Genomic DNA, 135482 nt, shown 5'->3' on the forward strand with positions numbered 1-135482 from the left:
TCCCAGCAGGGACGGGGAACTCCGGAGAGGGCGCCAGAGGAGGCTGGAGCTGGCCATTGCCCCCTTCAGGCCACCTGACCAAACCAGGGAGCGCATCCTGGGGACTGCTTCACAGCAGCTAAGTTCCCCTCCCACACTCCAAAATACCCGCGGATTTCCTGTTATCTTCATCAGAACTGCTGGAAAAGGGTCCCCTCTGAGGCCGGCCCTCTGGAGTCCTGTTCCGCACATGGAAATCCATGCTGCTGCCCGGTCAGCTGCTCCTCCACGGCCCCCGTGACCCTCTGCCTGCCCCTGGCTTCACGGCGGTGGCTGCCCCAACCTCGAGTCTCAGATGGAGCCAGTTCGTGGTGTGGTTGGCAGCTTTTGTCCCCTGAGTGAGCAGCGTGGGTCCCGGGCCCTAGGCATCTGGGGAGCACCCTGCGGTGGGCTGGGAGGTCCAGAGCTCCGCCACACGACGCCCTCCTCTCCAGCCTGGGCTCCCCAAGCTGGCCCCCTCCTCCGCTTTGCTGGGTCCAGTCCTGGGCCTCCTCTGGTTCCCTGTGCTTTGCTGGTCTGTCTCCCGGCTCTGCCCCTCCAGGAAGACGGAGGGGCGGCCCAGTCTGCTTCTGCGAGTGCTGCCCAGCACCCAGAGCAGCCGCAGAGCAGTCTTGCTCAGAGCGTGCACACAGTCGCCCCGCCTCTGGGGCCCCTGGAGTGACCCCAGTGCAGGCTTCCAGCCGAGGACTGTACGCTGGCCCTGCTGGTCCTGGGCTGCTATGACCAGGTGGCTTCTGCTCCCTGTAGTGTCCCCCGAGGTTCTGGCTTGGACTTGGGGAATTCATGCTTTATGGGTTTGACCTTTCCCCTTGGTGTTTCGTTCCTACTGTCGTTTCACAGGAAGATGGCCTCGATCTTACCTTCCGGGTATTCCACAAAACTCTTAAATTCCAGTAACAATAATTAAAAATTCCAAGGCATCTTTCCTGTAATGGGTTCTTCATGACATTTTTATCTTAAAAATGCAACGTCTCCTAGGTCTTTTCATCCTCTAGTGAGATGCTCTGCCTGTGTGGGCTTTATACTGCCTCCTGCTCTGCCCGTCCTGCCCCCCACTCCCTGCTGAGGGTCCTTCAGGTGGCCTCTCCTGCTCTGCCCGTCCTGCCCCCTACTCCCTGCTGAGGGTCCTTAGGTGGCCTCTCCTGCTCTGCCCATCCTGCCCCCCACTCCCTGCTGAGGGTCCTTAGGTGGCCTCTCCTGCTCTGCCCATCCTGCCCCCCACTCCCTGCTGAGGGTCCTTGAGGTGGCCTCTCCTGCTCTGCCCATCCTGACGCCTACTCCCTGCTGTGGCGGGAGCTGGCGGGTGGTCTGTCGTGTGGCTTGTCAGGAGCTGTGCTGGTGGGACTTCTCGCATGAGTCTGCCCACACAGGGACGTGGCTTTGGGGTACCTGGGCCTTTGTCTGAATGTGGGAGTGAGAGACCTGATCCCTCAGGTGGCGCCCCATGCTGAGCCCTGTGCAGACCAGGTTCCTGTCCTTCCTCCCACATTCAAGGGACCTAGGGCTTCCAGGAGGCTGTGCAGGCGTCTGGGGACAGCTGCTCAGCAGCAGCTGGGGTGAGTGTCCAACGACTCCTCCTCCTGGCCCTGCTGGGTCCAGGCCTGCAGACCTCACCTTCTCCTGGCAGCGGGTGGCTCCTGGACCACATGGCGCCAGTCACGGGTAATGGCAGGTCTTGTGTTACTGGGCATCTCGGAGATGAGCTCAGTCACAGCTCCATAAGAGGAAACTGCCACCCTCTGTGGAGGGCCTGGCTCATCCCCAGCTCCTGGAAGTCTCAAGATCTGGAGGAAGCACGGCACCACCAAAGGAGCAAAGCAAGTTCACACTCGACCAAAGAGACGGACGTCTGCGGACGACTAGAAAAAGAATCCAAAGGAGTCATCGGATAGCTCAGCGAACCATGGCAGAACACAGATAACCATAAAAGAGATCTTGGGAAACAATATGAGAAGAAAGATTTTCAATGGAGATACAAACCATAAAAAGGAACCAAACAGGAATTCTGGAGCAAACTGAACATATTATCTATCATATGATGATAAAGGGATTGATTTATCAAGAGGACGTGACAATTATAAATGTATACAGATGTTGACAGACTGAAGGGAGAACCAGATAGCCATGCAGTAAGGGTGGGAGACCCTAATACCTCACTTCAAAGCTTCACGGGATCATCCAGACAAGATCAATAAGGACACAGTGGCCTTGAGTCGCTCTATGCACCAGACTTGACGGACCTGTTCAGACTCACCCTCAGCAGTCAGGAGCACTTTCTGCTCAAGGGCACAGCATATGTTGGGCCACAAACCAACTCTTAACAAATTTAAGGTGGCAATTACATCCATTATCTTTTCTACCCCCTATGGGATGAAACTTGATATCAGTGACAGGAAGAATCTCAAACAATTCAGATGTATGAAATTAAATAATACACGCCTGAACAACCAGTGGATCAAAGAGGAAATTAAAAGGGAAACGTAAAAATATCTTAAGACAGATGACAATGGCAAAACACGCCAAAACTTGTGTCATGCAGTAAAGTTCTAAGAAGGAAGTTACAGCAATACATACCTACATTAAGGTAAAGAACAGATCTCAAAGAAAAACCTGACAACTGCTCAAGGAACTAGGGAAAGGAAAACTAAGCCCCAGATCAGCATAAATAAACAAAATAGAGGAAGGAAAGGAGGGAGGGAGGGAGGAGGGAGGGAGGGAGGGAGGGAGGGGGGAGGGAGGGAGGGAGGGAGGGAGGGGGGAGGGAGGAGGGAGGGAGGGAGGGAGGGGGGAGGGAGGAGGGAGGAGGGAGGGAGGGAGGGGGGGAGGGAGGAAAGGAGGGAGGGAGGGAGGAAGGAAGGAAAGAAAGGAAGGAAAGGAGGGAGGGAGGGAGGAGGGAGGGAGGGAAGGAGGGAGGGAGGGAGGAAGGAAGGAAAGAAAGGAAGGAAAGGAGGGAGGGAGGGAGGAAGGGAGGAGGGAGGAGGGAGGGGGGAGGGAGGGAGGAGGGAGGGGGGAGGGAGGGAGGAGGGAGGGAGGAGGGAGGGAGGGGGGAGGGAGGGAGGGAGGGAGGGAGGAAAGGAGGGAGGAGGGAGGGAGGGAGGGGGGAGGGAGGGAGGGAGGAAGGAAGGAAGGAAAGAAGGGAAGGCAAGGAGGGAGGGAGGGCGGCAGGGAGGGAGGGAGGAAGGAAAGAAAGGAAGGAAAGGAGGGAGGGAGGGAGGGAGGGAGGAGGGAGGGAGGGAGGGAGGGAGGGAGGAGGGAGGGAGGAGGGAGGGAGGGAAGGGAGGGAGGAAGGAAGGAAAGAAAGGAAGGAAAGGAGGGAGGGAGGGAGGCAGGGAGGGAGGGAGGGAGGAAGGAAGGAAAGAAAGGAAGGAAAGGAGGGAGGGAGGGAGGGAGGAAGGAAGGAAAGAAAGGAAGGAAAGGAGGGAGGGAGGGAGGGAGGAAGGAAGGAAAGAAAGGAAGGAAAGGAGGGAGGGAGGGAGGGAGGAAGGAAGGAAGGAGAGAGGGAGGGAGGAAGAAAAAAGGAAAGAAGAAAAGATAGAAAGGAAGGAAGGAAGGAAGAAAGAACAAAAGAAAGAAAGAGAAAAAAAGAAAGAAAAGTAAACCAGCCACCCAGGGTGGGGCTGAAGGAAGACCAGGCAGGAGTGAGAAGTCTGGGCTTCTTTTGCCGGTTGTGTACTGTGTGCTCCAAAAACTCGAAGAAGGGGTTTTGAATAAGGAAATCTCTCTCTTCGAGGAGATAGAAGCATTTAACTTTATTATTCAGTGTTTAAGTGTTTTGAAGCATCACATGGTGCCCCACTTACATATATATTTAATGTTCGTGTTTTTATGTATTAGTTTAAAAGTAAATTTAATTTAAAAAGACTCAGCATACTTTTTTTTAAGATCAACAAATTGTCAACCATCTAGGTAGACTGACAGGAAAACAGAAGGTGCAAACCAATAAAATCAGAAATGACAGCGGGGCCATTAGAAATAATGCCATGGAAGAAAAACTGAGATGTCCAGGAACAATTACAGGCTGACAGGGAAACCTGCTGTAGGTGGACAAGCCCGTAGGCACATACAACCTCCAGCCTGAACTACAAAGAGATAGCAGATGGGACAGACTAATAATGGAAAGCCCCAACGCAGAGAGGAGCCGCCGCCCTGCGCTCCTGACCGCGCCCCGTGACACACCCCCGCCCTCCATGACATGCCCTCCATGACACACCCCCGCCCTCCATGACATGCCCTCCATGACACGCTCCCGCCCTCCATGACACACCCCCGCCCTCCATGACATGCCCTCCATGACACGCTCCCGCCCTCCATGACACGCCCCCCGCCCTCCATGACACGCCCCCGCCCTCCATGACTCGCCCCCCGCCCTCCATGACACGCCTCCGCCCTCCATGACACGCCCCCGCCCTCCATGACACGCCCCCGCCCTCCATGACACGCCCCCGCCCTCCATGACACGCCCCCCTCGCGCTCCACCAGGAGCAGCACGCGCCACCCAGGTACAGCGCTCCTCCTGGACTCAGGCCTGGAGGCCTGGCCTGCGCAGTTAGGCCAGATCCTATGCATAACCGCAGATCCTACACATGGCCGACCCCGAGGGGTCCCCAATGGTCTACACGGTGATGCTGCAGAAAGAAAAGAAAAGGTCCTTGGGATCTGTGTGGGTTAGCTTTCCATCACTGTGGCCAAACACCTGGCAAGAACAGTGTGGAGAAGGAGAGGTTCATTCTGGTTCGTGATTTCCAAGGTCCACCTGTGGTCAGCCAACTGCACTGCTCTGGGCCCCAGGTGAGGGGAACAGCGTGGTAGAAGGTCATGGTGAGAATCACCCTGCGGTCCATGACAGCCAGAAAGCAGAGGAGAGAAGCCTGGACAAGACGCCGACTCCCAAGGACACCCGGGGCCACCTCCTCCTCCATACGCACCTGTCTAGGTCGCCCTGCACTACGAGTCTGTCAGATCATTACTGCATCATAGGGATGGATCCCCTGGTTAGGCTGAAGCTCTCCTGAGCTCATCACGTCATCTCTGATCACTCCTGCGTCATCTCAGACAGGCGCAGGATGAAACTCACCACAGAGGTGAAGGACCTGAACACTGAGGTCACAGAACATAAGTGAAGGAAACGAACAGACACTGGGAAGTGCAGAGCAGTCTTAGGTCCCCGTGTTGGAGGACGCAACTCTGTTAAAACACCCACACCGACTAAGGATCTACAGATTCCCCAGTACCGTCAAAATAAAATTCACCTGGTGGGCTCTTGAGTCTAAGCACCTTGATCCCAACGCGGGATCACACTTGCTGATGACAAGCTGCAGTGCCGAGCCCTAGGACTCAGAATAGCGTGGTCCTGGCATGAAACAGGCAGCGGGCCCACGGGCAGAGCAGAGAGCAGAGCGAGCAGGTCCACCCCACCTGGGCTGGCGCAGACCGCGGGAGGGAGAGGGCGAGGGCCTGGGAGGTGGACTGGCCGCAGCTCGGAGGTGCCTGTGGCAGGGCCCCGGAGAAACCCTCCTTTCCGTACCATCAACTTGCACTGATCAGTCACAAGAGAAAAAGGGCCCACGTGAACCAAAGCCACAAAACTAGGAGAAGCAGCACGGGAGACCTCCACACTGGCCTGGTACCAGGCTGCGGATGTGATGCCAAGGAGGAAGGCCACCACAACCCTTGGGGATGGCATCTGACCACAGAGCTTCGACAGGGCCAGGGAACCCCACAGGGCAGCAGGCAGTGAGGCCAGGACACGCCTGGGACCACAGGTCTGGGAGGGCCAAGCCCCACGTGGTAAGGGGTCCCAGAGCTCACAGGGAGGACACGGCCCCTTGGGCAGCCCACCAAAGCGCCTGTGCAGACGTGTCTCCAAAGCAGCCACAGCAGAGGCACTCAGCTCCCTGCATCGTCCTGGAAGAGCGAGTCAGAACCAGCGAGAGGGGACCTCTGTGAGGACCATCCCCGTCAAAAGGCAGAGAGGTCAGCAGGGTTGGTGAGGTCCTGCAGAGCCCTGGACCCCATCTCTGGGTGGGCCACTGGTGCTGGAGACCACAGGGAGGCTCCTGGAAGTCCTGAAAACAGCAGCCCTGTGATCCTGCAGTCCTGCCTCGGCATGTGAGGGGTCCAAATAAAAACCTAGGAAAACCCAGCTCTCAGATCGACTGCAGCGTCGTGTCCCTGGGTGGGACTTGGAAACGACCTGGAATTTCACTGGCGGATGAGTGGACAGAGAACACGTGGGAGCGCGTGTAAGGGAGTGTGGTTTATCCTCAGTGAGGGGGGAGTCCTGCCAGACCGGAGGGTGTCCTGCCGAGTGAAGCAAGTAGCCGCGATCCCAGGGACGCTGCACAAGCACCTGCACTCATGGGAGAGACACTGCGGCAGTGGCTGGGCTGCGGGGGCACAGGAGGGAGTCATGAAAGGGTGCCGAGTACCAGTCAGCCAGAAAAGCAGAGCCTGGTTTGACTGGGGTTGATGGGGTCTTCTCCGCCTTCTCTTTGTTACTCTGTGGTCAGCGGGGGCGTGTACCCAGCACTGTGCGGCTCCCTCTCCAGCATCCCCTCTCAACCGGGCACGTGATGGGAAGCTCTAGCTTCTCTCTGAGTACTTGTAATAAAACAGAAGGAGATGTGCTTCTTATTTAAGCCGATTAACTCTTCTGTGTGTCGATGGGGCTCAGAAGCAGCAGCATAGATGGATCATGGAGTCTGAGTGAATAGCAGTCTGTGGGGCGACATGAACCACGACTTAGCACTCCCTGCTGTTTATTGCACGTGATAATCAGGCCTTCATCCTGCCTAGTGATCCCACGGAGACTCCCATCTGCAGACCCATGGGAAAGTCTGCTGCTCTTCCCTCCAGAGCCCTTTGATGCCTGGTAGCTCCGCAGCACGTAGGGTGAATGGCTTCCCCGGGGCTTGGGGAATCAAGGCATGGTGGTCTTAGGACCAGCAGCATAACTGGCAGTATTTAGATCATAAATGGAAATGTCACTGTGCCCTGGAACTGTGTGCTTTGCAAACTTCGGCTTTCAGTTATTTATACCCTGCTTTGTTTTAAAAAGGATTTTAGGGAACATACAAAAATACAGAAAATAAGAGCACATAAATGAGGGGTGTGAAGGAAAAAGGAAACACTGGGGACACACACAGGAAGGAGGAAGAAGAGCAGAACAGACTTGCTGCAGGATGGTGTCTACTTCTAGAAGTGGGCTGGCCCTGGCGCAGAGCTTTCCCACAGCCCGTGTGAGGAGGAAGCTGTAACCAGTGACAGGACTTGAGTGCTTTAAGACACAAACAAGGCCGCTCCTCCGGAGACCAGCACCATAACGCTGGCCCTCAAGTACCAGGCACGTCCTCAGCAGCAGCCGGGAACTCCAGTCAGTGCCTGGACCCTCCCTTGACAGAGGTCAGTGGCAGCACCGAGGACCACCCGTCTGGACCTGCATAGCAGGAGCCGAGGGGCGGCCCAAGCCTGCCCCCTCTGGGCCTGCAGTGTTGAACTGTGCCCTCCCGGCAAAAGTGCATTTAATTTTTAATAATTTCTTTAAGCTTAAACATGATATCTGCGTGTAGAAATTCAAGTAACATGGATACATAATGGAAGAAATCTCACCTTTACTCTTCAGGAGCATTCATTGTTAAAAATGCTCTAGAACACATCTCTGCGTGCACGCACATGCACAGTTGAGTTGGATTCTGGTCCCACTATGTGTCCAGTTCATCATTTTGAGTTCCCACAGGCCAGCCGAATGTCTCTGCATGCCTATGCTGAAATCCTGACCCTGTGGCTTGGAGAGGCTGAGTTACAAGGGAGCCTCCTCCTGAATGAGGTTAGTGTTCTTGTAAGAAAGGTCCAGAAAAACCACTTGCTCTCCCACCACGGGGCGGACGCAGCAGACAGCACTGCGGTGGACCAGGAAGCCCTCTCAGCAGGCAGGAGTCAGCACTGCCTGCTCTTGGACTTCCCGCCTCCGGGGCTGTGAGAAGTCTGCCTCTGAGCTAGTTCACGGGGCTCTGCTCTAGCAGCCTGAATGGAGTGAGCCAGGATCCTTCCCCGCCTCTCACTTCCGCAGTCAACAAACATCACACATCTGTTTCTAGGCCAGACTAGTGTGAAGGAAAACTCAGTAGAGAAGGAGAGGTCTTGCTCTTCTAGAACAGTTATGGAGGCACGGAGACAGCAGATCTAAAGAACCACCTGGGGCCCTGCAGGTCACATGAAGGAGGGTCATGAACCCAGCAAAGGAAACTGACATAGCAGTATTACCAGTAAAGGAATTAAGCATCACCGTTTCCTAAGGGTTGTAAGCAAAGCTATCATGACCATGAAAAAAGATCAGAAATATATAAAGTAAGAACAGATGTGTGTTCGTCTGGTTTCATCATTGTGAGCAAAGCACCTGACAAGATCCACCTGGAGGTGGAAAAGTTTATTTTGGCTCATGGTTTCAGAGTTTCAGTCCCTGGGCAGCTGACTCCACTGCTCTGGGTCTGAGGCGAGGCAGAACTTCAAGGCGGGGCATGATGGAGAAGTGTTGCTCTGTCATGGTGGCCAGGAAGCAGAGGGGGTGGAGAGCCCTTCCAGGGCAGCCCCCAGCGACTCGCCTTCTCCAGCCACACCCCACCCAGTCCATTCAAATGGATTCATCACTGATTAGGCAACAGGTCTAATAATCTAATTACCTCTGAACACACCTACATTAACACGGGAGTTTGGGGGGGTATGTTGTATCCAAATCTTAACAGACAGCAAGTGGAAATTAGAGGATTTTAATGTGGAAATTTGAGGATTTTAATATGAAAATATGGTATGATTACTAATATTAAAATCTCACTCCAAAATAACCTGAAGAAGAAATCAATGAGCTGGAAATGTGAGAAATGACACAGCACACACACAGCCCAAAGGAGTACAGAAAGGAAAGACCAACACTGAGCTGTGAACGGCGCCGTTAAAATCTCAGCATCGTCCCGAGGAGCCCGGTGGTCACTGGACAGGAATGCAGAGAGGACACCACGGTGCGGGCCCCGGTGCAGAGCCCGACCTGAGCAGGACCAGTTCCCAGCACACGCACGCGCCGTGATGCAGCGGAGAAACACTGGAGCTGGGAAGAGAGGAGGCCGAGATGCAGCAGAGCCGGCCTGGGGTGAGCCTCCCACAGCGGCCCAGTAAGCAGCTGTGGCGGCTGGTCCAGTGCCCAGGAGAAAGGGTGCGGCTCCCTTGAGTTCAGACTGTCATCTGCAGATCACCCAGGAAATGTGAGCTAGGATGAAAGCAGCTTTGGTCCTAGAAGCTGCGTTCCCAAGGTCCCCAGAATGGCCACCAGGCCAGTGGGGCTCCAGTGGGGTCTGTGCCCAAACTCAGGGCAGAAGTCTGGCTTACCATCCTTGATGGTTTAAACATTTTACACATTTCTTTGCAGGTGGGCTCCCTCTGATGTCTGTCTGCCTCCTGGGGTGTGGGCACCATTGTTGGGGCTGAGAAAAGGGAGGTGCGGCCGTTGAGATGGACCCAGGCAGAGGCGAAGCACAGCGGTTAGAAAAGAGAAGGGAAAGGAGAATTCCAGACTAAGGTCCAGGGTACAGAGATTTTAAAGAAAACAACTGCAGGGAAATATAGTGACGCAGGCGAAGGTTCACTGAGACAGGAGAGACAGAGAACCGTCACGGCAGCACAGTGAAGATGCCAAGGAAGAACCTCGCTGTGGGAACAAGATGAAACAGAACCCAAGTCGTTTTCTGGATAAGAATCACATTCAAAAGGAAAAGGGGACAAAATGAATAAAAGGGCAGATGGACAGACGATGGACAGGTGTCTCGTTGGCTCAGGAGGAGGCCTGGGCCTCCACTCCAGGGTTCTCCTGGTCCCCATCACCTGCAGGCACGCTGGCAGGTGCCATCCTGGGGCACTGCTCAGACCGAAGGGACGCTGGTTCTCTATTTCAAGGAGGGGAGATTGAGAGTGGGGATCCTGGGTGGTCCTGCAGCTGTGCACTCGCCTCCGAATGCCCCCCTGAGCATGGTGCTGCGCCCAGCCGGGGGAGTCATGTGCCTTAGATTTGGGAGCCGAGCCTGGATGTCGGGCCTCACGACAAGCCGCCAGGGGCCGCACAGCATCCCTGCGCCCCTGTGCCAGCCCACGTGGAGAGGAGGAGCGCACACCTCCACGCACAGCACGGGGAGGGCCAGAGCTGTCTCCTGCAGTCCTTCAGGCTGGCTCTGGGGACACTGAGATATCTTGCTCTCCGAGCAGTACGGAAGCCATGAGTACTCGAGTAGGAGACGGTCACAGGACTACAAATGTCACGACATCATTATTCCGTCTTGATTCATTCGTCTTCAGTATCTTTATTTGGGGAATTAATGAACAAGACAATCTCTGGCAGAGTTGACGGGAGGCGAGGTAGTGAGTGGGGAACGCCATCAGGGTCGGCAGGTGTTCGCTGAAGGCTGTTTGCGTGCCAGGCCTCTGCAGTGTCTGAGCGAGGAAGGCGGACAGGTGTCAGCCACAGAGCAGACGGGAGGACTCAGGCAAAACCAGCCCTTCACCCGTGACAAAGCAGGCATCTGAAGGGCCGCAAGAGGACAGGCAGCCAGTGGGCCTCAGGGGACGCTGGCTGCGGGGGCGCCCAGAGCCCACAGAGCCCCAGAGGGCATTCCAGACCAGTGACTCAGAGCAAACCGCCCCCCCTCACCCCCGCCGGAAGAGGACTGTGTGTTAGAATCAGGCCAAACATAAACACGGTCCGCTGAGAGGAGCGTGGGCCAGTGCTTTCCCTGGGACTCTGGTTGCACATTCATGAAGCCAAAACAACGTCTGTGTTGGAAACTGACGCCCGGGGAAGCTCTCTGTGGAAACCTGCCCAGGCTCCATGGAGCTACAGGAGACTTTGTTTCCCTGTTCTGCTGACATTTCATACTGTTGATGAGTCCTTACCAGAATCTCAGCAGTGACCACAAGGCCAAAGTGCTGCACTTTCCAGGGCCAGTGTCCTTGTGTGCCATGCAGCTCTCCCCATGGAAAATTAAGGATTCTCTTGGGGTCTTCCCACAGGATTCAGCCGAATCCTAGCGGCTGTGAAGGTCAGAGTATCATACCTATTTTTTTAATCTAAGCATTTTTCAGTGACTGCAAAAATTCAGGTTGCAATATAACAGACTGAATCCCTACTTGGGAGCTTTCAGCGGGAGATTAGTGTGCAGTTGATTGACTTTCAGCCTGAATTAGTTTAATCTCTTCTACATTAAACGGACTTGTACAAGACTCACATGCAGCTGTATCACCACAGGATTATTTTACTATGTATAGACATTTTGCGTTTTAAAAGGCCTTACAAAAACATGTGCCTGTTTATATGACCTTTCATGACTGATTCCAGCTGTGGCTTGCCAGCCAATTGTAATGCTTGTTTTCTTAACAAGAGAGTAACCTTCCCTTCCTTGGAACAAGAACACTTGGTGCGTTAGCAACGAGAGCAACTTAAGTCCTAAGCAAACTCAGTTCACCCAGCGTGCTCCTCTGAGTCCAAGCCAGGGCCATAAAACAAGCCAGGACACAGTGCTCCCTGGGACCAGAGTCCGCACGGCCGCCAGGCTCTGCAGAGAGGAAGTGGTATGCACCAGCACCCTCCAGCATGCCACTCCCAGGTGGCCTGAGCCAAGTTCCGCGTGGTGGCCATCAGGACTGCGGGACAGCCTGACGGCGGGGAGCCAGGTCCAACCTCAGCACCTAGCTCCTCCTCGGCGCCTGCTGGGCTTCGCAAGCTTTCTGAGATGCGGAACAGATGCACTCTCAGAGTGGCCAGCCTGCCTTGGGTGTGAACAGGGGCAACTGCTGTGCCCTGAGAGCTCGGGGCAGCGAGGCTGAAGTGACCAGGTGTGCCAACGGGGAGAGGGTGTCCTCCTCCATGTGGGTGTGCCGAGCCCGGGAGGAGCGTTGGGAGTACGGTGCTCGGGTGGAGAGATGACCAAACGAGGAGCTGCCTGCCATGGGCCACGAGCCACGTGAGGGAGCGGGTGCAGAGTCCTGGGCCCGAGGCCCACTGAAGAGGAGGGGCAGAGCCATTCCTGAGACGCACTCCCCTGCCTGGGAACAGGGAGATCCCAACAGTGCCCCGGTTCCCTTAGAGAGGGCCACCTCCCCGATGCCTGTGCAGCTGGGTGCCCACAGCACAAGCACCCCTTCTCTGGGCTGGCCACCCCTGCAGCCCCCATCTGGTCTCTGCTTCCTCTAGAATCCACCCTCGCCCAGAGTGCCTCTGTCTCCCTACTTCCTAAACCCAGGTTCCCGTTCAAATCCTACCTCCAGACAGGACATGGAGTCAGGCACTGGTGAAAGGGCCCAGCTGGTCCTCTGGGACTGAGGGAGCTGGCGGTTTTGCTCTGGGTCCAGGAGAGGAGAAGTTGTGGAGGGTGGTTGGTGAACACCTGCTGCCAATGTAGTTGCTGCAGTTTAACCGCTCAGGTTTTCAGGGTGGACCTGAGTGCGCTGGGGAGAGGTGAGGCTGGAGGAGTGAGATGCTAGACCTGAGCCCACTGGGCAGAGGTGAAGCTGGAGGCCTTCAGGGTGGACCTGGGCCCACTGGGGAGAGGGGAAGCTGGAGGCCTTCAGGGTGGACCTGGGCCCACTGGGGAGAGGGGAAGCTAGAGGCCTTCAGGGTGGACCTGAGCCCACTGGGGAGAGGTGAAGCTGGAGGCCTTCAGGGTGGACCTGAGCCCACTGGGGAGAGGTGAAGCTGGAGGCCTTCAGGGTGGACCTGGGCCCACTGGGGAGAGGGGAAGCTAGAGGCCTTCAGGGTGGACCTGAGCCCAATGGTGAGAGGTGGAGCTGCAGGCCTTCAGGGTGGACCTGGGCCCACTGAGGAGAGGTGGAGCTGGAGGCCTTCAGGGTGGACCTGGGCCCACTGAGGAGAGGTGAAGCTGGAGGCCTTCAGGGTGGACCTGGGCCCACTGAGGAGAGGTGAAGCTGGAGGCCTTCAGGGTGGACCTGGGCCCACTGAGGAGAGGTGGAACTGGAGGCCTTCAGGGTGGACCTGGGCCCACTGGAGAGAGGGAAGCTGGAGGCCTTCAGGGTGGACCTGGGCCCACTGGAGAGAGGGGAAGCTGGAGGCCTTCAGGGTGGACCTGAGCCCACTGGGGAGAGGGGAAGCTGGAGGCCTTCAGGGTGGACCTGAGCCCACTGGGGAGAGGGGAAGCTGAAGGCCTTCAGGGTGGACCTGAGCCCACTGGGGAGAGGAAGCTGGAGGCCTTCAGGGTGGACCTGGGTCCACTGGAGAGAGGGAAGCTGGAGGATTTCAGGGTGGACCTGGGCCCACTGAGGAGAGGTGGAGCTGGAGGTCTTCAGGGTGGACCTGGGCCCACTGAGGAGAGGTGAAGCTGGAGGCCTTCAGGGTGGACCTGAGCCCAATGGTGAGAGGTGGAGCTGGAGGCCTTCAGGGTGGACCTGGGCCCACTGGGGAGGGGAAGCTGGAGGCCAGAAGAACTGTGGACACGGGAGGAAGTGAGGCATGGCCACCTGTCCACTTGCCGCAGACATTCAGTGGGAGGTCCTCCCGGCTCCCCGCCCCAGGCTCCAGGGTCAGCTTAGGCGCACAGGCCACAGGCTGCTCCCACAGTGGCACCAGGACCCAAGCAGGGCCCAGACGCTCAGGCGGAGCAGCATCACAGGAGACACAGGAAGGGAAGGACCCTGAGCATGGCTCTGTATCTCCTGCCTGCGCAGCATGGGCGAGGGCCCTGTGCTGGGTGGATGTCCGTGGGGCCGCATTGCTGTTGGTCACTGCCAGTGTCCCTCCAGCCCTAGGCCATCCATACATTAAAACCCGTCTACAGGCCAACAGTCCAGAAGCTGGTGTCCATGTCTTCCCTGACACTGAAACTCTGTCCAGGTCTTGGGCAGAGGTGTATCAAATCAGCGACTGTGTCAGGTGCTGGGGTGCAGTGGGTGCCATAGGTAGTCGTGGTCAACTGTGGGCAGCCGTGGGTGGTCGTGGGTGACTGTGGACAGCCATGGGCACAGCAGCTCCAGCAACAGACCTGAGCCTCATCCCAGCTCATTCCTTGGGCAGAAGGCTCCAGGGCAACATGGGTGGTCTTGCAGGGGGCCTTCCCTCCCAGGGTGGGGTGTCTGTCTTGGTGGTGGAGAGGAAGAGCATCGGGCAGTCAGCAGGTGCTCCCCGAGGACTGCCATCCTGTGTGTCGATGCCTATCAGCATACGTGGCTTGATGCACAGCTGGCAGCTGAGAAGTCCAGCATGGGACTGGACAGTGTGGGGTCACTGGTATCCAACTTGTTGCAGGCTGCCGGTGGGAAGAGCTGATGGTGATCCTTGGGATCCCAGGTGTGGTGAGTAAATGGCCCTCCAAGCTCCACACCCAAATTCCTGGAATTTGTGAGTGTCTGTGTGGCTAAAGGGATTGTTTGGAGTATAATCAAGATCAGGCACCTTAAAACAGGTAAGCTGTCCTGGGTTACCTAGAGGGCCAGTCTGGTCACATGAGCTTCTGAGAGCAGAGGATTTTCCCTGGCTGGAAGCAACAGAGGTGGGGCAGAGGGTCGGCAAGAGCAGAGGCACAGGAAGCACAGCTCACTCTGCTGGGGACCAGCAGAGGAAGGGGATCAGAAGGCGCGGGTGCATCGCCCTGAGGAGGAGCCGGCTGGCAGCCTGGGAGCACACAGAACCTCGGCCCTCGACCTCAGCCTGAGTGAGTGTGGGAGAGGGTTCCCCCAGAGCACCCGGAGGAGAACCAGCCAACTGGTATCTTGCTTTTGACGCGTGAAACCAGAACGGGGAACCTGGTGAAGCCAATCCAAGACCTGACTATAGATGGGCGGGGTGATACATCTGCATTGTTCCAAGTTGCCGAACTCATGGCAACTTGTTACAGCAGCAAAAGTGAACACACTGGGTGTCCACTGTGTCTCCTGCCTTTAGTTCCTGGAGGTGAGGTTGGCTTTAACGTCCTCCCGGCATCCTTAGTGACATTTCTGCGGTCAAAAATGTCTGGGGTCAGGCAGGACAGCATGTGCCTTGCAGTCTGCTCCAGATCTGAGCTCCTGTTTCTACTCAGTGGTCTTGGCTATTGGATTTGTGGCACTGGCCCTCTGCCTTTGCCCAGTAAGAAACATGCTAGGACGGCACAAGTCACCTGTGGGGGACCCAAGTCACCCTCTCCAAGGCAGCCAAGGTCTCTGTAGACCAGAGAGCAGCCTGTCCACCCCAGGACAGCTTGCAGCTGCCTAGCCAAGACCAGTCCTGCCTGATGCTCCACAGTCCAGACAGCAAGCACCCCGATGTCACCAAGATCTGGGCGTCACTTGTCAGGTGTCACTGTGGTGGTCCCAGTGAGGCGCACCGGCCTGAAGGGAGCTTTGCATCCTGTTGCATCGCGGTTTGATTCTTCCCGTTTCTCTTGCCTCAGCTGCAGGTTTCTGTTCTCATGTTAGTAGGCGCCTCTCTGTTCTCCCCCCACTTATTTTGATCAGCATTAATTTCTTATTATTGAACAATAGCTTCTTTCCATAGTCATGGATCAAGGACCTTGAAATCAGACCAGAGACCCTGCATCTTATAGAAGAAAAAGTAGGTCCCAATCTTCACCTTGTTGGCTTAGGATCAGACTTCCTTAACAGGACTCCCATAGCACAAGAAATAAAAACAAGAATCAATAACTGGGATAGAGTCAAACTAAATAGCTTTCTCTCAGCAAAGGAAACTATCAACAATGCGAAGAGAGAGCCAACAGAGTGGGAGAATATCTTTGCCTCTCATACTTCAGATAGAGCACTAATTTCCAGAATCTATAAAGAACTCAAAAAACTCTACATGAAGAATACAAATAATCCAATCAACAAATGGACTAAGGAAATGAACAGACACTTCACAGAAGAAGATGTACAAGCAATCAACAGATATATGAAAAAATGTTCAACGTCTTTAGTAATAAGAGAAATGCAAAGCAAAACTACCCTAAGATTCCATCTCACCCCAATTAGAATGGCAATTATCAAGAACACAAGCAACAATAGGTGTTGGAGAGGAGGTGGGGATAAAGGTACACTCATACATTGCTGGTAGGGCTGCAAATTAGTGCAGCCACTCTGGAAAGCAGTGTGGAGATTCAAGGTCCTTGATCCACTGTGAGTTGAGTTTTGTTCAGGGTGAGAGATAGGGGTTTAGTTTCATTCTGTTGCATATGGATTTCCAGTTTTCCCAGCACCATTTGTTGAAGAGGCTATCTTTTCTCCATTGCATATTTTTGGCACCCTTGTCTAGTATTAGAAAATTGTATTTATTTGTGTTTGTGTCCGTGTCCTCTATTCTGTACCATTGATCTCCCTGTCTATTTTGGTGCCAATACCATGCCGTTTTTGTTACTATTGCTTTGTAGTATAGTTGAAGTTCTGGTATTGTGATACCCCCTGTTTCATTCTTCCTGCTAAGGATTGCTTTAGCTATTCTGGGTTTCTTATTCTTCCACATGAATTTCATGATTGCTTGCTCTATTTCTGTGAGGTACGTCATTGGGATTTTAATTGGAATTGCATTGAATCTGTATAGCACTTTTGGTAGTATGGCCATTTTGACAATATTAATTCTGCCTATCCAAGAACATGGGAGATCTTTCTATCTTCTAAGTTCTTCCTTAATTTCTTTCTTCAGTGTTTTGTAGTTTTCATTGTAGAGATCTTTTACCTCTTTGGTTAGATTGATACCCAAGTATTTTATTTTTTTTGAGGCTATAGCAAATGGAGTTGTTTTCCTCATTTCCCTTTCAGCTGTTTCATCGCTTGCGTATTAAAATGCTGTAGATTTATGCGTGTTGATTTTATAGCCTGCTATTTTGCTGAATTCATTGATGAGGTCCAGAAGTTTTCTGGAGGAGGTTTTTGGATCCTCTAAATATAGAATCATGCCATCCGCAAATAGTGACAGCTTAAGTTCCTCTTTTCCTAGTCGGATCCCTTTAATTTCTTTAGTCTGCCTAATTGCTCTGGCTAGAGTTTCGAGGACAATGTTGAATAGAAGTGGTGAAAGAGGACATCCCGTCTTGTTCCTGTTTTTAAAGGGAATGGTTTCAGTTTTTCTCCATTAAGAATGATGTTGGCCATGGGCTTAGCATAAATAGCCTTTACAATGTTCAGGTATGTTCCTACTATCCCTATTTTTTCTAGTGTTTTTAGCATGAAGGGGTGTTGTATATTGTCAAATGCTTTTTCTGCATCAATTGAAATAACCATATGATTCTTATCCTTAAGTCTATTGACATGATGGATTATGTTGATTGATTTACGGATGTTAAACCATCCTTGCATTCCAGGGATGAACCCCACTTGATCGTGATGCACAATTTTCTTAATATGTTTTTGGATATGGTTTGCCAATATTTTGTTAAGGATCTTTGCATCTATATTCATCAAGGATATTGGTCTAAAATTTTCTTTCCTTGATGTGTCTTTTCCTGGTTTGGGTATGAGGGTGATATTAGCTTCATAGAATGAGTTCGGTAGGGTACCCTCCTTTTCTATTTCCTGGAATACTTTGAGAAGTATTGGAATGAGTTCTTCTTTGAAGGTCTTGTAGAACTCGGCTGAGAATCCGTCTGGTCCTGGGCTTTTCTTGGATGGTAGATTTTTAATGGCTTCTTCTATTTCATTGCTTGACATTGATCTGTTTAAATCATGTATGTCCTCCTGGTTTAGTTTGGGAGGAGCATATGTCTCTAGAAATTTGTCAATGTCTTCAGTACTTTCTATTTTGTTGGAATACAGATTTTCAAAGTAGCTTCTCATTATGTTCTGTATCTCAGTGGTGTCTGTCATGATATTTCCTTTTGCATCATGTATTTCAGTAATTTGAGTCTTCTCTATCCTTCTCTTTGTTAGTGTGGCTAAGGGTTTATCTATTTTGTTTATTTTCTCAAAGAACCAACTTTTTGTTATGTCAATTTTTTGAATAGTTTCTTTTGTTTCAATTTCATTGATTTCAGCTCTGATTTTAATTATTTCCTGTCTTCCACTACTTTTGCTGTTATTCTGTTCTTCTTTTTCTAGGGCTTTGAGCTGTAATGTTAGGTCATTTAATTGTTGACTTTTCATTCTTTTCTGGAATGCGCTCCATGCAATGAATTTTTCTCTTAGTACTGCTTTCATAGTGTCCCAGAGATTTTGATATGTTGTATCATCATTCTCATTGACCTCTAAGAATTTTTTAATCTCCTCCCTGATGTTTTTTGTTATCCTGTTTCATTCAATAGCATATTATTTAGTCTCCAAGTGTTGGAGTAATTTCCCTTTTTTACTTTGTCATTGATTTCTACTCTGAGTCCATTATGATCTGATAGAACACAAGGCAGTATCTCTATTTTTTTTGCATTTCCTAAGGGCTGCTTTGTGGCATAACATATGGTCTATTTTCGAGAAGGTTCCATGTGCTGCTGAGAAGAAAGTGTATCTGCTCGTTGATGGATGGAATATTCTATACATGTCTATTAAGTCTAGGTTATTGATTGTGTTATTGAGTTCTATGGTTTCTTTGGTTGAATTTTGTTTGGAAGATCTATCTAGTGGTGACAGCGGTGCGTTAAAGTTGCCCAGAATTATTGTGTTGTGGTCTATGTGATTCTTGAAATTGAGAAGGATTTGTTTGATGTACAGGGATGCACCATTGTTTGGGGCATAAATATTTACTATCGTTATGTCTTCCTGATTTATGGTTCCCTTAAGCAGTATGAAATGTCCTTCTTTATCCCTTCTGACTAACTTTGGCTTGAAGTCCACTTTATCTGATATAAGGATGGAAACCCCCGCTTTTTTACTGAGTCCATGTGCGTGGTAGGTTTTTTCCCATCCTTTCACCTTTAGTCTGTGGATATCTTTTTCTATGAGATGAGTCTCTTGCAGGCAGCATATTGTTGGGTCTTTCTTTTTAATCCATTCTGCCAGTCTATGTCTTTTGATTGATGAGTTTAGGCCATTAACGTTCAGGGTTATTATTGAGAAATGATTTGTATTCCCAGTCATTTGGCTTATTCTTGGTTTTTAAGTTGGCTTGGTTTCTCCTTTGAGTGGTTTTTCTCTAAGGTAGTTCCTCCCTTTGCTGACCTCCATTGTTGTTTTTCATTTCCTCCTCATGGAATATTTGTTGAGAACATTCTGTAGTGCAGGCTTTCTATTTGTAAATTTTTTTTAACTTTTATCATGGAAGGATTTTATTTCATCTTCAAATCTGAAGGTTAGTTTTGCTGGGTATAGGATTCTTGGTTGGCAACCATGTTCTTTCAGAGTTTGAAACATGTTGTTCCAGGCCCTTCTAGCTTTTAGAGTCTGTGTTGAGAAGTCGGCTGCTATCCATATTGGTCTCCCCCTGTATGTAATCTGATGCTTTTCTCTTGCAGCCTTCAAAATCCTATCTTTATTTTGAATGTTAGGCATTTTCATTATAATGTGCCTTGGTGTGGATCTGTTGTGATTCTGTGCATTTGGTGTTCTGTAAGCCTCTTGTATTTGATTTTCCATTTCATTCTTCAGGTTTGGGAAGTTTTCTGATATTATTTCATTGAATAGGTTGTTCATTCCTTTGGTTTGTATCTCTGTGCCTTCCTCAATCCCAATAATTCTTAAATTTGGTCTTTTCATGATATCCCATAGTTCTTGGAGATTCTGTTCATGATTTCTTACCATCTTCTCTGTTTGGGCGACTTTATTTTCAAGATTAAATATTTTGTCTTCATTGTGTGAGGTTCTGTCTTCCAAGTGGTCTAGTCTGTTGGTGATGCTTTCCATTGAGTTTTTTATTTGGTTTATTGTCTCCTTCATTTCAAGGATTTCCATTTGCTTTTTTTTTGAGAATCTCTATCTCTTTGTTGAAATGATCTTTTGCTTCCTGCAGGTGCTCTTTCAGCTTATTGGTATTATCATTCATTGCCTGCATTTGCTCTCTTATCTCATCCTTTGCTTCACGAATCATCTTAATCATGTATAATCTGAAGTCCTTTTCTGACATTTCCTCTAACATGCTGGCATTTGATTCTATGTATAGAATCTAGATTTGTTTGGATCATTTTCTTCCCTTGTTTTTTCATGTTGTTCATGTATCTTCCCCTCTAGCGCTGCAGATCTGGGGTAATGCAGATTTCCCCCTATAGGCTTATAGTGGCCCTATAGGTGTTCAAAACCCTTTCTATAAGGGGAGATCAATATTAGCAGCGCCCAAATCAGACACTATGGAATCCTAGACCAAATAGCCCCTATGGGGACAATAACATCATGTAAATAAGGGAGAAAGCGACTCTGAGGGAACAGGTAAACAGAAGGAAAAGAAAGCAAGAAACATAAAGAAATAAAAACTTAATTTTTTTTTTAAAAAGGAGAAAAAAGAAATTCTACTGTATAATAGTCATATACTAATGAAACCTCCCAGTGTTCAGTAGCTTGATGTATGAGCGGTACCTGACAATGAGCTTCAAGCCTCCAGCAGGCCTCTCAGGATGGGATTTGCCCCACCCGAAGATCGGAGCTACGGCTTCCAGGATTATCCAAGATGGCTGCTCTGGCTTCCAAATTTGTTGGCAAATGGGGAGCTGCAGCTCAGGGGTGGACGTGGTCAGCTGGAGGTCCTGGAGACAGGATGCAGTTGGTCCGGCAGTGGTCCTGGAGGTCGGGTGTGTTTGGTGTGGTTGTGGGATCCAGGAGGCCGGGTACAATCAGTTGGTCTGGGTTCCCAGTGATAGGGCACAGTCAGTTGGTCTGGGGGTCCTGGCAGCAGGGAGAAGTCAGTTGATGTGAGGGTCCCAGAGGCAGGGAGTGATCGGTGGGCTGAGGGATCCTGGAGACAGGACTCAGTCAGTCCGGTCAGGGGTCCTACAGGGCCTGGCTGTTGTCTCAAAATGGATAAATGCTGTTCTTAACACGCACGAAGCTCTGGTTGCATTTTCCATCCTTTGATCCTTCTTCAGTGTTTAAAAATAAAAGCTTTGACTTGAACCACTGAAATTCAAAAGCATGCACAACTCAGTTGTGTCTTGAATTCATGATGGCGATGTCTCTCCACATTAATTTCAAGTGCTGTAGGAGGTTTACAGCCAAGGACTCAAGTGGGAATGGTCATAATTTTTCTTTAATCAGAGCTGTCTGAGGATGGCTGATGGTCTGATGGTAGTGCTGCTGGTTCTGCTTCAGATGCAGTTCCACCGGCTTGTCTGCAGGAGTGCCCCCTTCCCCTCCTACTGCCACAGCTGTGGCTCTGCCTGCCAGTCTCAGGTGACAGGGGCAGGCAAGTGGCCTCGGCACTGCCAAGCGGGCGATATTAGGGTCTGAGCTCCAGTGGGTTCAGGGGAAGAAGACGTGCTGCAGCAGGGTTGGGCATGGCTCTGGGGTCCCTTGGGAATCCTGGAGGGCTCCTCTTTCCCCGCAGCTCACCTGTGGAGCTCTGCCCCTGAGGCAGTAAGATGAGGAGGTCCTCCCAATATCTTTTTTATGAATCCCAAGTTAATCATGATTACTATCTTTTTTTGCTTTTGACCAAAAACAGATACAGAAGTTTTCCTGCTGATATTGCTCCTATCTACAACCCTCTGTCCTGACTGTTCCTGGACCTGGTTCTGCAAGTGAGTCCCGATCCTCTGCCCTGTTCCGCCTCTTGCTTCCACCAGTGAACTTAGGCTGGCTGCTCAAGGGCCTTCGGCAGAAAAGGCTTTTACTCTCACTGCTGTGAAACAGGTGCCTGAGCAGGAAGAGGGCCAGTGGAGGGCGTGACCTGGACAGGGTGATGCAGCCAGTGTGGAGGAAAGTGCTCAGGTACCGGTGGTGGTGTGGACAGTGGAGCGAGGCTGTGGGAACACGCGAGTGAGCACCCTGCTGTGGATGCAAAGATCCAAAGTCCTTTGTGCCTCTGAACAACCTGGGGGGTCGCTGCTCACGTGTAGGAATCAAGGCAGGCGTCTTTGATGAGTGGTGACCGAGGGGCTGTTCTATAAGCAAGGGTTTTCTCTGCACACTGTCCATAACACAGACACCAGGGACTCGAGGTCAGCAGCGTGAGATCGGGGCCGTCTGCGCTCCTTCTGCTAGTCTTGCCTTTGTGTTGTTTCCAGTTATCTTTTATGTGCAAAATCAAAACTCCGGCATCCTCTGGAGCCCCTACCCAGCGGGCTGCACTGGCTGACTACTAGAAGCTTCTGTAGTTCATAAAACATGCTTGGGTAGAGCCTCTCCCACAGGGTCCCAGGAGGACTGAGTGGGCTGCAGAAATGAGTGCCAGAGAAACTTTTGACGCAGGAGCTCTGGATGGGCCTCTGAGCGCCAGGACGTTGATGCAAACACACTCCGATGGTTCAGAAACGCTGGCAGCCGCTGAAGTTGCTAGAGTATAATGAACACACATCTCAAGTCGGATTACTGAATCAACTCAGGGGACCACGTATGCAGAAAACCGCAAGTGCAAGTCCCTCCAGAGCTCAGCAACACTCAAAGAGCTGCCCGCATGCAGGTTCACCCAGACGGACTGACAGAGGGAGCACCTCCCCTCAAGCCTGGCTCCTGAGGGTGACTGCACATAACGGGGCTTCCCAGAGAGGGCAGGAGGGGTCACTGAGACCCAGGAGACTCGCGTGTCCTCAGGACTATGAGTGCCTCCAGGGTGGCACCTGTCATGCAGACAACCCTAACCTCACGCTCAGCATTTTTGCTAGAAGGGCTCTGGCGGGGTACAAGACAAAGCCGCCACAGCCTGTCTGGTTGTCCCTGAAGCACAGCCCCCCTGACAGAATGCTGGGACCAGCCTTGGAGCATGGATTGCCAAGGCATGGTCTGTGTCTAGGGTGCACCTCGGCTGAGTGACGCAGACAGACGCTCATGCTACCTGAGCCCAGGCATGTGAAAGTGAGCTTAGGTATGCACTGGCTATTCTGATGTTTCCGTGCCTTATAAATGTCCAAGGTTTCAAACATTCAGGTTCAGGGCTGTACGATTCCAAACTACTATTTGTTAGGTTTTAAGTGCTTTGTGTCTCAATGGGGAGGAAAAGTCACTGTGGAACAGTGGCTGCAGATGCTCTGGCTCTTACTGGGGTATTCTGCTCTTGTAGATGGCTGTAAGCGTGAGACGGTGGAAGACCTGGCCTTGGCATTTCTTCTGGGAAAATATGTAGAATATAACACTTTAAAAAGTAGGGGTGGCCATGTGTTTCATTTTAATAATCCTCTGTAACCCGCCCAAGTTTTAAGGTGCTGAATGTTTGGTGATCCTGACCTAGAAGAGAGCCAGAGATGCTTGGTGGACAGAATGGGAGCTGCACTGTAGGACCTGGCCGGAGCTCCACAGAAGACAAAACGGCCACAGTCCTCTGCCGTGACTTCAGACCCCAGCGTGAGGGTGCAGGGTGCACGCCCAGCAACACGCAGGGCAAAGCAAAGGCCTGGTCTAATAAAAGTGCAATTTCAAGTTCAGAACGATCTTTCCTAAGAAGTGAGGAGACTGAAGCATATGGCAATGACCAAAGCATGACCCTCGGCTCCAGGCGACTGTGACTCTCCACTAGGACTTGAGAAAGTCATTTGCAAAGCTCTCCTAACCTGTTTAGGATGCCACTTCTTCATCTATGAAGCTCTGTCCATCATGTGCTTCTCCAGGGTCTGTACCAGGTTTCACTCCTGCCTTGGGCTGCAGATTGCGGTGACTTGTTAAACATGTGGCCATCAACGGCAGGGTTTCCTCTTTTTAAAAGAACATTCCTGCCCTAAATCTTACTCTTCCATTCTGTGGAACTTGATGTCATTTGTTCTTTGTTCTTTAAAGACCTTAATCTCAGAAGCTATCCCATATTTCTAAAAGGCTTAAAGCATTTAGGTAGTCCCCTGAGCTTCAGCAAGAAATAGAATCGGGATCGCTAATGTAGGGAGGAGAGTGGGTAAAACCAACAGGGAGAGGAAAGGCAGCAGGAGAGAGGGCAGGGAAGAGAGCCCCAGGGCTGGTGTGGTAAGAGGGGGCAGTTCACAGCAGGGAGACGGAGGGGTGACCAGGAGCTAGAGTTGGACAAGGGCTGAGACTGGGTGCCCACAGAAGGAGTTACCTGGACCTGGGGCAGGAGCAGAGCTGACACTGGACACCCAGAGAGGGAGGGGTGACCAGAGTCCAGTACTGTGTGCATCTGGTTGAGCTGGAAGGTGTGGAGACACTGGTCCATTGCTGCTCTGAGGAGGCAACAGGTACACTAGAACAGCATTTACATGGACCATCCAAGAGTTGGGGAGTCAGGTGCGTCTGAAGGCACAGCTCACAGACAAGTCTTTCCTAGGTTATCACAGTCGGGCCCCTGGTGTCTCTTGGGGTGGCACAAGGATCAGGTCCATCCAGTGGTAAGTTTGTCAGTGGCAAAGGAAAACAGCCGAGGGGGTGACGGACATGAGGAGCCTGGGCAGCCTCCCTGCTGTCCCCCAACCCTGCTCGGGAATTTTGATATAAGCTCAGATTTCCTATGAACATAAAACTGCTCTGAGACCCACACCTACCATGCAGAATCTAACAGACGCGATCCCCAGCACTGAAAAAATAAAGAAATTTTAAAAATATTTTTAAATGATTTAGCATTACAATTTTTCTGGTATGGTTTCATTTAATTTTGTGTTTTTTTTTTTCTTTCCACAATAACAAGGTATATTGAATACTAATAAATGTACAAGCTAGGGGCTGGGGCTATAGTTCAGTGGCACAGCATTTTGCCTTGAATGTGTGAGGCAGTGGGTTCAAGCCTCAACACCACATAAAAATAAACAAATAAAATTAAGACATGCTATCCATCTACAACTACAAAAAAATGCACAAGCTACATGACTTTTATCAATTCCATTTCAATGAGTATTAGTGCATTGCTTGGTAATCATAAGCTGGGTAATCACAGGTTCTTTTTTAAATTTAATTTTATTATTATTGCTTCTTTTTAGCTACAACTGATTTCTAATTTAATTTTAGGCAGAGAGCTTCAGCTATGAGATTTCAATAGTCTGAAATTCATTCAGACTTTTTACATGTCCCCTGAACATAGTTTTCATGGAAAATGTCCATGTATATTTGAAGAGAATGTGTATTCTGTTAAGTATTATGGTTTATCAATGTTAACTGAAGAGTTGGTTGATACTGTTGCTTAATTATTTTGCATGCTCATTGTTTTTTGTCTACTACCAGTCACCATTACCAAGGGAAAGTACCGAAAATTCTAAATATAGTTGTTAATGTCAAAAAAAAAAAAAAAAAGAACCTAACGGACGGCGTTAACAGTGAGGTCAGTGAAACAGGAGAAATCAGCGGCGCCAGGCAGCAGAAACCGTCAGAACTGGAGCACACAGAAAGGACAGAAACCTACCTTCTCAGCAAAGCGCGCTCCTCTCCTGAAACACAAGAGGGTCTGGAGTGCTCGTAACTGGTACCTGGGGAGGAAAAGAAGGATGTGTGAACAACAGACGCACGTAGGAAAACATAGCCAAGAGGTCAGCAAAGAGGAGGCACAGCGACTGTCCAGGAACCACACGAGATGCAACTCACGGAAACACCACCTGACGGGCCGGATTCCTCAGGCCCAGCGGAAAACGGGACCCAACCACGCCAGTGCCCATGGGCTCTTGCTCTATTGTCTAAGCACGAAGATGGGGAAAGTTTGGAAACAGAAGGGTTAGAAAACCAAGAAAATCAGTGTAGCTGCACTAGCATCAGAACAAGAGCCCTCAGGTCAGTAAGAATTGCCAAGAATAAAGAAAATGCTTAATAATAACTAGTATCAATCCATCATGAAAACATAGCAATTCTAAATGCAAATTCTCCTAATAACAGGTTCAAAATACTTAAGACAGACTCCAACAGAAGGAAAAGGGAGAAGACGCAGACCATAATCACAGCTGGGGTTTCAACCCCTCTTGAAATTTGTAAATGAAGCAGATGAAGATATCAATGGGCATAGGATTGATCTGAATGATATTATTAACCAGCCTAATCTAATTGGAATTCATAGAACGCCAAACTCAGCGATTGCAGAATACACCATTTTTCAAAGCACTTAAACTACTCACCAAATTAGGCCATGAACTGGGCCAGGAGTAAGCTGCTAAACGTCTTGAAGGACCGGAATCATGCAGAGCACATTCTCTGACTTAAATGGAGATGAACTAGAAATTAAATTCTGAATGGTAACTGGAGAATTTCCAAATATTTGAAAATTAAGAAATAAATAGCCTATGAAGTCGCAGGGAAAATAGAAAAATAAGTCTGGAATATATGAATGAATATATGAATGTTGAAGTAAGACTATAACGTTAAAATCTGTGGGATGCAGCCACGCCGTGATGAAGAGAAATGTTAGGTCTCAACACAATGTCAGAAGAAGAATGATCTTAATTAAAACCCCCGAGTTTCCACTTTGGAAAGCTAAATCAAGAAGAGCAAATTGGATCCAGAGCGTAGGAGGGAAGGAGTAGTGATGACAGAGACAGAAATGAGTGACGAGGCGAAGGCAGCAGAGGAAGGCTGAGGGGAAAGCTGGGCTCCGAGGAGACCCTTGCACTCAGTCCCTAGCAAGACCCGTGAGAGGGGAGAGTGGGGTGGGCGGTACCAGTCACAGGGCCACAAGGCAGGAGGCAGGACTGCAGATCCCGCAGGCGTTACGGAGAACACTCGGGATGGTTTAAACGTCTACTCCATACAGCTGGCAACTTAGGAGAAATGTGCATATTCCTTGAATAATATCATCTGTGGAATCAAGAGCATGTGGAGACTAAGAAGTTCTGTGCCTGGCAAAGGAGTCGGATCTGCAATCAAACACATTCGCGCACAGAAAACTCTGGCTAGGTGGCTTCACCGGTGACTTACTGAGGCGGGACCAGTGCGGGCCGCAGCGCACCCCTGCAGCTTGCAAGAGGAACGTGTGGTGCCCACCGGCTGGGCAGCTGCAGGAGGCCAGGCCCCGCAGGCCCCGACTGTGGCAGTTCTCCTGCAGCCCCGCAGCCTGGAGGAGCAGTGTATGGAGACAGGAGGCCGTGTCCTGCGGGAGAAGCCAGGCTGTCCTTGTTCCTCCGAGGCCAGCAGACCTGGCGGGCCCCAGAGTTCACAGACCCAGAGCTGAGTGCCTGGAGGTCTCGGCCGCAGCGTGCCACAGGACACCACACACGGCCTCACCAGCCTGCCCAGCTTGGCTTGTGAGCGCTCGTCTCACTGGACTCCACCGTGGGTGGAGGCTTGCAGGTGGGATAGGAGTCCGACCTCTGTCTCCGGGAGCAGGTCTGTCCTCCACACCGGTCCCAACAGAGGGGAGCACCACTGGCAGTGGAGGGTGCTCAGGCACGTGGGTGAAGCCCCACGCATCCGTCGAGGAGAAGAGGGTGGTGCGGAAGCCCGACTGTGTGGCTCTAGCTCCACAGACGGACAGACGGAGCCCAGGCAGCCTGGGCCGGGCTTCCCGGGAAAGGCAGAGGAAAGGCTGCGTGTGCTGTGCTCCAGCTCCCGCAGGGCTCTCGCAGTTGCATGCGCCCTCCCCCTGAGGGCTGCGGACCTCCGGATGCAGAGCTGGCACGCAGAGCTACCGTAAGGCGGCCGGGAGAAGCTGGCGCTGGAGAGGCTGGAGCGTCTGTTTCCCGGGGTCTGGATGGACCCTGAGCCTCGCCTGCCACCGAGTGGCCCCCCAGCCCTTCTCCTTTTATTTTGAGACAAGGCCTCACGAAGCTGCCGAGGCTGGCCTAGGACTTGCGATCCTCCGGCCTCTGCTGGCATCAGAGGCGTGAGGTGCGGCGCCTGGTTCCCATGGGCTCTAGAGAGCAGTGAACGGAGAGCCCCTCTGGAGCACAGAGAGGATACGTGAGCTCTGATACAGCCGACCCTCAAAGGAGCGGCCGAGGGGGCGGGAGGGGGTTCCAGGGCCGAGGGAAGGAGCTTCTAAGTGCAGCCTTTGGGTCCAGGAAAAGACACCCCAAGATCTGAAGGTCTCTATCTCACAGTTGTTGTTGGAAAGTCAAGAATATGGGAATATTTAAAGTATTTATGTTTTGGTATAGTCTTAGATTGACAGAAACATTGGGTAAATGCACAGTCCAGGCCAGAGCAGCAGAGGACCAGGGTCCCCACGGCGCCCCGGCACAGGCCCCGTTACTGGCAGCACCTTGCGTCCTGTGCTGCGTCTGCTGGATTTCATGAACCAAGATCTCTGACGCTGAGGCTGGTCTCCCACCACACAGGTCTCTGGGTTTAAAGTGCATGGCGTCCAGCACACTCTGGGCAGTCACTCTGACCCTGGAGCTTCATTCGTGCCCCCTCCCGCCTGCTGCGCCTGGTTCCGCTCTTCCCACCGCCCAGGCTTGGTCTCTCTGGACGGATCACCTCCAGTTCTGACCCTGCGATGCCGTGAGTGTCCGCAGACAGGCCTTTTGTGGGCACAGGGAATATGTTTGCCATTGTAAACCAGCACCCCAGTCCCCAGCGTGCACTGGGTATGGTCCGCGCGAGCAGGTCAGGCTCCATCTGGGCGCTGGCTGACTCCTGAGGACCCTCGGGGGCGCCTGGCTGACTCAGGTCCTCCCTGAGGAGGCGTTGCCCCGCGGGCCCCGCTGCTGGTTGGGGCTGAGCACTCTTGTGCCCATGGCTTCCGTGGGTTTGCTGCCATGGCCACCTCCGCTTCTGGTCTTCAGAACACACAGATGTGTGGTGCTTTTGAGTGAGTGGGATGTGCTTGTTCAATCTGCTCTTTGAACACAGTGGCTTCCCCTGGTGACGGGTGAAGGCCTGTCCCCTGTTCACCGATGAAAATGCTCGCGATGATGGTTTAAGTGTGTCAAGCTTCAACATAGCGAGTGCCCCTCACGTCTCTTGTCATTTATTTTAATCCTTGGTGGTTTCTATGAATGCAGAATATTTTCAGGCAATAAGCAAGATGTCTTTGACAGTAAGATTATTAAATTTAACGATGACAGTAAGTTATGCTGGCATGTATGAGGAAGTATCTAGAGCGCACCTCAACACCTGTGGTTCCCCCTCACTGAGCATGTTCCTAAGCACCTGCCATCTTCTCACCTGACTGATCACGGCCATCACAACTGGCTGTAGCATCTCTGGCATCTCCCTGTGTAGGATGAGAGCCCAGGCCTCAGCTCTGTGGGCCTGAGGCTCTCCTAAGGCACTCTGACCCTAGGTGGTAGATATCCAGAGAACCACCTTGCGGGCTGTCTTTAAAGCTGGCACAGCTTTATGAAAACTTAAAAGAATGTGCTTTGATTTTCTCTTGTGGAATTCTGATTAAAATAATCCATCTGATTATCATCTATGCACTTAGGCAAAATAAGCTCTCACTGGCGCTCAGTCAGTTCTGAGCTCTGGCTTTTTCCAGCCGTTGTGCCAGAGCTATTTTAGAACAGCACCTGAAGACCAGCATTCTTAACGTGTTCCTCGGACCTTACTTGGTAAAAGATAAGCCTATGTTTTCCAGGCTGCCCTGTGTGTCTGTTTTTAGTTCAGTTTAGCAGATGTTTTAGGTTTGCATCATGACCGGCTGGTGCTGACCAGAATACAGGGTCAAACCTGAGGGCTTTCGGCTTTGAAAGGAAACTAAAATAAATAAGATGTGGGACTAGCTTCACGCTATTGAAATCACTTTGCCCCGGTTTTCAGAAAGCACACACGAGATCGATAAGCGCATATTGGATAGGATTCTGAGTCATATGATTCTCACACACCGTGGCAGCTGAGTGTGCTGCCATCCAGCTGCATAGCTATATCTCCTCACTGGACCTCAACTGTGGAGTCGGAACAAAGAGCTCAAAGTGAGGTCTGAAAACAGAATCTCATGCGAGTCTCTCTCTATTGGAAATATTATTGGTTTAACTTATAAGTGGTGGGTTAGATGATTTGTGAAAAACAGGTTTCCTATTTCTCAAAACAGTCTGTTCCATCTATGGAACCAGGTTATCGATGTTTTTCAAGCACAGCAGATGCCAGTGGGTGGACAGTGATGTGAATGAGCTGGCCTGGATGCGGGTGAGGCGGCGTGCCTGGGCCTCAGCCACGGGCGGGGCTGGCTGGCTGTGACAGCAGCCCTGCACACCTAGTGGTGGGAAGCCACCTCTGGGCTGGAGTGTGTTGGGCCGTGTCCTCAGGCTCCAAGGGTGCACGTCCACCATCAGCTCTCTCAGAGGGAAAGACCAGGCTGCAGAGGGCAGGCCGCGCTGTTGCAGGCAGGGCCACCACTGAGAGAATTCTTCAGAGGACCGTGCGCAGCCAGTGTTTGCTCCAAACAAAAGACAAAGCAGGACAGCAACCCGATGGGAGCAGGACTCGGCCGGAGCAGGGACCCTCATCCTCCCCAGACCCTCGCCTGCTCCACACCAGCTTCAGGCTGTGCAGTGGCCCCTGCCCTCTAGCTGCGGTGCTCCGGGTGTCCCCTTGGGAGCCACAGGCAGGGTGGCCGCTCAGGGTGGCTGCTCCAGGCAGCATCCTGCTCCTCCAGGGTCACGAGCACAGCCTTCCTCTCCGCTGCTTTCCTTGTTGCTCCTATGAGCTTACTGAAGTTTGTAAATGTAGGAATCAGTTCCTTAAAGTTTTTTAGAGCCTTCTCAAATAGGTAGCTCTCAACATTCAGAACTAGAAGGCTCTGTCCACCCTCCGGGAGGAGAGGAGCTTGGCGGCCCTCGCACTCGGCTCCCTGCTCCCTGGCCCTGCTGTGCTCTGGGCTGACGGGTCCCCAGTGCTGCACAGGCTCTCCTGCTCCTGCCCCTCTGCTCCCACCCGAGCAGCCTCCCTGCTCAGGTCCTGCTCCGGCCCCTTCCCGCTTCTCCTTGTCCATGCCTGAACTCGCTCCTCCTTGACGCTGGCCTCTTCACACCGGAGGGACTCCAGGGGGCACACGGACGTTGTGGGCCAGGCCCCGCCAAGGCTGGGAAAGAAGTAGGAGCAGAGCAGAGACGGGCACCCGCTCTGTGTGGTGCAGTGAGCTTGGTACCCGCTTCCCATCAAGAGAGAGACTGGACGTGGCCTCCCACTAGCCAGTGAGAGGCGGCCATCCACCGCTACAGCTCGTTTCAGAGTCTGAGGTCCAGAGCCTTCGGGCTAAGGAGCCCCTCGTGAGACACAGTTGTTTGGGGTCAGGTTATCTTTAAAGGAGCAAAACTCTGCGGGAGTCTGGCTCACAGTCTTTTTTGAAAATCATTAATTTTTTGAAATTTTAAGACAGGGTCTTGCTAAGTTGCCCAGACTGGCCTTGAACTTCGATCCTCCTGCCTCAGATTCCCCAGTAGCTGGGATTACAGGCAAGGACCACTGTGCCTGGCCAATGCATGGTCTTTCTGATGACCCCAAGACTCATACTCTTTCTCCCAGAAATATATTTGGGCCCAGAATAAACTCAAAGAAACATTGTTCAGCTACATCAGAAAGTAAGAATTTGATTATGAAGTTGTCAGATTTTACTCTGGATATTATCTCTGAAAAATAAGATGCTAACATTTTTCTAAATGTAAAACACCAAAAATGGTCACATATGGGAATGATGGGTTGTGAGTGCAAAACACAGGCGCACATTTGAACTTGGTGATCAGAAGCATTCCACTTGTCTCCATTGTAATCTCTGTATTACAAAGTGTTTTGACAAAGCAAGATTTCCTCTGAATCCCTAATCCAATTTGGCTTCATGCGTGAAATCTAATTTCTTTTTAAATCAACCTTTAACCCTGAGAAACATTTTAACTCTGGTCTCTTTGGGGCAAGAATTTTCAAATGACTCATTTTTAACTTTCCATTAAATGAATTTGATTAAAAAGATCAAGTACCAAAGAAGTTGTATAATCTGTAATTTTAGGTAATCTTTTAATAATATAGTACTTTTTCTTATATAGTTTCATGATCAAACTTATGACTAATGAATAGCCTTAATTTCGAAATCAAGATCTTATGTGCCATTCACCACCAATTCAGAGCTCTTAACCGGTTTCTTGGCAAAGACAAATGATAGACTGGATCATGAACAGTCACACCGTTTTGAATTCTGGTCGTGAAACCTTGGGGCCCTTCCGCTATGGAGAGTCCTGGGAGATGGCGCCCCTGGACAGCAGCGCTGGGTGGGAGCTGGTCTCTCGAGGCTGGGCCTTCGGCTCTTGGCCCTGGCTGAGGAGCCTGTCAGTCAAAGCTTCCTTTTCTTCTGAATGCAACATTCTTTTTATGTTAGAAAGTGTCACCGATTTCAAGAGGCCAGATTAGCATCTGGTTATATCTTTTCCACTTTTCCTAGTGAAAATACAGCTCAAGGTGCAGACTCAATTCTTATATTGGACTTTGTGGAAAAAATGATGTTTCCATTTAGAAAACAACAGTAACAACCATGATCTGTGGGCTAGGTGGACTGTAAGGCTTTTGTTTGCATATGGAAGGTAACTACAAAAAACAGGTTATTTTTCAAATTTCATAGGAATAGACCAGTTTTCTTTTTCATTTTTTCATTTGGGATTCTCTATCCTCAGAAACGAGTTCCGATGCCAAAACCGCGTCTTGGTGTTGCCGGCGTGCCCTCGTGTGTTCCTCCTGCCCTCTCCTCCCACATGCAAGGTAGCCGCTCTCCTTTCCCAGCTGTTGCCCTGAGGGGCCCAGAGCCACAGGCAGGAGAGTTGGGACCAGAAAAGTGACCTCGGCTGCGCCTGTTATTTCTGAAAGCCACAGAAGTCTGTCCAGATGACATTTGGGCAAGCCACTGCTTTCCAGGGCCTTCGTTGACCTCCTCTGTAAGTTAGGGACGTGGGCTGAATTGCAAGCCCTTCCCGTGCTCAGGTTCACTGTGGACGGTGGTGACTCGCTCTCAGGTGAAGACCTGAAAGTTGAACGAGGACCTTCAACAAAGACCAGTGATTAAGCACTCAAGGTACCCACCCCCCTGGAGGTTTTCCTGAAACTTTCAGAGCTGAGCTTCACCTTGAGCTCGCTTGCGTGGAGAGGAACCCTGGCAGCCCTGCCCAGGCTACTGTTCCGTCTCTTAGCTGGTTTGAGCTGCAAACAGGATTCCCAGGCAAAGAAGCGTGGCCTCCACCACCCAAGTCCAGGTGGCAGGTATGAGGACTGCCCCAAAACCCAGCTGCAGAACCAGAGTGGGAGTCCAGGCTGGGCATGCAGCGTGAGGCTGGGCTCCTGGCCTCCACCGGGCACCTTGCAGGCAGCTCCTTGAGTTTGAGGAAGGCAGGCTCTCTGTATAGAGAGTGTGCTGGCACTCGCCCAACTGGCCGCCCAGGCCCTGGCTAGCTGAAGTTCCCCTGAGAGCGCAAGAGGCGAGCTCACCGTGGCGATGGCATCTTCCACTCCTGCTCCTGGAAGTTCAGAATTCCCACAGGGCGGTGCCCAAGGTCACCGCTGGAGCTCAAGGAGTGAGTGCCCACGGCAGCCAGGAGGCCCGTCCGCCTCCGCCTGAGCCCCGCGCTCAGGTTCCTCTCTCCTGCTGAGCCTGGGCCCTGGATGCTTCATCCGCAGTAGCTGAAGGTCACAGTACCTACACTCCAGGCTCAGAGGCGGAACTGAAAATGAGGTCTACTTCCCACAGCAGGACAGTACCCAGGGTTGCTGTGGGATTTCAGATGATGTCTTCCTTCCACTGGAATAACCAGCAGGTCAGAGGGCACGATGCCTGACATTTGGTAGTCTAAGATTTGAGATTTTGGAGGGTCAGTGGGGTGCACACATCTTTGCATCATCTCTCTCTCTCTCTCTCACACACACACACACACACACACACACACATACACCATTTGGGGAGTTGGTTTACCTACCATTTATCCATCTGTCTTTTGTGTGCCACTGAAAACCTTCTTCAACAGCCCCATAAAGGAAGTGGATGGACAACTGTCCTGGGCCGTGGGACCGAAACTCCCAAGAGGCAGAGAACCTCCAGGGGCTGAGGCCTCAGACCACTTCCACTTCCACACCTTTCAGCTGAGAATGTCCCTCACTCAGGTCTCAGTGTTTTCCCCGCCGGGAGACAGTTGTGAATAGGGCACTGCCCATCAGAAGGAGAGGAGGAGGAGGACCCAGGAACCACTGCAGTCCACAAACGGAGAAGCGGCCTCTTAAAAAAGGGTGGACTTACAGCTCCTTCCAAAGTCTCTTCAATTCCTTGATGTTAACGTCTCTTTGTTTTTATGTTTCTGAGCAGATTAGTCATGAAACTTCAGGGATTCCCCAAAGAAGTGGTTCTGTTAATGACCAACTATACTTAAAACTGGAACCACTAAAATTAATTCTGGACCTCTGAAGATATATTTCTAAGCAGATGGGAGAATATTCAGGCTATTAAATCTGAGCCATAAATCACCATCTAGGGTAATGAGACTTTAATGTTCCTTTCATTTTTCCACTAATTTAAGTGTCCAGGGCTTTCAGGAAGTTACTTGGTACAGTCACATGGAGCAATTATGACTCTGTGCCATGGCAAATTTATCCCTTATTCCCTTCTGTACTGAGACGTGTGATTCCTTCTCCACACTCCAGATGCCACAGTGAGTAAGTATTTCAATTTCATATTTATTATGATTGTTGATATATAAAAGTATGTTTTTGAGATTGTGGTAATAATAAAATGAAAAGAAATCAAAAAGTTTAGCTTTAAGATATCATGATATTGTAGCTACTACAAATCAGAGCCCATAATTAATTTCATAAACTGCCCCAAATATGATAATGGCCTATTTTATAAAACTTGATGGAGGAATCAAATGTGATCTTTAAAAATGTGGGTGTCAAGGATTCCAGAAGCTGTGTATCTTTGAATATTTAGTACCACAGGCTGCTCTAGGGAAATATGTTTAAGGAATTCTCATCACAGATTCAGCATGTGTATTATATATAAGTGCTGCAGTTTAAAAATCTACTTAAACAAGTTTAATAAAATGCTTTACTGACTGAACCTTGAGACAGTTATTTCCTATCGAAACTCTGGTCTACTTTGGAAGCTGTTTTACCAGGCTTGCTCTGGGAAACACCATCACATGTCAATCGTCAGGACATAACTTCCAGTCTACTTCTGGGCAGGTCTGCTAAGTCTCAGGGAGGCAAACCCATTGTCAGAGAGGAACAGGTGGAGTCACAGACGCTCAATGCAATCACACAGTATTACTGACTTCCAAAAACGAAGCCAGAAGAACATGACTTTCTGGAGGGTAATTTAGGTGGATCAGGCAACCTGAAGATCCTCCCAATAAAAGCACCTGATTTTTTAAAAAGGGAAATAAAGCAAGCATACTGTGAGATCCTGGCGGAAAGGGGAAGGGAGCAAACCTCAGGTGAATGGCGTGCGGCCGGGGAGCACCGGAGCAGGCTTTGTGGAGCCCTGGAAGAAGGGGCAGTGCATTTCAAAGCCACATGTCGCAGCCCTGCTGTGGTGGGAAACGGGGTCAAAGCGGGACACCTGCTTGGGATCTGGGAAGGCTGTGCTCAGTGCAAAGGTGCAGGGCAGTCCACTCTCCTGCACCCGGAGCTGGGCAGGGCTGGCTGGGGTGGGCAAGGGCTGTGTGTGCGTGGCAGTGACCTGTTACCAACGTGGGCTGGCCCTCACACAGGTCTGGGTGGACACCTGAAGCCAGGACGTCAACATGCAGAGTGGTCTGCGCTCAGGCCTCCTGTGCCGGCTGCAGCAGTGAAAGTAGAGCCCGGTGCTGGGGAGATGTGGGGCGGCCCTGGGGCACGGCCGCTGTGCGGCAGACAGAGCACAGCGGTGTCCACCGCAGCAGAGGATGGACGCAGCCCCCACGCAGCAGCAGGTGGACAGGCAAGGGAAACGCCCGGATGGCAGCAGGCCACGGCTGAACAGGAGTGCACGGGGATGTGGCACAAGGACAGCCCTGGAGACGCCACGTTAAGGGAAACAAGCTGTATGTTCTGCCTGCTGAGAAACCCAGAGCGGTCAGTTCTCAGCCGGCAGAGCCAAGCCAGCACAGCTCGGAAGGGATGGGAAATGTTTAGATGTTTGCTAACCTATGTTAAAAGACCAGTAAACCTACCATATATTAACACAAATGATCTTTTAAAAATGTCTGCACTTCCCACAACAAAACCCACCGAGGAGAGTGGACTGAGTGCGCCCCTCACAGCCCGCCCAGGGTCTGGCTCTGCACAGCGGCAGGGTGTGCGGCATCGCTCCTGCCCAGCTTCCTGTGGCACCGCACCTCGTCCAGCCCCCGAACACCCGTGCCTCAGGGATGGATGGGCGTCTCAGCATTCTGACGAGTCTTGGTCTCACCCCCCGAGGGCCTTGGAGTCCTCGAGGGCTCCAGACTGCAGCTGAAGGTCACACTTCAAGACTGAGACTGTGTGACCGACTTCTCTAATGCAACTGTGTCCTTTGGGAGGAAAATGCAAAGGCCTAGGGACAAGCCGACAGCATGCGCAGAGGGCAGGAGACCTGTGTGTGGGGATCAGTGTGCAGTGGCGGCTTCCTGGACTGCGTCCTCAGAGACCGTGTGTGACAGTGTCCTGCTTCTCCAGGACGCTGACCATCCTGTGTGCACACCACAGCCTCGCCAGCCACAGCTGGAGCCCGGGTGGGCTGTCGCCACGTGTCTCCAAGTGACCGCTAGCTCTCAGACAAGTGAGCAGTAGAAGAAGCACGCGCTCTCTTGGGCGGGGGTCAACGACACTCTTACCAACGCCAGACGTCCCATTAAGCGATGGATCTCACCTCCGTGAAGCCACAGGTGAGCCTGGGCTATCAGCCTAGTGCCCCCGCCACAACTTCCAGGTAAAGCCTGAACTCCTCTGGGGGCGTCACTTGGTACCCTAGGACTCAGCGGACTCTTCAGCCATCAGGACAGTTTATCGTACCTTGGCAGGAGCGCGTGGCTGACTCTGGAAAGATGCTATCCTTAACTGCACTGCGCACTTGCTCCTAAGGAGCAGCACAGAGCCTTCCTCTGCCTTAAGAGAGTGGAAACCAAGAAACCAGGCTGCCCTTCTGAGCCCGCTTACTAAATCAAGTCATGTGCTTCAGAGGACAGACATGCACCAGGTCACCTTGCATGTTCCCACGTCCCTCCATGTACCAGCAAATGCTGTAATTCCAGTCTTCTTCATGACTAAGTAGAACTCCACTATGTGTCTACACCACATTCTCTTAATCCGTTAGTCTGTTGATGGGCACCTGGTGCTTCCATTGTTTGGCTGTTGTGATTCATGCACCTGTGAACACCGAGGTGGCTGTATTGCTATCATGTGCTGACTTTAGTCCTTTTGGTTGACTTCCAAGGGAGGGGTCAGCTGGGTCACACAGTGGTTCACCCTAGCGTGTGAGGATGCTCCACACTGCTCTTCAGGGTGGTCGCACTAGCCAGCAGTCCCACCACCAATGTGTGAGTCTGCAATTCCCCACATCCTGGACAGAGTGTGTTATCATTTATATTCTTCATGTTTGCTGGTCTGACTGGAGTGAGATAAAACCTCAGTGTAGTGAATTTCATCTCCCTGGTTGCTAAGGATCTTGAGCATTTTTTCATATACCTGAGGGCCATTTGTGTTTCTTCTTTTGAGAAAAGTGTGCTTATAAGCCAGACACAGAAAGCTGAAGGTAAAAAGTTTTCTCTTACAGGCAGAAGCTGCAGTGACATGAAAATGAAGAGGGTCAGGGGAGCAGAGGAGGGAGGTGAGAAGAAAGGGGGGATGGGGAATGGGCGGGAACTGGGAAACTGACCAGGTGATGCTGTGGACACTCATGAAGAGACCACAGAGAGTTCCACCTTTGTGGATCTACAGAGCAAAATCTGGGAATAAAAAGAATATATAAACAGAAGGAAGACAAGTTGAATGAAGGAAGAGGGAGGGGTGAAGGCGGAGAGGAGCAAGTGCAAGGTACAGGGAGTGAAGTGGGACAGATGGTATGGATGACACGGAACAAATGGGCATGTAATTCACTGTGATGATAGAAGTGACTGCAGTGACACACGCCTGTAATGACAGGTGGTACCAGAGGTGATGGATGCAACAAAGATAGATCACGGCAATGATAGAGGTGACTCCAGGGATGGGAAACTGCAATGATGAACTCCAATGATAGATCACTGCAATGATAGAGGTGACTCCAGGGATGGGTAACAGCAAGGATGGAACTCTAATGATAGATCACTGCAATGGTAGAGGTGAATCTAGGGATGGGTAAATGTAAAGATGGACCTGTAATGATAGATCACTGCAATGATAGAGGTGACTCTAGGGATGGGTAACAGCAAGGATGGAACTCTAATGATAGATCACTGCAATGGTAGAGGTGACTCTAGGGATGGGTAAATGTAAAGATGGACCTGTAATGATAGATCACTGCAATGATAGAGGTGACTCTAGGGATGGGTAACAGCAAGGATGGAACTCTAATGATAGATCACTGCAATGGTAGAGGTGAATCTAGGGATGGGTAAATGTAAAGATGGACCTGTAAAGATAGATCACTGCAATGATAGAGGTGACTCTAGGGATGGGAAACTGTAATGATGAACTATAATGATAGATAACTGCAATGGTAGAGGTGACTCTAGGGATGGGTAAATGTAAAGATGGACCTGTAATGATAGATCACTGCAATGATAGAGGTGACTCTAGGGATGGGAAACTGTAATGATGAACTATAATGATAGATCACTGAAATGATAGATGTGACTCTAGGAATGGGTAACTGTAATGAAGAACTCTAATGATAGATCACTGCAATGACAGAGGTGACTCCAGTGATGGGTAACAGCAAGGATGGAACTCTAATGATACATCACTTCATGACAGAGGTGACAATAGTGATGGGGAACTGTAATGATGGAATTATAATGATAGTTCCCTGCAATGATATAGGTGACCCTAGGGATGGGTAACTTTAAAGATGAACGCTAATGATAGATCACTGCAATAACAGAGGTGACTCCAGGGATGGCTATCTGTAATGATGAACTCTAAGGATAGATCACTGCAATGATAGAGGTGACTCAAGGGATGGGTAACTGTAATGATGAACTCTAATGATAGATCACTGCAATGATAGAAATGACCCTAGGGATGGGTAACTGTAATGATGAACTCTAATGATAGATCACTGCAATGATAGAGGTGACTCCAGGGATGGGTAACTGTAATGATGAACTCTAATGATACATCACTACAATGATAGAGGTGACTTTAGGGATGGGTAACTGTAATGATGAATTCTAATGATAGATCACTGCAATGATAGAGGTGACTCTAGGGATGGGAAACTGTAATGATGAACTCTAATGATAGATCACTGCAATGGTAGAGGAGAATCCGGGGATGAGTAACTGTAATGATGAACTCTAATGATAGATCAGTGCAATGATAGAGGTGACTCTAGGGATGGGAAACTGTAATGATGAACTCTAATGATAAATCACTGCAATGGTAGAGGTGACTCCAGGGATGGGTAACTGTAATGATGGAACGGTAATGATAGATCACTGGAAAGATAGAGGTTCCTCTAGGGATGGGAAACTGTAATGATGAACTATAATGATATATCCCTGCAATGATAGAGGATAATCTAGGGATGGGTATCTATAATGATGAACGGTAATGATAGATCACTGGAATGATAAAGGTTCCTCTACGGATGGGTAACTGTAATGATGAACTCTAATGAAAGATCACTGCAATGATACAGGTGAATCTAGAAATGGGTAATTGTAATATGAACTGTAATGAGAGATCACTGGAATGATAGAGATATTCTAGGGATGTGTAACTGTAATTATGAACTCTAATGATAGATCACTGGAATGATAGAGATTCTTCTAGGGATGTGAAACTGTAATGATGAACTCTAATGATAGATCTATGCAATGATAGAGGTGACTCTAGGGATGGGAAACTCTAATAATGAACTCTAATATTAGATCACTGCAATGATAGAGGTGAATCTAGGGATGGGTAACTGTAATGATGCAACGGTAGTGATAGATCACGGCAATGATAGAGATGACTCTAGGGATGGGTAACAGTAATGATGAACTCTAATGATAGATCACTGCAATGATAGAGGTGACTCTAGGTATGGGAATCTGTAATGATGAACTCTAATGATAGATCTCTGCAATGGTAGAGGTGACTCTAGGGATGGGTAAATGTAATGAACTCTAATGATAGATCACTGCAAGGATACAGGTGACTCTAGGGATGGGAAACTGTACTGATGAACTCTAATGACAGATCACTGTAATGATAGAGGGGACTCTAGGGATGGGTAACTGTAATGATGGAACGGTAATGATAGATCACTGCAATGATAGAGGGGACTCCAGGGATGGGAAACTGTAATGATGAACTCTAATGAGAGATCACTGCAATTTTAGTGTGAGTCTAGAAATGGGTAATTGTAATAAGAACTGTAATGAGAGATCACTGGCATGATAGAGATATTCTTGGGATGGGTAACTGTAATTATGAACTCTAATGGTAGATCACTGGAATGATAGAGGTTCCTCTAGGGTTGGGAAACTGTAATGATGAACTCTAATGATAGATCACTAAAATTGTAGAGGTGACTCTAGGGATGGGAAACTGTAATAATGAACTCTAATGTTAGATCACTGCAATGGTAGAGGTGAATCTAGGGATGGGTAACTGTAATGATGGAACTGTAATGATAGATCACGGCAATGATAGAGATGATTCTAGGGATGGGTAACTGTAATGATGAACTCTAATGATAGATCACTGCAATGATAGAGGTGACTCTAGGGATCTGAATTTGTAATGATGAACTCTAATGATAGATCACGGCAATGGTAGAAGTGATTCTAGGGATGGGTAACTGTAATGAACTCTAATGATAGATCACTGCAGGGATACAGGTGACTCTAGGGATGGGAAACTGTACTGATGAACTCTAAAGACAGATCACTGTAATGATAGAGGTGACTCAAGGGATGGGTAAACTCTAATCATGGAACGGTAATGATAGATCACTGCAATGATAGAGGTGATTCTAGGGATGGGAAACTGTAATGATGAACTCTAATGATAGATCACTGCAATGATAGAGGGGACTCTAGGGATGGGAAACTGTAATGATGAACACTAATGTTAGATTACTGCAGAGATAGAGGTGACTCTGGGGATAGGTAAGTGTAATTATGGAACGGTAATGATAGATCACTGCAATGATAGAGGTTGCTCAAAGGATGGGTAACTGTAATGATGAACTCTAATGATAGATCACTGCAATGATAGAGGGGACTTTAGGGATGGTTAACTGTAATGATGAACTCGAATAATAGATCACTGCAATGATAGAGGTGACTCTAGGGATGGGAAACTGTAAAGATGAACTCTCATAACATATCACTGCAATGATAGAGGTGACTCAAGGGATGGGGAAGTGTAATGATGACCTCTAATAACAGATCACTGCAATGATAGAGGTCACTCTACGGATGGATAACTGTAATGATGGAAAGGTAATGATAGATCACTGCAAAGATAGAGGTTCCTGTAGGGATTGGAAACTGTAATGATGAACTCTAATGATAGATCACTGGAATGATCTTGGTTCCTCTAGGGATGGGTAACTGTAATTATGAACTCTAATGATAGATGACTGAAATTACAGAGGTTCTTGTAGGGATGGATAACTGTAATGATGGAACGGTAAAGATAGATCACTGCAATGATAGAGGTGAACCTAGGGATGGGTAAATTTAAAGATGGAATGGTAATGATAGATCACTGCAATTATAGGGATGACACTAGGGATGAGTAACTGTAATGATGAACTCTAATGATAGATCACTGCAAGGATAGTGGTGACTCCAGGGAGGGGTAACTGTAAAAATGAACTCTAATGACAGATCACTGCAATGTAGAGGTGAGTTTAGGGATGGGTAATTGTAATATGAACTGTAATGAGAGATCACTGGAATGATAGAGATATTCTAGGGATGGGTATCTGTAATGATGAACTCTAATGATAGATAACTGCAATGATAGAGGTGACTCTAGGGATGGGTAAATGTAATGATTGAACGGTAATGATACATCACTGCAATGATAGAGTTGACTCTAGGGATGGGTAACTGTACTGATGAACTCTAATGACAGATCACTGTAATGATAGAGGTGACTCAAGGGATGGGTAACTCTAATCATGGAACGGGAATGATAGATCACTGCAATGATAGAGGTGATTCTAGGGATGGGAAACTGTAATGATGAACTCTAATGATAGAGCACTGCAATGGTAGAGGTGACCCTAGGGATGGGAAACTGTAATGATGGAACGGTAATGATAGATCACGGCAATGATAGAGATGACTCTAGGGATGGGTAACTGTACTGATGAACTCTAATGACAGATCACTGTAATGATAGAGGTGACTCAAGGGATGGGTAACTCTAATCATGGAACGGGAATGATAGATCACTGCAATGATAGAGGTGATTCTAGGGATGGGAAACTGTAATGATGAACTCTAATGACAGATCACTGCAATGATAGAGGTGACTCTGGGGATGGGTAACTGTAATGATGGAACCGTATTGATAGATCACTGCAATGATAGAGGTTCCTCTAAGGGTGGGTAACTGTAATGATGAACTCTAATGAGAGATCACTGCAATAATAGAGGGGACTCTAGGGATGGTTATCTGTAATGATGAACTCGAATGATAGATCACTGCAATGATAGAGGTGACTCTAGGGATGGGAAAATGTAAAGATGAACTCTCATGACATATCACTGTAATGACAGAGGTGACTCTAGGGATGGGGAACTATAATGATGAACTCTAATAATAGATCACTGAAATGATAGAGGTGACTCTACGGATGGATAACTGTAATGATGGAATGGTAATGATAGATCACTGCAAAGATAGAGGTTCCTGTAGGGATTGGAAACATTAATAATGAACACTAATGTTAGATCATTGGAATGATAGTGGTTCCTCTAGGGATGGGTAATTGTAATAATGAACTCTAATGATAGATCACTGGAATGATAGAGGTTCCTCTAGGGATGGGTATCTGTAATGATGAACTCTAATAATAGGTCACTGCAATTATAGAGGTAACTCTACGGATGGGTGACTCTAATGATGGAACGGTAAAGATAGATCATTGCAATGATAGAGGTGAATATAGGGATGGGTAAATTTAAAGATGGAACGGTAATGATAGATCACTGCAATTGTAGGGATGACACTAGGGATGAGTAACTGTAATGATGAACACTACTGATAGATCACTGAAAGGATAGTGGTGACTCCAGGGATGGGTAACATTAAAGATGAAGTCTAATGATAGATCACTGCAATGATAGAGGTGAGTCTAGTGGTGGTAAACTTAATGATGAACTCTAATTATAGATCACTGCAATGATAGAGGTGAGTAGGGATGAGTAACTGTAATGATGAACTCTAATGATAGATCACTGCAATGGTAGAGGTGACTCCAGGGATGGGAATCAGTAATGATGAAATCTAATGTTATATCACTGCAATGGTAGAGGTGAACCTAGGGATGGGTAACTGTAATGATGGCACGGTAATGATAGATCACGGCAATGATAGAGGTGACTCTAGGGATGGGTAACTGTAATGATGAAGTCTAATGATAGATCACTGCAATGATAGAGATGACCCTAGGGATGGGTAACTGTAATGATGAACTCTAATGAGAGATCACTGGCATGATAGAGGTAATCTAGGGAAGGGTAACTGTAATGATGAACTCTAATGATAGATCATTGCAATGACAGAGGGGACTTTAGGGATGGGAAACTGTAATGATGAACTCTAATGATAGATCACTGCAATGATAGAGGGGACTCTAGGGATGGGTAACTGTATATATGAACTCTAATGATAGATCAGTGCAATGACAGAGGTGACTCTAGGGATGGGAAACTGTAATGATGACTCCAATGACAGATCACTGCAATGATAGAGGTGAATCTAGGGATGGGAATCTCTAATGATGAACTCTAATGATAGATCACTGCAATGGTAGAGGTGACTCTAGGGATGGGTAACTGTAATTATGAACTCTAATGATAGATCACTGCAAGGAGAGAGGTGACTCTAGGGATGGGAAACTGTAATGATGAACTCTAATGACAGATCACTGTAATGATAGAGGTGACTGTAGGGATGGGTAACTGCAATGATGGAATGGTAATGATAGATCACTGCATGATACAGGTGATTCTAGGGATGGGAAACTGTAATGATCAACTCTAATGATAGATCACTGCAAAGATAGAGGGGACTCTAGGGATGGGAAACTGTAATGATGAACTCTAATGACAGATCAATGCAATGATAGAAGTGACTCTGTGGATGGGTACCTATAATGATGGAACGGTAATGATAGATCACTGCAGTGATAGAGATGACTCTAGGTATGGGTAACTGTAATGATGAACTCTAATGATAGATAATTGCAATGATAGAGGTGACTCTAGGTATGGGAAAGTGTAATGATGAACTCTAATGATAGATCACTGGAATGATAGAGGTTCCTGTAAGAATGGGTAACTGTCATGATGAACTCTAATGATAGATTACTGCAATGATAGTGGTGACTCTAGGGATGGGTAAGTGTAATGATGAACTCTATTGATAGATCACGGCAATGATGGAGGTGAATCTAGGGATGGGTAACTATAATGAAGAACTCTAATGATAGATCACTGAAATGATACAGAGGACTCTAAGGATGGGTAACTGTAATGATGAGCTCTAATGATAGATCACTGCAAGGAGAGAGGTGACTCTAGGGATGGGAGACTGTAAAGATGAACTCTCACGACATATCACTGCAATGATAGAGGTGACTCTAGGAATGGGAGACTAAAGATGAACTCTTATGACATATCACTGCAATGATAGAGGTGACTCTAGGGATGGGTAACTGTAATGATAGACCGGTAATGATAGATAACTGCAAAGATAGAGGTTCCTCTAGGGATTGGAAACTGTAATGATGAACTCTAATGATAGATCCCTGGAATGATAAAGGTTCCTCTAGTGATGGGTAACTGTAATGATGAACTATTATTAGATCACTGCAATGATAGAAGTGACTGTACGGACAGGAAACTGTAATGATGGAATGGTAAAGATAGATCCCTGAAATGATAGAGGTGAATCTAGGGATGGGTAACTGTAATGATGTAACGGTAATGATAGGTCACTGCAATTATAGAGATGACACTGGAGATGGGTAAGTGTAATGATGAACTCTAATGATAGATCACTGCAAGGATAGTGGTGACTCCATGGATGGGTAACTGTAATGATGAACTCTAAAGATAGATCACTGCAATGATACAGGTGACTCTAGTGATGGGAAATTGTAATGATGAACTCTAATGTGAGATCACCGCAATGATAGAGGTGACTCTAGGGATGGATATCAGTAATGATGAACTCTAATGATAGATCACTGAAATGGTAGAGGTGACTCTAGGGATGGGAAACTGTAAAGATGAACTCAAATGATAGATCACTGCAATGGTAGAGGTGACTCTAGGGATGGGTAACTGTAATATCGATCTCTAATGTTAGATCACTGCAATGATTGAGATGACCATAGGGATGGGAGACTGCAATGACGAACTCTAATGATAGATCACTGCAATGGTAGAGGTGACTCTAGGGATGGGTAACTGTAATGATGGACCGGTAATGATACATCACTGCAAAGATAGAGGTTCCTCTAGGAATTGGAAACTGTAATGATGATCTCTAATGATAGATCCCTGGAATGATAAAGGTTCCTCTAGTGAAGGGTATCTGTAATGATGAACTCTAATAATAGATCACTACAATGATAGAAGGGACTCTACGGACGCGACTCTGTAATGATGGAACGGTAAAGATAGATCCCTGAAATGACAGAGGTGAATCTAGGGATGGGTAACTGTAATGATGAAACGGTAATGATAGATCACTGCAATTATAGAGATGACACTGGAGATCGGTAACTGTAATGAAGAACTCTACTGATAGATTATTGCAAGGATAGTGGTGACTCCATGGATGGGTAACTGTAATGATGAACTCTAATGTTAGATGACTGCAATGATAGAGGTGATTCTAGGGATGGGAAACTGTAATGATGAACTCTAATGATAGATCACTGCAATGATAGAGTTGACTCTAGGGATGGATATCAGTAATGATGAACTCTAATGATAGATCACTGAAATGGTAGAGGTGACTCTAGGGATGGGAAACTGTAAAGATGAACTCAAATGATAGATCACTGCAATGGTAGAGGTGACTCTAGGGATGGGTAACTGTAATGATGATCTCTAATGTTAGATCACTGCAATGATTGAGATGACCATAGGGATGGGAGACTGCAATGACGAACTCTAATGATAGATCACTGCAATGGTAGAGGTGACTCTAGGGATGGGTAACTGTAATGATGGACCGGTAATGATACATCACTGCAAAGATAGAGGTTCCTCTAGGAATTGGAAACTGTAATGATGATCTCTAATGATAGATCCCTGAAATGATAAAGGATCCTCTAGTGAAGGGTATCTGTAATGATGAACTCTAATAATAGATCACTACAATGATAGAAGGGACTCTACAGACGCGAAACTGTAATGATGGAACGGTAAAGATAGTTCACTGAAATGATAGAGGTGAATCCAGGGACGGGTAACTGTAATGATGGAATGGTAATGATACATCACTGCAATTATAGAGATGACACTGGAGATGGGTAACTGTAATGATGAACTCTAATGATAGATCACTGCAGTGATAGACATGACACTAGGGATGGGTATCTGTTATGATGAACTCTAATGATAGATCACTGCAATGGTAGAGGTGACTCTAGGGATGGGTAACTGTAATGATGAACTCTAATCTTAGATCACCGAAATGGTAGAGGTGATTCTAGGGATGGGTAACTGTAATGATGAAGTCTAATGATAGATCACTGCAATGATAGACATGACACTAGGGATGGGAAACTGTAATGATGAACTCTAATGATAGATCACTGGAATAATAGTGGTTCCTCTAGGGATGGGTAACTGTAATTAAGAACTCTAATTATAGATCACTGGAACGATAGAGGTCCTCAAGGGATGGGTATCTGTAATGATGAACTTTAATAATAGATCACTGCAATGATAGAGGTGCCGGTACGGATGGGTAACTGTAATGATGGAATGGTGAAAATAGATCACTGCAATGACAGAGGTGAATCTAGGGAAGGGTAACTGTAAAGGTGGAACAGTAAGGATAGATCACTGCCATTATAGAGATGACACTAGGGATGAGTAACTGTAACGATGAACTCTAATGAGAGATCACTGCAAGGATAGTGGTGACTCCAGGGATGGGTAACTGTAAATGAACTCTAATGATAGATCACTGCAATGATAGAGCTGAGTCTAGGGATGGATAATTGTAATATGAACTGTAATGAGAGGTCACTGGAATGATAGAGATATTCTAGGGCTGGGTAAATGTAATGAGTGAACGGTAATGATAGATCACTGAAAGGATAGAGGTGACTCTAAGGATGAGAAACTGTAATAATGAACTCTAATGATAGATCACTGCAACGGTAGAGGTGACTCTAGGGATGGGTTACAGTAATGATGAACTTTAATGATATATCACTGCAATGATAGAGGTGACTCTAGGGATGGGAAACTGTAAAGATGAACTCTCATGACATATCACTGCAATGATAGCGGTGACTCTAGGGATGGGTAACTGTAATGATGAACTCTAATGATAGATCACTGCAATGGTAGAGGTGACTCTAGGGATGGGAAACTGTAATGTTGAACTCTAATGACACATAACTGCAATGATAGAGGTGATTCTAACGATGGGAAACTGTAATGATGAACTCTAATGATAGATCACTGCAATGGTAGAGGTGACTCTAAGGATGGAAAACAGTAATGATGAACTCTAATGATAGCTCATTACAATGATAGAGGTGACTTTAGGGATGGTAAATTCTAATGATCAAATCAAATGATAGATCACTGCCATGGTAGAGGTCACTCTAGGGATGGGTAACTGTAATGATGAACTCTAATGTTAGATCAGTGCAAGGATAGTGGTGACTCCAGGGATGGGAAACTGTAATGATGAAATCTAATGAGAGATCACTACAATGATAAAGGTGACTCTAGGGATGTGTAATTGTAATGATGAACTCTAATGAGAGATCACTGGAATGATAGAGGTATTCTAGGGATGGGTAACTGTAATGATGAACTCTGATGATAGATCACTGCAATGGTAGAGCTGACTCTAGGGATGGGTAACTGTAATGATGGAACGGTAATGATAGATCATTGCAATGATAGTGGTGACTCTAGTGATGGGTAACTGTAATGATGAACTCTAATGATAGATCACTGCAATGATAGAGGTGACTCTAGGGATAGGTAACTGTAATGATGAATTCTAATGATAGATCACTGCAATGATAAAGGTGACTCTAAGGATGGTTAACTGTAAAGATGAATTCTAATGATAGATCACTGAAATGACAGAGGTGACTCTAGGTATGGGAAACTGTAATGATGAACTCTAATGATAGATCACTGCAATGATAGAGGTGACGCTAAGGATGGGAAACTGTAATGATGAACTGTAATGATAGATCACTGCAATGATAGAGGTGAATCTAGGGATTGGTAACTGTAATGATGATCTCTAATGATAGATCACTGCAATGATAGATGTGACTCCAGGCATGGGTAACTGTAATGATGAACTCCAATGACAGTTCACTGCAATGATACAGGGGTCCCTGGGATGGGTAACTGTAATGATGTACTCTAAAGATAGATCACTGCAATGATAGAGGTGAATCCACGGATGTGTAACTGTAATGATGAACTCTAATGATAGATCACTGCAAGGATAATGGTGACTCCAGGGATGGGTATCTGTAATGATGAACTCTAATGATAGATCACTGAAATGATAGAGGTGACTCTAAGAACGGGTAATTGTAATAATGAACACTAATGAGAGGTCACTGGAATGATAGAGGTACCCTAGTGATCGGTAACTCCCATTATGAACTGTAATGATAGATCATTGCAAGGATAATGGTGACTCCAGGGTTTTGGGGAACTGTAATGATGAACTCCAATGATAGATCACTGCAAGGATAATGGTGACTCCAGGGATGGGTAACTGTAATGATAAACTCTAATGATAGATCACTGCATTGATAGAGGTGACTCTAGGGAAGGGTCAGTGTAATGATGAACTCTAATAACAGATCACAGCAATGATAGAGGTGAATCTAGGGATGGGTAACTCTAATGATGAACTCTAAAGATAGATCACTGCAATGGTAGAGGTGACTCTAGGGGTGTGTAATTGTAATGACGAACTCTAAGGAGAGATCACTGGAATGATAGAGGTACTCTAGGGATGGGTAACGATAATGATGAACTCTAATGATAGATCACTGCAATCATAGAGGTGACTCTAAGAATGGGGACTGTAATGATGAACTCTAATCAGAGATCACTGCAATGACAGAAGTTCCTCTACGGAAGGGAAACTGTATTGATGTATTCTAATGATAGGTCACTGGAATGATTGAGGTTCCACTAGGGATGGGTAACTGTAATGATGAACTCTAATGATAGATCACTGCAATGATAGAGGTTTCCCTATGGATGGGAAAGTGTAATGATGAACTCTAATGACAGATTACTGCAATGATACAGAGGACTCTAGGGATGGGTTACTGTAAAGATGAACTCTAATGACAGATCACTGCAATGGTACAGGTGACTCTAGGGATGGGTAACTGCAATGATGAACTCTAATGAGAGATCACTGAAATGATAGAGGTGGCTCTAGGGTGGGTGACTGTAACGATGAACACTAATAATAGATCGCTGCAAAGATAGACTTGACCCTAGGGATGGGAAACTGTAATGATGAACTCTAATGACAGATCACTGCAATGATAGAGGTGACTATAGGGATGGGCAACTGTAATGATGGAACGGTAATGGTAGATCACTGCAATGATAAAGGTGAATCTAGGGATGGGAAATGGTAATCATGAACTCAAATGATAGATCACTGCAATGGTAGAGGTGACTCTCGGGATTGGAAACTCTAATGATGAACTCAAATGATAGATCACTTCAATGATAGAGGTGACTCTAGGGATTGGTAAATGTAATGATGGAACGGTAATGATAAATCACTGCAATGATAGTGGTGACTCCAGGGATGGGTAACTGTAATGATGAACTCAAATGATAGATCACAGCAATGATAGAGGTGACTCTAGGGATGGGAAACCGTAATGATGAACTCTAGTGATAGATCACTGCAATGATAGAGGTGACTCTATGGATGGGTAACTGTAATGATGACCTGTATTGATAGATCACTGAAATGATAGAGGTTACTCTAGGGATGGGTAACTGTAATCATGAACTCTAATGATAGATCACTGCAAGGATATTGGTGACTCTAGGGAAGTGTAACTGTAATGGTGAACTCTAATGATAGATCAAGGCAATGATAGAGGTGACTCAAGGAATGGGAAACCGTAATAATGAACTCTAATGATAGATCACTTCAATGATAGCGGTGATTCTAGGGATGGGTAACTGTAATGATAAACTCTAATGATAGTCACTGCAATGATTGAGGTTACTCTAGGGATGGGAAACTGTAATGATGAACTCTAATGACAGATCACTGCAATTATAGAGGTGAATCTAGGGATGGGTAAATGTAATGTTGGATCGGTAATGATAGATCAATGCAATGATAGAGGAGCCTCTAGGGATTGTAAACTGTAATGATGAACTCTAATGATAGATCACTGCAATGGTAGAGGTGAATCTAGGGAAGGGAAACTGTAATGATGAACTCTAATGACAGAACACTGCAATGACAGAGTTGACTCTAGGGATGGGTAACTGTAATGATGGAACGGTAATGATAATTCACTGCAATGATAGAGGTGACTCTAGGGATGGGAAATTGTAACGATGAACTCTAATGAGAGATCACTGGAATGATAGATGCAGTCTTGGGATGGGTAATTGTAATGATGAACTCTAATGATAGATCACTACAATGATAGAGGTGACTCTAGGGATGGGTATCTGTAATGATGAACTCTAATGATAGATCACTGCATTGATAGAGGTGACTCTAGGGATGGGAAACTGTTATGATGACCTCTAATCACAAACCACTGCAATGATAGAGGTGACTGTAGGGATGGTAATCTGTAATGATGAACTCTAATGATAGATCAGTGCAATAGTAGAGGTGACTCTAGGTATGGGTAACTGTAATGATGGTCTCTAATTATAGATCACTGCAATGATAGCAGTGTTTCCAGGGATAGTAAGGTGTAATGATGAACTGTAATGATAGATTTCTGCAATAGTAGAGATGAGTCTAGGAATGGGTAAGTGTAATGATGATCTCTAATGATAGATCACTGCAATGATAGAGATGACTCTAGGGATGGGAAACTGTAATGATGAACTCTAATGACAGATCACTGCAATGATAGAGGTGACTATAGGGATGGGTAACTGTAATGATGGAACGGTAATGACAGATCACTGCAACGATAGAGGTGAATCTAGGGATGGGAAACTGTAATGATGAACTCTAATGAGAGATCACTGGATGATAGATGTACTCTAGGGATGGGAAACTGTAATGATGAACTCTAATCACAGATCACTGCAATGATAGAGGTGACTATAGGGATGGGTAAGTGTAATGATGGAATGGTAATGATAGATCACTGCAACGATAGAGGTGAATCTAGGGATGGTAAACTGTAATGTTGAACTGTAACGATAGATCACTGCAATGGTAGAGGTGACTCTAGGGATGGGAACTGTAATGATGAACCCTAATGATAGATCACTGCAATGATAGAGGTGACTCTAGGGATGGGAAACTGTAATGATGAACTCTAATCACAGATCACTGCAATGGTAGAGGTGACTCTAGGGATGGGAACTGTAATGATGAACCCTAATGATAGATCACTGCAATGGTAGAGGTGACTCTAGTTATGGGTAACTGTAATGATGAACTCTAATGATAGATAACTGCAATGATAGATGTGACATTAGGAATGGGAAACTGTAATGATGAACTCTAATGACAGATCACTGAAATGATAGAGGTGACTATAGGAATGGGTAAGTGTAATCATGGAACGGTAATGATAGATCATGCAATGATAGAGGTGAATCTAGGGAGGAGAAACTGTAATGATGAACTCTAATGATAGATCAGTGCAATTGCAGAGGTGTCTCTAGGAATGGGAAACTCTAATGAAGAACTCTAATGACAGATCACTGCAATGATCGAGGTGACTCTAGGAATGGGTAACTGTAATGATGGAACGGTAATGATAGATCACTGCAAGGATATTGGTGATTCCAAGGATGTGTATCTGTAATGATGAACTCTAATGATAGATCACTGCAATGATAGAGGTGACTCTAGGGATGGGAAATTGTAATGATGAACTCTAAGGTGAGATCACTAGAATGATAGATGTACTATAGGGATGGGTAACTGTAATGATGAACTCTAATGATAGATGACTGCAATTGTACAGATGACTCTAGGGATGGGTAACTGTAAAGATGAACTCTAATGATAGATCACTGAAATGATAGAGGTGACACAATGACTGGGTAACTGTAATCATGAACTCTAATGATAGATCACTGCAAGGATAGTGGTGACTCTATGGATGGGTAACTGTAATGATGAACTCTAATGATACATCACTGCAATGATAGAGGTGACTCTAGGGATGGGAAACTGTATGATGAACTCTAATCACAGATCACTGCAATGATAGAGGTGACTCTAGGAATGGGTAACTGTAATGATGACCTGAAATGATAGATCACTGCAATGGTAGAGGTGACTCTAGGAATGGGGAACGGTGACGATGAACTCTAATGATAGATCACTTCAATGAGAGGTGACTCTAGGGATGGGTAATTGTAATGATGCAACGGTAATCATAGATCACTGCAATGATAGGGGTGACTCTAGGGGTGGGAAGTTGTAAGGATGAACTCTAATGATAGATCACTGCAAGGATTGTGGTGACTCCAAGGATGTGTAACTGTAATGATCAACTCTAATGATAGATCACTGCAATGATACAGGTGACTCTAGTGATGGGAAATTGTAATGATGAACTCTAATGTGAGATCACTGGAATGATAGATGTACTCTAGGGATGGGTAACTGTAATGATGAACTCTAATGATAGATGACTGCAATGATAGAGGTGACTCTAGGGATGGGTAACTGTAATGATGAACTCTAATGATAGATCACTGCAATGGTAGAGCTGACTCTAGGTATGGGTAACTATAATGATGAACTCTAATGATAGATCACTGCAATGATAGAGGTTCCTCTCGGGATGGGTAACTTTAATGATGAACTCTAATGATAGATCACTATAATGATACAGGTGCCTCTATGGATGGGTTCCTGTAAGGATGAACTCTAATGACAGATCACTGCAATGGTAGAGGTGATTGTAGGGATGGGTAAATGTAATGATGAACTCTAATGAGAGATCACCGGAATGATAGATGTGACTCTAGCGAGGGGTAAGTGTAATGATGAACTCTAATGAGAGATCATTGGAATGATAGAGGTACTCTAGGGATGGGTAACTGTAATGATGAACTCTAATGATAGATCACCGCAATGGTAGAGGCATCTCTAGGGTTGGGAAACTGTAATGAGGAACTCTAATGACAGATCACTGCAATGATAGAAGTGACTTTAGGGATTGGTAACTGTAATAATGGAACGCCAATGATAAATCACTGCAATGATAGACGTGACTCTAGGGATGGGAAGCTGTACTAATGAACTCTAATGATAGATCACTGCAATGGTAGAGGTGACTCTAGGGTTGAAAATGTAATGATGAACTCTAATGACAGATCACTGCAATGATAGAGGTGAATCAAGAAATTGGTAAATGTAATGATGGAACGGTAATGATAAATCACTGCAATGATAGAGGTGACTCTAAAGATGACGTCTAATGAGAGATCCCTGGAATGATAGAGGTACTCTAGGGATGGGAAACTGTAATGATGAACTCCAATGATAGATCATTGCAAGTTTAGTGGTGGCTCCAGTGATGGGTAACTGTAATGATGAACTCAAATGATAGTTCACTGCAAGGATAGTGGTGACTCTAGGGATGGGTAACTGTAATCATGAACTCTAATGATAGATCACTGAAATGATAGAGGTTACTCTAGGGATGGGTAACTGTAATCATGAACTCTAATGATAGATCACTGCAAGGATATTGGTGACTCTAGGGATGGGTAACTGTAATGGTGAACTCTAATGATAGATCACTGCAATGATAGAGGTGACTCTAGGGATGGGAAACTGTAATGATGAATTCTAATGACAGATCACAGCAATGATAGAGGTGAATCTAGGAATGGGAAACTGTAATGTTTTAACGGTAATGATAAATAAATGCAATGATAGAGGAGACACTAGGGATGGTAAACTGTAATGATGAACTCTAATGATAGATCATGGGAATGGTAGAGGTGACTGTAGGGATGGGAAACTGTAATGAAGAACTCTAATGATAGATCACTGCAATGATAGAGGTGACTCTAGGCATGGGTAACTGTAATGATGGAACGGTAATGATAGACCACTGCAATGATAGAGGTGACTCTAGGGATGGGAAGTTGTAAGAATGAACTCTAATGATAGATCACTGCAATGATAGAGGTGACTCTAGGGATGGGTAACTGTAATGATGGAACGGTAATGATAGACCACTGCAATGATAGAGGTGACTCTAGGGATGGGAAGTTGTAAGGATGAACTCTAATGATAGATCACTGCAAGGATTGTGGTGACTCCAAGGATGTGTAACTGTAATGATCAACTCTAATGATAGATCACTGCAATGATAGAGGTGACTCTAGTGATGGGAAATTGTAAAGATGAACTCTAATGAGACATCACTGGAATGATAGATGTACTCTAGGGATGGGTAACTGTAATGATGAACCCTTGATAGATGACTACAATGATAGAGGTGACTCTAGGGATGGGCAACTGTAATGATGAACTCTAATGATAGATCACTGCAATGATAGAGGTTTCTCTAGGGATGGGTAACTTTAATGATGAACTCTAATGATAGATCACTACAATGATACAGGTGCCTCTATGGATGGGTTCCTGTAAGGATGAACTCTAATGACAGATCACTTCAATGATAGTGGTGATTGTAGGGATGGGTAAATGTAATGATGAACTCTAATGAGAGATCACTGGAATGATAGAGGTACTCTAGGGATGGGTAACTGTAATGATCGACTCTAATGATAGATCACTGCAATGGTAGAGGCGTCTCTAGGGTTGGGAAACTGTAATGATGAACTCTAATGACAGATCACTGCAATGATAGAGGTGAATCTAGGGATTGGTACTGTAATAATGGAATGGCAATGATAAATCACTGCAATGATAGAGGTGACTCTAGGGATGGGAAGCTGTACTAATGAACTCTAATGATAGATCACTGCAATGGTAGAGGTGACTCTAGGGTTGAAAAATGTAATGATGAACTCTAATGACAGATCACTGCAATGATAGAGGTGAATCTAGGGATTGGTAAATGTAATGATGGAACGGTAATGATAAATCACTGCAATGATAGAGGTGACTCTAGGGACGGGTAACTCTAAAGAAGAACTCTAATGAGAGATCCCTGGAATGATAGAGTTACTCTAGGGATGGGAAACTGTAATGATGAACTCCAATGATAGATCATTGCAAGTTTATTGGTGACTCCAGTGATGGGTATCTGTAATGATGAACTCAAATGATAGTTCACTGCAAGGATAGTGGTGACTCTAGGGTTGGGTAACTGTAATGATGAACTCTAATGATAGATCACTGCAATGATAGAGGTGACTCTAGGGCTGGGAAACCGTAATGATGAATTCTAGTGATAGATCACTGCAATGATAGAGGTGACTCTAGGGATGGGTAACTGTAATGATGAACTCTAATGATAGATCACTGAAATGATAGAGGTTACTCTACGGATGGGTAACTGTAATCATGAACTCTAATGATAGATCACTGCAAGGATATTGGTGACTCTAGGGATGGGTAACTGTAATGGTGAACTCTAATGATAGATCACTGAAATCATAGAGGTGACTCAAGGAATGGAAATCCGTAGTAATGACCTCTAATGATAGATCACTTCAATGATAGCGGTGATTCTAGGGATTGGTAACTGTAATGATGAACTGTAATGATAGATCATGGGAATGGTAGAGGTGACTCTAGGGATGGGAAACTGTAATGATGAACTCTAATGATAGATCACTGCAATGATAGAGGTGACTCTAGGGATGGGTAACTGTAATGATGGAACGGTAGTGATAGACCACTGCAATGATAGAGGTGACTCTAGGGATGGGAAGTTGTAAGCATGAACTCTAATGATAGATCACTGCAAGGATAGTGGTGACTCCAAGGATGTGTAACTGTAATGATCAACACTAATGATAGATCACTGCAATGATAGAGGTGACTCATGCGATGGGAAATTGTAATGGTGAACTCTAATGAGAGATCACTGGAATGATAGATGTACTCTAGGGATGGGTAACTGTAATGATGAACTCTAATGATAGATCACTGCAATGATAGAGGTGACTCTAGGGATGGGTAACTGTAATGAGGAACTCTAATGATAGATGACTGCAATGATAGAGGTGACTCTAGGGATGGGAAAATGTAATCATGACCTCTAATCACAAATCACTGCAATGATAGAGGTGACTGTAGGGATGGTAATCTGTAATGATGAACTCTAATGATAGATCACTGCAATGGTAGAGTCGTCTCTAGGGTTGGGAAACTGTAATGATGAACTCTAATGACAGATCACTGCAATGATAGAGGTGAATCTAGGGATTGGTAACTGTAATAATGGAATGGCAATGATAAATCACTGCAATGATAGAGGTGACTCTAGGGATGGGAAGCTGTACTAATGAACTCTAATGATAGATCACTGCAATGGTAGAGGTGACTCTAGGGTTGAAAAATGTAATGATGAACTCTAATGACAGATCACTGCAATGATAGAGGTGAATCTAGGGATTGGTAAATGTAATGATGGAACGGTAATGATAAATCACTGCAATGATAGAGGTGACTCTAGGGACGGGTAACTCTAAAGAAGAACTCTAATGAGAGATCCCTGGAATGATAGAGTTACTCTAGGGATGGGAAACTGTAATGATGAACTCCAATGATAGATCATTGCAAGTTTATTGGTGACTCCAGTGATGGGTATCTGTAATGATGAACTCAAATGATAGTTCACTGCAAGGATAGTGGTGACTCTAGGGTTGGGTAACTGTAATGATGAACTCTAATGATAGATCACTGCAATGATAGAGGTGACTCTAGGGCTGGGAAACCGTAATGATGAATTCTAGTGATAGATCACTGCAATGATAGAGGTGACTCTAGGGATGGGTAACTGTAATGATGAACTCTAATGATAGATCACTGAAATGATAGAGGTTACTCTACGGATGGGTAACTGTAATCATGAACTCTAATGATAGATCACTGCAAGGATATTGGTGACTCTAGGGATGGGTAACTGTAATGGTGAACTCTAATGGTAGATCACTGAAATCATAGAGGTGACTCAAGGAATGGAAATCCGTAGTAATGACCTCTAATGATAGATCACTTCAATGATAGCGGTGATTCTAGGGATTGGTAACTGTAATGATGAACTGTAATGATAGATCATGGGAATGGTAGAGGTGACTCTAGGGATGGGAAACTGTAATGATGAACTCTAATGATAGATCACTGCAATGATAGAGGTGACTCTAGGGATGGGTAACTGTAATGATGGAACGGTAGTGATAGACCACTGCAATGATAGAGGTGACTCTAGGGATGGGAAGTTGTAAGCATGAACTCTAATGATAGATCACTGCAAGGATAGTGGTGACTCCAAGGATGTGTAACTGTAATGATCAACACTAATGATAGATCACTGCAATGATAGAGGTGACTCATGCGATGGGAAATTGTAATGGTGAACTCTAATGAGAGATCACTGGAATGATAGATGTACTCTAGGGATGGGTAACTGTAATGATGAACTCTAATGATAGATCACTGCAATGATAGAGGTTCCTCTCGGGATGGGTAACTTTAATGATGAACTCTAATGATAGATCACTATAATGATACAGGTGCCTCTATGGATGGGTTCCTGTAAGGATGAACTCTAATGACAGATCACTGCAATGGTAGAGGTGATTGTAGGGATGGGTAAATGTAATGATGAACTCTAATGAGAGATCACCGGAATGATAGATGTGACTCTAGCGAGGGGTAAGTGTAATGATGAACTCTAATGAGAGATCATTGGAATGATAGAGGTACTCTAGGGATGGGTAACTGTAATGATGAACTCTAATGATAGATCACCGCAATGGTAGAGGCATCTCTAGGGTTGGGAAACTGTAATGAGGAACTCTAATGACAGATCACTGCAATGATAGAAGTGACTTTAGGGATTGGTAACTGTAATAATGGAACGCCAATGATAAATCACTGCAATGATAGACGTGACTCTAGGGATGGGAAGCTGTACTAATGAACTCTAATGATAGATCACTGCAATGGTAGAGGTGACTCTAGGGTTGAAAATGTAATGATGAACTCTAATGACAGATCACTGCAATGATAGAGGTGAATCAAGAAATTGGTAAATGTAATGATGGAACGGTAATGATAAATCACTGCAATGATAGAGGTGACTCTAAAGATGACGTCTAATGAGAGATCCCTGGAATGATAGAGGTACTCTAGGGATGGGAAACTGTAATGATGAACTCCAATGATAGATCATTGCAAGTTTAGTGGTGGCTCCAGTGATGGGTAACTGTAATGATGAACTCAAATGATAGTTCACTGCAAGGATAGTGGTGACTCTAGGGATGGGTAACTGTAATCATGAACTCTAATGATAGATCACTGAAATGATAGAGGTTACTCTAGGGATGGGTAACTGTAATCATGAACTCTAATGATAGATCACTGCAAGGATATTGGTGACTCTAGGGATGGGTAACTGTAATGGTGAACTCTAATGATAGATCACTGCAATGATAGAGGTGACTCTAGGGATGGGAAACTGTAATGATGAATTCTAATGACAGATCACAGCAATGATAGAGGTGAATCTAGGAATGGGAAACTGTAATGTTTTAACGGTAATGATAAATAAATGCAATGATAGAGGAGACACTAGGGATGGTAAACTGTAATGATGAACTCTAATGATAGATCATGGGAATGGTAGAGGTGACTGTAGGGATGGGAAACTGTAATGAAGAACTCTAATGATAGATCACTGCAATGATAGAGGTGACTCTAGGCATGGGTAACTGTAATGATGGAACGGTAATGATAGACCACTGCAATGATAGAGGTGACTCTAGGGATGGGAAGTTGTAAGAATGAACTCTAATGATAGATCACTGCAATGATAGAGGTGACTCTAGGGATGGGTAACTGTAATGATGGAACGGTAATGATAGACCACTGCAATGATAGAGGTGACTCTAGGGATGGGAAGTTGTAAGGATGAACTCTAATGATAGATCACTGCAAGGATTGTGGTGACTCCAAGGATGTGTAACTGTAATGATCAACTCTAATGATAGATCACTGCAATGATAGAGGTGACTCTAGTGATGGGAAATTGTAAAGATGAACTCTAATGAGACATCACTGGAATGATAGATGTACTCTAGGGATGGGTAACTGTAATGATGAACCCTTGATAGATGACTACAATGATAGAGGTGACTCTAGGGATGGGCAACTGTAATGATGAACTCTAATGATAGATCACTGCAATGATAGAGGTTTCTCTAGGGATGGGTAACTTTAATGATGAACTCTAATGATAGATCACTACAATGATACAGGTGCCTCTATGGATGGGTTCCTGTAAGGATGAACTCTAATGACAGATCACTTCAATGATAGTGGTGATTGTAGGGATGGGTAAATGTAATGATGAACTCTAATGAGAGATCACTGGAATGATAGAGGTACTCTAGGGATGGGTAACTGTAATGATCGACTCTAATGATAGATCACTGCAATGGTAGAGGCGTCTCTAGGGTTGGGAAACTGTAATGATGAACTCTAATGACAGATCACTGCAATGATAGAGGTGAATCTAGGGATTGGTACTGTAATAATGGAATGGCAATGATAAATCACTGCAATGATAGAGGTGACTCTAGGGATGGGAAGCTGTACTAATGAACTCTAATGATAGATCACTGCAATGGTAGAGGTGACTCTAGGGTTGAAAAATGTAATGATGAACTCTAATGACAGATCACTGCAATGATAGAGGTGAATCTAGGGATTGGTAAATGTAATGATGGAACGGTAATGATAAATCACTGCAATGATAGAGGTGACTCTAGGGACGGGTAACTCTAAAGAAGAACTCTAATGAGAGATCCCTGGAATGATAGAGTTACTCTAGGGATGGGAAACTGTAATGATGAACTCCAATGATAGATCATTGCAAGTTTATTGGTGACTCCAGTGATGGGTATCTGTAATGATGAACTCAAATGATAGTTCACTGCAAGGATAGTGGTGACTCTAGGGTTGGGTAACTGTAATGATGAACTCTAATGATAGATCACTGCAATGATAGAGGTGACTCTAGGGCTGGGAAACCGTAATGATGAATTCTAGTGATAGATCACTGCAATGATAGAGGTGACTCTAGGGATGGGTAACTGTAATGATGAACTCTAATGATAGATCACTGAAATGATAGAGGTTACTCTACGGATGGGTAACTGTAATCATGAACTCTAATGATAGATCACTGCAAGGATATTGGTGACTCTAGGGATGGGTAACTGTAATGGTGAACTCTAATGATAGATCACTGAAATCATAGAGGTGACTCAAGGAATGGAAATCCGTAGTAATGACCTCTAATGATAGATCACTTCAATGATAGCGGTGATTCTAGGGATTGGTAACTGTAATGATGAACTGTAATGATAGATCATGGGAATGGTAGAGGTGACTCTAGGGATGGGAAACTGTAATGATGAACTCTAATGATAGATCACTGCAATGATAGAGGTGACTCTAGGGATGGGTAACTGTAATGATGGAACGGTAGTGATAGACCACTGCAATGATAGAGGTGACTCTAGGGATGGGAAGTTGTAAGCATGAACTCTAATGATAGATCACTGCAAGGATAGTGGTGACTCCAAGGATGTGTAACTGTAATGATCAACACTAATGATAGATCACTGCAATGATAGAGGTGACTCATGCGATGGGAAATTGTAATGGTGAACTCTAATGAGAGATCACTGGAATGATAGATGTACTCTAGGGATGGGTAACTGTAATGATGAACTCTAATGATAGATCACTGCAATGATAGAGGTGACTCTAGGGATGGGTAACTGTAATGAGGAACTCTAATGATAGATGACTGCAATGATAGAGGTGACTCTAGGGATGGGAAAATGTAATCATGACCTCTAATCACAAATCACTGCAATGATAGAGGTGACTGTAGGGATGGTAATCTGTAATGATGAACTCTAATGATAGATCACTGCAATGGTAGAGTCGTCTCTAGGGTTGGGAAACTGTAATGATGAACTCTAATGACAGATCACTGCAATGATAGAGGTGAATCTAGGGATTGGTAACTGTAATAATGGAATGGCAATGATAAATCACTGCAATGATAGAGGTGACTCTAGGGATGGGAAGCTGTACTAATGAACTCTAATGATAGATCACTGCAATGGTAGAGGTGACTCTAGGGTTGAAAAATGTAATGATGAACTCTAATGACAGATCACTGCAATGATAGAGGTGAATCTAGGGATTGGTAAATGTAATGATGGAACGGTAATGATAAATCACTGCAATGATAGAGGTGACTCTAGGGACGGGTAACTCTAAAGAAGAACTCTAATGAGAGATCCCTGGAATGATAGAGTTACTCTAGGGATGGGAAACTGTAATGATGAACTCCAATGATAGATCATTGCAAGTTTATTGGTGACTCCAGTGATGGGTATCTGTAATGATGAACTCAAATGATAGTTCACTGCAAGGATAGTGGTGACTCTAGGGTTGGGTAACTGTAATGATGAACTCTAATGATAGATCACTGCAATGATAGAGGTGACTCTAGGGCTGGGAAACCGTAATGATGAATTCTAGTGATAGATCACTGCAATGATAGAGGTGACTCTAGGGATGGGTAACTGTAATGATGAACTCTAATGATAGATCACTGAAATGATAGAGGTTACTCTACGGATGGGTAACTGTAATCATGAACTCTAATGATAGATCACTGCAAGGATATTGGTGACTCTAGGGATGGGTAACTGTAATGGTGAACTCTAATGGTAGATCACTGAAATCATAGAGGTGACTCAAGGAATGGAAATCCGTAGTAATGACCTCTAATGATAGATCACTTCAATGATAGCGGTGATTCTAGGGATTGGTAACTGTAATGATGAACTGTAATGATAGATCATGGGAATGGTAGAGGTGACTCTAGGGATGGGAAACTGTAATGATGAACTCTAATGATAGATCACTGCAATGATAGAGGTGACTCTAGGGATGGGTAACTGTAATGATGGAACGGTAGTGATAGACCACTGCAATGATAGAGGTGACTCTAGGGATGGGAAGTTGTAAGCATGAACTCTAATGATAGATCACTGCAAGGATAGTGGTGACTCCAAGGATGTGTAACTGTAATGATCAACACTAATGATAGATCACTGCAATGATAGAGGTGACTCATGCGATGGGAAATTGTAATGGTGAACTCTAATGAGAGATCACTGGAATGATAGATGTACTCTAGGGATGGGTAACTGTAATGATGAACTCTAATGATAGATCACTGCAATGATAGAGGTGACTCTAGGGATGGGTATCTGTAATGAGGAACTCTAATGATAGATGACTGCAATGATAGAGGTGACTCTAGGGATGGGAAAATGTAATCATGACCTCTAATCACAAATCACTGCAATGATAGAGGTGACTGTAGGGATGGTAATCTGTAATGATGAACTCTAATGATAGATCACTGCAATGGTAGAGGCGTCTCTAGGGTTGGGTAACTGTAATGATGAACTCTAATGATAGATCACTGCAAGGATAGTGGTGATTCCAAGGATGTGTAACTGTAATGATGAACTCTAATGATAGATCAGTGCAATGATAGAGGTGACTCTAGGTATGGGAAATTGTAATGATGAACTCTAAAGAGAGATCACTAGAATGATAGATGTACTCTAGGGATGGCTAACTGTAATGATGAACTCTAATGATAGATCACTGCAATGGTAGAGGTGACTCTAGGTATGGGTAAGTGTAATGATGAACTCTAATGATAGATCACTACAATGATACAGGTGTCTCTATGGATGGGTTCCTGTAAAGATGAACTCTAATGACAGATACTGCAATGATAGAGGTGATTCTGGGAATGGGTAACTGTAATGATGGAACGGTAATGATAGATCACTGCCATGATAGAGGTGACTCTAGGGATGGGAAAATGTAATGATGAACTCTAATGATAGATCACTGTAATGATACAGGGGACTCTAGAGATGGGTAACTGTAATGATGACCTATAATGATAGATCACTGCAATGGTAGAGGTGACTCTACGGATGGGTAACTGTAATGATGAACTCTAATGGTAGATCACTGATGATAGAGGTGACTCTAGGAATGGGTAACTGTAATGATGAACTCTAATTATAGATCACTGCAAGGATAGTGGTGACTCCAGGGATGGGTAACTGTAATGATGAACACTAATGATAGATCTCTGCAATGATAGAGGTGACTCTAGTGATGGGATAATGTAATGATGTACTCTAAAGATAGATCACTGCAATGATAGAGGTGACTCCAGTGATGGGTAACTGGTTTTTTTTTTGCATTTTAATAGTATTTATTCCAGCAACCACAACATTGCTATAAAAACATAATTTTAATCAGATCTGCTGAATGTTTTAATTAGCAACTCTAACATATATAGATTAGGTAGTTTTGGCGTTCAAGGAGCCTAAAGAAGTAAGAATCATCATTAGAGAAATGGAGTTAACTTGAAGCTTGGAAGAGATCACATAAAAATGATCTGACTACTGCCTGGATCTTCCTAAGTTAACCATAAATAAGCCATCTTCAATAGCAGCCCCTAAGACAAATGACAACAAGACAATCACACATGTTGAATGGTTTCCAGAGGAGTTGTTCTCTAAGAGAGACAGTAAATGGATGGCAGCTCGTTCTTTGAGAAAGCAGTTTCTGGATACTTAGTAGTAATCCTATTAGCCAAAATAATTATTTCTTGCATCACATCTCTGTATCTTCAGAATTGGAAGAAGAATGTGAGACTGTACTGTTGGCTCGTTCTTTGGCTACGTGTGAGTCATGCTCTGACTCTGCTAGTGTTTCTTTGGAATCAAGGCAGGCAGCCAGTGGATCAGCCATCGAGGAAACAATAGAAATTTTCTTTGCTTGGAAGTAATCATAGGCCTTCTTTCCACAGACCAAGAGTATGACATCCTTCCCACTGCTCTGGATTCTATCTACAACCTTCTCATAGGGTTCATCCAACACGTTCACCCCATTCACTTCAATAATGATGTCCTCGTCCTCCAGCCCCGCCACATCAGCAGGGCCGCCCTTCTGTACCTCTTTGATGAATGAGCCTGGCAGACCCCGAATTGCATTTAAGTGAAAACCATAGCCATTTTCATCTTTAATCAACCTACAGAGTTTAGGCCTATGATCTGCTACTTCCTCTGTAGTATCCGGGCTTGAGACCTCCAGAGGAGCGGGAATAGAAGCTGGAACCTCTTTGACAGAACCATTAGGCATTTCTTGACCTTGATAGTAGAAAAAAGGAGAAAAATGAGCCAGTCTATACATGTTATCTGTCTCTTTGTCCACCACCAACAGTGAAGTTTGATCTCCACCCTTTTTAATCATTTCCACCACACTGTCATGATCAAGGGTTTCCACAGACTCGCCATTGACAGCAACTACCAGGTCATTGTTCTTCAAGCCAGCTGCCTCTGTTGGACTTCCAGAATCTATGTCCTTGATGATCTGACCTTTCTGTTCTGGGCCTGCCTTCAGATAGGATCCATAGCCATTGCTTCCCTTCTTCATCTCCACAACTCGGGGCCGATGAGGCAGGAGTTTCAAACTGGTTGATTCCCTCTTGAATTGTATCTTCTGTTCATTATGACGCTTGTCAGTTTCTTTGTCCACAAGCAGGAACATGACACGGCTTCCTGACTTCTTCACCTTTTCCACCACTTCCTCATGGCTGGCGTTCTCCGATTCTCTCCATTTACTTCAATCAGGTGATCCTCAGCCAGGACACCAGCTTTCATAGCCACACCCTGAGGTGTGATATCAGTCATGTACACTCCCATTTTACCTTGGACAGTTTTCAGAGAGAAGCCATAGCTGTTCCCCTCCTTCACCAGGTAGCAGAGGCGTGGATGAGTCCAAGTCTCCACTGCTCCATTCATCACAGGGGCCAGTTTCTTAGCATTTGAACCCAGCTCCTTCTGGCTTTGACCCAACTCTTTCAAGTCTACCCGTTTTTTTATGGCTTTCTCATAGGAATCTCCATCCAGAACTAGTAAAGTCACTGAATTCCCACTCTTCCTGACCAGATCCACCACCTGTATATGCTCTTCCTTGTCAACAAAGATACCATTGATCCTCAGAACTCTGTCTCCATCCAGAAGACCAGCCTTCTCTGCTGGGCTACCCTTCTCAACTACCCGGACCAGGTGACCATCAGTATCCTTCTCAATTCACAGGAAGAAGCCATAGCTTTGCCTTTCTTGTTTGGACAGGTGACATTCCCGGGGGCTGAAGGTAGAAGCCATTTCTGTACTCGGAAGGAAGAGGAACTGCTCTGTCCCTCAGGAATTCTCTCTGCTGTGAGCACTAGTCTTGGAACCCACTGGACTTTGAACAAAGATCAATTTAAAAGCTGATGTATTTAACAGGACGTGTGATCTGAGTTCAAGTGACCTCTGTACTCCTTCAGCCAACTGGCTAGGCCCTGAACTGAAAAACCTGAGAAATCCTCAGTAAACCCAACGCTCTGGCCCACCTGCCTGGAGGTGCAGGGAAGGGCTTCTTATCTTCCTCCAGACAATGAGGAGGGGAAAGAAGAGGAGCAGGGAGAACAATCAGGAAGTAGGTACCTCCGCATTCCTTCTTCTCTTCCTTGGGCAGATGCCTCGGATGCCCAAACAACCCCCAATTCTCTTAGAAGTTTCTACTGTCCCCCATCCCAGGGTTAGGTCCAGGGATTATTACCAGAACACCCTCCCATTGTACGGCCATCCTGGGGAGTAGTAACCTGTACAACCCCACCTAGGAGAAGGCAGGGTGTGCCAATAAATCCCAGTAAGTGAGGCAAATCCCTTCAGTTTACATCCTTCCACTGCCCTAGAAGTTCTTGCCTGCACAATCCCCAGGAGCTGAGTAGCAAAGCCGGGTAACTGTAATGATGAACTTTAATGATAAATCACTGAAAGGACAGTGTTGACTGCAGGGATGGGTAATTCTAATGATGAACTCTAATGATAGATCACTGCAATGATAGAGGTGACTCTTGGGATGGGAAACTGTAATGATGAGCTCTAATCACAGATCACTGCAATCAGAGAGGTGACTCTAGGGATGGTAAACTATAATGATGAACGCTAATGATAGATCACTGCAATGGTAGAGGTGACTCTAGGTATGGGTACCTGTAATGATGAACTCTAATGACAGATCACTGCAATGATAGAGGTGACTCTAGGGATGGGAATGTGTAATGACGGAATGGTAATGATAGATCAATGCAATGATAGAGGAGACTCTAGGGATGGTAAACTGTAATGATGAACTCTAAAGATAGTTCATGGCAAACGTAGAGGTGACTCTAGGGATGGGAAACTGTAATGATGAACTCTAATGATAGATCCCTGCAATGATAGAGGTGATCTAGTGATAGAGGTGACTGTAATGATGTTCTCTAATGACAGATCACTGCAATGATAGAGGTAACTCTAGGAATGGGTAACTGTAATGATGAACTCTAATGATAGATCACTGCAAGGATAGTGGTGACTCCAGGGATGGGTAACTGTAATGATGAACTCTAATGATAGATCACTGCAATGATAGAGGTACTCTAGGAATGGGTAACTGTAATGATGAACTCTAATGATAGATCACTGCAATGAAAGAGGTGACTCTAGGGATGGGTAACTGTAATGATGAACTGTAATGATAGATCACTGCAATGATAGAGGTGACTCTAGGGATGGATAATTGTAATGATGAACTCTAATGAGAGATCACTTTAATGATAGAGGTATTCTAGGGATAGGTAACTGTAATGATGAACTCTAATGATAGATCACTGCAAGGATAGTGGTGACTCCAGGGATGGGTAACTGTAATGATGTACTCTAATGATAGATCTCTGCAATGATAGAGGTGATTGTAGAGATGGGAAAATGTAATGATGTACTCTAACGATAGATCACTGCAATGGTAGAGGTGACTCCAGGGATGGGTAACTGCAATGAGCAACTCTAATGATAGATCACTGCAAGGATAGTGTTGACTGCAGGAATTGGTAACTGTAATGATGAACTCTAATGACAGATCACTTCAATGAGAGAGGTGAATCTAGGGATGGGTAATTGTAATGATGCAATGGTAATCATAGATCACTGCAATGATAGAGGTGACTCTAGGGATGGGAAACTGTAATGATGATCTAATGATAGATCACTGCAATGGTAGATGTGATTCTAGGGATTGGTAACTGTAATATGAACTCTAATGATAGATCACTGCAATGGTACAGGTGACTCTAGGAATGGGAAACGGTAATGATGAACTCTAGTGACAGATCACTGCAATGATAGAGGTGATTCTGGGTATGGGTAACTGTAATGACGGAACGGTAATGATAGATCACTGCCATGAAAGAGGTGACTATAGGGATGGGAAAATGTAATCATGAACTCTAATGACAGATCACTGTAATGATACAGGGGACTCTAGGGAAGGGTAACTGTAATGATGACCTATAATGATAGATCACTGCAATGGTAGAGGTGACTCTACGGATGGGTAACTGTAATGATGAACTCTAATGGTAGATCACTGATGATAGAGGTGACTCGAAGGATGGGTAACTGTAATGATGAAATCTAATGATAGATCACTGCAAGGATAGTGGTGACTGCAGGGATGGGTAACTGTAATGATGACCTCTAATGATAGATCACTGCAAGGATAGTGGTGATGCCAGGGATGGGTAACTGTAATGATGAACACTAATGATACATCTCTGCAATGACAGAGGTGACACTAGTGATGGGATAATGTAATGATGTACTCTAAAGATAGATCACTGCAATGATAGAGGAGACTCCAGGGATGGGTAACTATAATGATGAACTCTAATGACAGATCACTGCAATGATAGAGGTGACTCTAGGGATGGGAAACTGTAATGATGAACTCTAATGAAAGATCACTGCAATGGCAAAGGTGATTCTAGGGATGGGTATGATTAATGATGAACTCTAATGACAGATCACTGCAAAGATAGAGGTGACTATAGGGATGGGACAGTGTAATGATGAACTCTAATGATAGATCACTGCAATGGCACAGGTGATTCTAGGGATGGGTAACTGTAATGGTGAAATCTATTGATAGATCACTGCAATGACACAAGTGACTCTAGGGATGGGAAACTGTAATGGTGAACTCTAATGACAGATTACTGCAATTATAGAGGTGAATCTAGGGATGGGTAACTGTAATGATGGAACGGTAATGATAGATCAATGCAATGATAGAGGAGACTCTAGGGATGGTAAACTGTAATGATGATGAACTCTAATGATAGATCATGGCAATGGTAGAGGTGACCCTAGGGATGGGAAACTGTAATGATGAACGGTAATGATAGACCACTGCAATGATAGTGGTGACTCAAGGGATGGGAAGTTGTAAGGATGAACTCTAATGATAGAACACTGCAAGGATTGTGGTGACTCCAAGGATGTGTAACTGTAATGATCAACTCTAATGATAGATCACTGAAATGATAGAGGTGACTCTAGGGGTGGGAAATTGTAAAGATGAACTCTAATGAGAGATCACTGGAATGATAGATGAACTCTAGGGATGGGTAACTGTAATGATGAACTCTAATGATAGATCACTGCAATGGTAGAGGTGACTCTAGGTATGGGTAACTGTAATGATGAACTGTAATGATAGATCACTGCAATGATAGAGGTTCCTAAAGGGATCAGTAACTTTAATGATGAACTCTAATGATAGATCACTACAATGATACAGGTGTCTCTGTGGATGTGTTCCTGTAAAGATGAACTCTAATGACAGATCACTGCAATGGTAGAGGTGACTGTAGGGATGGGTAAATGTAATGATGAACTCTAATGAGAGATCACCGGAATGACAGATGTGACTCTAGGGATGAGTAAGTGTAATGATGAACTCTACTGAGAGATCATTGGAATGATAGAGGTCCTCTAGGGATGGGTAACTGTAATGATGAACTCTAATGATAGATCACTGCAATGGTAGAGGCGACTCTAGGTTTGGGAAACTGTAATGATGAACTCCAATGACAGATCACTGCAATGATAGAGGTGACTCTAGGGATTGGTAACTGTAATAATGGAATGGTAATGATAAATCACTGCAATGATAGAGGTGACTCTAGGTATGGGAAACTGTACTAATGAACTCTAATGATAGATCACTGCCATGGTAGAGGTGACTCTAGTGTTGGAAAATGTAATGATGAACTCTAATGACAGATCACTGCAATGATAGAGGTGAATCTAGGGATTGATAAATGTAATGATGGAACGCTAATGATAAATCACTGCAATGATAGAGGTGACTCTAGGGATGGGTAACTCTACAGATGAACTCTAATGAGAGATCCCTGGAATGACAGAGGTACTCTAGGGATGGGAAACTGTAATGATGAACTCCAATGATTGATCATTGCAAGTTTAGTGGTGACTCCAGGGATGGGTAACTGTAATGATGAACTCAAATGATAGTTCACTGCAAGGATAGTGGTGATTCTAGGGATGGGTAACTGTAATGATGAACTCTAATGATAGATCACTGCAATGATAGAGGTGATGCTAGGGATGGGAAACCGTAATGATGAACTCTAGTGATAGATCACTGCAATGATAGAGGTGACTCTAGGGATGGGTAACTGTAATGGTGAACTCTAATGATAGATCACTGCAAGGATATTGGTGACTCTAGGGATGGTTAACTGTAATGGTGAAATCTAATGATAGATCACGGAAATGATAGAGGTGACTCAAGGAATGGAAATCCGTACGAATGAACTATAATGATAGATCACTTCAATGATAGCGGTGACTCTAGGGATGGGTAACTGTAATGATGAACTCTAATGATAGATCACTGCAATGATAGAGATGACTCTAGGGATGGGAAACTGTAATGATGAATTCTAATGACAGATCACTGCAATGATAGAGGTGACTATAGGGATGGGAATGTGCAATGACGGAACGGTAATGATAGATCAATGCAATGATAGAGGAGACTCTACGGATGGTAAACTGTAATGATGAACTCTAATTATAGTTCATGGCAAACGTAGAGGTGACTCTAGGGATGGGAAACTGTAATGATGAACTCTAATGATAGATCACTGCCATGGTAGAGGTGACTCTAGTGTTGGAAAATGTAATGATGAACTCTAATGACAGATCACTGCAATGATAGAGGTGAATCTAGGGATTGATAAATGTAATGATGGAACGCTAATGATAAATCACTGCAATGATAGAGGTGACTCTAGGGATGGGTAACTCTACAGATGAACTCTAATGAGAGATCCCTGGAATGATAGAGGTACTCTAGGGATGGGAAACTGTAATGATGAACTCCAATGATTGATCATTGCAAGTTTAGTGGTGACTCCAGGGATGGGTAACTGCAATGATGAATTCTAATGACAGGTCACTGCAATGATAGAGGTGACTCTAGGGATGGGAAACTGTAATGATGGAACGATAATGACAGATCAATGGAATGATAGAAGAGACTCTAGGAATGGTAAACTGTAATGATGAACTCTAATGATAGATCATGGCAATGGTAGAGGTGACTCTAGGAATGGGTAACGGTAATGATGAACTCTAGTGACAGATCACTGCAATGATAGGGGTGATTCTGGGTATGGGTAACTGTAATGATGGAACGGTAATGATAGATCACTGCCATGAAAGAGGTGACTCTAGGGATGGGAAAATGTAATGATGAACTCTAATGACAGATCACTGGAATGATACAGGGGACTTTAGGGATGGGAACTGTAATGATGAACTGTAATGATAGATCACTGCAATGGTAGAGGTGACTCTAGGAATGGGGAACTGTAATGATTGACATCTAATGACAGATCACTTCAATGAGAGAGGTGAATCTAGGGATGGGTAATTGTAATGATGCAACGGTAATGATAGATCACTGCAATGATAGAGGTGACTCTAGGGATGGGAAACTGTAATGATGATCTAATGATAGATCACTGCAATGGTGGAGGTGATTCTAGTTATTGGTAACTGTAATGATGAACTTTAAAGATAGATCACTGCAATGCTAGAGGTGACTCTAGAAATGGGAAACTGTAATGATGAACTCTAATGACAGTTCACTGCAATGATAGAGGTGATTCTGGGAATGGGTAACTGTAATGATGGAACGGTAATGATAGATCACTGTCATGATAGAGGTGACTCCAGGCATGGGAAAATGTAATGATGAACTCTAATGATAGATCACTGTAATGATACAGGGGACTCTAGGGATGGGTAACTGTAATGATGACCTATAATGATAGATCACTGCAATGGTAGAGGTGACTCTACGGATGGGTAACTGCAATGATGAACTCTAATGGTAGATCACTGATGATAGAGGTGACACGAGGGATGGGTAACTGTAATGATGAACTCTAATGATAGATCACTGCAATGAAAGAGGTGACTCTAGGGATGGGTAACTGTAATGATGAACTGTAATGATAGATCACTGCAATGATATAGGAGACTCTAGGGATGGGAAACTGTAATGATGAACTCTAATGATAGATCACTGCAAGGGTGCAAGGGTAGAGGTGACTCTAGAGTTGGGAAACTGTAATGATGAACTCTAATGATAGATCACTGCAATGATAGAGGTGAATCTGGGGATTGGTAAATGTAATGATGGAACGGTAATGATAAATCACTGCAATGATAGAGGTGACTCTAGAAATGGGTAACTGTAATGATGAACTCTAATGAGATCACTGGAATGACAGAGGTACTCTAGGGATGGGAAACTGTAATGATGAACTCCAATGATAAATCATTGCAATTTTAGTGGTGACTCCAGGGATGGGTAACTGTAAGGATGAACTCTAATGATAGATCACTGCAATGATAGAGGTGACTCTAGGGATGGGAAACCGGAATGATGAACTCTAGAGATAGATCACTGCAATGATAGAGGTGACTCTAAGGATGGGTAATTGTAATGATGAACTCTAATGATAGATCACTGAAATGATAGAGGTTACTCTAGGGATGGGTAACTGTAATCATGAACTCTAATGATAGATCACTGCAAGAATATTGGTGACTCTAGGAATGGGTAACTGTAATGGTGAACTCTAATGATAGATCACTGCCATGATAGAGATGACTCAAGGAATGGGAATCCATAATAATGAACTCTAATGATAGATCACTTCAATGATAGCGGTGACTCTAGGGATGGGTAACTGTAATCATGAACTCTAATGATAGATCACTGCAAGGATATTGGTGACTCTAGGGCTGTGTAACTGTAATGGTGAACTCTATTGATAGATCACTGCAGTGATAGAGGTGACTCAAGGAATGGGAATCCGTAATAATGAACTCTAATGATAGATCACTTCAATGATAGCGGTGACTCTATGGATGGGAAACTGTAATGATGAACTCTAATGACAGATCACTGCAATGATAGAGGTGACTCTAGGGATGGGAAACTGTAATGGTGAACTCTAATGACATATCACTGCAATTATAGAGGTGAATCTAGGGATGGGTTACTGTAATGATGGAACGGTAATGATAGATCAATGCAATGATAGAGGAGACTCTAGGGATGGGAAACTGTAATGACGAACTCTAATGATAGACCACTGCAAGGATTGTGGTGACTCCAAGGATGTGTAACTGTAATGATCAACTCTAATGATAGATCACTGCAATGATAGAGGTGAATCTAGGGATGGGAAATTGTAATGAAGAACTCTAATGAGAGATCACTGGAATGATAGATGTACTCTAGGGATGGGTAACTGTAATGATGAACTCTAATGATAGATCACTGCAATGGTAGAGGTGACTCTAGGTATGGGTAACTGTAATGATGAACTGTAATGATAGATCACTGCAATGATAGAGGTTCCTAAAGGGATCAGTAACTTTAATGATGAACTCTAATGATAGATCACTACAATGATACAGGTGTCTCTGTGGATGTGTTCCTGTAAAGATGAACTCTAATGACAGATCACTGCAATGGTAGAGGTGACTGTAGGGATGGGTAAATGTAATGATGAACTCTAATGAGAGATCACCGGAATGACAGATGTGACTCTAGGGATGAGTAAGTGTAATGATGAACTCTACTGAGAGATCATTGGAATGATAGAGGTCCTCTAGGGATGGGTAACTGTAATGATGAACTCTAATGATAGATCACTGCAATGGTAGAGGCGACTCTAGGTTTGGGAAACTGTAATGATGAACTCCAATGACAGATCACTGCAATGATAGAGGTGACTCTAGGGATTGGTAACTGTAATAATGGAATGGTAATGATAAATCACTGCAATGATAGAGGTGACTCTAGGTATGGGAAACTGTACTAATGAACTCTAATGATAGATCACTGCCATGGTAGAGGTGACTCTAGTGTTGGAAAATGTAATGATGAACTCTAATGACAGATCACTGCAATGATAGAGGTGAATCTAGGGATTGATAAATGTAATGATGGAACGCTAATGATAAATCACTGCAATGATAGAGGTGACTCTAGGGATGGGTAACTCTACAGATGAACTCTAATGAGAGATCCCTGGAATGACAGAGGTACTCTAGGGATGGGAAACTGTAATGATGAACTCCAATGATTGATCATTGCAAGTTTAGTGGTGACTCCAGGGATGGGTAACTGTAATGATGAACTCAAATGATAGTTCACTGCAAGGATAGTGGTGATTCTAGGGATGGGTAACTGTAATGATGAACTCTAATGATAGATCACTGCAATGATAGAGGTGATGCTAGGGATGGGAAACCGTAATGATGAACTCTAGTGATAGATCACTGCAATGATAGAGGTGACTCTAGGGATGGGTAACTGTAATGGTGAACTCTAATGATAGATCACTGCAAGGATATTGGTGACTCTAGGGATGGTTAACTGTAATGGTGAAATCTAATGATAGATCACGGAAATGATAGAGGTGACTCAAGGAATGGAAATCCGTACTGAATGAACTATAATGATAGATCACTTCAATGATAGCGGTGACTCTAGGGATGGGTAACTGTAATGATGAACTCTAATGATAGATCACTGCAATGATAGAGATGACTCTAGGGATGGGAAACTGTAATGATGAATTCTAATGACAGATCACTGCAATGATAGAGGTGACTATAGGGATGGGAATGTGCAATGACGGAACGGTAATGATAGATCAATGCAATGATAGAGGAGACTCTACGGATGGTAAACTGTAATGATGAACTCTAATTATAGTTCATGGCAAACGTAGAGGTGACTCTAGGGATGGGAAACTGTAATGATGAACTCTAATGATAGATAACTGCCATGGTAGAGGTGACTCTAGTGTTGGAAAATGTAATGATGAACTCTAATGACAGATCACTGCAATGATAGAGGTGAATCTAGGGATTGATAAATGTAATGATGGAACGCTAATGATAAATCACTGCAATGATAGAGGTGACTCTAGGGATGGGTAACTCTACAGATGAACTCTAATGAGAGATCCCTGGAATGATAGAGGTACTCTAGGGATGGGAAACTGTAATGATGAACTCCAATGATTGATCATTGCAAGTTTAGTGGTGACTCCAGGGATGGGTAACTGTAATGATGAATTCTAATGACAGGTCACTGCAATGATAGAGGTGACTCTAGGGATGGGAAACTGTAATGATGGAACGATAATGACAGATCAATGGAATGATAGAAGAGACTCTAGGAATGGTAAACTGTAATGATGAACTCTAATGATAGATCATGGCAATGGTAGAGGTGACTCTAGGAATGGGTAACGGTAATGATGAACTCTAGTGACAGATCACTGCAATGATAGGGGTGATTCTGGGTATGGGTAACTGTAATGATGGAACGGTAATGATAGATCACTGCCATGAAAGAGGTGACTCTAGGGATGGGAAAATGTAATGATGAACTCTAATGACAGATCACTGGAATGATACAGGGGACTTTAGGGATGGGAACTGTAATGATGAACTGTAATGATAGATCACTGCAATGGTAGAGGTGACTCTAGGAATGGGGAACTGTAATGATTGACATCTAATGACAGATCACTTCAATGAGAGAGGTGAATCTAGGGATGGGTAATTGTAATGATGCAACGGTAATGATAGATCACTGCAATGATAGAGGTGACTCTAGGGATGGGAAACTGTAATGATGATCTAATGATAGATCACTGCAATGGTGGAGGTGATTCTAGTTATTGGTAACTGTAATGATGAACTTTAAAGATAGATCACTGCAATGCTAGAGGTGACTCTAGAAATGGGAAACTGTAATGATGAACTCTAATGACAGTTCACTGCAATGATAGAGGTGATTCTGGGAATGGGTAACTGTAATGATGGAACGGTAATGATAGATCACTGTCATGATAGAGGTGACTCCAGGCATGGGAAAATGTAATGATGAACTCTAATGATAGATCACTGTAATGATACAGGGGACTCTAGGGATGGGTAACTGTAATGATGACCTATAATGATAGATCACTGCAATGGTAGAGGTGACTCTACGGATGGGTAACTGCAATGATGAACTCTAATGGTAGATCACTGATGATAGAGGTGACACGAGGGATGGGTAACTGTAATGATGAACTCTAATGATAGATCACTGCAATGAAAGAGGTGACTCTAGGGATGGGTAACTGTAATGATGAACTGTAATGATAGATCACTGCAATGATATAGGAGACTCTAGGGATGGGAAACTGTAATGATGAACTCTAATGATAGATCACTGCAAGGGTGCAAGGGTAGAGGTGACTCTAGAGTTGGGAAACTGTAATGATGAACTCTAATGATAGATCACTGCAATGATAGAGGTGAATCTGGGGATTGGTAAATGTAATGATGGAACGGTAATGATAAATCACTGCAATGATAGAGGTGACTCTAGAAATGGGTAACTGTAATGATGAACTCTAATGAGATCACTGGAATGACAGAGGTACTCTAGGGATGGGAAACTGTAATGATGAACTCCAATGATAAATCATTGCAATTTTAGTGGTGACTCCAGGGATGGGTAACTGTAAGGATGAACTCTAATGATAGATCACTGCAATGATAGAGGTGACTCTAGGGATGGGAAACCGGAATGATGAACTCTAGAGATAGATCACTGCAATGATAGAGGTGACTCTAAGGATGGGTAATTGTAATGATGAACTCTAATGATAGATCACTGAAATGATAGAGGTTACTCTAGGGATGGGTAACTGTAATCATGAACTCTAATGATAGATCACTGCAAGAATATTGGTGACTCTAGGAATGGGTAACTGTAATGGTGAACTCTAATGATAGATCACTGCCATGATAGAGATGACTCAAGGAATGGGAATCCATAATAATGAACTCTAATGATAGATCACTTCAATGATAGCGGTGACTCTAGGGATGGGTAACTGTAATCATGAACTCTAATGATAGATCACTGCAAGGATATTGGTGACTCTAGGGCTGTGTAACTGTAATGGTGAACTCTATTGATAGATCACTGCAGTGATAGAGGTGACTCAAGGAATGGGAATCCGTAATAATGAACTCTAATGATAGATCACTTCAATGATAGCGGTGACTCTATGGATGGGAAACTGTAATGATGAACTCTAATGACAGATCACTGCAATGATAGAGGTGACTCTAGGGATGGGAAACTGTAATGGTGAACTCTAATGACATATCACTGCAATTATAGAGGTGAATCTAGGGATGGGTTACTGTAATGATGGAACGGTAATGATAGATCAATGCAATGATAGAGGAGACTCTAGGGATGGGAAACTGTAATGACGAACTCTAATGATAGACCACTGCAAGGATTGTGGTGACTCCAAGGATGTGTAACTGTAATGATCAACTCTAATGATAGATCACTGCAATGATAGAGGTGAATCTAGGGATGGGAAATTGTAATGAAGAACTCTAATGAGAGATCACTGGAATGATAGATGTACTCTAGGGATGGGTAACTGTAATGATGAACTCTAATGATAGATCACTGCAATGGTAGAGGCGACTCTAGGGTTGGGAAACTGCAATGATGAATTCTAATGACAGATCACTGCAATGATAGAGGTGATTCTAGGGATTGGTAAATGTAATGATGGAACGGTAATGATAAATCACTGGAATGACAGAGGTACTCTAGGGATGGGAAACTGTAATGATGAACTCCAATGATAGATCATTGCAAGTTTAGTGGTGACTCCAGGGATGGGTAAATGTAAGGAAGAACTCTAATGATAGATCACTGCAATGATAGAGGTGATTCTAGGGATGGGTAATTGTAATGGTGAACTCTAATGATAGATCACTGCAATGATAGAAGTGACTCAAGGAATGGTAATCCATAATAATGAACTCTAATTATAGATCACTTCAATGATCGCGGTGACTCTAGGGATGGGAAACTGTAATGACGAACTCTAATGACAGATGACTGCAATGATAGAGGTGACTCTAGTGATTCGTAAATGTAATGATGGAACGTTAATGATAAATCACTGCAATGATAGAGGTGACTCTAGGGATGGGTAACTGTAATGATGAACTCTAATGAGAGATAACTGGAATGACAAGGGTACTCTAGGGATGGGAAAGTGTAATGATGAACTCCAATGATAGATCATTGCAAGTTTAGTGGTGACACCAGGGATGGGTAACTGTAAGGTTGAACTCTAATGACAGATCAGTGCAATGATAGAGGTGACTCTAGGGATGGGAAACCGCAATGATGAACTCTAGTGATAGATCACTGCAATGATAGAGGTGACTCAAGGAATGGGAATCCGTAATAATGAACTTTAATGATAGATCACTTCAATGATAGCGGTGACTCAAGGGATGGGAAACCGCAATGATGAACTCTAATGAAAGATCACTGCAATGATAGAGGTGACTCTAGGGATGGGAAACTGTAATGGTGAACTCTAATGACAGATCACTGCAATTATAGAGGTGAATCTAGGGATGGGTAACTGTAATGATGGAACGGTAATGATCGATCAATGCAATGATAGAGGAGACTCTAGGGATGGAAAACTGCAATGATGATGAACTCTAATGAGAGATCATGGCAATGGTAGAGGTGACTCTAGGGATGGGAAACTATAAAGATGAACTCTAATGATAGATCACTTCAATGATAGAGGTGACTTTAGGGATGGGTAACTGTAATGATGGAACGGTAATGATAGACCACTGCAATGATAGAGGTGACTCTAGGGATGGGAAGATGTAAGGATGAACTCTAATGATAGATCACTGCAAGGATTGTTGTGACTGCAAGGATGTGTAACTGTAATGATCAACTCTAATGATAGATCAATGCAATGATAGAGGTGACTCTAGGGATGGGAATCTGTAATGATGGAACGGTAATGATAGATCAATGCAATGATAGAGGAGAATCTAGGGATGGTAAACTGTAATGATGAAATCTAATGATAGATCATGGCAATGGTAGAGGTGACTCTAGGGATGGGAAACTGTAATGATGGAACGGTAATGATAGACCACTGTAATGATAGAGGTGACTCTAGGGATGGGAAGTTGTAAGGATGAACTCTAATGATAGATCACTGCAAGGATAGTGGTGATGCCAAGGATGTGTATCTGTAATGATCAACTCTAATGATAGATCACTGCAATGATAGAGGTGACCCTTGGGATGGGAAATTGTAATGATGAACTCTAATGAGAGATCACTGGAATGATAGATGTACTCTAGTGATGGGTAACTGTAATGATGAACTCTAATGATAGATCACTGCAATGATAGAGGTGACTCTAGGGATGGGTATCTGTAATGACAAACTCTAGTGATAGATGACTGCAATGATAGAGGTGACTCTAGGGATAGGAAACTGTAATCATGACCTCTAATCCCAAATCACTGCAATGATAGAGGTGAATCTAGGGATGGGTATCTGTAATGATGAACTCTAATGATAGATCACTGCAATGGTAGAGGTGACTCTAGGTATGGGTAACTGTAATGATGAACTCTAATGATAGATCACTGCAAGGATAGTGGTGATTCCAAGGATGTGTAACTGTAATGATGAACTCTAATGATAGATCACTGCAATGATAGAGGTGACTCTAGGGATGGGAAATTGTAATGATGGAACGGTAATGATAGATCAGTGCCATGATAGAGGTGACTCTAGGGATGGGAAAATGTAATGATGAACTCTAATGATAGATCACTGTAATGATCCAGGGGACTCTAGGGATGTGTAACTGTAATGATGACGTATAATGATAGATCACTGCAATGGTAGAGGTGACTCTACGGATGGGTAACTGTAATGATGAACTCTAATGGTAGATCACTGATGATAGAGGTGACTCTAGGGATGGGTAACTGTAATGATGAACTCTAATGATAGATCACTGCAAGGATAGTGTTGACTGCAGGGATGGGTAACTGTAACGATGGAACGGTAATGATAGATCACTGCAATGATAGAGGTGACTCTAATGATGGGAAACTGTAATGATGAGCTCTAATCACAGATCACTGTAATCAGAGAGGTGACTCTAGGGATGGTGAAGTGTAATGATGAACGCTAATGATAGATCACTGCAATGGTAGAGGTGACTCTAGGTATGGGTAACTGTAATGATGAACTCTAATGACAGATCACTGCAATGATAGAGGTGACTCTAGGGATGGGAAACTGTAATGATGAACTCTAATGATAGACCACTGCAATGGCAAAGGTGATTCTAGGGATGGGTAAGTGTAATGATGAACTCTAATGACAGATCACTGCAATGATACGAGGTGACTCTCGGGATGGGACACTGTAATGATGAACTCTAATGATAGATCACTGCAATGGCAGAGGTGATTCTAGGGATGGGTAACTGTAATGATGAACTCTAATGATAGATCACTGCAAGGATAGTGGTGACTCCAGGGATGGGAAAATGTAATGATGTACTCTAAAGATAGATCAGTGCAATGATAGAGGTGACTCCAGGGATGGGTAACTGTAGTGATGAACTCTAATGATAGATCTCTGCAATGATAGAGGTGACTACAGGGATGGGTAAATGTAATGATGAACTGTAATAATAGATCACTGCAATGATAGAGGTGACTCTAGGGATGGGAAGTTGTAAGAATGAACTCTAATGATAGATCACTGCACGGATAGTGGTGACTCCAAGCATGTGTATCTGTAATGATGAACTCTCATGATAGATCACTGCAATGATAGAGGTGACCCTTGGGATGGGAAATTGTAATGATGAACTCTAATGAGAGATCACTGGAATGACAGATGTACTCTAGGGATGGGTAACTGTAATGATGAACTGTAATGATAGATCACTGCAATGATAGAGGTGACTCTAGGGATGGGTATCTGTAATGACGAACTCTAGTGATAGATGACTGCAATGATAGAGGTGACTCTAGGGATAGGAAACTGTAATCATGACCTCTAATCCCAAATCACTGCAATGATAGAGGTGAATCTAGGGATGGAAATCTGTAATGATGAACTCTAATGATAGATCACTGCAATGGTAGAGGTGACTCTAGGTATGGGTAACTGTAATGATGAACTCTAATGATAGATCACTGCAAGGATAGTGGTGATTCCAAGGATGTGTAACTGTAATGATGAACTCTAATGATAGATCACTGCAATGATAGAGGTGACTCTAGGGATGGGAAATTGTAATGATGGAATGGTAATGATAGATCACTGCCATGATACAGGTGACTCTAGGGATGGGAAAATGTAATGATGAACTCTAATGATAGATCACTGTAATGATCCAGGGGACTCTAGGGATGTGTAACTGTAATGATGACCTATAATGATAGATCACTGCAATGGTAGAGGTGACTCTACGGATGGGTAACTGTAATGATGAACTCTAATGGTAGATCACTGATGATAGAGGTGACTCTAGGGATGGGTAACTGTAATGATGAACTCTAATGATAGATCACTGCAAGGATAGTGGTGATTCCAAGGATGTGTAACTGTAATGATGAACTCTAATGATAGATCACTGCAATGATAGAGGTTACTCTAGGGATGGGAAATTGTAATGATGGAACGGTAATGATAGATCACTGCCATGATAGAGGTGACTCTAGGGATGGGAAAATGTAATGATGTACTCTAAAGATAGATTACTGCAATGATAGAGGTGACTCCAGGGATGGGTAACTGTAGTGATGAACTCTAATGATAGATCACTTTAATGATAGAGGTACTCTAGGGATGGGTAACTGTAATGATGTTCTCTAATGACAGATCACTGCAATGATAGAGGTGACTCTAGGAATGGGTAACTGTAATGATGAACTCTAATGATAGATCTCTGCAATGATAGAGGTGACTGCAGGGATGGGTAAATGTAATGATGAACTGTAATAATAGATCACTGCAATGATAGAGGTGACTCTAGGGATGGGTCACTGTAATGGTGAACTGTAATGATAGATCACTGCAATGGTAGATGTGACTGTAGGGATGGGTATCTCTAATGATGAACTCTAATGATAGATCACTGCAATGACAGAGGTTCCTCTAGGGATGGGTAACTGTAATGATGAACTCTAATGATAGATCTCTGCAATGATAGAGGTGACTCCAGGGATGTGTAAGTATAATGATGAACTCTAATGATAGATCACTGCAATGGTAGATGTGACTCTAGGGATAGGTAACTGTAATGATGGAACTCTAATGATAAATCAGTGCAATAATAGAGGTGACCCTAGGGATGGGTAACTGTAATGATGAACTCTAATGATAGATCACTGCAATGATAGAGGTGACTCTAGGGATGGGTCACAGAAATGATGAACTCTAATGATAGATCTCTGCAATGATAGAGGTGACTACAGGGATGGGTAAATGTAATGATGAACTGTAATAATAGATCACTGCAATGATAGAGGTGACTCTAGGGATGGGTCACTGTAATGGTGAACTGTAATGATAGATCACTGCAATGGTAGATGTGACTGTAGGGATGGGTATCTCTAATGATGAACTCTAATGATAGATCACTGCAATGACAGAGGTTCCTCTAGGGATGGGTAACTGTAATGATGAACTCTAATGATAGATCTCTGCAATGATAGAGGTGACTCCAGGGATGTGTAAGTATAATGATGAACTCTAATGATAGATCACTGCAATGGTAGATGTGACTCTAGGGATAGGTAACTGTAATGATGGAACTCTAATGCTAGATCAGTGCAATAATAGAGGTGACTCTAGGGATGGGTAACTGTAATGATGAACTCTAATGATAGATCACTGCAATGATAGAGGTGACTCTAGGGATGGGTCACAGAAATGATGAACTGTAATGATAGATCAGTGCAATGATAGAGGTGACTCTATGGATGGGTAACTGTAATGATGAACTCCAATGATAGATCACTGCAATGACAGATGTAACTGTGATGGTAGAGGTAACTGTTATGATAGAGAACTCTAATGGTAATCTAAGTATAATGATAGATTATTGTAATGATAGTGGTGATTTAATCATCGGTGTGGCTGTGATACTGTATAACTGTAATGATAGATGACTAATGACAGAGTTTTATCTAATGATGATCTAAGTGTAATGAGATATAACTGTAATGATGTATTAACTGGGATGATAGAGGTAACTGTAATGAGAGATGAAACTACAATGATAGATGACTGTAATGATTGATAACTTTTATGATAGAGGTAACTGATGATAGTCTAAGTGTAATGATAGATAACTGTAATGATAGAGGTAACTGTGATGATGTAGAGGACTGTAATGATAGGTACCTGTAAGATAGATGTGCCTACAGTGATAGATGACTGCAATGGTCATCGATGGAAGTAGAATGATAGATTAATGATAGATATGAGTATAATGAGATATGACTACAATGATAGGTGTAATTGTAATGCTGTAAGGCAGATGTAACTGTAATCATAACTATAGTAGACATACCTATAATGATATATATAACTATAATGATCAATACATAATAACTACAGTGCACTAAAAAAAATTTCAAGAGAGGTGACTTTTAAAGAATCAGATAATTATCCACTGAGCATTTTCAACGTTTTATACATGTATTCCTCAGTTCAAGGCTCAACCACAATCTAATTGAAAGTTTTAGTACAACAAATAAAAAAATGTGGAAAGGGGGTTAGTGGTCCTTTAGGAAAGGTGAGTCAGAGGTAAATTCCCAGGTGCCCCTGCGTTTGGCCAGCTCTCGTGGTCACCTGACCCCTCCCTACTTTTGGTGGCCTGGTGTTCACTACAGTGACCAAGAGGAAGCAGTTAGCTCCCTCATTTCCTTTCCTTGCTAGCTCAACTGCAGTTCTGTGGGTAAGGAGGGAAATCTACCACCTTGATGTTAGGGGTTCTGTTCCCCTAAAAACCATGCTGTTCCATTGCTCTTTGTAGAGCAGCACTCTGCATCCTAAAAGCACATCTGCATCTACTTCTGTGTGCCATGATCACCTACCCAGCCCTGACTCCCCTGCTGCTGGGGACCAGGGTCTCACACCTGGAAGGAGCTGAGGGACACAGGTTCCTACATCTGGCCCTGGGGCTGCCCATGTCTTCCACACCTCTGGCCTTGCCAGGGTGTGTGATGTTCCCATGTAGCACAATGACCCTGTGCAGGGCTGTTGGATCATCCTGTTGGAAGTCCCTGGATGGAATCATTCTGCACCCTTTTCTTCACTTTTCACAGATTTGTTGACAGTTGCACTGGGTCCCGCAAACATGGGCATGCCTTATTTATTTTAAAAATAAATAAGTGTTCCCAGACCTTCCAACAGCCATTCGGGAGAAGCATTAACGGGGTTCAACAGCACATGGCAGAAAGCTCTCAGGAGCCTTTGATCTGGCAGGAAAAGCCAGTTCCTAGATGGGACGGAAGTGGCTGCCTGCCGGGACGCCTGGTGGCGTCTTCCCCTGGGCACCTGCCTGGAGCCCTGGGCCTCCCACTGTGTAGCCACGGGCTGAAGTGGGCTGAAGCGATCTGCTGGCCTCCGCACCCTGGGCTTGTCCTGTGCTGCTCTGGGTCTCCAGCCCTGCCTCCGCTAAGCTCTGCCTCTGCTCAGCTCTGCCTCCTGGCATCTTTGAACATGGTGCCCTCAGCCTGAGGCCTGCTCCCTCCACCTTCCTCTCCTCCCTCCTTTGCGCTTCCCTCCTCTTGATTTCAGCCCCAAGCCCATCAATCAGCAGCTAGGTGGAGGAACCGGCCTGCTGGGTGGAGCAGCTCCTGTGCCCCTGGGTGGCCTCCTCTAGGTCTTCGTGGCACTGTGTGCAGTGCTAAATGCGTTCACTGTGTGAGTACCTGGCTGATCTGAGCTCACATACTCCCAGCCGTGAAGTCCAGGAGGGCTAGGGCCTTGCCTGCCCTTTCCTGTTTCTGTAGCAACCAGTAGATACTTAACACTTTGCAAGAACCACCGGCCACCTGACCGTAGGATCAACATCTGTAGAGCGAACGAGAAGGTTGGAGAGAGAAGCTGTTCCAGACCCACAGCAGGGAACTGGGAGAAGCCACCAGCTGGAGCAGCAGGAGAGGCTCTGCAATGGCCTGGATGGGGGTGACCTTAGGAGGGGTCCAGGCCCATGATCCCTGACCAGATCCCAGCAGACCAGATCCCAACCTTATCTTCACCAAACAGAAGCAGCGTGACACAGTGTAACAACCCAGGGAAAGGGTCTTATTTCCACGCTGCTCCTGATTGCACCAGACTGTCCTGGGGCACAGCCACGCTAATCCAAGAACTCAGTGCAAATGACAGAGCGCCTGGTGTGAACACACAGTCACATTAATGTTTTTAATTGGGTTTTACAGCAAATCACAAACAGATACACGCCTCTCTTTGAAAGTTTTTACAGATGTAAGTTTTGTGTGTGGTGAAAGCAGATCCCGTGTGTAGTTTGAAGAGCTTTGACAAATTCACATGACGTCAGTTGCGCCCTTTTCCTGACACTGGGCTTTTGCTTGGGACCAGAAGCTCCTGCTTAACCTGCCCAGTCTACCACCTTCGCACAGGAAGCTGCTGTTCCGAACCCTGCCACAGCCTCCGAGTGCGCAGCAAGCATTGCGGCACCCGGCTCCTCTTGGGCACGCGAGGTGGTCTTCCTCCACGCTGCTGGACGTCTCCCATGGCCTGAGCACCAGGCTCTGTTCTCTCATCCCACTTCTGACCCATGATGGCACTGTTTCCTTGTGGGTTTACTGAAATAAATCAGGTGGCTCTTAAGTTCCACAGCCTGCGTCTGCAGTGGCTGTGGAACGTGTACACGCCTTGGCCGACACCTTTATCTCAGACTCGATGGACACCTAGGAATCCATGGGCATGGGCAGTGTTGTTCTAACAGCATGGAGTTCTGCACAGCTGATTGCCAAGGCTGCAGCCCAGGAGCCTCCTACACCAGGTGTGAGCGCGGGAGCTCTGCCTTCTCCCAGCCCTTGGCAAGTGCTCGCCAGCTTCAGCGGCCCAGCAGGTGTGGGTGGTGCACTCTGTTTTCACTGCCGTCTCCCCGGTGATCAATGACACCAAGCACTTTTTGCATCACCTTGGCCCTCTATACATTTTCCTTTGTAAAATATCTATTCAATCACTTGCCCGTTTTTAAAATTTGGTCATCTCGTTATGGACCTTCCACACATTCTGGACATGGGGCGTGGCCTCATGACACTCTCCAGGTCTGTGGCTCGGTGCTACACAGCACTTTCTCACCAGAGCGCTTGGGAACGGCGTGGTCCAAGCGGGTGCAGCTCACTGTTCTTCATGAGCACTGTTTTCTGGGCTCCAAGAATTGTTTCCTACAAGGTGCGTTGGCGCACACCTGTAATCCCTGCAACTCAGGAGGTTGAGGCATGAAGACTGTGAGTTCAAAGCCAGCCTCAGTAACTTAGCAAGGCACTTAGCAACTCAGCGAGACCCTGTCTCTAAATAAAATATAAAAAAGGGCTGGGAACGTGGCTCAGAGGTTAAGTGCCAGTGGGTTCAATCCCTGGTATGAAAACAAAGCAACAAAAAAAGGTGACATAAGCTGACTGATTCTCCTTTCTTTCCCCAGATGTACTGACATTGTATCTTTCTCTTCTGTTTGTGATGTTAATTAACTTTTAAAAATTACTTTTCCCATTTTTTTATCAGTGCATTGTACATAATGGGGGGGTTGTTACTACATATTCCTACATGTACAAGATATAGCAATATAGTTTGGCCAAAATTACTCCCCAGCGCTTTCCCCCTCCCTCCCTGCTTCCACCCCATCCCTCTCCTTTGATTTGTTCATCAACTTTCGGGTAATGGTTCATTTTTAGTTTTTCAAGTAGACACCTGGTTTCCCATCACCGCTTACTGAGAAGACACTCCTTCCCTTTCTGAGCAGTTCCAGCACCGTGTCTACAGCCGCTGACTAAGCTGTGGGCCTGCTTGGAGTCTCCTGGCCTCCTCTGACAGGTCCACGCTGCAGGGGGCTGGCTGGCCTCCACGGCAGGCCTGGAGTTAACAGTGAAAGTCTCCAGTCCCACTCTCCCTTTTCAAGCTTGGTTTCCTTAGATATTTGCCTTTTCCATATACGACTGGAATAACGCTGCTCCGAAGCCTGCTGGAGCGGCATTGGGCCCCGTGGACTCTGCAGATCCGCTGGGGAAGGTAACGGGTGACAACACTGGCTCTGTGGCCCACGCTACTGTGTCGCTCTTGTCAGCTCAGGGTTCTGTGACTCTTTCAGAAATTTGAAGTTGTTGACAAGGAGTCTTATCCCAAGAATGCTGTTGTCCTGGTTTTGATGTTCTCAGCTGTGGGGTTTCAGCTTCTATCTTCTGGCTGCATTGCTGAGAGCGGGACAGCGGCTGGGCTTTGCACTCTGCATTGCCTCCTGAAGCTTTGCCAGGTCCACTAGGAATCCTGAGCCTCGTGGGCTCCTCACGATCGACAGAAACAGCTGTGCTGTGTGCATTATGGCTCCCATGTGGTGTCCTCCAGAACCTCAGTGGAGGCAGTGCAAGGCTGGAGGTGAAATGACTGGGTTATGGCAGCCTCGACTAGCCGGTGTGCCCATGCCCTGGTGGGCTTTAACTGGGGGTAACTGCAGGCAGGGCTTGGCTGGAGGAGGTGCCTTTGGGAGTCACGCTTTGTCCTTGTTGAGCAGAACTCTCTCTCTGTGTTTCCCGGTTCCATGTCCTGAGCTGCTTCCCTCTGCCTCACCCTTCCACCTCCATGTCCTGCCGGACCTCACGCACCTAGGCATGGAGCTGGTGGTCCGGACTGAGACCTCTGACGCCCAGAAGAAACTCCTCCTCCTCTAAGGGCTCTTGCCAGGTGGCTGGGTCACGCAGGGAAAAGCTGGGCGAAGCAGTGTGTGCGCGGAGCTTCCGTTTTCCTTTCTAGTTTCATGGTCTGGGTCTCCCCCTCGCCCCTGGGCCAGACCCCAGGAAGGTGCTGGTGCTGCCACAGGAGAGGTGCTCTGCCTTCCCTCCGCACCCTTGGGCTGCGCAGTGTGGCTGCGAATGCTGTCGGAAAGCCCTGAGTTGGGCTCTTTGGTCGGGAGTGGCTGCTGGATGTTTCTCAGCTGCCTTTCCTGCTGTGCTGGCCAGTTTCCCGCCGCTTCTGAGCTTACGCATCTCGCAGGATTTCTTGCTTTCCTGCAGAACCGCAAGGCCCGTGGCGTGCTCTCTTCACACGCTGGGCTGAAGAAGGAGTGTGTCTGTGCATGCCGAGGCATGAAACCTGGGGCTCGTGCTGCGTGTCTGCTTTCCACACGAAGGCTCTCCTGGTCTCCTTCTCCCTCCCCTGCACTCTATGGAAAAGCAGGAAGGAGAAGGAAGAAAGAAAGAAAAGGCGAGTGTAGAACTAGTTTTATTTCTTTCTTAAGGGCTCCTGGAATTCACCAGAGACTCCAGAGTGGCCTGGAATTTTCCTGGAAAGATTTTAACTATAAATTCAGATATTGGACCACTTAGATTCTCCAAATTCTTGTACCTGTTTTGGAAACTTGTCTTTCCTCGAAGGGAGTTTTGTTTCATTTGAGAGCTGCCGTGTGCTGGCATGGAGGTTAAGACATCCCCGCTGGCAAATGTAACGTTTGCTTCCCACAGTGGTGACACCCCAACACCATCACGCGCCAGGGTTTTCTCTCTTTTATTCCTGATCAGCCTAGTTACACGTGCTTCACCTTTGTTGATGTTCCCAGAGACTCTGCATTGGTTTGGCTAATCACGGCGAGGTCTTCGGGCACCTCACTGACCTCTGCTTTGGTGCTGGGTGTTCTGCCGTTTCACTCTCTCGATCCTACGTCAGCGCTCCATCACCACTGGGCTGCCAATGGGCACCCGGCAATTTCCCACTATGGAGGCTGGAACCCCGGTTCTTCCCAGCACCATGTCTCCAGGTCCGTTCTCCTCGGTGTTCTGCCCCAACCTGGGGACATCTAGCCCAAAGATGGTAGGAAAGAGCATGTGGCCAAACCCAGGAGGACTCTACGAAGATTCCTGGTGCTCCTTCTTGGAACACCTTCTTCCCCTCAGTGCCTCCCCGGAGAACTCCAGCTACTCCAGCCGTTCCAGGCATTATGCACAGACTACTCACATCCGTGTGTAATGAACATTCACATAGACTCCTACAGACCTGCATGCACAACTGTGGATGGCACTTCAGGCACGCCAGCCTCTTCCCACCTGCTCTGTCGTAGCTTTAACTTGTCAATCGTCCACCTCTCCGCTACTTCCACAGGGCTTGTTTCATTCACCCTGTCCTTGTCGCTCAGGGATCATCCTCCTGTGATTGGTGCCACTGGAAATCTTCGCTACTCTGGAAATAGTCAAACTCGCGTGCTAATATTCCTGGTCTAAATAATTCCTAAAACTCCCACAAACAACAGAGTTGTGGACTTTTCTGTTCCCTTCCTCTTTTGTCTTCTTCTTCTTCTTTATTTTGTCCTATGAAATCCCTCCCCTGAGCAGGCTGCTGCTCCCAGCTGCTCCCACACTGACTGACGCTACATTCATACAGATTGACACCTTTAATTTCACTTAAAATAATGCACACATAAAACATGTCACTTTTGTCTACAGATGTTCTAATAGACGTCAGAGAGACCACAGGTGGAAATTAGCGTCAAGAGACCTGGAACGCGGGCAGTGTTGAGAGGAGGCAATGCATCCCGAGGGCGACCCTAGGTTTTCCTCCAAAGCTCGCCAAGTCCCTTACTTCAGAAACCCCAGTTTCCGAGGCCCCTCAGCCTCTTACCTCTCAGGAACAAACCACCTCTCTAGGGCTTCCTTGGTGCTCTTGACCTCTGCATCGACACCTAGCCGGGTCCTGCACTGTGTCCAGCACTGGATGGGGCATCGTGACTTACACGACTGGCCAGTCCCAGTAGACTGCAGGAGGCCATGTCCCCAAGTGCCCACTGGTGTTGTAGGTGGCTGGCAGGAGCCTGAGGGAGCAGAAGGCACCAAGGCACCTCTCTGGCAGCCTTGCTGAAGCAGGGAGCAGGCCCACACCCTCCCGTCTCTGCTGGAGACGGGACCCCAGCGCACTCTTCGGACCTCACCGGCTCTCTGCAGCAGGTGGTGTGACCACTGTGTCCAAAGCAAGCGTCATATGGAAGCTGAAACCTCTTCCCCAGCACCTGGAGTGTCAGGTTGAGGTATACACTGCCCGGGTCACTCTGAGAACACCTGGTCATTTGAGCCATACCCCAACATCAGTTTTCACAAAGGCCCGGTCTCAGAAAAATGACCCAGTTTTATAAAAGTGTGCCTTAGAGTTGGTGCTGAGCGTTCAGCAGTGTCGTGACAGATTCACCCTGGATAAATGTGCAGCTCCAGGCGTATGGCAGGATTCACCCTCAGTATTAACCAAAAATATCAATGCAGATTGAAGCTGACATCAAAGTCACACACAACAAAACACAGAACTTGAGTGGGGACAGCAGAGTGGGAAGATTTGTGACTGCAAGAGAACACTCAAAGGTAAAGCTGCAGACTGTAAGTGACACGAAGAACAAGCTGGCGAGTAAAAGAAAACCGCCGAGTAAAACAGTCACAGAATTCAAGTGACAGATGAATGACTATTTTCAAATCAAGTTCCAAGGCAGAAACAGTTCCTGTTTAAATGCATTTACAGACCAGATGCCAAACGCCCTCAGGATTTAAACAGGAGGATACAAACGAGGCAGACCAAGACGCATGCCTGCGCCAAATAACCCTGAAACGAGTTCCACCATCCACAGGGCGAGGGCACGTGGACTGCCATCTTCCCAGCCTCTCGGTGGCAGTCAAAGCCATGCCCGCTGTCACGGAAAGCACCGCAGCCCACTGAGCAGTCCTGAGGTTAGAAAGGGGCTTGGAGATGCCGTGGCTTCCCATCTGGCATAAAGCACACTTTATGGACCCATCTGCATTTGCAGACGTTCACTTGGGATGTCTGTGAGCTCGTCGTCTCGCTGGTCAGTCCTCAGGAGGAAGAGCTAGGCCTGGTCAGTTCCAAGATGATTCCCGCCTCCCCCTCCCCCTCGACTCTACTGGAGAGAAGACGGAGTCAAAGTCATGCAGCTATAAACACAGTGCCCTCCAGGTGGGAGCAGAGGTCAGCCCTTGCGGGCTGCGCAGCGGGAATGAGGCTGGGTGGGCAGGGACGGCAGAGGTGCAAAGCATGTGCCCAGATCTGTGCTCGTGCGGACCTGAGGCCGGGTCTGCATGCCGAAGTCCAGGCCAAAAAGCTGCAAATGCCAGGGCAGTAGTGCCCACCGTTGCCTAGTGCACCAGCTGAAGGGGAGCCAGCCTCTGCGTGGCCCCAGAGAGTCACCCTTCAGTGTCCCCGTGACTCCCCAGAGTCCCTGAGAGAAATCTAACCAGCCAGTGCGTCCACGAAGAAAGCTTGATCCTTATGAATCCTGTACCGCACTCCTCATAAGCCATACAAAACCCCTCATTTCTGTACCGCACTCCTCATAAGCCATAGGAAAACCCCTCAAAAGTTCTTGTGAACGTAGCACACACCTTCAAAAGAGGAAATCATTCTGCCGTTACGCTGACTTACACGAGCAAAGACGGAAAAACAGCAAATGTATGTAAGAAGCTGCCTGCCTATCAAAGGGAAGAGGAAGGGCAGGCAGAACCGGCCGTCTTGGGAGAGCCCTGCAGAGCAGCAGCAGCAGGGACCAGAGCACACCAGTGACCAGGGACATGTTCTGCTCCGTCCACTGATAGCTCAGTGTGACCAGTGACCTCATTTGTATGCGCTATTATTTCAAATTTCTGTGCTTATTTTTGTACTTTTCCTGTGTTTGTTTCTCCTATTCTTTGTAAGTAAGTGTCCAAGTTTCATGTCTGATTTTTTCATGACTGATTTTGATCACAGGAGGGAAACCACATGGGCGTGGAGGAGCCTCCAGCAGCCCTGGAGGAGCGGCATGAAGACCCTGCTGGACCTCTCTGCATGAAGCTGAACACCTGTGGGTCGCTAGGCCGTGGCACCTGTCCCTGGCCCAGTCCTTTCTGGGTGGTGGGCTTGCCACAGAATGCTCTTGATTCCATGGGGCGTGCCGCTGGCGTTTCTGCAGCCAGAACTCACAGGCTTGGGACTGTAATGAGGCAAATGGTCACCTGATGGACCCCTGGGCTCCTCAGCTTGTGCTCAGGGAGGACACACTAACTCGGAACGCTGTCCATAGCAATGGATTTGGTTCCTTGTAGAGGCTGAATACCTTTAAATGTCCCATCAGTACAGACTGGAAGTGGGGACAGTTCCTTTTTTTCAATTTCTTTGTTTTATGTGTTCTAATTAGTTGTGCATAACAGTAGAGTACATTTATGCATTTTGATAGATCATACATAAATGGAGTGTAATCTCATTTTTCTGATTGTATATGTTGCAGGATCACATCGGTCATGCAGTCACACATGTACCTGAGGTAATATCTGTTTCACTCTGCTATCCTTCCTTCCCTACACCCCGTCCCCTCCCTTCACTTCCCTCTACCTAATATAAAGTAACTCTATTCTTCCCTAGCACCACCCCCTTATTGTGAATTAGCATCCACATATCAGAGAAAACATCCATTTTTTGGTTTTTTGGGTTTGGCTTATTTCACTTAGCATGATAATCTCTAACTCTATCCATTTAAGCAAGTGCCAGAATTTCGTTTTTCTTTAAAGCTGAGTAATATTCCACCGTGTGTGTGTGTGTGTGTGTGTGTGTGTGTGTGTGTATGTATGTTTGTGTGAGTATGTATGTGTGTGTATGTATGTGTACACATTTCCTTTATTCATTCATCTGTAGAAGGGCATCTAGGTTGGTTCCATAGCTTAGCTATTGTGAATTGAGCTGCTATAAACATTGATGTGGCTGTGTCCCTGCAGTATGTTGATTTCAAGGGTATAAACTAGGAGTGAGATAACTGGGTTAAAAGGTGGTTCCATTCCAAGTTTTCTGAGGAGTCTCCATACTGCTTTCCCACCAGCAATGTATGAGTGTACCTTTTTCCCCACATCCTTGCCAAAATTTATTGTTGCTTGTATTCTTAAAGCATGGTCTTACACAAAGTCCTAAAGACCTGTCCCAAAAGTGAATGTGCATTTGGAGCTATACTCAGCCCATGTCCCAGTCTCTGGAGAAGAGTCCAGCCCTTCTGGTCTAAATACTCATCTGACCCTACAGAAGTGGAGCCAGGAGCAGGTATCCTACTGTGAAAGGCCATGGAAGGACCACTCCAGCAAGGCCTTTCAGATCTGTTTAGGTGGGAACTGAAGCCTTCTGCACCCAAGTCATGGTAAGGTGACCCAGACCTGGGGAGCAAAGGCTGGGTAAGTCACCGTGTCCCCATCCCTGTGAACATGCAGGCATCACTGCTCAGTCCCTTCCCAGGTCTTCACGTGGCCAGCTCCAGCAAGCCAGGCAAATACAATCTACTAGCCATCTTTGGTGGAGCCCAGTGAGTGCAATATTGAAATTAGATGGCCATCCCCAGGACAGACTTCAGGAAAATGTACTGAGTTTATTATGGGTTACATGGGCTCTCAATGAGGCACAGATGACAGTGTGCACCTGGAGGCACTCTGAGTCTAGAAGGAGGACAAGATGCATACTGTCATTCCTAGTCATTAAGGGACAAGCAGGCAGAAAGGGATTCTGGAAGACAGGAGAAGCCTAGAAGATGTGAAGGTTAAAAAGAGAGAGCGGCAAAGAGCTTGACTAAGGCAGGGGAGCAGCAAGACTCACGCTGGAAGAGGCAGGAGAGTGGCTGGGAAGGGCTCCAGCGGTGGTCCCCCCACCCACCTGCGCCCCTGCTAGGCATGACGGCTCAGACCACAGTTGCTGCCCCAGTCAGAGTGGGTTCTGGTGCTGGAGCCCCAGATGCCCGGATGATTCTCCCAGGGCTGAGCATCCGGGCTGGCCTGCCGGTGTGGCGCATCTGTGCTGTTCATGAGCACAAGCAGGGAAGCCAACCCACACTCCTGCATGAGGGTTGTGTGGTTGGGGCACGTCTGCCATCTTTATGACACCAGTTCACACACAAACACCAGTGGGTCCTCTGTGAGCTCAGAGGAACGAGCTCTCATAGGCCTGCCCTTCGTGCGAGTGTGTCCTGAGTCTCGTGAGCGATTCACTTCTGTGTATCGAGGGGACATTGGTGTGTGGTGCACCTGGGCCACAGGGCTTGCGGAAGTCGTCTTCTGTCACTGGACCGCAGCACGTTCTGCTTAGGCTGCGGGTACCAGCACTCGCCCAGGAGCGTGGCCCCACGGGCTTATCTCAGTCTGGGATGAAACTCCGTTTCTGTTTCAGAATCAGTTTCTGTGTGTCGAGTGTGACTTTTCACAATCTGCTCACTGGTCGATAGCTCCAATTATCAGCATCTTTTCTCTGAAGTGCACACTACCCCACTCTATGCAATCGGGCATAACCTTCCAAAGCGTCCACCTGGACCCTTCTCTGCTTAACAGGGAATTTCTCCCAATAGAACCTTTCCCTGTTGACAGCCTAGAGCACTGGGTGATCTGAGAAAGCGTCTGAAGAGATTTCCTACTGGGAAGTCAGAGCTCAAATAGGGAAGCAGGACTGCAGATGGCCAACCTGTGACAGCGCTTATCAAGTTACCCGCCTCCTCCTGGACAGATGGCAGGGCTTGCAGAATCTCAGCCTTCAGGCTCGTGTGCAAAGCGCAGAACTGTGAGGAGCAGGGTGCGTGCCTCTGCTGAAGTCAGTCTTTCTCTCTACCAGGCAATCATCCTGGCTGAGTTTCAGGGACCTGGAGACTAACCCCGAGTGGGGCTTGGAAAGACCCCACCCCAAACATTAAGAAGCCCTTGTTTTACCTAAACCAAGGCAGAAATTTCCCTATTAGAAAGCACGATAAAACTGTGGGAAACACCAGAAATAGCTAGAGGTCAATTTGATTAGAAAGAATTTTTTAAATTTTAATATTAGCTCCTTGCAAACTGGAAAACTATATTCTTTATTTGTGAATTTAAGAAACAAAATTTACTCACACCCTTCTATTGATAAGAATTTTTTTTTTTTTTTTTTTTTTTTTTTTTGTGGTGCCAGGGATTTGAACCCAGGGCCTTGTGCTTGAGAGGCAAGCACTGTACCAACTGAGCTATATCCCCAGCCCTATTGATAAGACTTTAAAAGATTCCTTTTTATAACATTCTTCTTGTTCTCTGTCTTTTTAAAAAATATGAATCTCTACTTAACCAGGGTTCATCTCAAGAGAAATAAGCAAGAGATTTTCCAGGGGTTGCTGGTTGCACTAGAATTAGCATAGCTGCTCCATGTCAAAACTACTGGTTCCCTTTTAAAAACCATCTTCAGTCACTTCTCCTGAGGACACTCAGGGATGGCGTTTTCTCCTGTTCTTATGATACACGATACAGTGAGCAAGTAGGTGGATCTGCAGTCTAATTTCTGGGGGAAGCTGCCACAGAATGTTCTAAGAAATGGGTCGCGCTCAGCAGCCAAGGTGGGACCATCCATCTTCTTTAGAGTAGGGACAGCCACGCTTTTGCCAGGACACTGAGTCAGCAGATGGCAACAGAGCGAGCAGCGGGCACCTGCATCTGGTGTCTGATCAAGTACCCAGTGGCGAGCGGAGGTCACGACTGAGCTTGTTCTCAACTCCACTGTCTCCAGTAATGACCACTGTGACTCTCTGAAACCAGCCTCCTTTCTTGTCTCTAGTCATCCTCACAGAGAAATGTCACGATGTCAAAGTCATCATTACCAGGAAAATTTATCAGCCCCTGCCTTAATTAAAGCCTTTCCTCTTGTCTTCATATTAAAATTTTTATGTTTACCAATTTTAAACATGACTTCAATTGCTCTCTGGAGAACAATCACTCTAAATCTCTAAGAACAAACACATCAAACCAATTATATGCTATAAGGCAATTGCTTAATTTATCCATGTCTATTCAAAATTTAAAAAGCCAAAATAAAGCTCCCAATTCTGTCTCCTCTGCACAAAATCTTATACATCAAGCCTTGCAGACTCAGAAAAACATCACCTTCCCCTGCATGTGACACGCCTGGGGTGACCAGGCCTCTGCTTGGGCGCACCCGACGGTGATGTGAAGGAGTACTGCCACCACCTGCTCCAGGGCTGGCCTCTGGTCTCCTGGCCCTGCCCTGCGTGTCTGCGGTGCTCCACAGAGTAGCAGAGCGATGCTGCCAAGGAGTGAGCTGCACCAGGTCTGCCCTGTTCCTTTCTAACCTCCTGCATTGGAGGAGGCCCTCTGTGGCCCGCGCTCCCCCGCTGCTGTGGACTCACGCGCTGCCTCAGCCACGCCAAGCTTCCGCCTTTTCTCCTGATGTAACGCACTGCAGAGTGACCTTATGACTCTTCAGTACGCCTCTAAGTGTGAAAGCAGCATTACCAATTACTTCTCAGTGGCTGGGACAGTGACATGTATGTCACCAGGGCACAGCGCAAGGACCAGATCTGGAAAGTGACCCACACATTGTCTAGAAAATGTGTGAGCCAGATTAACAGTGATGCACAACAGCCACTGACAGTCAGGGTGACAAAGATTTGTCAGATTCTTAATGGAACTTTACTCTCTTCACACTGGAAGGATGACCATGATTACTAATATAAAAATTTCTAAAGATCATTGCCAATGTGCAAATTCAGACCCCCAGTGACATCATTGTAACCTCGGGCAACTTTTACCATGAAGACCTTCACACACAAACTGCTTCATCTCAAGCCTAGGAACCCAAAGGGCACGCTAGCATCCCATGGCTTCCAAGACGGTCATTTGGTCATGCAAGAAGTATTTGTGGAGCATATTCAAAAGGCCAAACGCTCTCCCGGGAACTCAGGACACAGTGAAAACGTGGACACTAAGCGTCCTCTTGGAGTCCTGCCTTCCATGGAGAGAGTGCACAGAAGCAACGAGGGTGCTCAGGGAATGCCCAGGAGAGGCCAGCGGGGCGGCACGGTGGATGGATGAGGGTCTGGGTCTGGGTTCTACTCCTCACAGGCAGACCTCACTGGGAAGAGGCCCACTGAGCAAGAGTGGAGGAAGCTAGCCACACCGGCTTGGGAGTCTTCCAGCAGGTGCCCAGCCCAAGAGGAGAGAGGGCCCCGCCCTGTCAGGAGGGCCAGAGACGGCGGCACAGGAATGGAGAGGTGCGTGACAAAGGGCTCTGGTTCCACCCACCGGGTCTCTCAGGCTCCTCCTCTGACTTAGACAAGCTCCTGGAAGGTCCTGAGAAAGCACTGCTTGCCCTCCAAGGCCGACTCTGGAGAAGAGGAGCACCGGGCGGAGGCAGGGGGAGGGGCGCGCACGTGTAGGGAGGGGAAAGCAAGAGGAAGGTGGGAACCAACAAGAGCTGAGGTCTGGGCGCAGACAGGGGGTTCAGGGGCGACGGAAGGAAAGGTGCAGGAGGAGACCTGACCTCGGGTGTGCCTGGGAAGGCGGAGAGGAAGAGCAGTTCTAAAAGAAACAAAACAACAACAAAGAACCACACCAATGCTGCTGTTCGCGAAAGTTTTTACAAGCAAGTAAATTAAGGCCTTTGATTTGCATATTAAAGTCTAGCTATGTGAATTAATCAAGGCAATTTTTCTTTGATATACCTGCTCACCCAGCACCAGGAAGGCAGCGAGGCTGAACCATCAGGAAAGATGCACCAGGGCAAGGAGGAATCTTGGGAAGAGGCCTCTTCCATCCACCACCCTTAAACCAGGTGTGCATGTCAAGCAACCATGCTAGACCCTGCTCGGCCACCATGCTGGTGACAGGTGCTGAATTTCACGCTGTCAAGACCGTTAGGGAGTTAGAAGTTTGGAGATACAATTGTGAAACACATTTTATTAGAAACTTTGCTCCACATTTTGATGGACATCCAAATTCATGTTTTGGATTTGTGACAGTTTCTGGAAAAAAAAAATATGGGAACCACTGTTGCAACTGAGTTTGTTTACCACACATGATTCCGTACACTAGGCTGTATATAGCTAGCAAGAAAGTCCGCGTTAGAGCCAGGAACAAAACACCCCCTATAGTTATATCTCTTCCATTCAGAAACACCCTCTCAGAAATAAGAGCCTTCTTACCCACCTGCAAACGCATCCAAGGCTTCCAAAGTGAAGCTCTGGACCTAAAAGCTAAGGGAGGACAGACTGGGGAAAGTCAGGGGTTTATGGAAAAGAGAAAAAGGAGAATTATGGATCTAGTTTTGCTTTCACAATTACTGAAAAATATGATTTTCTAAAAAGTAAGTTTCTTCAACCAGAACAATTCTGTGCCAAGTCACCTACAATAAACCAGGTAAAGGAAGCCTGATGGGCCCTAAGTTAAGGAGAAAATGTACGTAAGAATCTTCTGCAGCAGCGTGTGAAGTCACAGCCACAGCCTGCCCTCTGCTCCTGAGCTCTGGGACCGTCTTTATCGCACTCATGCTGCTCTGGCAGGTCCTGACCACTGCTGCAGAGGACACCTGCCCTCACCCACTGCAGCCACCAGCCCCGGGTGAAGGGCCCAACCCAGGCCTGTGCCAGTCAGGCACCACACTTTGGCAGGTCCAGAGACCACCTGTGCCTTGGTCAGGGCCACAAGGGCAATAGCATTCCGGTGTCTAGGAGAAAGCCTGACACTCTCCTTCAATACAGTATGTGACTTGAAGCAGCTTGAGCTATCGGGCCAGAACAGGGAGAAAAAGACCCACACAGACATGGGGAGGACCACTGTCCACCTGTCCATCCATCATCCCTTCATCCATGCATTCAACCATTCATCTATCCATCCATCCACCTGTCCACCCTCAGTCCCTCCATTCATATACCCTCCAGTCACCTCTTTCCCTCCACTCATCCACCCTCCATTTGTCCACCTGTCCATATGACCATCCATCCATCCACCCATTTGACAAATGTTCATCCAGTGCCTGTTTGAGAATTAGGTGTGAGCTGGCCCTCTCAGTGTGGGAGGGGAAATCAGCTGGAGAATGTGTTCAGTGGTGTATTCTCCCCGGCTAAATCCAGCTGCTCCGATTCAGGCAGGGCTGAGCACATGGCTTTGGAAGAGCTGGGGCTTTGTGAGACCAGTACGTGAGCAGAGAAGGGAGAAGTCAACGCGGGAAGAGGAGGAAGAACATGGGGAAGCAGACTGCAAGGAGGTGACTGACATTGTTTTGGGGAACACAGAGAGGAGCAGGGTTGGGGGGGAACGTCATGAGACAACACTGCAGTGTACAGAACTGTTCAACCAGGTCCAACTGTGCCAGAACTTAATGCTGGGAGCTTCTGTGGCAATGAGGGTGCTGGCCATCAGGGCCAGTGTGTGCCCCTCAAGAGTGGAGCTGTGGGACACAATGGCAAGATGCCATCAGCACCACCCATATGGTGTTGAGTTCATGAATGTGACGATAATGGCAAAGATGAAGACAGTGGACAAGAAGCTGAAGCTCAGGAGACCAGAAGTGAGCGGGTTTTGGTAAATGAGCTGGAGAAAATGTTCTTGTGCTGCAAAGGAGTGGCCTCTTGAGGGAGTGGAGAGAAGCATGCAGGGCTGCAGAGTGGTGCTGGGCCATTCTGAGACCCACAGTCGTGAATCTGCCCAGGCGCCTGGTGACCTTCTCCACCTGCCCCTGCAGGAGAGAACTGGTGGGAGCCTCAGGAGTCACCCCCAGACTCCCCAGCCGTTACGCCACCTGCAGTTCGCCTCAGTGCTGGACAAGGATTCCGCTGAGTAATAAAGGCGTTCGCAAAGTCTCATCGTATTGCGAATTCGGTTGCGGACTTTCCTTCCTTGCTTGCTTAATATGTGTAGGTTTACTATTAATATTTTATGTGTTTTCCCTGAAAACAGGGGTCTTAACAGAACCAGGGTTAAAACATAAAAAACAGAGTTCTAATGGAACAGTGATTTCAGATTTAGTCATTCGTAATGAAACTTTGAGTAACCAAGAATGTCATGAGAAAATACAAAAACAGATTCTAGTTGTCGATCCCCTGTTGACTACTCTCAGATGACCTGAAGTATGTAGGCGAATAACTTCAACCCCATCAGGAATGGTTAACAGGAACAGAAGAAATACAGAAAATAGAGTTCCTACAGTTAAAATGCCTTAAGACAATGCTTATTTAATTAATGGAAAGCCATGACATCCTTACAGAGGGATGCCTCTTAAGCACCTGGATTTAGACCCTCCTTTATCTTCCATGGGATATTTAGATGTAAAATCAGGACATGTTATAATCTGGTTCGAAAGTATACATACAAGAGTGTGAGATAGTCCATTTCTTAAAGATTAGGATTTACTAAATGCTGTAAATATTACCACCTATCCCCCGGAGCAAAAGTTCCTCAATGTTAAGTTCACACAGTAGAAGATGATGTCATATTACTGTTAGCTTAAACTGTCTAGCACTTATTAACTACAGCAGTAGCCACACAACTGACATTTACTCAATCCTGCTGCACTTGCTTTAACCTTTATGGTTAGTTAAGCAATATTAATATGTCTTATTGTTTAGTGATAGGTTATCACGAGTAAGCAATTACTAAAAATAATTAGAATACTTCATTGCCTGGTCTAGTAATGGTTATACAAGATATTTTTGCTATTTTTCCTTGTGATCTTTTCCTGTTCTGGAAAAACATGTGTAACTGTCAACCTTTTAATGTATAAAAAGCTGGCTGGGAAAAATAAAATTTAGAACTTGGCATGCATTCCTTGAGTGTGTGTTGCTTTGTTCTCCACCTTGCCGACACCTCCTCCATCACCTGTGACCACTAGGACCCCTGCTAGGGCTGGACCCCGGCACCCAGCCCCACGAGAGCTCGCTCTAGGCTAGCCACAGCCAGGAGTCCCGAGAACTCTTCCTTATACTTAAGCCAGCTTATATCTGGCTTATTCTCAGTTAAAAGTCAAGCAATTCTAATGCTAAGAAGCGAAACTCCCTCCTGCTAAGTTGGGGAGAGAATGTGCAGGAGAACCAGCAGCCACTGAGCCTCAGCAAACGGGCGGCCTTGCCTGGATCACGGGTCCTCTCAAGCTTGGGCAGCTGTGCAGCTGGCATCACAAAGCCAGCGGAGTGGCCGACTGGCCCAGTCCGGGACGCAGGCTTCTTCCCCATGCACGTCCACCACAGGCTGACGTCATCTGCACTTTGGTTTTGTCTCTTCCAGTGGATCTAGTGAGAGAACTATGATCTGTCCTTCCCCTAACAGTTCAACTTCCCTGGAACAAGCACGTGACTCCAACTGGTTTAAGTTGGTGGCATGATCTAGTGCTGTGGCTCTGAGCAACTGAGAAAGGTCTGGAGTCCATCTGGTGGCAGAGTAGACCAGGTGTAGCCACTGGTCTCAGCCAATGCTGATCCTGAACAACTCCAGCATTGGTGAACGTCATACATCCTGGTGGTAGTTCACCATATTTGGAAACTAAGATAATGTATGTCCTACAAAAGAGTGAGAGCTGCAGCCTTTCGCCATGCTTCGAAAGAGAAAGCTTCACCTCAACACACCTGCTCCTTGGAAGTTTGAGAAGCCACACCCGCCTTCATCGTGTCCTGAATTACTCTCTCACGGACAGCATTCTGTCATTTCTCAATTATGGCTCTCAGCTCTATTTTTAAAAATTCTTTCAAATTAAATTTGGTTTCTCTTAATTAAAAATGTACTTTTCAGGCCTAAAAACTGCTGCAAAACTGTAGAAGAAACCCCATGTACCTTCCACCTAGATTTACAAACACTAACATCTTGACTGTGGCACAATAATCAATGTGGGGAAATCTACCATTAACGGATGGTATCAAACAACCTACAGATGTGACTCACGTGTTGACAGTTGTCCCCTAAAGTCATGCTGGATTCCAGTCAGGATCACACCGCACTAGTCATGTCTCTGTGTCCTCCAATCTGGGACAGCCCCTGCTCTCTGTCTTTCAGAACCTGGCACTTGAAGACCAGACACTCGGTGCTATTTCGCTTGCCAGGGCTCTGCTTGTGCTCCCTCAGGACTGAATTCCTGTGTGCACCCTGGCAGAAATGTCACAGAAATGAAGTTGGCCTCGATCAGAGCTTAGCCCCAGGGACACCAGCCACGGGGTCTTGTCACGAGTGACATTTGGTGAAGGTGGTCTCTACCAGGGGTCCCCCACTGCTTAGTTCCTACATTTTCCCTTGAAACAAATTTGCTTTTTGTGTGAGCAAAACATGTCCATGCACTTCTTGTGAGAGTAGGTGTCCATGCAGTTTCTCACACTTCCAGCTGCTCATTTTCAAATGTACTATGATTTTCACTGGAAACCATGGTGGTGGCCTTTGCCAAAAAGTGGCCTGCTAGTCTTCGTTGTGCACTTACCAGCTGACTCTCACTACAGGGAAAGAGTTCAGCCTCCCTGTCAGTGTGGACTCGTGGAGATCCGTTCTGTGGCACAACCCAACATTGTTCTGTTCTGTGCCCCAGATCTGGCCATCAGCTGCCCTTCTGGTGGGCCTGTGTGCCTCGGTGCATCTTTGTCCTTCCCTGTTGCCAGCACCACAGACCACTCCAGGTCTGTTTTTCCTTGCCTTGCTCCAGCTGTGGAATCTGTTGCTTCTCATGGACACCCTGCTCCCTGTCTGGGAGGATGGCATTTGGAAACCAGGATCCCGGTGAAGGACAGATGTTCCATAACTGAGGCATGATTGCTTCCAGCTCTTTAATGGACCATCCAAGGAAACATGTATGCATGGAAACATGTATGTGCACCTCCATGTCTTTTTCTGTGCCTGTCATGCACACGTACACCTCCACACATCTGTGTACATGTCTACACACACGTACCTGCAGAGACGTGTCGAAACCCCTTAAGCACCAGGGCTCACACTCCAGTTGCTATCATCACAAAGACTTTCTCCTGGCCCACCCCTTTAGTTCCTCTCTGAGACTGAGACCTGGCCAGCATTAGCCATGATATTTTGCTTAATCCTACAAAACACATTACGTAGCTCCAGAATTCCTGAACTCTAACCCTATGAAAACAGATTTACTAACTGTGGAACAATATATAGAGATGGGTTTTTGTCTCTAGCTTTAGGATACATAGAAAAAAATACTCTTTTCCAAAGTCTCTTAGGTAAGATCTTGCTTCCTCGCCTCCTTCAGTATGGTTATCTACTCCATGTTTAATAAGCTGGGGGTGATTGGTAGCTATTTGTGCTCTATTTTGAATTTCTCTTTATCCTGGTTGATTTTAATTAATGAGTTCCTTCTTCAAGTGTGCTGGCCGTCCACGTGGTTCTCAAAGCCAGAATTGCCCCAAACGCTGCAGGCAACATGGACTGCTGGGAAGAGCTCCTCTCTGCACCTTCTGCACCACCCCGGTCCGTCACTGCACTCTTCGCATCCTTGCCTCCTGAGACAAAGGCAGCCTTGAAAGAGTCAGTAAGGAGCCTGGGATTAGGCAAGAAGAAAGCTTGGGGGCTGTGCTGTCTGGCACAGGACGACAGAAGCAAGGTGTTCTGCACTGGGAAGCTGCCGAGAGCGGAGATGTAAGCTCCTGTTACAAGAAAATGGCAAGTATGTGAAGCAATGGACACACTAGTTAATTTTAAGTAGCTGTTCACAATGTACACATATAATCGAAACATCATGCACATTAAGTCTACATGATTTTACTTGTCAATTAAAAAATAAGAACAAAGTCTAATATCTAATGATCATACAACAGTAAATCTATATGAACCAAAACATAGCTGTGAGGCTCACAGAGAAAATTGGTAGAAAAAAGAAATAAAGGATAAATTCGTGATCATACGTTGGAGCTTACTAAGGCATTTTTGGGTATTACAGGCTAAAACAGATAAAGCAATTGGCAGTTAGACTGAGTAGTCAGGAGCTAGCAAGTCTGCGCTGATGGTTTGAACAGAGCCTGGCAGACACACCTTCCCATCCTTGAAGCTGTCTCGAAAAACACTCTCTGGCAAGATGTGATAAAATCATCTCAATAAAGCATTTATATGTGGAAAACTTGAAAAGCCACATTTGTAAACTTTTGTCAAGCCTCAGAACACTAGTAAAACTCAGAATGCATACAGAATTGGCCATAATGGAAATTCCCCTCCTCAACACTGGAGCTGCCGAAGCAGTAGGAGAGGAGTGTTTGAATGCACCTTTCCAAACAGCCTGCACATACTAGAAATGAAGACGCAAAGGGCATCGGTCAGGCAGGCATCCCATGTAAGAAGACAGAAGAGAGCAACACAGTCACACAAATGGGCAGAGGAAGAAAAGGGAAGAATCAAGGACAAAAGAGCATAGACCAAGTTTATTTACAAACATCATAAACAAAAATGCTGAAGTAAATGTTCAACTAAACGAACACTACATACATTTTAAACTGAGATTGAAACCAACCAAAATTAGTGGGAATGTGAAGCACTGGAGAGTCTTGTTCTGCTGTTGGAGGAGAGATTGCAAAGGTCACTGGAAACTCCTAGTAAATGCTAATACATTCAAAAATTGAAAAAAAAAAAAAAAATATCCAAACCATGAACGCCCAGACATTACCTTAGGAAAGTCGTTATGTTCTCAAAATCGGTCCTCTAGGAAATCTCAAATCCTCTTGCATCCTATGAAACATAGTCAAGTACCAAGGAGGAGAACTAGGTTCTGGTCAAAGGCATGAATGGGCATGGTGTCCAGAGCTCTCCAGACTATCCAGAAATGTGGGTCTGCAGCAAACCCAGGTCCATGAAATAAAAGCCCAGACCAGTGCTGGGTCTATTTGGTGGAGCCAGCTGAGCAAGCAGAGCTGCCTGCAGAAGTGATGTCAGAAAGAGGCCCAGCTGGAATGAGACCCTGTGATGGCCAGTTGTACCTGCCAGCCTGGCTGGGGCAGGAGCCCAGTTGTCCGGACAGACACAGGTCTAGATGCTTCTGTGAAGGTTGCTTCCAGATGACTTTGAGCAAAGCAGAATACCTTCAATCAGGGGTGTGCCCCAATCTGATCAGTAGTTAAGTCTGAAGAGCAAAGATAGGGTCTTCAAAAGAGGAATTTGGTCTCAAGTGCAACAAAGAAACATGGCTGAGTTTCTCCCTTGCCTGGCCAGCCTGGGAATTCTACCTGGAATTTCTAGCCCGCTGAGCTTGTCCCATAGAGGACTCACCAGCAGCACCCTGTGGGCTCCCCACCTCCCTATGTGTGTGGCCATAAGCCTGGCATCATGTGCACACCCACAGCTCCACCACTGCCTTGAAGGTCCCGGCTCATCAGAGGACAGTCACACATCCAAGCATCTCCAAACGCCTCCCAAACTCCACCGAGCGCATGTCCTCCAGCTCCAGCTCACTGCGCCTGGCAGGGCTCCTCCCTTCCTGGCTGCATGACACCCACGACTTGCTGATGAGCCCCGGGTGACCCCACACCTCGGCTGCTGGGCGGTGCTGCAAGAAACGGGCACGCAGGTGTCCTGTGGCTGCTGACCTCCTCTGTACGTGCTCTGACACAAGTCAGCGGGACCCCACAGCAGGGCCACCTCCTGATTTTGAGGAGCTGCATTCTGCTCTCCGGGACGGCTGTGCTGGCCATATCCCCAGGGGTGCAGCGAGCCCTGCTCTGCCACCCTCTCCAGCACCGGCGGTTGCTTTTGATAACACTGATCTATGGGGGTGACCGGAATCTCATCCCAGTTTTCCTGGGCATTTCCCTGATGGCTAATGATACGGAACAATTTTGCATGTATTTGTTGGGCACTGGTATTTCTTCTTATGAGAAGCATCTGTTCACATCAGTTGCCCATTTTGTAAATGGATTACTGAAAAAAAAATTTGTTACTGCAGGTTAACCATTCCAGATTGGGCCTCTTTCTATACAGGTAACAACCAGTAGTATGCTAGAAGGATTTCAGAAAAATCAAGTCATTCTATTTTTAAAAGACTTTTTAATTGAACGAGTAAATAAGTGGTTTTTTAAAAGACATTCATATTATATAGAACATGTTTGTGTGAACTACTTAAAAATATTCACATTGCACAGCTGAAAAATTGGGAAACAGATCTTTCTAATCTATTTATAGTTTTTCTAAGTTATAGGTTAGTTACAAAAATAATGAAAAGGTAGACATCATTACTTTGATTGGCTCGTATATTAGTAGAAAGGTACTGTTGGGTATTTTTAACGAAAAGTGGAAAAAAAAAAAACAGCTTACTTCTTTGTTTTGGGACTTTAACTTTCTAAATATGCATTAGCTTTTCATTGATTCATAAGAACACATAACTGCTCCAGAAAAAAACGGAAATTTAATAAGCCCTTTTCGATAAAAACTTCATATATGCTAACACAGGTAAATGGAAATAAAGCAATCAACAAGGTATTTTTTGGTTCAGATTTTCAATTTATAACAAACCTTCAGTTTGATGACAAAAAAAAAAAAAAAAAAATTCCCCCAAACAAAACACCTGACATTATAACAAGCTAACGTGTCAGACTTGCAAATCACTCCTTCAAAGATACCAAACCAAGATTCAAAAAGAGGCACATTTGCCTTTTAAGTCATGATTCAGCTCCTAATATGATGAGTGGGGTGAAATTTACTTTCTAATGATGTGGTAGGAAGTATTTTTCAAACAGGTCTTATCTCATGCATCATAATTTTTAATTGTATGTTCATTTTTACCATATTTTTTATTGGTGTATCACAGTTATACATAACGTGGGGTTTGGTATTACATATTTGCACAAGCACATGAAATAATATGACATGGGGTCAGAAGGAAATATGGGGGAAAATGGTGATTTAGGAGATTTATATTTGATGATTTCATTATAAAGCAACAGAAAACATACACACATATGCACATGTGCACACACGTAAGCACACACACACATTCATAGAGCTACAAATGAACCCTAGGTAATCAGTACACAAAATTATAGACGCAATCATTGTCCTTCACTTAAATGAAAAGAAGCAGAATAAGCCGAAATTTATATGACAAAATATTTTTATTTTTTACAAACAAATTCCCCAACTAACATCATTAAATTTCTTTCTTGCAAAAAGACATTTTCTCAAAACCTGGGAGATCAAAGTCCTATTAAATTATCATGAAGACCAACATCCCCATGTTTCATGAGCTTTAGAATAAATTGCTTTGTTTCAAAGGTTGGCTTCAAAAATAAAACAACCCCCACTATTTAATGGGAATGCACCCGAGCCCATGACAAGAATGACCTGATCACCTAAAACGTTTTCTTTCTCCATGAGAACAATTAACACACAAATTCAACATCACTGAGAACACACGGCCCGTTTCTGCAGCTTTTGGCTGCCTGTGCGCACGCGTGTGAAGGACACCAGTCCTGCAGTGCATGAAGACTCGCCTCCATCCTCACCTGCCAGGCACCAGGAGCCCCTTGGAGACAGGAACCTTCCCAGGGTAAGCTGCCTGGAGCAGGGGCCCAGTTCTGAAGGCCGAGGCAGGACTGCTGTGTGCACACTGCCCCCTCCTGGCCGCTGCAGGGACTTGTGCGCCTGCACAACTGTTGGTCTGTCAATGTCCTCTTCTCCACACCATGTGCAGAGGGTACTGAGGGTAAAATCCTTAGGCTTAAATCAGTTCTTTTGTCTCCATAAAAAACCTTACAGAAGAAAAAGCATGTCTCGCTATGTTTTCAAATAGACACAATTTGATAGGAGACTAGGTCAAGGAGTCTAGATGCTCAACTAAATCTTCAATCTTAGACTGACTACAACCGCTTGGGAACTCAGTTTCCTCATCAATACGACTATTTAACTAGGTCATTAATGAAGTTCTTTCCGTATAAAATCCCACGTTTCTAGCTTTCAAATATATTTGAGTAAAATATTTTGAAAATGTTTCAACCCCTAATGAGCAATACAGGTCTGTCTCTATTTTTCCAGTTATCTCTTATGAGTGAGTGTTTAGCTACCAGCTCTGCTTTTCTTCAGAAAGGAAGCCTGCAACCACATTCTCCCTTCCCAAAACACCTCAAGGAGGCTGCATCGCATGGAGAAGAAAGTAAACTCACAGAACCCAAAAGAAGCCTCTGAAACACTCTGAAAAGTGTGCACCCTTTGGAGAGGAAGGGATCAAGTCCAAACCCAGCGTCCTCAAAGCTTCTGCACCTCATGTGGCCACGGGGAAGCGCAAGAACAGACGAGTTTGGGCAGCTTCTCTACCACAGCGTGGACGGCACCACCCTGGCCCAAGACCCCTCACTCTTCCTCCACCTCCCCTGCCCTCAGCTCGGCTTCCCTCTCAAGATGTCCTGTTCTGATGAATCCCTTCTTACAACCTCTCTGGCACCATTCAGTCCTGGCTCTCAGCTTCCTACCCTGAGTACTGAGGTCTCTCTCACAGGTACTCCCTCAAAGAGTGGCCTAAGTACCTGCATCAGAATCCCTTGGGGACTGGTTAAACATCACTCTTGGCCCATACTGCATCCAGCACTGTCCAGCAGAAGCAGAATACGAGTTCTGTGTGCCATTTTAAATATCCTGCTAGACACTTAAAAGAATGGAAAAGAAGTGAAATTTTTTTTAATCCAATACATGTACATATATTTTGATTTGTGATCAAGTAGGATACATACTGTGAAATTTTACATTTTTGCCCTTAGTCTTTGAAATCTGGTACTTTGCACCTGCAGTTTATTTCAAGTACTTAAGAGCTGCCTGTCACTAGTGACTTATCAAATTGGACTGGACTAGCCTTGGGGAAAGAGGATTAGGAGCCAGGAATTTGCAAATACCCAGGAAATTCCACACACTCAATTCTGAGGACCAACACTCTAGACTTCCCTATACACAATCCATCCTTCAACCACCGCTGACTAACATTCAAACCGAACATTCCTTCAGCATGTCAATCCTAAGAAATCCCTGGGACCCACAGTTCAGTCAACTCAGATGGATATTCAAACTTCCCAAAAGTGGCCTCGCTCCTCCATCCTGCCTACTCTCCAATTAGAAAATATCTTGGGCTCTTCCATGAAGTTTTCCTAGATGAACATTCAAATGCTCAATCTTTCAACACTTTTAAACATTTACAGAGGAATGCCATCATTACGGGAGTAAGAGAAAAACAAAGTGGAGGTCACAGTTTAGACACACCCCAAGGCCAGGTGCTCACAGCCAAACTCACATCATCCAGATCTCCCCAAAATGCTCTCTAATCACAAAGACTCAAGCTTCATAGCCACGCGCTTGGCAGTAGGAGTCAGTGAAATAAGCTAATGAACTACAGACAAGCCAGTTTAAAAGCTGTTGGCCCTAACAATCAGTGTGCAAAAGACAACCACAAAAAAGGTCACAGCACTTCCTCCTGCCTGTGCAAACTGCGCTTCCAGCCTCTGGACACACTTCCACTTGGCTAAGTCTCCTGGATACAGCTTTCAGATTCACCCCTACCTGGTGTGACTTTTGACATACAGAGAAAACACAAGTGACCCTTTATTCGATTGTTAACAATGAAGGAAATTCTCTGAAGCAGCCTCACAAGGTGCCAAACTTCAGGTCAGGTCCTACACAGTGTGAGGGTACAAAGAAAATCTCTAACGTTTAAGGTAACATCTCAAAATAGACAGGAAAGCAGGCCACATTCAATAAATATCCAGGCCAAACTTTAGCAGAGCTATGCTTGAGAAAACCTATACCAGGGAATGAGCCCCTCCTGCACAAGTATAGGAGAGTCCACTCCTGCAGATGTGTTGGAAGGATTGACAGCTGACCTGGACATAATGCAGCTTGAAAGAGACACACCAATCGTTTGGTGGACATTCACTGAAGACCAGCTTAAAACTGAAATTAGTACAGAACTATAGTATAAAGAACGAAGCTACGTTGAAACAAAGACAACCTGAATACAATAATCAATGAATTTAAAATTTCAAATGAAAAAAGGGAGTCACTAAGTACTTTTTGGAACCAATATTTTGGAAAAGTAAATGGGGAGAAACACCCTACAACACACAAAAAAAGTACTCAGAATCCCAGGTGGAGAGAAAGATGGATGAAAAACTAGTAAGGACTCTAGATGGAAAAGAGATGGAGAATGAGCACCGACTCACAAGAGAATGCTCACAAGAGAATGCGGAGAGATAAAAGGCTTACTGGATCACAGGCACAGTTTTTAAAAAGCCAAATGGAAACAGTTTACAAGTGAGAAGAGCGTACTGGGTTTGCAACAGAAGTACTTATTCAGTATTTTTGGGGAGGGGCACTTTAGTTCCTGGTGGGACACCACTTTATTCTCCTCCGTGGCAATCCACGGGTGCATACTCCAGCTGCAGGACACGACCCCGCACGTCACCGACACGGCCAGCAGCTGCAGGACACGGCCCCGCACGCCACCGACACGGTCAGCAGCTGCAGGACACGGCCCCGCACGCCACCTACACTGCCGGCAGCTGCAGGACACGGCCCCGCGCGCCACCTACACTGCCGGCAGCTGCAGGACACGGCCCCGCGCGCCACCGACACGTCAGCAGCGATCCGCACCTTTGAGCTGCTCCACCACACTGCTGAGGTACTTGATGAGCTCCGGGTCCGTGGTCACCAGCAGGGTGAGCCCGTACTTCTGCACTCGAGTGAAGGTTTCCGAGGGGTAGATGCCACGCTGGTAGAGAATGCTGTTGATGCCAAACGCTGGAAAGAGGGACGCCAGGTGAGCCCGGCGCTCCGCACGCGCTGCGGAGGCGGGGCAGGCGCAACGCGCGGCCTGCGGCCTGGGCACCCGCTCCCAGCACGGGTTCTGCGAGCCGCTGCGGCAGAAGCGCCCGCCCTGCGCGGCCCGCAGGCTCCCCCGGCCAGCCCACCTGCGGCGCGGAGCGAGCGGGCGACGCCAGCGGCCCTTCCGCCCGGAAACGCCCCGCCGCGCCCGGGCCGCGCTCGGCCCGCGGGGCCGCTGGAGCACCCGGCCCGCCACACACGCCGTCGCCCGCCCGCGACTCACAGAAGAACTCGGCCACGATCTCCGCGCTCCCGCGCAGGGTGATGCCCTGTTCCCGGGACAGCTGCCGCGCCATGGCGAGTGCGCGACCAGGGCCAGCACTAACCCGCGGCTCCCGCCACCCGATTCGAAAGTAAGGGCGCTCAGAGCGCGCACGCGCGAACGCACAGGCCCCGCCCACAACGTTAGTCATGCGCACGCGCGAACTTCCAGGCCGCGCCCACGCCACCGACTGTGCTCAGACACTAGCGTTCAGGCCACGCCCACGCCACCTGAGCTGCGCACGCGCGTACGCCGGAGCTCGGCCAATGTCGCCCTCCCTCAGCAGGCGCGAACTCTAGGTCCCTCCCACGCAGCCGGGCCTGCGCTCTGCCCCAGCTCTGCCTGGACTTGTGAGGCCGTTTGCGCAGGCGCGTGGGCTGCGAATGCCTCTGCTGGCTTTGGGGTGGGCACGGGGGGTGCTTCCCTTTGCTCAACATGGCAGGACCAGGTTGGGTTTCAGGCCGCTGCTTGGAGCTGGCTGCGCTCCAGAGTTGCCGAGTGTCCCCGCGCTGGGGACGAAGGGCGACGGGGGAGTTGAGCAGGAGCAGCGTCCGGCCCGTGGAGACTGCTCCTAGCAGCCGGGGCAGGTGTCTGCACCGGGCGAGTGCGGTGCAGCGTCCAGGGCAGCTGCTGAAGAACCTCGTTCGTACAGCGGTCGGGACACTGATGCCCACGCTCTCCTGCCACCTCCCCGCCTTCCTCTCTGGGGTTTAGTCCAGATGGCGTTCCGTCTTGAGTGGGAGAGAAGTGACTTCCCACAACAGTCCACCTTCCGCGCCCCACCAGGCCAGGACAAGTGGCTCTGCCACCTCCAGGGACGGAACTCGGGTGTGCGCTGAGAACAGCGGGTCTGGGAGTTGTCCTGGGCTTCAGGTCGCAAAGCGCGGCCTGCTGCACTCTGCCTCTTGGTGTCTGGGCCTCCGACAGGCACAGCGGGCTGGGCCACGCACCACGGGTGGGGCTGCCACGCGGCTGGGCGGCCCGCAGCTGGACTGTGAGGCACGCCCGGGGGCCCCCGAGGGCCCGCGGGCTCAGGCAGCTGCTCTGGCAGACCCACGGAGAGGACACCTTGCAGGGCCAGTGGTTTCACTCGGGAAGCTGGGGACAGAGAGGAAGGCAGCAGTGTGTTTCTGGTTTGTTTTGTTTTGTTTTTGTATATCACTTAATCCGATGAAAATACAACAGAAAGAACGCCTTAAAAATGTATCACCTAAAAATATTTCTCTGAAATCACTACAGTGTGCTTTAACTTGGGCAAAATTTATTAATATCTAATGTAAATAAATCTGACTCCTGAGATATTCCAGAATGTACCAGCTGAAGCTTGCCAATAAAATTATCTTTACGGAGTCATTCTGGAGTGATGTCCAGCAGTGAAAGCCCTGTATGTGAGCAACTCATTCCAGGCGGGAATGCACAAGGTGTTCACTGATCAATTCCTGCCAGACTGGACTTCTCTGGCCAGTGACTGTTGGACACTGAGGTCGTCTGAAGCCTCTCCTGGGCCACCGGTTTGCCTGCCCTTGTCCTACACACAAGATATGCTTGCAGGTCAGATTCCCTTTTGGTACTCAGGAGCAGGGTACACCTCTCCCTCAGCATTGACTCTGTGCATGTGGCCTGACCAGACCCTTCAGGCCTGGTAGCTATTTTAGTGGATAAAACTGTGAACTACAAGCTGACATTTTTTTTCTTCCCTATAGCTTTATTGAGGTAAAACTGAAGTACAATATAATGCACATATTTGGAGTATGCAATTTGATCAGTTTTGACATGTATGTAACCAATACAATCAATATAAAAAAGATTTCCTGTACTTTTTAAAATTTGAAATCATGCAGCATGTTTCCTGCATGATTTATTACATCAGAAATCAATCACCTTAAGAAATATAGAACCCCACTCCCACATGTCAACTACTTCAAAATTAAAGGGCGTACTTATAAATATCTCACAGGTCATGGAAGAAAGCACCAGGAAAGTAAATAAAAAGTGCTTTGAACTAAGTGATAGTAAAAGCTTAAAATACAAGAATCACTTGTTCACTGGGATGAACAGTACTCAGATGAACATTATAACATCAGAAAGAAGCTCAATTAACATTTTCAAATTAGGTAGTAGGAAGGAAAATATGTGTAGGTGCAGAAATATATGAAATAGAAAAGAATACAGCTAAAGTTGATAGAAATCAAGTCTAATCAAGAAAAAAATAAAAACAAAAATATCAATGGAAAGGGACCTATGAAAATACTCCTACAGATGCCAAAAGTATAGGAAGGTAATTATGATTGCATGCGAACACATGTGATAGGTTACATGGCATGGTCTGTATTAGAGAAGGATCGTGTGCTGTTGAGAAAAAGTGTATTCACTCATTGATGGGCGAAATAGTCTATATATGTCTGTAAAGACTAAGTTATCAATTCTGTTTTTTAGTTCTATAGTTTCTTTATTTAGCTTTTGGTTAGAGGATCTATCCAGGGTGACAGAAGCAAGTTAAAGTTACCCAGTATTATTGTGTTGCGGTCTATTTGGTTCTTGAAGCTGAGAAGGATTGGTTTGATGTATAGATGCACCATTGTTTGGGGCATAAATAGTTACGATTGTTATGTCTTGTTGATGTGTTGCTCCCTTAAGTAGTATGTAATGTCCTTGTCTCCTTTCTGATTAACTTTGGCTTGAAGTCCATTCTCTCTGATATGAGGATAGAAACTCCTGCTTGTTTACACAGTCCATGTGAGTGATATGCTTTTTCCCAACCTTTTACCTTCAGTGTGTGGATGGATGGCTTTTCCTACGAGATGAGTCTCTTGAAGACAGCATATTGTTGACTCTTGTTTTTTAATCCAATCTGCCAGTCTGGCTTTTTTGTTGTTGTTGTTGTTGTTATTGTTTTGGTACTGGGGATTGAGTCCAGAGGTATTCAACCACTAAGCCACATCCCCAGCCCATTTTTCTGTTTTATTTAGAGACAGGGTCTCACTGATTTGCTTAGGGCCTCATTAAGTAGCTGAGGCTGGTTTTGAACTCATGGTCCTCCTGCCTCCATCTCTTGAGCCAATGGGATTACAGGTGTGCACCACTATGCCTGGCTGAGTCTATGTTTTTTAATTGATGGGTTTAGGCCACTTACATTCAGTGTTATTATTGAGAAAGGATTTTTACTCCCTTCCATTTTGATTTATTTCTGGTTTTTAATTTTAATTAGTTGCTCCTTTTATTGACTATTCTTCTAATGTAGTTATTCCCTTTGCTGGTTTTCAATTTTATTTCTCATTTCTTCTTCATGAAATATTTTATTGAGAATGTTTTGTAATGCAGGCTTTCTAGCTGTGACTTCTTTTAATTTTTGTTTATCATGGAGGGTTTTTATTTCATCATCAATTATGCCGCTTAGGGAGATCCAAGATGGTGGACTAGAGGGAGGCTGCATTCCTTATCGCTCCGTAACTTGGGTTTCAAGCAGAGGATATCTGTTTCTCTGTGAGGCAGTCTTTGCTGCTTATTGATCCCCTGCTGTTTAATCCATTTGTCCACTCTGATCACCTGTAGTCTGCCAGCATAGCAACTACTTTTTGAGTGCAGATTGCTCACTGACTGGTACCTATTATCCGCCATTTGCTTGCCTCTTGCCTGCCCATTGCTTACCATCACCCACCACCCAAGGTCCACCTGCTGATCATCCACTGGTAACCAGCAGACTGACCACAGACCCCTAGTGGATTGCCAGCTGCCTACTGTTGCCTGGAAGTCCACTGTCACAGAACCTGCAGGTTTGGTTACACATGGCTGCAGCCATTTTGAGACAACCACCAGGACCTGTAGGACCCCCGGCCAGACTGACCGAGCCCCATCTCCAGGACCCCTCAGCCCAACCAACCATACCCTACCTACCGGAACCCAGGCCAACCACACCCACACCCCAAGCTGCAGCACCCCATTTGCCAACACATTTGGAAGCCAGAGTGGCCATCTTGGGTCACCCTGGAAGCAGTAGCTCCCATGCTTAGGTGGGGCAAATCCCATCCTGAGACCCCTGCTGGAGACTTGAAGCTCACTCTCAGGCACTTTCATACATCAGTCTACTGAACACTGGGAGGTTTGAATACTCTATGACTGTTACAGTGTAGATTTTCTTTTCTTTTTTCTTTTTTTCTCCTTTTAGAAAATTTTAAAGTTTTTATTTCTTTACTTCTATTGCTCTATTTTCCTTTTGTTTACCTGTTTCCTCAGTCTCTTTCCCCCTTTTCTCATGCTAACAACCAACTTCTTTTGATTACACTCTCACACTTTCTATGATTTAGAACTTCTATATACTCTTTTCTTATCCCATTAACAGTTACATCCTATACCCCTCCCCATACTCTTTGTCCTCCATTAGAAACTGCAGACCTTATTGCAGAGCTGTTTGTTATACTGTAAGGTAATAATTGAACTCATTCTGTTTATTATGACAATATTGATAATGTCTTCATAGGGGCTATTTGGTTTAGGGCTGTGTACTGTCTGTACTGGGTACTACTAATATTGATCACCCCCTTAAAGAAGAGGTTTTGGAAACCCATAGGGCCACTATAAGCCTATTGGGGGGGAAACTGTAATACCCCAGATCTTCACTGCTAGAGGGGAAGATACATGAACAACATGAAAAAACAAGGGAAGAAAATGATCCAAACAAACTTAAATTCTATATTAATAGAATGCAGTGACAGCATGGTAGAAGAAATGTCAGAAAAGGACTTCAGATTATACATGATTAAGATGATTCGTGAAGCAAAGGATGAGATAAGAGAGCAAATGCCGGCAATGAATGATAATACCAATAAGCAGTTGAAAAAGCAACTGCAGGAAGCAAAAGATCATTTCAGCAAAGAGAGATTCTCAAAACAACAACAAAAACAAATCCTTGAAATGAAGGAAACAATAAATCGAATAAAAAACTCAATGGAAAGCATCACCAACACACTAGATCACTTGGAAGACAGAACCTCAGACAATGAAGAAAAATATTTATTCTCGAAAATAAAGTTGAACAAATGAAGGAGATGATAAGAAATCATGAACAGAAACTCCAAGATCTATGGGACATCATGAAAAGACCAAATTTAAGTATTATTGGGATTGAGGAGGGCAAAGAAATATAAACCAAAGGAATGAACAACCTAGTCAATGAAATAATATCATAAAATTTCCCAAACATGAAGAATGAAATGGAAAATCAAATACAAGAGGCTTACAGAATACCACACGCACAAAATCACAACAGATTCACACCAAGGCACATTATAATGAAAATGCCTAACATACAAAATAAAGATAGGATTTTGAAGACTGTGAGAGAAAAGCACCAGATTACATATAGGGGGAAATCAATACAGATATCAGCAGTTTTCTCAGCCTGGAACAACATATTTCAAGCTCTGAAAGAACATGGTTGCCAACCAAGAATCCTATACCCAGCAACACTAACCTTCAGATTTGAAGATGAAATAAAATCCTTCCATGATAAACAAAAGTTAAAAGAATTTACAAATAGCTTGCACTACAGAATATTCTCAGCAAAATATTTCATGAGGAGGAAATGAAAAACAACAATGGAGGTCAGCAAAGGGAGGAACTACCTTAGAGAAAAACCACTCAAAAGAGAAACCAAGTCAAGTTAAGAACCAGAAATAAGCCCAAGTGACTGGGAATACAAATCACATCTCAATAATAACCCTGAACATTAATGTACTAAACTCATCAACCAAAAGACGTAGACTGACAGAATGGATTAAAAAGAAAGACCCAACAATATGCTGCCTGCAAGAGACTCATCTCATAGAAAAATTACATCCACAGACTAAAGGTGAAAGGATGGGAAGAAACATACCACGCACACGGACTCAGTTAAAAAAGGGGGGGTTCCATCCTTATATCAGATAAAGTGGACTTCAAGCCAAAGTTAGTCAGAAGGGATAAAGAAGGACATTTCATACTGCTTAAGGGAACCATAAGTCAGGAAGACATAACGATGGTAAATATTTATGCCCCCAAAAATGGTGCATCCATATACATCAAAAAAATCTGTCACAATTCCAGGGATCAAATAGACCACAACACAATAATTCTGGGTGACTTAACACACCTATGTCACTACTGGATAGATCTTCCAAACAAAGCCTAAACAAAGAAACCATAGAATTCAATAACACAATCAATAACTTAGACTTAACAGACATATATGGAATATTCCATCCATCAATGAGTGAATACACTTGCTTCTCAGCAGCACATGGAACCTTCTCTAAAATAGACCATATGTTATGTCACAAAGCAGTCCTTAGTAAATGCAAAAAAAAAAAAAAAATAGAGATACTACCTTGAGTTCTATCAGATCATAATCAGATCATAATGGAATGAAATTAGAAATCAATGACAAATAAAAAGCTGAAATTACTCTAACACCTGAAGACTAAATAATATGCTATTGAATGAAGCATGGATAACAGAAAATGTCAGGGAGGAGAAAAAAAATTCTTAGAGGTAAATGAGAATAATGATACAATATATCAAAATCTCTAGAACACTATGAAAGCAGTAATAAGAGGAAAATTCATTGGAGCACATTCAAGAAAAGAATAAAAGATCAACAACTAAATGACCTAACATTACATCTTAAAGCCCTAGAAAAAGAAGAACAGAACAACATCAAAAGAACAACATCATAAGACAGGAAATAATTAAAATCAGAGCTGAAATCAGTGAAATTGAAACAAAGGAAGCAATTCCAAAAATTGACAAAACAAAAAGTTGGTTCTTTGAAAAAGTAAACAAAACAAACCCTTAGCCACACTAACAAAGAGAAGGAGACAGAAAACTCAAATTACTAAAATTCGTGATGAAAAAGGAAATAGCACGACAGACACCACTGAAATACATAACATAATGAGAAGCTACTTTGAAAATCTGTATTCCAACAAAGTAGAAAATTTAGAAGACATCAACAAATTTCTACGGACATATGATTCTCCCAAACTGAACCAGGAGGACATACACAATTTAAACAGATCAAAATCAAGCAATGAAATAGAAGAAGCCATTAAAAACCTACCATCCAAGAAAAGTCCAGGACCAGATGGATTCTCAGCTGAGATCTACAAGACCTTCAAAGAAGAACTAATATCAATACTCCTCAAAGTATTCCAGGAAATAGAAAAGGAGGGATCCCTTCCAAACTCATTCTATGAAGCTAGTATCACCCTCATTCCCAAACCAGACAAAGATACATCAAGGAAAGAAAATTTTAGACCAATATCTCTGATGAATATAGACATAAAAATCCTTAACAAAACTCTGGCAAATTGCACACAAAAATATATTAAGAAGATAGTGCACCATGATCAAGTAGGGTTCATCCCAGTGATGCAAGGTTGGCTCAACATCTGTAAATCAATAAACGTAATCCATCATGTCAATAGACTTAAGGTTAAGAATCATATGATTATTTCAATTGATGCAGAGAAAGCATTTGACAAAATACAGCACCCCTTCATGCTCAAAACACTAGAAAAATTAGGTATAGTAGGAACATACCTGAACATTGTAAAGGCTATTTATGCTAAGCTCATGGCCAACATCATTCTTAATGGAGAAAAACTGAAAGCATTTCCTTTAAAACTGGGAACAAGACAGGAATGCCCTCTTTCACCACTTCTATTCAACATCATCTTTGAAATACTAGCCAGAGCAATTAGACAGACCAAAGAAATTAAAGGGATACAAATACAAAAAGAAGAAGTCAAACTGTCACTATTTGCTGATGACATGATTCTATATTTAGAGGATAAAAAAAAACTCCGCCAGAAAACTTCTAGACCTCATAAATGAATTCAGAAAAATAACAGGATGTAACATCAACATTCATAAATCTAAAGCATTTTTATTCATAAGAGATGAAACATCTGAAAGGGAAATGAGGAAAACAACTCCATTCACAATAGCCTCAAAAAAAAAAAAAATACTGGGAATCAATCTAACCAAAGAGGTGAAAGATCTCTATAATGAACACTTCAGAACATTAAAGAAAGAAATTGAGGAAGACCTTAGAAGATGGAAAGATCTCCCATGTTCTAGGATAGGCAGAATTAATATTATCAAAATGGCCATACTTCCAAAGGTGCTATATAGATTTAACACAATTCCAATTAAAATTCCAATGACATGTCTCATAGAAATAGAGAAAGCAATCATGAAATTCATCTGGAAGAACAAAAGACCCAGAATAATCAAAGCAATCCTGGGCAGGAAGAGCGATGCAGGATGAATCACAGTACCAGACCTTAAACTCTACTGTAGAGCAATAGTAACAAAAACAGCATGGTATTGGCACCAAAAAAAAGACAGGTAGACCAATGATACAGGATAGAAGACACAGAGACATATCCATATAAGTACAGTTATCTCATACTAGACAAAAGTACCAAAAACTTACAATGGAGAAAAGATACCCTGTTCAACAAATGGTGCTGGCAAAACTGGAAATCCATATGCAGTAAAATGAAATTAAACCTGTATCTCTTACCCTGCACAAAACTCAACTCAAAATGAATCAAGGATCTAGAAAGTAGACCAGAGACCCTTCATCAAATAGAAGAAAAAGTAGGCCTGAATCTTCATCACGTTGGCTTAGGACTAGCCTTCCTTAACAAGACCCACATAGCACAAGAAATAAAAGCAAGAATCAATAAATGGAATAGATTCAAACTAAAAAGCTTTATCTCAGCAAAGGAAATAATCAATAATATGAAAAGAGAGCCTATGGAGTGGGAGAAAATCTTTTCCACACACACCTCAAATAGAGCACTCATCTCCAAAGTTTATAAAGTACTTTAAAAACTTTACACCAAAAATACAATGAACCCAATCAATAAATGGGCTAAGGAAGTGGGCAGACACTTCACAGAAGAAGATATACAGGTGATCAACAAATATATGAAAAAGTGCTCGTCATTCCTAGTAATTAGAGAAATGCAAATTAAAACCACCCTAAGATTTCATCTAACTCCAATTAGAATGGTTATTATCAAGAACACAAGTAATAGTAAGTGTTGGCGTGGATGTGGGGGAAAGAGGCACACTCATTCATTGCTGATGGAGTTGCAAATTGGTGCAACCACTCTGGAAAGCAGTGTGGAGATTCCTCAGAAAGCTTGCATGTTAGTCCTTACAGGTCCCTGGGTTGGGACATGTATATGCCTCCACAGAGTAAATAATCCATCCCAACTTTGGCACTCTGGGTACCAGGGCTGGAGAAGTGGTGGCCGGGAAAATGTGTCACTTTCTACAACTGATTAACAAGTCTTAATACCATAAAATTGGGCCTATTAACATTTGTGAAGCTTTGATTGTTTTGTGCAAGAATAAAAAGAGGCTGTCAGTCAGCTTGCAAGCTCCAAAGGCTTGCCTGGCTCCGTGGCCTCACTGGACCATCTCCGTAAAGGCCCAGGCAGCCACAGCAGTTACAGTCTGATGACCACCATTCAGTGCTGGGGACAGAGACGCTTGACACAGTGGCAGTCCTGGTATGGTAGAGCAGGTGGTCTCAGGGTTTGGAGGGAAGGCGCTCAGGCTGAGGCAGGCCCTGGGTGCCAGGAGGGCTCAGGAGCACTGGTCCAAGGTGTGCTGAACTTGGTGCATTGGGGCACTTGTGCTTCAGGGTACCTGGAAAGTTGGGTGGTGAAGTCAGAATGTGCCCCAAACACAATCGCCAAGGGCTTTGCTGTTGAACCTGCGCTTGTGGGAAAATCCAGTGTGGTCCAGATGGGATATTCCGTTCTGGGTTAGGTCAGCTGGCCAGTTACCCGAGTGGTGTTTCCAAGGCCAAGCTCTGAAAGATGGGCAACTCTTATGTCAGTTTTGTGTGCGGACCTTACTGAGGGCCCCGGCAAACCTGCCTCTGTGGTGTAGAGCACCGTGGCCCAGCCTGGCCGTGGTCGGATGGCCACAGAGATCACTGATTTGATGACACTCAGTGGGCCATCAGCTGCTGGTGGGGTGTGGCGAGAGCATGCCCTGGGCTGAGGGAGAGGAGGGGCAGGCCCCCACAGTGGTGGAGGGGACAACGGGACAGCAGGACAGAGGGGAGCTCTTCCATGTCTCCTGTGGAAACTCTGCCTTTGTTCGGAGGGCAGAGGCGGTCAGGGGCAAGGTGCAGAACATGTCGGTGTGCGGGCTGACACTGGGCCACTGATGCTGGCCACTGTGCTGTTCTGTTCAGGAGGGAGGCAGGAGGGTGAGTGAGCCAATGAGGGACTCAGCCAAACACTCAGGGTCTCAGAGACAAGGTGGCGGCTTCTTCAGGGCTTTGCCCTATCAGCCTGTCCCTGCAGCGAAGCCATCACCCTGAAGGACATAGGCATGACATGTGGGCCGGGAGTGCTAGCCTCCTCTACGTGCAGGACAGAGGTCAGCACCTGGACAGATTGTCCTCCAGGTCCACATGGGCCCTGTGTCCAGCTTCTGCTTCGGCATTCTGCAGGAGTGCACGCTGGTGGACTTTCTGAAGATGCCCTTGCTGAGCAGCCCTGTCCGGTGGATCAAGGAGAGCATGTCCTATGGGGAGAGAAGGGGAAGAGCACATGGCCTTTGTGTCCACAGGCCCAGAGCTCTGTGCCCCTCTGGCCAGAGCTGGGTCTGAAGCAATGAAGTGGACTGGAATGTTTTTTGGTGCCTCTAAATGTATTATCTTCCCACCGATTCATCGTACACTCCTACTCTGGAACTTCTGAACCTTTTTGGAGTCATGGACACTTTTGAATCAAATTCTCAGTCCAGAGGCCCCTGTGGAGTGCCCTCTCCTGCTTCCCACTCCTTCTCTCTAGGCCCTGAGGTTCAGGCCTCTCCCCAGGACAGTCTCTGGCCATGCTCCTGTGAGCACCCACACGCTCACCCCCACTTCCCGCCTCTCCTAGGCTCCCTCAAGTTGCTTGGGTCTCCTGCGGGAGCCCCTTGATGGCTTCCCACCATCCTGGTCGCCTTTTGCTGCCTTCATGCCCTAGGCTCAGCACAGGAGAGCAAAGTGTTGGAGTCGAGTAACCCAGGGACTTGCCACCAGGCCTGCGGCTCTCTGCTGTGTGACCTTGGGCACACAAGTAGCCCCCGAGGCTTTTCTTATTCCCTCTGTGAAGTGGAGGTCTGGTGGTCACAGCTGCACCTATCTGCTGTGAGAGCTGGCAGGCCCGGGGCAGCCCCTACACGTACCCAGCTAGTTGGAGTCTTCACATCTAGGTGACCTTCGCTCCTCTGGCACAGAGCTGGAGAGATAGATGCTTGGTCTGCAGTGATGCTGCCCAGGGCCATTTAAAGCACAATTTGAAGAACAAAGGTCAAAGCTGGCTCTCATTTGTCACATTCTGCTAGGATTAAAGATTTGATAGATACCAGAGGATGAAGTCTTTTGCTTAAGCTCTTGAAATACAAATCAAAAGGAGAGCAGAGCCTGGGTGTGCTCGAGGAGGTGGAGAAGCGGGGGCTTGGACCCTCAGAGCCCACCGGGCCCGTGGGTCTCTGCTGGAGGTGGAGGAGCCTCAGCCTGAGCACAGCCTCCAGCAGTTGTGCTCTTGGAGTGATGCTGACCATGCCTGGGTGTCCCCCAGGAGCCCCCCGACCTTCCTCTGCTCCTCAGGGCTGCAGGAGACCCACAACGTGCCCCCAGGACCGGGCAGCAGGGGTCTGTGGGCTGTTGGGGAGCTCAGGTTGTCCCGGCAGGGGCTGGAGCCCACAGAAACACCCAGTTCATGAAATACCTCTTGGCTGTCTTCCACTCCAGTCTGGGGAGGAAGCAAGACCATCGGCACGGTGATTACACTGCCACCTGTTCCCGCCCAGTGACATGTTCGCTGTGGTGACTGGGAGAGAACCCTGGCCCAGAGTGTTTGTCGCCCCCACGTCTGAGCCTCCCTCGACTCTAGTGTGCGTGCTGCTCTTCCCTGGGCCTGGGGACTGCAGGACAGCCTCCAGCCTGGTCAGCCTCCAGCAGCCCTGCAGTGGCATGCCGCCCACCACCCCACACCACACACAATTTCTGAAGCTGATGTGATCACAGATTCAGGTGGCAGATCCAATGATCACCTCCTTTTGCAGGTGTCCTGTCTGGTTGCTGAATGTGGGATCTGCCTGACGTGGCCAGCCTGACCCCTGCCCTCCACCACTGCCCTTCACTCTGGAGGGCTGTCACCAGAGGCGGCTCTGCAGATGATTGTGTGTGTGTCCTCAGATACATGGTGGGACCCCAGGTGGCATGGTCTTGTGAATCCCTGACATACCACACGAATGACGTTAGCCCCTGACAGCCACTGCCAAAGACACAGAAGAACAAGAGCCTTTCAGAGAAATGTGCACTGGAAGACTGAGTTAGTTCCTGCTGCTCAGCAATGAGCACTTTCCTCACCAGCACCTCAGCACCTTATTAACTCGCTTAACTTAAGCCAAACGCAGCCAGCAGAGAAGTCAAGTTGTGAGCCTGAGTGACTCTTTGCCAAATACCCTCAGGAACCCATTCGTGTGGCTTTCCTGGGACACTGAGTGTGGCACATGCCCACATGCACTGGCCATGCTCACAATGCTGGATGAGAGGCCAGGATGGGCTCCTGGTTCTGCCACTTAACTGGACAAGAATGGAAGAAGGATGGATTTTGTAGAGGGAAATGAGGGGTGAGGAGTGGTTGGGAAAGAGAGAAAATGGAATGAGACAAACCCTGTGTGCATGCATAATTACGTAAATGTTATGACTCTACTTCTTGTACAACCAGAGGAATGATAGTTGTGCGCCATGTGTGTACAATGAATCAAAATTTTAAAAAAGTGAAAAAAAAAAAAAAAAAGAAACAGGGACACCAATGGCCAACACCAGAGAGAGAGGGGACGTCCTCTAGTAGAGCACCCCAGGCCCAGCCTCTCCCCCTCTGATGAGGCAGCCCCACCCTTTCCTAGAGGCCTGTGCAGCCAGAGATCACATCTGTGCTACTCACTAGGGAGAAGTCTGGTCCAGCAGTCCTGTCCCCTGATGTCTCCAGACTTTACAGGACACTCTGATTGGCTTCTGTGTGTCCTGTCCAGTCCAAACTGTTGCCCACAGAGTCACATGTCCATCACAATCATGCCTGATCAAAGGACAGACTGGGACCCCAGGGCAAGAGGAGACAAATGCCCTGAGGCAGTTGACCATGCAGACAAGTTCATCCTGGAGAAAGAAGAAACAAGGAAAGGAACCTGGAAAACAGGCTACTCCCAGTGCAGTTATCCCCAGTAATACTGGAAATCCCACTTGCAACAAATCTGAATTATATGGATTCTGCAGAATTACCTCAAGGAGTCCAAAGGAGAGGCTAAAGCAAGAGTAAGCTTCAAATGGAGGTGCTGATGACAGTACTCTGCAGGCCTCTGACTCCTGGTCAGCCTTGTCCCTGGGAGCAGTCAGTTCTGGGTGCTCTCCTCCTCCCGGTGCCCCTCCCTCCCTGTTGTGTCTCCCTGGGTTTCTCCCTCTCTATCTTGCTCTCTCTCTCTCACACAGACATGCACACACACACACACACACAGAGCTAAATCTGCTCAAAATTGTATGGCAAATAGGAAGTAAGGTTTCGTAAAATATTTTCATATATGCTAGGTCTAGAATCCCTTCAACCAGGCACACATACATAAGCAGATAACCTTGATTCTTTATTGAACTAGAAATTCTTTCTTGTCTGGTGAGACTGGTCACCTGAAGCAAAGGAAAATCACACACACACACACACACACACACACACACACAAACATGAATAAAATTAATTGTTTTTAAACAGTTGCTTTTTCGTATTCCATAACCCCATTTTTAAAACCATTCTTCCAAAGGATTTAATTTTTTATACAGATCACATATGTTATACAGTTCAGCATTGGCATGGAAGTATCTGCTTGACTGGGTGTATATTAATTCAATTTTCTTTTAAATGTGTTATTACATTCCACTCTTACAGGAGTGCTTGATTTCTTATGTTAAGATGTGGTTGACCTGGATTTTAAAGGGGCTTGATTATGCCACTCAGTCTGACAAAATTTAAACACAAATCTTGGTCATCACGTCACAATAGCAAGGAATCTTCACATCCAGGGGGTGAGGAGTCATGTTACATACGAGCTTCATGAGTCCTGTCAATGAAGATGGGATTCTCTCTAAGCCAAGTTCTCGGTAGTGTGGATCTTCCCCTCTCCCCTTTGGCAACCTCTTCCTTGTCCTCAAACATGCCCATCTCTTCTAAAAAGGTTTTTTTGAACAGTGCACATCAGCCCCATCGACACACTTGGGAACAGACGTTCCCAAGCACATGTGTGATGGTGGTGTGCACAGACACCCCAGTCCACGCAGGCTTCAGCTGTCCCCTTCTCAGGGTCAGGGTCCTTCAGAGGTGGCTTCTGGTCCTGTGCACTTCATATCATGTTCATGACCCAGCACATCCCTTAGGACTCCTCACACCAGCCCTTGGGTGCTGCTGAGTCTGAGGTGTGGGAAGGAGAGATGAACAGCAGACACAAGAGGCTGGGAGCCTCTCTGGAGAATGGCCTCCAGGCTTGACCTGGAGGCTCCCACACACCATGTGCACTGAGAGCTGTGCGTTCTGAAACCATGGCCCACCTGTGAGGCACCGTGACCTTCAGCATCACAAGATGAGAAGAAGAATGTGACTTGGATCATATTAACTGCCTCCAGTCCCCAGAGCGGAAAGAAAATGTGACTTTGGTATTCCTGATAGTTGGCACTCTCGAGACGAGATGTGAACCAGGCAAACAGGCATGTACACCTAAATACTGATGCATCTCAAGAACTAAAGTTGGGTTTTACTAAAAATAGCTTGGAAGCACTTACAGTTACTGAAAGCACCCAGAAAACCACTCCAGGTGTGGGAACTCACACAAGATATTTTGATAAGCAGATGAACAGAGTGTCTGCCCTTAAAGATGAGAGAAAGATAATAGCAGAGGAATTACCCTTAAGTAGTGGAAACCCATGGGCTAATTAGACCAATGAGAAATAAGGAAGTTAACAATCTAGATTGAAAAATAGCATGTGGGGAGCAGGCAGAATCAGGAGAAATTGTTGCAACCTTGTTACCCTCATCCCCCCCCCCCCATTTTTGTTTTTATAAGAGGATATGGGCGAAGATCCATCTTCAATGACTGCTTCCTGCTGGACATGGGCATAGAACGGGGGATGTCATAGCAGTAGGTAGTGGCTGGGACTGGATAGTTCCCCTAGGAAGTGCACTTGAGACCAGGCTCTGATTCATTCTTTATAAGGTCCTGATAGTCCTGTAATACAAACTGGGAAGATCTATTGGGGAAAAATTCCAATAGTTAGGAAAATGGCAGATAGGGCAAATAGCAGGAAAGGCAAGAATGTAGCTGGCAGTCAGTTCTCATGGCTGAGTGTGGTTGTCTGGTGCCTCTATGTTCTGGTCCTAGGCCTCTGGAATGGGAAGAAGGGTGGAGGGCTTGATGACCTTCAACCTGAGGTGGAGAGGTCTCACTGGGGTGGCTGAGCCTTGGTTGAAAGAAGCCTGAGGGTTAGAAGCTGGAGAGGAGTTTGTGGGTTGAGAGTAGAGCCTTACCCAAGAAATGTGTAGCCATCCCAGTAAACCTCACACCTTGACAGACATTGGCATAGTCAGAATCACCATATGAGGTCCCTGCCATTTGGGAGACAGAGGGGCTGTGGCCTTCTGAGGAGGAGAGATAAGAACTTAGTATCCTATTCAAAAAGTTTGAGCCAGGGGGATCATACAATGGTCTAGACAGGGGAGAAGTCAGCATAACCCCATAGGAATGCCCAAATGTGGTTTAGAAGAGGAATGAATATATGAGAAGGAAGAGGGAGGGAAGGGGCAATAACCCCAGGAGAAGGATGGAAGACCATGCATCAGCTCAAAAGGGGAGATATTGGCAGGTTTCTTTGGGAGTGAGTGAAGATGGAGAAGAGCAAGAGGCAGGAGTTTAAGCTAGTCAAGGTGAAGTTCTAAAGAAAGTATGGTTAAGACATTTTTAAATGTTCATTTTGTTTGTTTTCCTTTACCCTATGACTTTGGGTGAAAGGGAATGTGGAAATGCCAAGGGACTCCAAGAGCCTTGGCAACTGTTGAGAAACTTGAGAGATAAATTTAGGCCCATTATCTGACTGGAAGAGGTAGGCACTCCAAAGCGAGAAATGATTTCGTGAAGGATAAACATAGAGACAGTTAATGCCCTTTTGTTGGAGATGGGGATGGCTTCAACCCATCCTGAGAAGGGGTCTACCATGAACAAAAGGTATTTAGATTTTCTTACTGTGGGCATGTGAGTGAAGTCGAGTTGCCAATCTCCTCCTGAAAATGGCACCAAGGCCTGGAATCAGAAAAGAAGGGGATCTGATGGCTGTAGGATTAGTTTGTAGGAAAACTCCACATGTGGAGGAGAGTTCCTTCAGAAATGAGATGTCAGAGGAGGATGGCTGCAGATGAGTCTTAGCAAATTTTGAGAGAGAAGAAAGGTTGGGGTGGAATAGTGGAGGTAGGAAAGTATCTCCCTGTTCAGAGGCAGTGGAGGTGAGAGATCATGGAGAGTCATAATGGGGGCTGGCGTGGACGACAGGGCAGCCCTTCTAGCCTCCTTACCTGCCTTGTTATTGCCTGAAGAAAGGAATGGTTGGTCTGTCTGATGGGCTTGGCAATGCCCAAGGCTATGGTTGCTGGGAGGCGAACAGCCTCAAGGGGGTTTAGGGTGTAGCTAGAGTTGGTGATGGGGTTCCCTTTTGTGGTAGGAAGGCCCCTCTCTTTCCAAATAGCAGCATGGGAGAGGATAATGTGAAAAGCGTATTTGGAGTCAGTGTAGATTGTGAGGGATTCTCCCTTTATGAGGGTGAATGAGAAGATAAGGGTGATTATTTCTGCCTGTTGGTTGATGACGTTTTTAGGTAGTGGTCCTGACTCTACAGTCTGTTCCAAGGAGACAATGGCATATCCAGCCCTTTGAATCCCTTCATGGAGAAAAGAACTCCCATCAGTGAACCTCATGAAAGTAGGGTTGTGTGAGGCCCCCTCCTAAACATTGGAGGGGCAGGGGAATAACTTCTCCAGGGTCTCAAGGCAGCTATGGGTTGCTGAAGCATGTATGTTGGAAAGCAGGGGTAAGAGGGTGGCTGGATTTAAAGGAGGGCATATCTTAAAGAAAATGGAAGAGTCCTCAATAAGAGCAGTTTGCAAGGCTAACACCCGACAGGGTGGTAGAGTTTTCAGACCCTTAAAAGTAAGAAGCTCGGACAGATGACGAGGTGAGAGCACTTCAGTGGGAGCTCCAGAGGAAAGTTTCTTTGAATCCTGGGTTAAGACAAATGCTGCGGCAGATACCCTAAGACATGGTGCCCAGCCTCTTAGTGGGGTCTAGCCTTTTTGATAGGTATGCCACTGGGCCAAAGGTGGGACCGAACATGTGCCCCAAGACCCCCAGGGTGAACCAACTTTTCTCAGAGACAAACAGGTAGAATGGTCTGTGATGTCAGGGAGGTGTAGGGCTGGGGTTTAAAGAAGGGCTTTCCTTAGGTCTGGAAAGGGGCTTCCACTGGGTTGAGAAGAGTTTCAGTGGGCATGCCCTTTGAAGTCTCATACAAGGGGTCTGCCAGAATGGAAATATTTGGGATCCAGGATCATAAATATCCTGCTAGCCATAGAAAGGAAAGGATTTCTTCATTGGTAGATGGAGTGGGCATGTCCTGCGACAATGATTTTCCTGCAAGTCGGGATGAAGAGGGATAGTGAAAAAGGCATCCTTCAAATCCAGCACAGAAAATATAAGGTGGAGGAGGGGATGGAGGAAAGCAAGGTGTAGAGATTGGGCACAATGGGAAAGATGGGGACAAATGCTGAGTTGAAGATATGGAGATCTTGCACCAAATGGTAAGGTCCATTAGGCTTCCTAATGACCAGGATGGGAGTGTTATAAGGTGAGTTGGCAGGTGCAGGAAGCCTTTCTGCCTTAAATCCAGGATGACTGGTTGAAGTCCTAAGAGGCTCCTTTGGGGAAAGGGATATTGGGCCTGGGCTGGGTAGGATGTTGGGTCCTTCAAGCAAATGAGTACAGGCGAGCATGTGGCTACAGAGGGGTGTGGGTGTCCCAGACCTTGGGATCAACAAGGGAGGGAGGAAGGGGATGTGAAGACTCAGGTTGGGTTGTATATTCCTGCAGGGTCATTAGGAGAGGAATAGTAGAAGAATCTTGGTGGAGGTGCATGCTGGATGAGAAGGAAATAGAGGCGCCAAATTCAGTTAGGATGTCCCTTCCCAGGAGGGAAATGGGACACATAGGAATTATCAAAAAGGAATGAATGAAATAAATTTGTCTGATATGGCAACTTATTGGAGGGGTTTGTAGGGGGTGGTATGGTTTTTCCCTCTACCCTGACAAGAGGATCTGGCAGGGGAAGTGGGTCCCCAAAACTCCTGCAGCACTGAGATGTGGCTCCAGTGTCCATAAGGAAACGGAGCTGCCTGCCTGCCACCGTAGGGTCACCCGGGGCTCCTGGATGGTGATGGTCATCGGGTGTAGAAGTCCCAGGCCCCTTCAGTCATCCATTGCCAATCCCAGTAAGTCACTGGGGGAAGTGGACGAGGGTGACCTGGCACTTCTCTGAGCACCAGGGCAATCCACTGCCCAATGTCCTGGTTGGTGGCATTTTGCACAAGTTCCTGGAGCCTTCTGGGGGTTGGGGCAGGTTTGTGCCCTCTTTTCCACATTTGAGGCATGGGCCTGGAGGTCTTCTGGGAATGAGCATGTCCCTAGTGGTGCCGGCTGGGCAGGTCTAGCTGGCTGAAAGGCTTTGGCCAGCATTAGCTATTTTAGGTTTTTTCCTTGGCTTCCATTATAAACCCTGAATGGCACCACTAGAACCTCTGGCTGTCGGGTAAAGGGCCCCCTGTCCAACCACCCTGATTTAGTATTTTTGTCCAGGTAACTCTGAGAAAAAAATTAGTCATGAGTAGCTGTCATCCCACTGGAGTTTCAGGGTCCTGGTTAGTACACTTGAGCATGGCCTCTGAGAGGCGACTTAGGAAGGCGGATGGGTTTTCAGTTTTGCCCTATATTACTTCCTGAAGTTTATCATAATTAATAGTTTTAATGATGGCCTTTTGAAGGACTGCAAGGATGCAAGTTTGGAACTCATCCCACCGAAGACGCCTGATCCCTGTGTTATAGTCCCAGTGGGGCTCCCTATCTGGTACTACTTCAGCCCCAATGGGGTGGGTGGGGGTTGATTGGTGAACCTCATCTGCATAATTGCGCACCTGTTCCCAGACTCTCCTGCGCTCCTCAGGGGTGAAGGTGTTGGACATGATCATATAAATGTCATGCCAGGTAAGGTCATAAGACTGAGTGAGATACTGAATTCCTTAATGAAGTTTGCGGAGTTGGAGGTGAAGGATCCTAGCCATTTCTCTATCTGGGAAAGATCAGAAAGCAAGAAAGAAACATGAACTCTGATCATTCCCTCCACACCAGCCACCTCCCGCAAGGGAGCTAGAACATGTGCATGGGACGGTGTGACAGGAGGACTAGGTAGGCTGGTCAGGGAGGCAAAAGCAGAAACAGAACAGGGCAAAGGAGCTGGAGGAGCAGGGAGCGGAGGGGCCTCTGCACAGCAGACAGGTGTGGGGGTGGTTCATTATCTGGGTCAAAGTCGGAGGAGGAGGAGGGACTGGGAGGGGGAGAAGAAGCCAGAAGGAGGGGTCTGGGTTTGCAGGAAGAGCAAAGACCAGGTTTAGTGTGCAAGAAAGAGAACGTTCGGAGGTAAGGGATCTCTCTCCACTTGCCAGCTCGCTCACAGAAGTCGTTTAAGTCCCGTAGAACATTGGGATCCCAGGTGTCCTTACGTGGCCATTTGGGTTGATTATCTAAAGGATACTGTGGCCAATTATCATTACACAAGCAAATGAGTGTTGGTGGCTTTAGGTCGGGGGTCAGGTGAAGGGGCTTAAGATTGTCTAGTAGACACCCCAGGGGAGAACCTGCCGGAATGGAGGCCCCAGATCCCACGGTGGAGACTGATACAGCCGAGTCGGCGTCCAAGGCGTCCTGAGGTCACAGACCAGTGGACTGGAGATGGGGAGGCAGCACAGTGAGGGAGTCGTCACCCCTGTCAGGGTGTGCCGCAAACGCCAGGGGGTAGAGACCTGCGCCAGGAAGTTTGAGAGGAAAAGTGAAGAGGAGCCTCAACCCAGAGAGGGCCTCTCCACCATGAGGATCAGGACCTGCCCGTCAGATAGGGCCAACTGAGGGGGCCTGCGTGACTGTAGAAGTCGTGGCTGGGGGAGCCCCACTCCTCAACTGCCTGGAGGACACACGACGATCAACGACAGTGTCTCGGGTCAGCAGAGGAGAGTTTATGTCGACCTAGGGAAATTCACCAATCTGAAGGCCGGTGGCGGGTGTGCAACCGGGCGTCCGGGCAAATGGAAGGTGAGACCAGCGTCTTGGGGGGCCTGGGGCGTGAGATGGGATTCCACCCGCCTAAGTGGTGGTAGAAGAGCCCACCCAAGTCACAGCGGCAAAGAGAGCACCCGGAAAACCCCACGGACGTGGGAACACACACAAGAGGCTTTATTAAGCAGACGAGCCCAGTGTCTGCCCTTCAGGGCGAGAGAGAGAGAGAGAGAGAGAGAGAGAGAGAGAGAGAGAGAGAGAGAGAGAGAGAGAGAGAGAGAGAGAGAGAGAGAGAGAGAGAGAGAGAGAGAGAGAGAGAGAGAGAGAGAGAGAGAGGAGTGGGGGGGAGAGGGAGTTAGAGAGGGGAGAGGGCGCGGATAGTGAGAGGTTAGATGTGTCATGAGGTTAGTTTGGTTATGTGGGGAGGGGGGAGAGGGAGAGGGAGAGGGAGAAAGAGCCCCAATAGCAGGGGAACTACCCTTAAGTAGTGGAAGCCCATGGGCTAATTGGACCAATGACTAATGAGGAAGTTAACAATCTAGATTAAAAAATAGTGTGTAGGAGGGGATAGAACCGTGGGAGACATGGTTACAGCCTTTTTCCTTTCACTTCCTGCTAGCATCGGGAGTGACTGGCTGATCTCATCATGCATTGTGTCTGAATTTGTTACTGTCATAGTTATAAGCTATAAAAAGGAAGAAGACAATTGCTATAAGAATTTTAAAGCAATGATGACATAACTACTGCTAAATCATAGTCCATACTCTGCAAGCAAAGATGGTTCTCAGGCATTCAGAAAGCCGAGCATGTGCTGGGTACAGTCCTGCATTCCAGCTGATTCCCATTCTTTCCGCAGCACAAAGCCAGTACAAAGAATTTTGATAAAACCTATTTTTCTTAAAATAAAGGATTGTGGTACTCAAAATAGAGCAGCATAGCAAGAAGAAGAAGAACTGAGGACTCAGCAGGGACACAGGGCTGGCCCTCCACACCAAGAAGCAGGGATTGAGGGAGGGGCTGCCACTTTCCCTCTTCCAAGGTTGGGTGCACAGTAGGCTGTGCTTCCCTGCACAGCACGGATTCCACCCTAACAAAAGCAGAACAAGAGCTGGCTGTGAGACTGTTATAAGAAGCCACTATGCAGTGGGCACCCTCTGGGTCAGGCATCACCATTTCTTAGATCTTCATTGTTGAAACTTATTGAGAGGACAAATCCAGGAATCAAGACCAAAGTTTTCAGTAATTTAAGTTCTCTTTCCAACTCTGCCTGTGAATATGAGACCCAGATTATCTTTCTACTTCAGCTCCTTGAGAAATGACTCCATGAAAGCAGGAAGATGATTCGTGGTGAGTAACCTGATAAGAATCAGTGGGAGTCTGAGCGAATGCCATGGAACTCCATGAATTCCAAGACATTATCATAAAGTGAGACTGTAAGTGCTAAGAACATCAACTTGGCAGTAGGTGTTGCAACATAGAGAACCCTCAGTGGGGCTGTCCTCTGATAGACAGCTCTTGACGAAGAAAAGCAACTAAGTTGACAGAAACCTCCTTATAATTCACTGCTTTCCCTTGGTTTTATTTTTCTTTATTATGGCCTCATCGCTGGATATGGCAGCTGGCCCTGGAAGCTGTTCGTCGGTTGTGTGTGTGTGCAGTGCTGGGAATCAGGACATACCAAGCACGTGCTTTGCCACTGAGCTACACCCCAGTCCAGTCAACTGATTTTTATAAACCAAGTCATCCTGGATTCATTGATTGTACACTGTGCCACTTACACTCTAACAATGGGGGAAAGCATCTCAGAACCCAGTAGTAGGACTCAGACCGCAAAATTCATGTCAGGGGCTTCCTATGCTGGGTATCTGGGCAGGTACAAACACCTGGCTTTAAACCTGGAACTTCATTGGTAGGATCTGGTCTGCCACTTGTCAAGATGTCTGAAAGCCCTTCCATATCACTTTAAAACTACTGTGAATGAGGGAGTAGCTTATTTGAAAATCAGTCAGTGTTGTTAGTATTTTCAATATATGTTATGTTAGTTTTAAAAGCATATGAATAGGGCCAGGCACAACAGCTCAGGAGACTGAGGCAGCAGGATCACAAGTTCAAAGCCAGCTTCAGCAATGGGGAGGCACAATGTAGTGAGACCCTGTCTCTAAAATACAAAATAGGGCTGAGGATGTGGCTCAGTGGTTGAGTGCTCCTGAGTTCAATCCTTGGTATCAACTAAAAAAAAAAAAAAAAAAAAAAAAAAGCATATGAATAGCCTTATAAAGGTCAATTATGGGTTGGAAGAAATGCAAAAATAATTCAGAAAAGCAAGATGTGACCAGAAGACAAGGTTGTGCTGGCATGTGAGATGTGGGTCCACACAGTTGGTCACCCACAGGGCATTCAGTGGGATCTTAAAGTATACCTAGGACAGCCAGATCTGTCATAAACCTTATTTCCTATTTGCCATACAATGTGGATACTACGTGAGAGCAGCCAACAGCTCCCACACGCAGTCTGCTATTTTACTGTGTCTCAAGTGCTGAGAATAGACCACCCTCTGTATGTGAAAGAGACTGCCTTTTTAGAGAACCATTTATTCATTTGTCTTCTATTGTCTTGTTTCCCTAAAAAGCAGTTAAGGGGTACATGAACATTCAAAACAGCATTATTCACAAAAATGTAACTTTTTAAAAAGACATCTTAAAGTATAAAACTTTGGATTAGAGAATCCTGTCCCTGCAGGTGAAATGTCAATACCTGGAAGCTGGAAGACACACCCATGCCAGTGGACTGGGAAAGAAAGTGACAGAGAAAACCAAGGAAAAATCAAAAAAATGGGTCAACTCATTCTCCTCTGAACCCTTTTTAATACTTTTCTACAAATGGAGCTGGTTACTAGTTGTAACTATCCTGCTAATATCATTTGTTCTAATTTTGCATGATTTGTGAAGCAGGGTGGAAACGATGAAAGCACCAGGGAACTGTAATTCCAAGGTCGAGCCTGCGTCTATGCTCCGAGGACCCACTCTCCTGGAATCCTGGAGAGCACTTCCTAAATCTGAGTGAGGCCCTAGGCCCTAAGGACAACAGGGTCCCAGCTGCTTCACCTGCTGTGATCATTCCCTTAGTATTTCCAAATCACTTAATCGTCCCCTTTCTTATGATCGCCTGATCTCACTGTGCTCGTAATGACCTTTCCCCTGCCCACTCTTGATTCTGTATGGGAACGATTTCTTAAAAAGCTTGCTTGCTTGACCCCGACTGCCTCCCAGAACATGTGGACCCCATTCTCCTGCTCACCTCCTGACCCACAGAGACCACGAAGGGGAACCCGGCCCAGGATGACCTCAAGGCTCCTCCCCACAACCCTCCCCACCGGGATCTCCATGCTGTATTCCAGAACTCTGGAAGGAGTGACCCCACTTCACTCCTTCTCAGCTCAAAGAAGCGAGATCTGACCCGACACCCCAATTCTCTCTCCCTTTTCAAAGTCTGGAACAAAGGGTTATGGAAAATATTCCTGCAAGATAGCCACCAAAGAAAAACAGAGAGGTGCCCCTCTGGAGGAGGGAGG

The 135482-nt window shown here is 46.1% G+C and overlaps 2 protein-coding genes across 4 annotated transcripts; both read right to left on the reverse strand.

The window, feature by feature from the left end:
- Window positions 1-25374: 25374 nt before the first annotated feature.
- LOC306670086 (mitotic spindle assembly checkpoint protein MAD2A-like) lies at window positions 25375-112362 on the reverse strand. Of its 3 annotated transcripts, none has more exons than XM_079154532.1 (3): window positions 111407-112362; window positions 110953-111099; window positions 25375-25457 (listed from the first exon to the last, which is right to left on the reverse strand). In XM_079154532.1, the coding sequence occupies exons 1-3, from the start codon at window positions 111594-111596 to the stop codon at window positions 25390-25392; spliced, it is 405 nt and encodes a 134-aa protein (XP_079010658.1). In that variant the 5' UTR covers window positions 111597-112362; the 3' UTR covers window positions 25375-25389. The 3 variants fall into 3 exon arrangements, with proteins under 3 accessions (XP_079010658.1, XP_079010659.1, XP_079010657.1); XM_079154533.1 differs by lacking the exon at window positions 25375-25457 and adding an exon at window positions 102975-103273; XM_079154531.1 differs by lacking the exon at window positions 25375-25457 and adding an exon at window positions 103308-103988.
- On the reverse strand, window positions 64315-66247 carry LOC306669914 (Na(+)/H(+) exchange regulatory cofactor NHE-RF3-like). Its single transcript, XM_079154117.1, is given in 3 exon segments — window positions 64315-65585; window positions 65588-66071; window positions 66075-66247. Coding segments are annotated over 3 exon segments (1551 nt in total). The 5' UTR covers window positions 66147-66247; the 3' UTR covers window positions 64315-64590.
- Window positions 112363-135482: the final 23120 nt, after the last annotated feature.

Source organism: Sciurus vulgaris (assembly GCF_902686455.1).
Source record: "Sciurus vulgaris genome assembly, chromosome: 9".
Lineage (NCBI taxonomy): Eukaryota > Metazoa > Chordata > Mammalia > Rodentia > Sciuridae > Sciurus > Sciurus vulgaris.

What these genes read in the sequence shown, in the direction of transcription:
- LOC306670086 (XM_079154531.1), bottom strand. Translation starts at nt 111,596, where the DNA reads ATGACTAACGTTGTGGGCGGGGCCTGTGCGTTCGCGCGTGCGCGCTCT. An exon ending in GATCGTGGCCGAGTTCTTCT is followed by an intron (nt 111,100 to 111,406) that starts GTGAGTCGCGGG and finishes CCCTCTTTCCAG; the next exon opens with CGTTTGGCATCAACAGCATT. An exon ending in TGTGGTGGAGCAGCTCAAAG is followed by an intron (nt 103,989 to 110,952) that starts GTGCGGATCGCT and finishes TTCTTGTAACAG; the next exon opens with GAGCTTACATCTCCGCTCTC.